At 38.0% G+C, this 126,768-nt stretch overlaps 3 protein-coding genes across 4 annotated transcripts; all 3 read left to right on the top strand.

Moving 5' to 3' along the window:
• The first annotated feature begins 15,431 nt into the window (after positions 1 to 15,431).
• LOC113070299 (single-stranded DNA-binding protein 3-like) lies at positions 15,432 to 75,922 on the top strand. The gene is made up of 18 exons (XM_026243540.1): positions 15,432 to 15,634; positions 25,068 to 25,140; positions 30,678 to 30,739; positions 37,182 to 37,266; positions 64,474 to 64,563; positions 68,978 to 69,061; positions 70,835 to 70,894; positions 70,990 to 71,056; positions 71,172 to 71,239; positions 72,401 to 72,468; positions 72,555 to 72,600; positions 72,681 to 72,716; positions 72,812 to 72,866; positions 73,054 to 73,124; positions 73,196 to 73,274; positions 73,365 to 73,393; positions 74,385 to 74,483; positions 74,676 to 75,922. Exons 1-18 carry the CDS (start codon positions 15,576 to 15,578, stop codon positions 74,703 to 74,705), a joined length of 1,161 nt encoding a protein of 386 aa, XP_026099325.1. The 5' UTR covers positions 15,432 to 15,575; the 3' UTR covers positions 74,706 to 75,922.
• Positions 75,923 to 77,836: 1,914 nt separating this feature from the next.
• LOC113070298 (peptidyl-prolyl cis-trans isomerase FKBP8-like) lies at positions 77,837 to 95,988 on the top strand. 2 transcript variants are annotated; one of them, XM_026243538.1, is made up of 9 exons: positions 77,837 to 77,953; positions 87,439 to 87,709; positions 87,832 to 88,001; positions 88,160 to 88,248; positions 89,344 to 89,564; positions 89,656 to 89,828; positions 90,006 to 90,083; positions 93,986 to 94,120; positions 95,086 to 95,172. In XM_026243538.1, the coding sequence occupies exons 2-9, from the start codon at positions 87,451 to 87,453 to the stop codon at positions 95,170 to 95,172; spliced, it is 1,212 nt and encodes a 403-aa protein (XP_026099323.1). In that variant the 5' UTR covers positions 77,837 to 77,953; positions 87,439 to 87,450. The 2 variants fall into 2 exon arrangements, with proteins under 2 accessions (XP_026099323.1, XP_026099324.1); XM_026243539.1 differs by lacking the exon at positions 77,837 to 77,953 and having other exon boundaries at positions 87,451 to 87,709; positions 95,086 to 95,988.
• Positions 95,989 to 97,131: 1,143 nt separating this feature from the next.
• On the top strand, positions 97,132 to 125,086 carry LOC113070296 (RNA polymerase II elongation factor ELL-like). Its single transcript, XM_026243537.1, has 12 exons — positions 97,132 to 97,344; positions 110,857 to 110,901; positions 113,719 to 113,840; positions 115,403 to 115,566; positions 116,470 to 116,705; positions 117,063 to 117,187; positions 120,060 to 120,150; positions 120,557 to 121,106; positions 121,964 to 122,030; positions 122,197 to 122,368; positions 123,106 to 123,150; positions 123,255 to 125,086. The coding sequence occupies exons 1-12, from the start codon at positions 97,210 to 97,212 to the stop codon at positions 123,369 to 123,371; spliced, it is 1,869 nt and encodes a 622-aa protein (XP_026099322.1). The 5' UTR covers positions 97,132 to 97,209; the 3' UTR covers positions 123,372 to 125,086.
• Positions 125,087 to 126,768: the final 1,682 nt, after the last annotated feature.

Below are 126,768 nucleotides of genomic sequence, written 5' to 3'. Positions count from 1 at the left end.
AAGTGCCTCATTGCAACAGTGCCAAAGCTTTACACACAGAAACAGATATTGGCATATGTCTCTTTCAACAGGTACAACATAAGAAAAATCTCTGCAAATACTTGTGAGAGAACTGCAATTACACTGACTAGAAGATTTATCTCTGTCCTGCCTATAGCAATATTCAGATTGGATTTTCATAATATACCCACATAATCAACATCGGAGTTTCAGTTATTGACATAGTATGTCTGTGATTTCATGTACTGAAAAGTATTGTATGTATTAGGATTGGAAAGCCTGTCTTGAGGCTCATGTGTTCTGGATACGAACATCACAAAACCTGTGAAAATAAACAAAGACTAATTGTAACATTGTGTATATAAATCACTTGGTGTACCAATTGTAATTTGCAGCCGCTATATGTCCTCAATGCCTTTTGCTTAGCCCACCCTGATAAAGACTTCAACCCAACAGTCTATGCATCATTACGTCTCCAAATTGTAGCTCTTCTGGGGGACTGTGAAAATGGAGGACAGCATTTGCCAAAGGACAATATGCACCAAGCAGATTGGCTTTAGTTATCACTGTTTGTGATTTGAAAATCACGTTGTATATGCGTCAAACACAGAAGTATATATCCGCAGGGAAAATTTGCTTCAGAATAGTGTTTATATATGCAAAGCTGTTTGTGTGTATGTCGGTGTGTTTGTGGAGAGAGGATGGCTAACCACAAGTTTAGTGTTTAGTGAATTTGATAAGTGATCACTTCCAGCAGAAGCATGTTCCCCAAAGCCACATATAGCCAGACGCTTGAGTATAGCATGACATCTTATTCTAGCAAAGAAACCGCCTAGTCTCAGCCATGGACAATTGGCTAAACGTTTGATGCATATGGGACACAAAAGTGGAAACACTTCAGCAGTGTCGAAGTCGACATCGGATTGGTTGAATTCTACAGGATTTCCGGGGGACATGTGTGTCGCGTTCTTTAACGTTCCATCTGGAAACAAAGATGAACTCCGTCACAAAAGAAAAAAAGCCATAGCGTTCACAACTGTGAAGACGAGCCCTTATCAGGATCAACTAAACACTGGGTTTTCAAAAGTATGTGAAACATTTAAAGTTTGCTGCTTATAATCTTTAAAATACATCCGAGGGTTTTACACACTGGTCGGTTATTGTGGCGACATTTGCACGCCACGAAACGTGCTGCTGAACGAAACGAGCTGTGATTGGTTGCTTGACATGTCGGTCAAACGACCTCATGGGTGGCCTTGGCCAAAGAAAGCTGCAATGAATTCAAGACCTATTTTTTACATGACATTTAAAGGAGGGTCCTTCAGAAATCAAACTTGACTCAACAAGACTCAAAACTATCTTGTTTATTTGCTAATAAAGACACGTTTCCACCGCAGGAACTTTACCCAGGAACTAGGGACTTCGGGCCGGTACTCGGTGTGTTTCCACTGCAGGAACCAGGAAATAAATAAAGTTCTGGGTAAAAAAATGCCCCTCAGAAAGTCCCTGCTGGCGAGGTAGCACTTTTTAAAAGTTCCGGAACTTTCGGGGGCGGGACTTGAGCGCTAAACATCCTGATTGGTTGAGTTCACGCAGCATTGTAGTTTCAACCACCATTTATTCGGATCATTTTCAAAATATTACTGTTATTGTGTCATGAAAAGTATTTCAGGCAAGAATGTAATTGTTTAAAATTCAAATCTGTGCTTTATTCATAATGAGAGCGCCTATTTGTGTTTGGCTGATTTCGGAGATGTGAGCTCCACGCGATCAGCAGGATCTTATAACTTATAACATATTTAATATAACAGGTTATCTTTGGTTTGTATTCAATTCATCTATATGTTGAAATGAAAATAAAAAAGGCAAATTGATATAATATTTTGTTTCATTGTTATGGCTGTATATATACACATTTCCCTGAACTAAGAACGTTTCTGCAGCTGTTATTATGTTTAAATGAAAATGAAAGGAGGCAGTGGTATTTGATATCCTATTTTGTTTTATTGTAAATATACAGAGAGGAAAATTGCAGTAGTCAAGTCGAGCTGACTGATGTTATAAAGTACGCTGCTGTTTGCAGAATTACCGGACTTGCGTCGTCGCGGACATCACACTCCTGAGTCGAGTGAGCAAAGTATGAACTACAGAGGAATCAAGTACAAAATCAGCATACTCTGTATTGAGAAACGCACACAAACCTACATCACCAGACTATTTGCCAAATCTTCCCGGTACTTTAGACCGCAGTGGAAATGCAGAAAGCAACAGGTCTGGGGAGAGAAAAGTTCCTGGGAAAAAAAGTTCCTGGTACAAATGTTCTGGGTAATTTCGGTGGAAACGCGGCTTAAGAACAGTGCCTAAGAACTTGTAAACATAACTTTCTAGGGACCCTGATATAAAAACTTGTGAGCCTTGGCACCTAAATTGTGTAGAAACTGATTCGAACGTACCATTTTGGCAAGTGCTTCAATGGTGAAAGCAGATCTAACCCCCGGATCTTTGCCAAGTATAACACGCATTACTTTTCTAACAGATCTAATTTTCTTACAAAACAATGGATAAGTTAAACTTCTGGAATCATCCACCAGTGAACAAACTAAGAGGTGAGCATGTAAGTGAGATGGAAGCTATACGTCTTGGCTTATCTCTATTTTGATACATCCTATACTGTGCAGATTCCATCTTTATGCAGTCCTTCCATATTAGGGTTCATTTGGACTCTGTGCACTTTGCCCATCCTTTTATGTGGATCATTATATAGTAAATCTTCACATCCTAATATGAATGTTGTATCCTCTTTCGTCTTGCATTGTTGGTCTAAATTACCAGTTTCAGCTTTGGAACATGGTGTAGAAGGTGCACAATTATTTTTGATTTGTCTCTTTGGACATAACCCAACATATTGAGATGATTATTGTCATGCATGCTGCAGATTCCGATGCAAGTTGCAGTTATCGTTATTGACATGCTTTCACCTGAAGAATTCCCTGGGACATCCTCTGTTTGGGCATTGTTTGTTATTAAATCTCAATCCATTTCTAATTTGTCGTCTTTTCTGTATTGCTATCGCAGCAAAGGGTGTAGATGAGATATATAATGTTCCATCACCAGAAAGGATTTATGCTATGAAACTGACTCATAGATAGAAAGAGCCATACTTTGGGGCTATTGGTCTTTGCCTGTAACACAAAGTGTAGATGGCGGTGGGGAATAACGTCCTTGTCTCAAGAATCCAGAAACTGTCTCTATGGTCAGACGGAATAGACCAGTGGTAAGTAATCCTAACAGACTGCTTCTACTCTACATGATTCCCTATCTCTGGCTTCTCTGGAGCGTAGGATCTCTGCGGGTCACAATCCTTCTCTAATCCTGCAGTGCCCATCCCCCACCGGAGTAATTGGACACAGCTTTCAGCAAAGGAAGCATGTCTTTTTTTTGTTTTAGCATGGCAAGCACACTGAATTAAAAGAGAGGCTCTCTCTGGAGAATAAGAAAGGGAGGAAGGCAGAGAAAGAGAGGTTGATTTTATTCTTGGTGCTGATGCAGTGTCTGAAGACCTCTTAGCTCTTAGCAAATGTACAGTTCACTTGGTGGCCAAATTGGAAACACCCCTCATTCAACTGTTTTCTAATAGGTGGGTATAAACAGCTCACTTGTACTTACATTGGAAAAGACCAAAAACTCTCCAAAATTGCTTGTCAAGATTAAAAAATGGTATCTTAAATGGAGCTTCCTTTTTTGGGTGACTTCCAGTCCTACAGCTACCGATTTTAGCATTACGATTTTTTCAATTCACTTTTCTTAATCATGTCTATAGTCATCCAGAATGGACAAACACACGTATCCCTCTGTATTTATTAACGGTTATTTCCACACATCTCTGCTGCCAACAAGGCAGCTCAGTTACCCTAGATCTATTAAGCCATTAAGTGAACACAACACGCAATCACACTCTGAGAGTAGAGTTTTTCACATCATTCAGGGTTTGTCTATTCGAAACGTGTTAGCCACCGCAGCAAACTCCCCGTGTAAGCATCCAGGTGTTCCAATTCAGTTGTACTCTGAAGAAAAAGAGAGGATCATTGGGAAATAAACTCTAAGCCAATCTTATTATGTTAAAGACTTTATGAAAGAGCTTGTGTGCTATGTGTACCAGATGAATTATGTATTCATCATTTGAATAAACAAAGTATGTTGGACACTCAATAGTCGCGAACACAGATTTTCCAACAAATGGAAAAATATGGGGGAAAAATACCTTATTAAGATGGTGGTTGTGAAAACTACAAAACATGGGGGGGAAACAGTACATTACAAATATTAAATGCTTTAACAACAGCCCAATGTTGTGTGATTTATATTTCACTTATATTTTACTTGTTTTCTGCTGCTATCTAAAACTACAGACACTGCATAAGATATTAAGACTTTTATTTATAGATGTATCTTGAATATCAATGTGTTTATATCACAACACTGGCAGATTTTTACATTTGTTTTTAATTTATGCTTAAGCATTAGCTCAAAACCATAGTGTTGCTTCTTAAATTGATCTTGTTTCAAGGATTTTTCAATACTTCAACTGGAAAAATAGACAAAACGTTAAGAATAAGAGTTATGCAATATGTAATATATACATAACATAATTGGGTTTGGTTAGCTAACACACTAAAGCTGAATGTAATATTTGTCAAAAACTACTTGTAGTAAAAAATAAACTACATTAATGTTCAGTTTTAATAGTACGTTAGCATACAACTGGGCTCAAAGCTAATGTACACAAAACTAGCATTTTGATTTCAGTGGGTTTTTAAATGCTGAGAGCTGTGTGAAAATGACATTTTGTGCCATTTCTTATCCCTGTTTGGGGAAGCAACTGTGAAGAATCAGCAATGCACCATTATGCTAGGACAGTTATTCTTGCGTTTAATGTCAAGCACAGCATCTTTCTGATGGTGCATCATTGCAAAGGAGAATGTGCGTGTAAGAGAGAGAAAGACAGAGCAAGAGATATGCATAGTGATAGATGGTATTGCTGGTGTGCACAAGATCTATCATTTCTGTCTGTGATTAATGAGTGCACTGGGAAGGACTGCAGAGGGGAAAAAAGGAGAAATAGATTAACACCAATTTCGGTCAAGTGACCTAAAAACATTAAGGACCCCCAGAAGTGGAGTACTTTCAAATTTTTTCAAAGTACCCAAATTTTGGGGTCCCTCTAATGGGCCCTGCCGACTAATAGTGACATCATGCACGCCGTTGTAAATCAAGAACTGCTAATATATTAACATTTGAATATTTAATAGTATCAATACTGAAGATTTCTTATGTTGAAATAAACAATTATACTTAATTATACTAAATATCTATCTAAAAAAAAAAAGATAACTGGTGAAATTAGTACATTTATCAGAAATATATGCATTTGTTTCCATTATTTAAATAGAGGGAACTTTTTTTTTGTAAAACTGACTTAATATTTCCACCAGTATTATACAAATTTACATTTAATGTATCTCAATAATGTGAAAACATATATATTCAGAAAAATCTCAGAAGACATTATTGAAAAATAAATAAATAAATAAAAATACTGCCTATAGTGTATTTCATTAATATAAGATTCCCAATTTTTTGGACTGAAGAATAAACTAGCCAATATTTTATTATCTGGCAGTGATTACGAAAGACAAAGGAAAGAGAAAGAAAGAGAAAAACCAACAGACAGACATCTGGTATGGACAGAAGTAAGGCAGTTGATGACAAACAAAAGAAGAGTAAATAATGTAAATAACCTTCTCTCACTGACCTGTCTGCGTGACTCAAGTCACTATTTATTATTTGATGGAGGATCATAGGGGCTATGCTAATGAGTAGTCATGTGCATATATAGGTCACATTAGCCGCACACTAACTTTCTCCCAAACACAGACAGACAGACATTTTGCCAGGCCAATCATTGGATTAATGATGACAGTCACATTCACACATTCAAACTAAAAATGTGTGATGTTTGCAAAGGCATTGGTGTCCTTTCATTAAATTTCTTTAGTTTAGTACAATACAACACTAAATCAGGCAAAATTAATGATATGTGGTACAGTAAGTGAGTTGAAAATGTACTCACCGTCAGGCCATCGAAGATTTAAATGAGTTTATTTCTTCTTCAGAACAGGTTTGGAGAAATTTAGCATTACGTCACTTGCTCGCCAATGGATCCTCTGCAGTGAATGGGTGCCGTCAGAATGAGAGTCTAAACAGCTGATTAAAACATAATCCACACGACTCCAGTCCATCAGTTAATGTCTTGCGAGAGCTGATTTTGGACTGTTTTCACTTGTAAATCTGTGCATATTTCTCTTTTTCTCTGGAGAAAGAAATATAATAAAGGACTCATATTTTAGCCGGAGGCAAAGGTTTGAAGTTAAAAATGTCTTAATGTGAGAATTGTTTCTCACAAAAATGCAGCTTTTCACTTCACAAGATGCTAACTGGTGGACTGGAGTTGTGTGGATTACTTGTGGAATTATGTGATGTTTTTATTTGCTGTTTGGACTCATGTCGGTGAATTTGGATGTGAGAGGACAACAGTGGATGTACTTTTCAGTGGAGGAAGCGTTATTATGGATTATTGACTTGTATTTTGGCGATAAACAACAGTTTAAAGTTAATCTTTATGATGGATTTGTTTCTTACAAAGATACAGCTTTTCCTCTCACAGGACATTAACTGATGAGTCGTGTGGATTATGTTCTTATCAGCTGTTTAGACTCTCATTCTGACGGCACCCATTCACTACAGAGGATCCATTGGTGAGCAGGTCATGTGATGCTAAATTCCTTCAAATCTGTCCAGCTGAAGAAACAACGTCTACATCTCGAATGGTCTGAATTTAAATATTCAGCAAAGTTTCATTTTGGGGCGAACTATTCCTTTTGTGGCATTTATATTTTTGAAGATTTCCACTCATATCCATCCCCTATTAAAGCATGGAATAATCTGCTCCAACCATTCTCACCAGGCATGGCATGTCGAAACAGCTAGTCATGCCCACAAACTATATTTATAGTACACATTTTTCATTTTGTTGAGTATTGTCATTTGTCATCCGCTGGCGTAGGTGTTTGAGAAGAACTACTCTTAGCTTTCTGGAGCATTAGTCATTTTCAGAGAGTCAGGGGGCGGAACACAATGCTGCCCATCTACCGCCCAGTTTTTCTCTTTCTCTCCCTTACTCTGTCCCTTTGTTGACCCCTGCATAGTCCTTGGCTAAATTGAGCTCCTTCCACCAGTATACAGCTGACAAAAGTAGTATTCAGATGGGATTTGTTGCTCAGGGTGACGTCTGCAAAAGAACATTTGCATGTCTTCTCCATGGAAAACCTCATGTATTTGGATGTCAGTTAAGATCAGTGAGGTCTACAATATTTGGAGAAAGCTATCTGTTAGCAATCCTATTCATTTCAAATCTGTTTGCGCCAAATTCTCAAATTAGCATTTGTCAAAAAAAGATTTTCGCCAACTGCTTCATGTAATCAAATGATTTGGACGAGAGTTGTTGTTTCCAATACCGCCAATAATTTTCTTCTTCAGAAATGTATGCAAAAAATGCATTTCCGACTTGAATAGCGATAAAATCACTGGCTAGCATTTACGAATACTGAAATTACATGAACAAGTTAAACCATTAACGTCCAAAGGAATATCAGCTGTATGTATACCACTCTTCCACTAACATGTTTGACAAAATATCCAAGGCACTGCAACAAAAACCTTTATTTTGTAGCACAAAAGATTACAACTAAGAATCTGTAGTTTCTCACACTGCGCTGGTGTGATCTTGGTCCACTCCTCTTCCAATCTATTCCATAGTTTGGTAACTGTATTGCTTTTCTTAGCCATAACTTTGTTATGGCAATTCGATGCAGGATTTTCAGAAAGATTGAAACTAAAAGACGATGCTCTATTGACTATATTGGATCTGACAGTAATGTCGCACTACATAACTGTGAGTAAATGTTTTCATTACGTTGGAAACTAATGCTTTGTCTGTTATTGCACATCGTTTGATATGTACTGAGTATTTATGTACAGTACAAAATAATAAAAAGGCAGTTCATAGACAGATCCTTACCCTGTTCAGCTGAACTGAACTGGCGAGCATTTCCAGCTGCAGTGTTGAACCAATTCCACATTGAGAGTCTCTGCATTGTACTTCTCATGCATTTGTCTTTAGTGGATGATTGAACTTTTTGGGGGATTTGAATGAGTTCCAATCCAAAAAATCAGATTTTTCGCTCACATCTGACACAGATGGGAATTTGTTGCAAACGTGTAAACACAAAAAGCTGCATGAGTTCCGATTCTTTCGCATCTGATCTGAACAACTTCTAAAACAGTTGATGGTTTTAAAACAGATACCTAACCGATATCTGGACATCCAACTTACGTCTAAACACACATACACCTGCAGAATTAATATTGAAACTTTATATAGGTAAGAAATTGTAATTCAGGAGCTGGTTTTCAACCCCTGTATCGTTAATTTTATAAATACAACTGCTAAAAGCTACATTATATAGCAGTGAGGTGATAAATTTGCAGTTCTTTTAATTAAACCAACAAGCTTCCCTTTTATCGCAAGCTTCATACTTGCTTGTGCATTTTGTCTCTCTTTCTCTCGATCTTATTTATTCATTTGAATTCATTTAAATAAATATCATCTTGGCACTAATTTATTTAACTAAAGAATTCTACCTCTAGCGAGACGTACAGTACAGATCTGGCTGCACCAGATGACCTGGCCTCCACAGTCACCGGACCTGAACCCAATCCAGATGGTTTAGGGGTGAGCTGGACCGCAGACAGAAGGCAAAAGGGCCAACAAGTGCTAAGCATCTCTCGGGGAACTCCTTCAAGACTGTTGAAGACCATTTCAGGTGACTACCTCTTGAAGGTCATCAAGAGAATGACAAGAGTGTGCAAAGCAGTAATCAAAGCAAAAGGTGGCTACTTTGAAGAACCTACAATATGACATATTTTCAGTTGTTTCACACTTTTTTGTTATGTATATAATTCCATATATAATTCCACACATGTTAATTCATAGTTTTGATGCCTTCAGTGTGAATCTACAATTTTCATAGTCATGAAAATAAAGAAAACTCTTCGAATGAGAAGATATGTCCAAACTTTTGGTCTGTACTGTATATAAAATAGGCTAACAAATGAAAATTACCATTATTTTCTGTTATTTATCCGTTCAGTCAGATTTTGTGTTGCAAAACATCCATGACAGCCATTGTTCATGCAGGCAAATGATAATGGCCACTGATGTGAATGATATAAATAATTTTAATAGCACAGCCATTGAAAACCCAAGGGTCTAACATGTGCATAGTAAGGCGATAACTAGACAATACTTTTGGGCGGGAATAAATTTGAACCCGGAATTTATTTTGGAGCTCCATCTGTATCAGACCAGACCGTCTGATCCCTGATGTGACAGCCTCCATTACCCGTCTGCTTAAATCCCTTCCCACACTGAGTGCCCACAAACACACACACACACACACACTCTCTCGCTCGTCCCTCTAGGCACAGTGAGGTCAGGCAGCAGCATCGCTAGAGGGTTGTAAGCACACAGGATCATGGGATTGTTAGGGGGTTCAGACTTAACACACGTCTGTGTGGGCAAGCAGGTTTGGCAAACACACACACGTGGGTGGTTTTGTGCGAGACAGAAAGAGGGAGCGAGAGAAGAAATAGAGAGAGAAATAATAGGAACCATTCAGATGTTTTTTTGCACTAGTGAACAGTGAATAGGGGAGGTCTGATGCCGGAGATGATGTACATCACTGTGTGGTGTGCTGTGATGTCATGATGCTTGGCCTTGAGTCAATAACGTGTCAGTTAGCTTTCATTCACTTTGTCAGTCTCACAAAACCAGTCACGAACATGGCCAGGTCGTATTTCACCTCAAAATCACAAGAAAATATACATTTATATTTTGCTGTTTTTTTTAAAAGAAAGAAAGAAATAATAATCATCATATTTTAGGATCAATAATTGGATCATTTATTTGCATGACAATTAATAAAATTTTCTTTCCCACATTCTTTTTATTATAATGCGAAGAAAGAAAGAAAGATAAGGCCTGTTAATTGAACATGCTAATTCAGTGTGAATAATTATATTTAAAAAAGATTATACTGTTATAATTATTAAAAGTGATTAAATTATTAGAATTAAATATATTTATGTCTTAAATTATATTTATTGACTAAATAAATACCTAGCTATTAATTGCACATGCTAATTTAATTATTTAAAAATATTATAATATCATTTCATATTGGTTAAATCACTAATGTAATTGATTAATCTGCATATTTTGAAAATCACTTGATTAAAAATTTCCTTCCCAAACTCAAAATGATCTTTATTGGATTTTATGAGGAAATATTTATTAAATACACTAATCTATTCAAATAACCTGCATAGATTATTAGATTAACAGTTTTTTTATTGTTATTGTTAATATTATATTTAGTTTGAAGGCATAGGCATTCTTCGCATTAAACACATTTCACCCATATTCTCATTACCATAATGCATATATATATATATATATATATATATATATATATATATATATATATATATATATATATATATATATATATATATATATATATATATATTTCCGTAATTATTTATTTTATTTTATATATAGTATTTTATTTATAGTTTTATATTTGTTTTTTTGTTTTTTTTTGTGAAAGATTCACCCACTTACTTTTCAGGAGAAAAGTAAATCCCATCCATCTCTCTTTAAAAATTGTATTTCTTTCGCTCTCCCTCACACACACACCTATGTGTTCACTCACACATGCAGTGTGCTGTGATGGGACCTTACATCAGCCCACAAACACACACACACACACACACACACAAGCTCGGAGCTCGACTCTTAAAGGGACAGGTCCGCACACATGCTGCTGCTTCGCCCTCCATCAGAACCACAAGAACACAACTGGCAAACAACAAAAAGACTTCCTCTGCTAAATCTGACGGAATATTTACATTTGGCTAAGAAAAGTAACTAGCAATGAACCTAAAAGAATCCTGGATGTTTTAAAAATACTTTTTTGCAGGACATTTAAATGCATATAAATTTACTAAGCCTCTCGATTTAACAACTACATTTTTAAAACAATATCATACAATTATAAATATAATTGTAAATGTAAAACTTTTTATATATACAAATTAATATATTGATAATATTGTTAATAAATAATTCTGTTTTACGAATGTCTTGAAGATGAACTGTATCTCAGTTTAAGACACCAAATTAATGTTATTATTTAAAAATTAGAAAATTATAAATAGAAAATGTAATTCTTAAAAAAGCCTTTATACTTCTAAAATTAAAAAGACAATTTATAAATTATTAAATTACAAAAATTATACCCCTCAAAAAATCTTATTTTTAATTCTGACAATTCTTTTGTAATTTGTTTCAATTTAAGACACTAATTTAATGTAAATGTTTAAAAAGTACAAATTCTTAATATAAACATGAAATGGTTGGTAAATCATTCAGTTTTAGAAATGTTTTGAATAATGTCCCTCATCTCAATTATGTAACTAATTCAAAGGGGATTTTTGAAAAATAAAATAAAAACTATAAAATTTTACTTGAAAAATCAACTCTAAATGCTTTATTTACTTATTTTTTTATTTATTTTATCTTTAAATATTTTGTTAATTATCCAGTTTTACAAATGTCTTAAAATGGCATTTAACTTAAGTCTCAAATACTATTTCAATATTGAAAAAAATGTAAAAGCTAAAATTTAATTTTTTTAAATATATATTTTTATTTGGAAAAAAAAATCATAAATGTATCAGTTTTACAAATATCTTAAAAATAACATTTCTCTCAATTTAAGATTTTAAAAATGTAATGTGATTAATTAAAAACAAATCAAACTAAACAGAAAAAGTAATTCTTATTCTCATAAGAAATAATTTGTAAATTATTTATTTCTAATTATTTAAAAGTTATAAAATAGTGCTAAAAATTGCATTGTGAAATGTGTGTGTAACAGAAAGGAAAGCTGTTTCTTGCCTCATCACAGTAACAACAACAGTAACTCTGTCACCTCGGGCTATTGACTGAATCCCAGTGTTTAGTCACATGGTCTCTCTTAAAGATCCTCATTTAAGTACCTTATTCCACGGCAATAAATAACGTCTGTCAGACTTCTGAGGGGCCGAGTGAAGGAGTGTGAAAGATCTGAGGGCTGGCGGGAGTCAGGGTTGAGTCAAAGAAGCAGTCAGTTCTGTGGGTTATTTCCTCTCTTGGGGCCTCACACAGACTGCAGTGCTACACGCCAGACTCGCCATCCTCACGGATCCACAGCTCTGGTCTGAGATCAGCTTCTAGTCTTGACTCAGAAAAAGCGCTCGGATATTATTTGCCTGTTTTTTATAGTTTCCTTAGAAATGTCCTCAACTTCTCAGTTTAACACACTTATTTATTGTGATTAATTATTTATAACAATATTATAAAATAAAAATACATACACATTTTATAAAGTTGTATAGCAATGTAATGTAATTTTAATCTTAATCTTAATTTAAGGCACTAATTTATTGTGAATTTTTTTCACATAACTTAAATAATTCTTAAAATAAAATGTAATTTTAAATAATTAATTTATACAATTTATAAATGCATAAAATAAATAATTAATAAAATAATTGTAAAGAAAATAAATATATTTTTATATATATAATTTTTTTAAAATCTTTTGGAAAATATGAATTTTTACAAAAATCTTTTAAGCATCATTTTAAGCGTATTATAATTTCTGCAGCTTGATTTCTTAGATAAATCAAAAAGGCACCACAGTCTGAATTGGGAATTAGGGAACATCGAAGTAGAGAAGGAAATGTACCCACCAGTCACTACGCATCAATCCAGTACTAATCAAGTTTGAATAAAATAACTGCAGTAAAATCAGTCGAGGCCCAAGCATTTTTACAGAGCTTAATTAGTCCCAGATGTGTTTTGCACGTCTTTGTTCGGTAAAAAAAAAACAGTCAAAAGCCAAATGTCACAGTAAACGTGCAACTACCATAAACATGGTTAAATAAAGGAAAATGCACATATAGTAACATATAAAAATTGTTTTTATTTTAATATTAAACATCGCAACAGACATTCAGCTCTCAAGTCTTATGTTTTCAAAATTGACAGTTTAACAAATTAGCACAATGTGGACATGAACTAACTAAAATCAGGGACCAAATGGGTAATATTGTGAGCAAAGAATTATGTAAAATTTAATTTTAGTTAAATTTTTAGGAAGATTAAGGCTAAATACCTAGCTAAACAACTGTGACTTTAGGTGCGCCTATCAATAATGAATTTAAAAACACACACACAAAGCTGAATGACTCGAGAGCCAGCTTCATGACTAGATGCTACAGTACTTTTTGCCAGGAGATGTTCCATAGTCTCATGGAAATTGAGTCTTTGGATGCATCAGTTCTTATTTAGTCTCAGAATTTGAATATTTACAATAAAATTTCAAGAATGGTGAAGCATCAGCTACCATGAACACAAAACGTTAGCTATCACAGACAGCATATAATCATGCTTTATGCCTTGGTTGACTCGCTGATGTCATTACCCCAGTCATGCTCTTTTAGCAAATTAGATTTTATGAAGATGATTAAACAGAAAGGCATACATTTCAGATGATGTATTTGACTCTTATATGCTTTTTATTGAAAAATGATTCACCAATTGTGTTCTTCTGACAGATTGCAAAAGTTAAGGAAAACACCGGGCAGAAATTTCAATGTAAACATTTTTTTTATGCATTTTAGTCTCTTCTTTTATTGTCAACAATATTGCATGTTGATATCATCACAATTATCATTTATTCACAGTATTGTCAACTCGTCATTGTCTCGTTTTAGTTATGGGAAAAAAGCTCATCAATGAACATTTTTCGTCATAGTTTTCGTAAACGAAAGCAGCACTACTCCAATTAACCAAAACTTAGAAGACCTAAAAAGGTCATAAAGGCGTCACAAAACAAATCCGAACTGAGCTTCAAGTGTTGTTTAGAGATACAGATGCTTTCTATGATAAGCAGATTTAATTTAGGCCTTAATTTACATGTGAACAATTCTTGACACAAGTAAATAGAGCACTAAACATTGCATAAACAAGGAAAGTCAAAAGTGTGTAATGCGCGACAACCAAGAGGTTTCATCTACTTTGTGATGGGTTTCCGTGTTTAGATGTTTACTGTGCTCTATGTTTGTTTACATGTGATCGAAAGCTTAAATTAAAACCGTTTGCCATATAACACAATCATATCTCTTCACGAAATTTTAATTAAGTCATTTGATACATATGGATTTTTGAATGAACTATTGCTGTAACTTGCATTGATTAATAGATTTTAATCAAGGTAGCGCCATATTTAATTTTTGACGAGAATGAAAACAAGGCTGTGAGGGACAGAAATGCAGTGTGTTTGATTTATTATACTGTTATTTAACATCATATACTGATTGTTCCGCTGATTAAATGTATTTCTGGTTTTAATGTTGTTATGAAAATTAGTGATCTAGGATCTTCATAAAGTCTGTTGCACTGTAACAACTGTAGTCTATAATTCCCAGCCAGAATAGTTATTTGCATTGACATTAAAAGGAAATAACGCAATATGAACATTTTAAAAGAAAAATGAAAACTTAGAGGCGTTTGCATCTGAACTCTTCATATGCAATCATGTAATCCATAAAATATTTAACTACATTCTGATTATGAGCTTTTTAAAGCATAACATAATCTAATTACAAGTAGTGTATGTGATTTTTGGAATCTGATTATGTAATATAACATGTAATCATTTACTTCCCAGCACTGGCTGCAGCTCATAAAAAGGTGTCATGTTCCTTTAAATATGGTGTGTAGTTTGTAGATCACTTACACAATCCAAAATCAACAACAAAATGGATATCAGACAGCAATACTACAAACAGCATTTGATCTCAAATTATCAAACAAACCTTCAATTAGGTGACTGGACATACACAAAAAATGTGGCAATAAAACGCCTCAGATTTCCGATCTCGGAACACAAGCGTAAATTCCTACTTTCAAACCCTCAAAGTCATACACGAAGGCCTGAGGCAATGTGAGCTGCTTTTCCATATCAGTCCTTGAGCCTAGTAAACACTAGAAGAGTGTGCGTTCCCCTTTAAGAGGCCCCCACCGTTCCCAACGCGGCGGGAGGCAGAGCGCATTCCTGGAACAGCGCGAGAGGGGAGGAAAAAAAATCACCAGCGACCTGTTTCAAGTCCCCCCAATAGAAACTGTGCCTGATTTGTGGCCAATGTTGGAGATGTAAAAAAAAAACGGAGAGAGGGTGAGGGGGAGGGAAAACACTAAAGGGGGTAGCTATGGAGATAGAGCGTTTTCCTGGCTGCTTTCTTTGACAGGTGTTGAGTGGGGTAAAAGTCTTAAAACAGAATCCAGCATGTACGCCAAAGGTAAAGGAGCTGTCGTCCCTTCTGATAGTCAAGCGAGAGAAAGTAAGTGAATCGCGCGCGCTAAAAACAGTCGCGCTTTGCTTATTACGGACTCGCAACTTTCTAAAACTGCGCGTGCTCATGTTTAAAGGTGTATTTAGTGCGAACTGGCGCTCTGGAGTGATCGTCCAGAAGTCTTCCTAACTTTATAGCCGGTTGTAGCACTTTAATGTGTTGAGTTGCCCGTGCAATTTCGATTTTATTTAAGTTTGGGTGCGCACGTAAACACTTGAACCAGTGCATCCAGTCTGAGGGATGTTGCATGCTCGCATCTCTCGTTTTTAAGCTTGTGAGTCTTTTGCATCAACATTACATGCCGTGCATCTGTTGTGTAAGAGTTACATTGCTGGATAAACGCATCCGAGTCTTTTTTATTTTTATTGGACGTTTTTGTTCACGTTGGGGAGGTGTTTAGTCGCCATTCGTGTTTGTTTGCGCTCGTTTATTTCTTATTTAATACTATTTGTATCTCATCGCGTGTGTATTTGCACGTTTTGGCTTCAAAGCTAACTGATAAATAAGTTATTTTAGTTATCCCGACTCGTATCCCCCGATTATTTTAATATGTTGTGTTTTGTTGAAGCGCAAAGTAACGTTAGCGGTTGTTTTTTTTTTAATGAGAACTAGTTTTGCTGACTTTTACTGTAATATTTTATTGTAGTACATCACCATGTGATCTTTCCACTGCTGTGTACAATCTGTTGCCATTGAAACCACCTTACAACCCTTAAATGTAATAAAGTGACCTGCAATATTCATAAATCTGTCATATGGGGGTCGAAGGTTACTGTGTCAGGCTTGGAGACCATGATAGGAGTGTCTGAGATGTTTGTGGAGATGTTACACACTTTGGAAGGAAGAATGCTAGGAAATATAGATGGTCCTAGTTAAACTGCATGAGAAGACTGCGAATATGTTGTATGGGAGAGATCAGCATCCAAGAGAAATTGCTTCCAAGAGTGTTTTTGTATGGAAGTTCTGGAAGAAAGTGCAATTGGCCAGGTTTCTCAGACTTGATATTTTCGTCGTTCAGATGTTTGATTGCCAATTTGAAAGTATTAATTTCAGTGTCATGGAGTAGTTTTTGTTTAAAAAGCTTCCAAAAAGTTTGCAACGTCAACAGTTTGCACACAAACAAGGTGTACACTGCCATTAATGGACTGAAATGGTCATTTCGACTCTTAACATCCTCAAACACAGGTTGTTCAAGGATGTAGACGGCCCCTCATGTGTTGGTGCCGTGGGCACCGCATTAACACCGCAGGTTACCGTTTCACGTGTTGTATTCAGAGAAGATGTGTTGTGACCACAGAGGCTTTGTTCTGTTGCTGGACGTTAATACATTTGTCGCCATTGTCAAGCAAAGGTGTCATTAACCTTAAGCAGCTGATTTAGGTTTTTAGGTTTAGGATGCACTCACCAAGTTAGACATCATTCATTGGCGTCCTTGGCAAGTTTGTTAAAAGTGAACTTGGGAGGACTCTGTCAAGTTTATTGCAGCATTGTTGACTTTTGATTAGTTCTGAATAGATTTCAAAGCTCCGGTTCATCAGAGTTTAGCATCCACAGATTCGATCTAAATCAGTTGGAATGCCACAAGAAATTGCGCTGTGTTTTTTTTTTTTGGAGTGAAAACCGATTCTGATCTAGATCTCCATCTCTTGTTTTCCCCCAACATCTTGAGCACTTCTCCGGCTTCCCTGAGTTTATTGGTGTGTCTAAGAGGCAGCGAGTAGGTCTGAAATGCATGGTTTTGATTTCATCCAGATGGTTCAGCCTCCTTCATAGAGGTGTTTTCAGCCACATATAAAGGGAATCAAGCATGCACACAGAAACAGGACGTTGTTCTTATGAAGAGAGTCTGATTTGCTCTGTTTTGGATAAACGTTGTGCTCCGACATGGATGAGAATCAATTAATTTTCCGCCTTGTATAGCTGGATGCATTGCTTTTTAAGTTTACTTTGAAGAGAGATGTTCTCTGTAATTATTTAGGGGCATATTTAATGATCGCTCTCAGTTGTAACGCGGAAATGTCTGTTTTGTGCGCGCGTGTTTGGAAATCTTTTCTAAAAGAGCGTTCGCTCCGCTTTCATCGGAATAATTGAGATGGATTGCCTCATGAAAGTTTATCAACATTTTTTATTTAGCACTATTGCTTTGCTGAATTCTTCTGTCAATCTTTGGTTATTATGAATGAAAGATCAGCTAAATTGGGTTAAAAAAGTACAAGGATGTGGAACAAGGCCACACCAACAATATTATGACAGCACTTTTCATGATGTCAGTGGAATGGCAGGCCACTTGTGATTGGTTTGCAAATCATTTATTGATATAAACGTCTGTTGTGTCACTCAGTTTGCCCATGTTGCACTTATTTTATATATAGTTTGTTCGAATAGTTTTTTCTTCTGATATATTTCTGGTTAAATTATTAATTTCAACAGAATATTTGCTCAAAACTGCAGGGATGCACTTTAAAATAATTCTATATGTGCCATTTTTTTTTATTGTTATCTGCAGATTGTATATTTATTTACATTTTTTTTTACTGTTTTTCGTCTAGCAGTCATGTAATGTTAATTTTCAAAATCAGTAATAATTTGTGATTTAATAACATTGTTAATTGCAATTTTTAGAAAACATCAGTAACCCTAACCCAATAGAAATTGTTTTTAGCTTATTGATAACAGTCCAAATTTTTTAATCATTGCATCCCAATAATTTAGCAGTTTTGCATATGTTAGCATGGATGGTTTGCTTGACATTTACTGAAAATAAAATAGTGTAGAAGCAATTAATAACAGCCTAATTAATAACAAATAATTTGGCAATTAACACTGACTTAAATAGGAAATTTTGATGTATAAAGACTGAAATTGTGAATTCTTGTAAAACATACATTCATAATCTTTGTTTTATTTATAATTTTGGAAAATCCATTTTTTTTTTTACAGTGTGCAATCATTCTCCAAAAACTACTCATACTCGTAAAAACTCATACAAAATATGACCCAGACTACACGTATATAGATTTCTGAGTGGCTTTTGTCAAATTTGGGTCCTGAAGCAAACTAAAGCTCCTATGATGCATAATATGCCTTAAAACTTCTCCTCTACCACCTTTTCAGCTCTCCTCACATGCTGTTCGTCTTCACACGAGACCCTGCAGTTAAATTATTGAAATGGAGACAGCAAAGTTCATTTGTTAACTGTCTGCGCTTAAGCTAGCTAAACTTGGCTCTGCCTTTTTTTATGCATAAACGGAGTCTTGACTGGGAGCCTCGGGCGAGATGTCAAGATGTATTCTCAGGTTAAGTCAGGAGATCTCATCATGATGTGACTGGACACACAGTCAGCCGCCATGCCTGAATGGCAGAGCAAAAGCAGAACCTCGTCAGATATTCCTGTCCATCATCGGCCTATTGACATCCACGCTGCCGTCCGTATGCCGCTGTCAAGGTCTAAATTATCCCTTCTACGCTGCTCTCAGAAGCAGGCGTGTGAAAACGATATCCCTCGACTGGTCTTACAGAGTCATTAATCTAAATATTAAGTCAATAGGTCTGCCTTCTTATTGCACCCCTAGCTGTTGTATTGCATGAGGATTAGTCGAGCGCACACCGAGCATCTCAGCCTGTTGATCCTTTTCCTCCTGCGGTCTCACTATTAGTTGAAATACCGATATGTTCCTCTGTCAGTATGACAAAAAGTGTTCCCTGAAGCCCATTGTAGGTGAAGTCCTTCTCAATAATGCATCAGGTCTAGAGCAGGAACCCATCATCAACCTGCAGAAGCTCCTCAGATCATCCAGAGCTTACGATGAAAATTTCATCTGGCCACTCGTGGGAATCTCCGTTTGATCCCTCTCAACGCAAGTTGGGTTCATATGAACTGCGTCTAGAGGTCAGGTTTTCAACAAACCAACAGATGTGAGCTTTGCATGCAAACTGTATCATTGACATTGACCAATTGGGTACATAAAAAATTGTTGACTAGTCTTAAGGCCTATTCACACCAAGATGAGAACTATCACAGGAATGATAAAGTTTTCAAAATCATTCCAATTCTATGAGAAAAGAGAAGTTCACACTACAACTATAACAATAATGGCATTGCAGAACAATGTTGCTGGAATCACTTTCAGATAAATATTTTTTTAGCTGATGAACGATAAATACAATGAAAAGCTTGAGCATTTAATATGGCAGACAACAAAACTGCAGTGAGCATATAATAAACAAGACATCTGTTGGTGTTGATGCTAATTTAGCTATCGTTATAATTATCATTCTTAACATTAGGGATGCACGATCATGATTTTTCATGGGCAATTCCGATACCGATTTTTTTTTACAAGCAAATTGACCGATTCCGATACCGATTTCCGATTTTTAAATTTTTTTTTATCTTTAAGCTACAAACAAGAAAGAAGGAAAGTGTGCATAAACAAGATGTTTATTTGGTATTTAATAGGCCATCTGAAATTAATGGCAGTAACTGCACAGTAAGTAGCCTACATTCAGTACAAACATAGATGGTACAGACATCAGCATTTAGCTTTTGTTTTTGAATTGGGTTGAAACTACATAGAACTGGCCTTAAATTAAAAGATTAAATGTAACCATGTAAAATTAAAGGCAATAACTGCATAGTTCTACAGTCCAAACAACACAATCAACACACATTCGATAAGAGGTTTATTAATCAGCATTCAGTATTTGGTTTTAAATTTAAAACAAGGTCTTTGCCAGTGAAACTAAATAAAAGTATGCTATATAAATATTATTCCAAAGTGAAAAATAAATAACTATTGTCTCAAGTTAAAAAAATATAGATGTGAATCACTAACCTAAAAAATTTTAATTGGATGAATGAAACACTTTTTTTTCAGTGTGCTACAGCAGGTGATTTTAAAATCAAACTCAGTCGATATAACTTTAAGGTAAAATAAAAATAAACGTGTCATAAAACGGACGTTTACTTCTGGCTTTTCAAACATGTATGCAAGTTCTACTTTATAAAAAAATCCAACACGAGAGAAGTTGAGCTGAACATTCTTCACTGTCTCCGCTTGTGCAGGGGGCGCGGACAGGTACAGATACACTCGCATAGCTTCAGTGAGCAGGAAAGGGACTCTTATTTTTTGCAGTTCGCTTCCTGCTGTCTGTGCCTCTTCCTCAGATGTGTAGCTCTGCACTTCCAGTACTGAACGGCTGCCCATGTCCTGTGCACAGATTTCGAAATACTTCCACACAAATGGCATAGTGAATGATTACAATGTCTGTGTACGTGGGGGCACTTCCTGAAAAATCGGTCGAAAAAAGAGCAAAAACCGGCTGATTGCCGATCGCGTACTTTAAGCAAAAATCATCCGGTTCCGATTTATGACCGGTCAACTGGTGCATCCCTACTTAACATTGGACATCAAAAATGCTGTGTAAACAATACTGACTGTTGATGTCAATATAGTTACTATTATTGTTATCGCTCTTTATCATTTTAAAAAAATCTCAAATTTAATGCAGCAAGTGACAAAACTGCAGTGCATGCTTATAATAAACAGAATCTTAGCTTTTTGGTGTGGCCGCTAATATAGTTTTTCGTTATAGTTATGGTTCTTAAAACGCTTGAGCATTAAAAGTGGCAGCCGACAAAACTGCAGTGTGCACTTCTAATAAACAGTGTTATTGTCTGTTGATGTAGATGCTAATAGAGTCATCGTTCTTGTTATTGTTTTAAGAATTTAACAAAACAACAGTGCATGCTTATAATGAACAGAATGTTATCAATGGTGGTGTGGACCCAAAAAGAGTTTCGTTCGTAAAAGCTTGAGCATTTTAAGTGGCAGCCAACAAAATCGTAGAGTGCTCTTGTAGTAAACAATGTTATTGTCTGTTAATGTGAAATGCCAAGTTATCGTTCTTAAAAACCTAGACTAGAGATTTTAAAGCAGCCTGCATCAAGACTATTATCGTCTATTTGTGTGGATGCAAATATAGTATCATTATAGTTTTTGTTTTTTTTACTTCTTCATATTTTACGATTAATCGGTTTATGTACTTATTTTAGTTTTGCCCATTTTTTCCCCAAGTAAATAATTAATAAAAGGTCTTTATCATTCAACATAGACTTTTTAGAGATTTTAACCATTTTGCATTGTCATATCCTCATCAAAAATATACCTGGAGTTGTGTTTTATTATGTGTTAGTAATCCTATGTTGAACTCTTCTGCAATAAAAACACTGACCCATACGTACTCTAGCAAATTTCGCAAGGAGATTTCAAATAATTTTTCACCATGGCAGTCCTCAGGGCTTCTAAAGTAGTTTAACATCCTGAACAAAGCTTATTAAGGAATCTTTCAGAATACATTTTCACAAAGAATAAGAATAAAGCAGAATAAGATTGCAGTACATTGCATTTTATTATGATTTTCCTGTAAACACACCGCTTATACCTGGGAAACAGCTTTATAGCTTATGCTGTGAAATTGTAAACAATCCTTCGAATAAAGTGCCAGTGGCATGAAACCTGAATACTTTTAATGTTTAAAATACATTTCCTCTCTCATTCAGTCATAATTAGGCTGCAAGACTGAATTATGAACTGGTAAACGACAAACTGATTACAGATCATGTTTGTAAAGCTTTAAATGTTAACTGTTAAAAAGCAATGTTAACAGCTTTTTCTTTTTCGAGCTTACTCCACTGCTGTCTGCCTCGGTCATCTTGCTAAATGCTGCAGTGACCGCAGAGATGCTGTTCGGGAAGCACGTGACATAAAACAAGGCCAGCTATTGGCTATTCGCTACTTCTCCTTATGTACTGGCCGAGTAAAACCTTCGGTGGCTCATTACTGCCACACATTGGTCACCGAAGATTTAAAATATGCACGAAATGAGCCGCTTACGACAAATAAAAGTAATTTAGCAACTAATCGATGACTAAATTAGTTGACAACCATTTTAATAATCGATTTTAATAGATTAAATCTATTAGTTGTTTCAGCTCTATTGTTTTTTATTATGATAATGAACAGGCTGCTTTCCAAGGTAGCAAATCTAACTGCAAAGCACTAACTGTAAATTCAGAATAAAACCAAATCTTTGTGCTTTTGTAATATAAGCCAAAAGAAAAATCGAATGCCGCTTTCTACCGTCTATTTTCGCGCTTTTTTTTAATTAAGTAAATATATATTTCTCATGTAGGCCTATATATATATAATGCATAAATAGGCCTATATGAGAAATGTATTTTTATAGCCTAGTTTTATGTTTTTCTCTGCTCGCAGAAGCAATGCAGGTGGGTAATGTGATATGATGATCATGTGAATCCTCATGTTCTGTTGTTTGCTGCTTTTTACACATGGATGTAAAATTAATTCCTGGGAAACAAATATTAATATTTTAACGGGTCAAAGACACTTATCCTTTCTAATTTAATTAAATTCTAATTAAAAATAATCTTGTCGGTTAACTGATAATAATCGTTAATGAGCGTCGGTTAGGATAAATAACCGAAATGAACATCCCTACTTCTGTCACATTGTGGGAAGAACCTGCGCAGATGTTCTTTGTTTTTAAGAAATATGAAGTATGACATGAGTTCCGCACCATACTTAAGTGTTAAAAATAAGTCCGCATGATAAATTGAATGCGCTTCTTGTAAGTAAAGCTGGTTCTGTGATTAGTAGTAAATCTCCAGCACATGCTTTCAGATGAATCAGAATTTACTACACAGAGACGCAGTTCACTGACAAGTGTGAAGTAAATGCTTTGTAGTAAATTCTGATTCATCTGAAAGCATGTGCTGGAGATTTACTTCTAATCTCAGAACCCACTTTACTTACAAGATGCACATGATAAATGCATGCGTGATTTATCGTGCAGCCCTAGTTAAAAATGACCGTAATTAAATTGGAAACGAAACTCTGACATCTTTTCCTGCGTTGCACAAAAGTACAACTTTGTTGACAGCTGTATATATACTTGAGGGGAGCTCTTAAAATCAGTACGTCTGATGAAACACCAAGAAATAATTCACACATTTGAGGGGAAAATGAGTCCTTGGTATTTGATCTTTAAAGCTGTTTTCCTGGAGATGCTCTTTAAATAGTAATGGGGAGTGTTGTATGTGGACAGATAATGCATTTTTGTTAGGGCTGTCAATTTTTTACATTTTCAATGTAATAAGATTGCGAATAAGATCATTAAAATGCCCAACATGAAGAAATTGACACTTGATTATTTTTATATTAGTTTAATATACACTACAAAGTGTCTCTTAGAAACATTGATTGAGTTACTATGACTGTTTGAGACCTCCATATTCATTTATTAATGTGTTGGAGTAAATATGCATTTTCTTTTGTCTTTTTTTTTGTTGTTGTCTGTGCTAATTTTTACATTTATGTTTGTTTAACTAATTCAATCAAATAAATTTTCAACTGCACCAGATTAGTTGCTTAATTGAAAGCCCTATTTTTTATGTTTAATGAAGGCTTCTTGTAATTGTATCATCAATTTCTGAATGCGCTATGAGGAATCCATGTTCTGAGTTCATGCATGTTCTTTACTGATATTTACTTTAATTACTCAGGTGAAAAAAGATAAAAAAAGAAAAGCAGGTTTTATTTTATTAAAGAATATATTTGCAGTTTATATAGTACTATGTTTGTTTATGTATTATAATATTAATATGCTATTAAACGTATACATACTAGCATTCAATATATATTTTTTTATATTTTAACAGATTTTACTCCAGAGAATATTATAATTTTATTATTATTATTATTATTATTATTATTATTATCATCAATGTTGAAAACAGTTTATACTTTTTTGTGGAAACCATACTTTCTTTTTTTCAGGATTTATTGATTTAATAGATTCATTCAACATTCAACAAAACTGCATTTATTTGAAAAATACATTATTTTTTGCGTTACAAAAGTGACGTTACTGTCAATTATGATCAGTTCAATATATCCTTATTGAATAAAAAGTTTTCATTAAAAAAAAAAATGTAAGGATTAATAAAAAATAAAAAAAAACTTTTGAGTGGTAGTGCACTTTTTTTTTTTTCTGTAGTATCAATTGATATAGAGAATTCTTACATTTTTACTTTTACCGATATTGACTTGGCCAGACTTTAGTGTCAGAAATGAATGCTCTTTACCTCAAATCTCAGATTTCAACCAATAATTCCCAGCCTGCATTTCCAAGAGTGCTTTGTGACTGAGCTTCCGTGAGGTTTCGACATGCACTGAAATGAATTGCTGTAAAATGTTTGCTTGTCCATCTAAAATGGTAGAACCAGTGGAATTGCATTTTTCTCACTTGAAGTTTGGGGCAACCCCAAATACACAATTTAAAGACTTAATCTCCCACAAGTCCTCTTAGATTTACATGGTCTTTCTCCTCTTTTTGTCTTGCAGGTTAGCTTTATATGTGTATGAGTACTTGCTGCATGTTGGCGCACAGAAATCAGCACAGACCTTCCTGTCAGAGGTAAGTGGTATCGCATAATCAACTTTACCAAGCAAACAATTGTTGTTGTGTAGTCAGAAAAAGCCAACATTAAAAGAATAAAATCCCCCAAAAGATGGGGTGGGGGGTTCAACATTTTTAAACCCAAAAAAGTTCATCCATCCATCATAAAAGTGATCCACATGGCCGGGTGTGTATATAAGCCTTATAAAGGGAAGCGATGCGGTTTAAAAAATTTTTTTTATCCATATTTAAAACTTTTCCATAATCTCTAGCTCCTGCTAACTGCTGTACACACGTTCACGAGAGAGTGACGTTCCAGCGGATGATGTAGGCATAGCATAAGCTCTGGTGAGAATATGCTAGTCTCCCTAGAAAAAAGTTTCTTGTTGGCTTATATTGAAATCCTCCAACATTTTTCTTTACAAATCCTCATTTAGGGCTCTATGATTTCCGCGATGTGGAAACCACAGACGGAATCGTTGAATCCTGTCATACCAATGGAATTCACAGTTTAACGCAGAATGTCACAGAATTTGTAATTAATCAAATGTAGGTCATTACACTTACATCAAATCGCGATATGGATTAGTATCTGTAAATGTAAATGTTGAGTTGCAAAAGTCTATTTAAATATGAATCCTGCTTGTTCTGTGAGTCTTTGTTAATGTTTCATTTACTACACACACACTGAAGCATGCATGGGGCTCGCGGTTAATTGTTTTAAAATGTATTTAGTCAACACTTGTAGTATACCTGAACCAATCTTTCGTACACTACTACACTCAAGTGTACTACAAGTGGTAGCTAAATACATTTTTAAAATACTGAGTTAGTATGTTAAAAGTGCATTTTAGTTCATATCCATGGTGTCTCAAAATAGCACAGTTGAGTACCATTAGATGATCTTAAGTTTATCTTAAGATATACTAAAGTATAATTTTTAGTATATTTAGTACAAAATTAGTGTGCGGAAATAGAGCACTTTTAAGTACATTATGGAAGTGTACTTGTTTTTCACCCGGGTCGCTTCGCTTCAGAAGGCCTTTATTAACCCCCGTGTGGAGCACTTTTTATGAGGGATGGATGCACTTTATTGGACTTCTAAATCTCGACCAGCATTCACTTCCATTATAAAGCAGGGAAGAGCCTGGACATTATTTAATATAACTCCGATTGTATTCATCTTAACGAAGAAAGTCATATACACTTACAATGACTTGAGGGTGAGTAAATCATGGTGTAACTTTCATTTTGGGTTAACTTTTCCTTTAATTCTAGGCAGGTTTGAGGCAAGAAATTAATAATTTTTTGGTTAAAATAAAGGGTATTAGTCATAATGACAAATCAGTTCCAATTACTGTGTTTTAGCAAATGTTAACTGTTGGCTTTAGCTTTACTTTTACAGAAATATTAACATCAATGTTTTCTCTAAACATTGTAGTTTCTAATTACAACACTCTTAAAGCTTATAGACTACTTTTAGCAACAGACTTCTTTATCTGAACTCTAATATCTGATATTGTTTCTCCAAAGCATCCTGCATTCAGCTGCTAAAACATTGAAAGGTCTTGATCAATAAATGGAAGTGTCATTGCTATGATATTATCCAATGTGCCACCTATGATAGTGTTTCTAAAAATCAGTTTGGCGCCACTGAGGGGGTGCGATCACAGCATGAACATTTGTGCGGCTACTACTAGCATGATAAAGTGGATTGTCGTTGCAGTTTTGTGAAGCGGTGGAGCTTCTGCTGTAGATGATGTCAGTGCTTTTCTCACTATATGAACATTATATGACGCTTGAGTACACTACATGTCTGGAGTGGAGGTGATGCCACCACTTCTCTTCAGAACCGCTCTCAAACACGACTGCATGTTAAAAGTATGATTTAACATTGGCCTCTGTGGAAATAGGTGCAGTTGGTTTGTAATATACTCTCGATCTGCTGTGATTCTCTCTATTCAGGACGATCGTGACTTGTAGAATATTGGTTTGTCGTCTTTTAAAAAAGAAGTTATACAAACTTTGTTAGCCTATACTTGAATTGAATGAAGAAGCTAGTTTGTGTGGAACCCGAATTTGTCGCATTTTTAAAGGTTTTACCAACCTGCGGGTTTGAAAGCCATCACAAATTGTGTTCATTGTGTTTTATGTTGAAAGTCATTCATAGTTGTTAGAAGCAGGTGTCATCCATTCAGCTTTTCAGTTGATGATTTGAATGAATATGGAAGCTGTTTTTGACAATCTGTTTGTAGTTATAAAGATGTGTAAATGTTAATTGTTTGACATTATAAGACATTAAAAAGATTGTGTAACTCTTCTTTAGTGCTTCAGGACCTTTACAGATTGTGAACTTTTCAAATGTTATCATCTATCTTATTGCATTTGCCGTGGTCCTCTGGTACCTGCTGTGTTTGTTTATGTGGGTATCATTAATCGCTCACAGTGGACTTTCAAATATGCCTCATGTTTTTAAATGTTTTGCTCAAAGTTTGACAAAGATGAAGCACTGTGTTAAAGTCTGGCTTTGTGCTTGTGAGAACCTTCTGGGATCTTGATCCAGACAGACTTTAGCCAGTGTAAGGTGGCACAATACAGAAATATTTAAAAAAGAACTTCCTTAAAAACTCCGATTTTATTTTTTTTAATTCGATTTCCAATTTTCCCCCCTACTTAAGGAAAGCAATAAGTACAAACAGCACACAACTTAAAGTAAATTTTGCTTTTATTTAATCAAAAGTAGGGCTGCTCCGATCGCGATCGGCCGATCGTTAATGCGCATCTCGTCAGTAAAGCCGGTTTTCTAATCAGTGGTAAATTCCATCTGGTGCGTGATTTCACATCGAGCAGCTGTTACTACACAGAGCCGTTTGTTAACTGAGAAGATGCGCAAATAAACGCTGAAAATAAACGCTCAGTTATGGCTCCTGCTCGATGTGAAATCATGCACCTGATGGAATTTACCGCTGATTAGAAAACCGGCTTTACTGACGAGATGCGCATTAATGATCGGCCGATCGTGATCGGAGCAGCCATAATCAAAAGCAAGACAAATGTAACCCCCATTTTCATATTCGGCTGGTGCTGCTGCTTTTGACTGCGATGGGCTTTAGGCAGCGTGGGGTCTCTTGCTCCACGTCTGTCGCAGCTAACCCATACCAGTTCCAAACAACAGATGATTTTATTCCTTTCTTGGGAACAAACTTCCAACTCTCACCGGTAGCCATGTTGTCGCTTGCTGTTTCGTTGTGTGCTATGATGTTGTTGTTGTCACTTGCCATACTGCCATGTGAAACTAATGCTACGTAAGCTCCGGGGAGCCAAAAATGCGCCATTACACAAAAACTCGATTTACTTATTTTTTAAATCGCCTGTCACAAAAAATTCGAATTAATTCATTCAATCGATTTTTCGCCCAGGCCTACATTTTACAGATTTCAGAATCTGGACAACTCCATATGTTGAGTGAGATTCATGAAATATGGCTTTTAATATATTTACTCACTATTATTTCATTCTATACTTCATCTTTAAGTCAAATCCAAATAAGATTTTTAACAATAAATCATTTTTATTATTATATCTTATTGTAGTTTAATTAAAATGAATACTGATGAAAACAAAACATAACTCTTCAAGTAAATACTTCTGAACTTTTTTACAAAAAATAAAGAGTACTGTAACCTTGGAAATGTATCGTCCTTTTTAAATATAAATAGATATTAATATATCGATTTTACCTTGATCATTTTAGTCTGTAATAGTGCACTGATTAATAATAACACACATTTATTTAAATATGAACAATAATTCTACAGCATTAATTTAACCTTAGTTAAGATTACAAATGGACTCTTGTAAAGTGTCCATAATTGGTAATATTTTTTGCTATGTACGTCATTCTAAAGTACTGTCAAACCCTACACTTAAGCCTTTGTTATACTTTACGCGTGAGCAATCCAGACACGTACACGTACATTGCTGACGCGGACTACTTGTATTTATACTACCGAAAGTGTGCGCTGATGGTCCGCTCCGCAACAAACATATGAACAAACAATTGCTCAGTATTATTGCACATCTGGCTGTCTTTATATTGTTTTATCGATGGATTGTACAGGTTCGAATATGGGTTTCTTCACACAGCCTGCGCATGTGCAATTGATGCTTTTGAAGCCTACTGTTACAAAAAATGGGAGGCACGCAGATGTCCGCTCAGAGCCTTTCCCATGATGATTTTTACGTCACTCCTACCATAGCAGACACTCGCAGAATCGCCCATGCGGAAAGTATAACACAGGCTTTAGATATAGTTTTTTTCCTTAAAAATACATTTTAAATATCCTCACGTTAACCGCAAAATAACTTACAGAGGCTGTTCATTTGTTTACTCAGGTATTGATGACAAAATTGGGGTATCAATCCAACCCAAAAGCACAGTTTTAGAAAGGCAAATTCTGCAACTTAGGCCATATATGCATGCACAATTAGACTGTACACCATAAGTAAATATCAATGAGTCAACAAGTAAATAGATGGCTATGTTTACCAATGTTTAAGGTGTCAACACGCATGCCGTCGACAGTTGTCATTACCTCCATTGCTATTCAATTAGGCGAACACTCGTCAGATCTCAAAACCTTAGTGCAAGAACACTTGTACACCACAGGGGAGGTCTTTCAGCCCAGGCAGGTACACCGCAGGAGGACGCACCTGTGCATTGAATCTTAATGAGGGAGCAGTCACCTGCTTGTTCCCTTTGCCACCTCACAATTACTGCTGAAACTCCCTCTACTTACACCTCGGACCTCAAGGGTCTGCACAGCTCTGCACTGATCAGCACAAACACACACATGCTTTAAAACACTGTTAATCAGTCCCTTACATCAGGGAGACGCAAAATAATGCACATCAGCTTTTTGGGTGCAAAGTTACGGACAGGGCATGTTATAAAATCAATATGTCTGCTTGGAAAAGTACCATCCATTACAGTGGTAGGCTGAGTAGATGTAATCTGTGAAGAGAGAGTGAACGTGACCTGATTTGGTGCAGAAAATCACCATTAGGTAATACTTGATATGGTGCGTTAGTCATATATATTATACTTTAGAGGTTGGTTTGGATGTGAGTCACAATTAAGGATTGAATGTTTCAATTTTGTCTGTAATTTATAGTTTTAAGTTGCTCGGTAACCCCCATTTGAAGCACCAATTATACAATACTTCCAGACAAGTTTTTTTGGCCATTACATAACAATTAAATTGTTTCTGAGCATCTTTTTTTAACCTTAAAAATATACCAAGGTGTCCATATATCATTTAGAAATGTGCCAGTAAGTCTAAACCCTAAACCAGTGAGCCCTAATTATAGGGCTTCTTTAGGACTAACTTTTCAGCTAGTTGTTATGGTAAAACAATAACTAAACGGTTTGTGTTTATCCCTAGACTGGAATGATTGGCCTGCTAAACCGAAAGAGCTTTTCTGTAGTTCATGCCTTCTGAACCTGCTCTGGTCACACTTGACCTCTTTTTCTCTGTCTGTTTCCATGTTTTTAGATTCGATGGGAAAAAAACATCACATTAGGAGAGCCTCCTGGATTCCTGCACTCATGGTGGTGGTATGTATCGATTTTGTAACTCAAAACCCCTAACATTCTCTGATGATATGGCCATGCTAGCTGTTAGCAACAGTAGAGGAGTCTAAATGAAAGCTGGTCCATTATTTTTGGAAGTAGATGTCTCCTTATTACAGTTACATTTGTAAGTTGCTGTACAGCATTAAGCCCATGTTATACACCGATGTTAGAGTAAAATGACTGCGTGAAATGCTATGGAACGATTTGAAGACTGATTGTTGATTTCGAGACAAGTACTTGTATTGCAATCCATTCAATAAGGTCCAATATTCACAAGCCTGTTGAAACAATCAGGATTCTTGCTTTTCCAGCAAATTTCCCTTGGTCAGCCAAAAGAGAACCCAGACTCAGATAGCGGACCAGCTTCTTTTTTTTTTTTTTTGCTAATAAAAAACATGTTTAAACTAGTGGACTAGCTACACTAGCAAGAAGCTAGCTTGGACTAGCTTGGAAATTCATGATGATCTAAGCTTATTGTTAGCTCCCTATTTTCCAGGAGTTTTTTTTTTTTTTTGTCCTCTGGTAATTTTTTCAGGAGACTCATTTTTCATATTTTGTCTGTTGAACTATCGAGCCCAAGATACACAACAGTACAACCAATCAAACAGACTGTAAACCAATCCATTGCAGCCTTTTTTCACTGGATCCAAAGGAAATATGGTGTCTATCCTGAGTTGGGTCCTTTAGAGACTCTCATGTTTGTCTGGAATTCACGTTATGTTCTTAGCTTACACAAAAATAAGATCCGTGCGTGTAGATCAGGTTCACAGAGAGCAGTGTTTTCATTTATCACACTCAACTTATTCTCCATCTTGGATTACTGGCTCCCCTCTGTGAGATTATTAGGAGTCTAGTAGGTTTTGGAGGGTCCTTGTATGGTGTTGACACTATTGGAGAAGCGTCTGTCTGGAGCTATAACACGTAGAGGCGGGGTTTAAGGAACTCGGAGGGGCTACAAAGTACCGCCCTCCCCACCAACCCCCCTCCCCCAAACAAAAGGGCCAGATGGTAAGGGAAAGCCAACCCCTCCCCCCTGTACATACCCCCACCAACCTTTGTCTGTAGGCCTGTCCTTTGTTTGCGGAAGAACCCTCAAACGGATTAACTCCTTGCATTCCAGTCTTCTTTGTGTTAAACAGCCAAATCTCCTTCTCCACTACCCCCACCTTTGCATTCTCTTCCCTTCTGTCTAAGGCGGTTTCCTGTTGTAACCGGGTTTGAATGGTAGGACCAGGCTCTGGGGTGGGGTAAAGTTTGGTGAGCGGGGCAGTCATCCACATCTGTTGTAAGGCAAGCAAGGGGTTGGGGGTGGTGGTTTTATTTGAGGTGCAGGTGTGGGGAAAAAAGAAAAGGAAAAAAAAGGACATCCATTTGCGATTTATCTTATGCATAGATTTGTTTAATCAATGTCTGGTAAGAAAGGAGACAGTCGAGTTTACTTTCAGATGGCCTAAAGCTGACATCCTTCTTTGTCATTGGTAGAGATGAGAGAAAAGCCACACAGAAGTGTTCACGTCCAATACACTCATTTAACGTTAACCGTGTTAACGCAGGAAACAAAAAAATATGGTTGTGTGCATATAAAGTTGACCTGGATGTGAATTAAAACGGGTACAACTCAACGTCTTTTAAACAATTCATCTTACTTTATAATCTTTCTCCTCTAACACAGTCCAAAAAGACTTCCTGCAAATGAAAAAGCAGCTGATTTACATCTTATATTGATTAACTCTTAGGTCAAGTCATGTTTTACAATATTGCCTTGATGCCGAGAGCAAAAGAAACGTGGGTTAGCAAATGTACGTAAAGCATTTATTTTATATTGTTTGGTGACATCTTTGTGTCGTTGCATGGACGTTGTACAGTGTTCTAACAAGTGCTTTCTATGCCGTACTTCTGATGTGTTGCAGAATGTTTTTAAAATCAAGACAAAATCAAAATCTAGTCTTAAAGTAAATAATTTGTCTAAAACTGCCAAATGGCTATTTAGGCATAGTTTTCACCAACTCTCATTCATTTTAAAAGGGTAAGCTCCCACGCCATCTAATTACTTCCTCCTACATATTTGTTTCTTGCTGTATATACTCAAAATATGTCACATTGAGGTACTAGAAGTAATTTTTCTGAGATGTTGTCTTATATTATCTTTTATCAAAAGGAAAAAAATGTTGAGACGTGGTTTTTGGGGAGGTGTACATGTACGGGCTTGTTGCATGTGTGGGCAACCAGTGTTAGAATCCAGTGGTTTAGTTCATTGCCCCGTCCCAATGCCCCTTTTTTTTTCCTGATTGTTTGCTTTAATATTTTAAATTGTAAAAAAAAAATTTTTTTTTTCACCTACACTTTTTTTCTTTGGTGATGCATTGAGCATGACACATAACATCTCAGTTAAAATATTCATGAACCTGTTAACTTAACTTAAGTATCCGACATTATAATTTTCAGACGTTTAAGTAAAAGTATTTTGTCTTTAAATGTGTATATATATTAATTATAATGAACATGTTGATAGATAACTAGAAGAATAGAGTAAACCTTATAGTTAACTACACAATGAAAGGTGAAGGAAAACAAAACAAGCTCTATTTTGATTACATATATTTTTGTGTTTCATTACATATGGCAGGGCTTGAATTTCGGTGCTGGATTGTGGGGATTGCGCATAATTTGACTTATTCCTGCAGTTTCCGCACTTGTAACGTATGAAAATCCATCAAATATTTAAATGTGAAAGATGCTCGAAATAGATGAAGGTATGTGTAATTTGCACATGCTTTCGAGTCTTACAATATTAAACATTCAAGTGCTCAATTTGACTGTGAGACCCTTTTTTGTGAGCTGCCTCACACCCAAAGCGTGCATACATAGAGATGTGTCTGAGAGCGTGCTTTTATGGGTAAATGGCTAAATGCATACAAAAATTTGTCAAAGTGTCCCTCTTGAGTATTCTTGTAAACGGTTGATTTCTACTAAACATTGTCGGTATACAGGCTATTAAGTTAATGTAAACAGTTGAGAAACAAAACTTGTGTGTAACAGTTTGATCCGTGAATGAGGTCTTAAAGAGACAGCAACCTAAATAAATCTGCTGCTCTTGTCATTAATATTTATTTATACATTGAAGACTGACCAGTGATATTTTAAAGTTAAATAGATTAATTTTATTCTGTGTTAAAAATTTAAAACAGTTAATTTTAGTTGTATTTTGTTATTGGATTTGTTTGTGCCATTAGTTCAAATAAATTCAATTCAGAGTTTGAAAGTTTATATATATATTATATATATATATCCTCACCATATAAATATGAATCTCCAACATTATAAATTGTTAAACACAAATACACTGGGTGACAAAACATTAAGTTTGGATGATTGTAGTTTAAAAATATGTCTATAAAATACCCAAACTCAAATTAAACAAATCCCCCATTTTCACCCCCATTTTCCAAAATGAAATTCAGGCCCTGTATGGACACAAACTTTTTTCACATTTTCTTTTTTAACATGGAAAAAAGAAAGTCACACAGGTTTGGAACAACATATGTGTCATGGATAGACCAGGCTTTCCTGTCTCTCTCACACACACACACAACACACACACAACACACACAACACTATCTCACCAGCTTTATGACCATCAACTTCAAACATTAAAGCATTGTTGAGTTTTATTATTTTTATGTGAGTTGTGCTCTGTTCACGGATTGGATTATTTTATTAATTATAGTTTTTCACTTCTGAAAAGTATAAAAGTTAAAACAAATTGTACTTGACTGTTCTCATTTTTAGTAGGGAATAAATTCCATTGTTTATTGCTGATTTTAAAGCTTACTGGAATTTACATAATTTGGATATCTACAATTCTGCATATAAATACACAGCATAAGATTGCCCTCTCTGTATTAGTCGTGGCCCCCAGTCGAAAAAGAAAAGTAGAATCTCCCCTAGTTCATACAGAGTACACAAGCATTAAACAAGTTTTCCTGCTGCAGTCAAGGTAACCGAACGTGATTTGCTCGTGCTCTCCATTCCTCCCCACCTTGATGTGTGTCTAGTTGCGGCTTTTCAGTAACAAAGTGTAACTGGCATCTTATTTGATTTCCCCTGCACCCTGATTGGATTTGAGATGGTCCTGCTGTCTCCCTCCAGCAGCTTTCCAACAAAGCTGCAATCTCTTTAACGGCAGCTGATAGATATGATAATGCCGCCCAGCTTTATTGTGCACTGACTGAAGGGCGAAGAACAGGCATGACGTTCCCCTGTCAAAGTGCCTTTCTTGCTTTTTCTGTTCCCTTCCTTTCACATGTTTTATTTGTTTTTTGGTTTATGGCTTCTATAGGATGTGAGGTGTTAAAGTATGGTACCTCCCGCTGAGCGCTCATTTACGCACTTATCAATGGTTCATGTAATGCATCTTGTCGTCTTTGATCTTGTCGTCTGTTTCCTTTTTTTCTTTTGTGCCTCTGCTTACTCCTCCTCTCATCTAGGTGGAGTAGATCTTCACCATTGTTATAAATTCATCACCTCTGCTTTTTAAAGGAACAGTTGACCCAAAAATTCTTACAAATATGTGACTTATTTCTTCAGTGGAATGTAAAAGGTGAATATTTGAAGAATATTTTGATGTGAAAGAGGACTAAGGCTATCAAGCTCAAAAATGACACACAAAAAAAGCTACATAAAAGTGGTCCAAAGAATACTGTACAATTATTATTAAATCCTCCTATTATTAAATATAATTTTTTTTTTTTGCCGTTCATGAGTGAAGTCTGATTTGTGAATAAATCATCATTTTGAATCTAAGAATCTTTGAATTATACTCATTCATTCATTTTTCACATATCTGCATATGAACTACCTTTATGATACTTCTATGGTACTTTAGTGTCCTTTCAAGAGTTTGAAGGTCTTTATTCATTGTGATTTCATGGAAAAGGGCAACCAGTGTGGCCTTTAAATTTCTCTTTTTATGTTCCATGGAGGACGCCCTCGTTTTGTTCCAAATCCATTTAATTTTGTGTAAGTGATGACACAATAAAAAATTTTTGGCTGACCTATTCCCTTAAAGAAGTATGTATTCAATCTGCACTTAAATCTAAACACTTGATTTTTCCAGCAGTTCCTCTACTTTTGTAGTCTTGAGCTGAACGTTGTTTAATCTTGCTCTCTTATTCCACCCATAAACAGTGAGTGATTTATGAAAGCTGTCATAAGCTATCCTTTGCGTTATGCTCACGAACACAAATCCGTCAAATGGTTCCCACTCCACGGCAAGATATATGAAATGGGTGGAAACTGATTAGCCCCATTGACCTGTCGCTGTGCCGTGAGCGGCCTATTTTGTCCTTTTTGCAATCTGTCACATCAAACGTAAGCTTTTTCCCATATTCAGAACAGAAGTCTAATTTTGTTACATCAGCAGATATAATGCACAGCAGTAAAAGTGCTGCCTCGGAAGATGGAACAACTTGCGTTCGTTTTCTTAAGCCCTGCTTCAGCAGCTTTTATGAAGCGTCCATTAAATCAATACCTAAAGAGTGAGAGCGGTTTAATGCCGACCTGTTTAACAGATACTTATTTTCAATGAAGTAATTAAGGGACCATTTGGAGTGCAACCTGCTCCCCCTAGCAGCCCTTAAGGACTGTATTTCCTTAATTAACAAATATCAAGCCTAATTGATTAGCCACTTGCAGGTCACACCTCATAAAGTGGGAAGCTATCCAGGGGTTATGATTGTAGTGACCCAGCTTTGATAGAAGCTGTCAAGTTCTTCTGAGTGTGATACTGAAGAAGATCAGTTTTCTGTTCTTACTCTGAAGTGCCTTTTACAGTGTGCTGGAGCCAATGTCTGATCTGAAACCATTTTGCACGTTTAAACCATAGAGAAACTAAATCTGCATTGCCCCCGAAACCATGCAGGTCTTGCTTCTTGAATCACTAACTTGGAAGTTTTCTGAAAATTAGTTTGGATGTTAAAAATTCATTGTATCGTTGTTATAAATTCATTGGTGTGGATTGGATTTCTTAGTAGTTTTGGTGGTTCCATCAAAAAAGCTCAGAATGGTAAAAAAGCACTGAATTAAATTTATTATTTATAGTGCATGCTGAACTACACCCTTAAGGCTTGTAAATGGCAACTGCAATGTTGTGTTTTTATTTGTGAGTAGGTCAGTTGGCCACAGCTGAGGCCAAGCATACCAAAAAGAAAAAAAAGGTTTTTGGTAAAGATTAGGAGAAACTATTTGGAGAAATTAGAAAAACTGAGATTAGAACAAACCTTTCCATTCAGTGCTGTTTTTCAAATGGTCTTTTAGTGTAAAGTGTACCACAGCCTGTTGGTGTTTAGTTCGACAGCTTTTTAGTTCGGTGAAGTTCAACCATGTATTTGATACTCAGCTTTGTTTATTCTGCCTTATTTTGCAGTGTATTCTGGGATCTGTACTGTGCAGCTCCAGATCGACGGGAGACATGTGAACATTCCAGCGAGGCCAAGGCTTTCCACGACTATGTGAGTTCCTTTTTTATCCACTACGGGGTTGAGTTAAACCTGAAGTTCTGCTGTTGGGGACTGCATTAAGACGTTTACTGTCTGTTTACAGTAATCAATGCTCTTTGTCAGAATTTTTGGGTAATTTCTGATAGAACATATGTTATGACTTTGTAAAGCTTTTTGGGAAATTTCTTAATATTTACAAATATCATCGTAAATCTGTGGTATCTTTATTTGATGTACCTTTGGTTATAATAAAGTTCTGGCACAATAACCCAGATTCTCAAAGGGATAGTTCACCCACAAAAATAATTTACTAACCTCCATATTGTTCCGAACTTATATGACTTACTTTCTGCTGTATAACAAAACAAAAAATGTATATTTTTTGATCCACAAAAAGAAAGTCAATTTGGCACCAACATCAAGATTTGTGGTTTTGCATTCTGCAAAAGAAAGTGAAGGCTTGGAATAAGAAGGTGATGGACACAATTTAAATTTTTGGGTGAACTATCCCTTTAAGGCCGCAGGATTAAGAGAAGGCTGGGCTTTCATGGGTCACTTTTGAAGGTCTGCACCATGACCCTTTTGACCTCTTGATCTGTGGAAGAGCTTTAAGTTCGTAATGGAGAACTGGAGTAGCATGTGTGGACAACCCTGGAGCTCCACCAGAAAAGGGAGTTCTTTGTTGACGCGGCTTTCCAACTGCAAATGACCATGTTAATGTGACCACAAACACTGACCCTTGCTCAACGCTTGGGCTCGGTCTTGAAGAGTTTGAGTGTTAGCGCCTGTATCTACAATTTGAAGAGTACATGGGGACCTCTTTCCCACTCTGCATGTTTTCTTTGGCAGAAATTTAGCGTCAAATATAAATTGTGGAAATATCTTTTACCCGCCACATTAGCAGTGTTAAAACCTTGTGAATACACTCCAGTGGAGGATAATATGTCAAAGATTATATGAAAGTAACTATGATTTACCACTAACTGCTAGTACTGGAGTCTTACCTGGGCCAGATCTCGGGCCTTGAGTCCTGAAAGGGATTATGCGTCTATTCTTATTTCAGACATTTACTTCACTGGACTTGCTAGCAGAGAACAGTTACAAGTTCGTGCCAGCTGCCTGCTGAAGTTTCAACCAATTGGAATCCGTGTGCCTGTGTATGGCCTCTATAAGATTAATTACATGGTTAATTAAACGCCATGCTTAATTAAGTCTGACGTGTGTTCAATTAATCTATACGCCTAATCATTTCTAACACCCAATGGACACCTGGGATTGTCAAAATGAGTGTTCTGACGACCCCCTCCTCTGCACGACTGACCACCCGTGCTCTAAGTTGATGCGGCTATTGTGAAACAGGCTGTCCGCTCCGATTGACTGTTTGAAATGCTCTGAGCCCTTTTCTAAGTAAACTCCAGCTCAGTTTCTAAGCTTTGCTACTGGACCTCAGGGACTCGGGGTGAGTTTGAAAGGCTCAGATGTCCTGCCCCTGAGTTCTGGTCTGAGGATTAATGGCCGGTTTCCCCTGACCTTTAACCTTCAGCAAAGTTCAGGAGGTCAGAGCATATCCGGTCTGTGTTGTGTCCCGTTCCAAATGTTTTCCCAAATCTTTTCATCAGGCTATTAATCTCCATTTGGCTTCAGAATGTTGCATCCAGTGGACTAATTTTGGTTGTGGGGTTTTTATTTAATTGGGCTTGGATGAAGTGAACACGTCAAGTTCGTTCCTCAAGGGATACACTGTGCCACTGAATGATTTTCCTAGCCGTCAACTCTCGAGCCAATGGCTGGCCACTTTTCGGAAGACCTGAGGCTAAATTCTGTCTATTTTTTAGGCTTTTGTAGACACCAGGCTAATGTTGTGTGAAGAGTCTTACGGTGGAGGTCGTGATGAGTTTTGGTGGTGATGGGGGTGGTGGAGATGGAGGACGAGGAGGAGGCAGTGGCGTCAGTCCCATGGGTCACTCCAGACCTGTCTCCGTCTGATTAACTTCAGCTCTGGGATCCCCGTGGACCGGCCGCCCCATCAAGCCTGCTATCTCAGGCAAGGCTGATAACAGTGCCCATTCCCTAGCGTGTCAGTGGATCAGGGGGAGAAAAACAAGTGGATTCCCATGAGTCAAATCCTCCTCACTGTCAGCGCTGCAGTTATATTGGCTTCTGCAAGTCAGGGCTTCAGTGGTGACTAGATTTTTTTGCAGTTGTAGAATTAAAACCATCATTTTTTTTATTATTGTTTTTGTAAACTTCCTAGTGGTGGAATTTGGGAATACTCTGACTCTTCCATCTTTTTGTCTACCATTCTTTTCTGTCTCTTTTTTTTTCCATCAAGTGGCCAGTGATGCACATTGCGCAAGTAAGTCCTACAGTTGGGAGGAAAGATAATGGGATATAACATGCAAATCTTGAGATCTGTGGAATCTGGTTCATAACTAATCCGAGGATTGCTATAGGATTGTGTCTCTGGCTGGGCTCCCAGAAGTGGAGAGCCAGTTCCCCAAATCCAGGCAGCAACTAGTGCCACCAAGAAACCCTCAATACCACATTTGTACCAGACAGACCCATTTTAAATAGACAGGGTCATCTGGAAATACGACAGTGTACTTATAGGCAAGCTATTGATTGCTAATCTCAGTTATAGAGTAAATTAATCATTTAGTCCAATATGAGGGTTGCTTACTGTATAGAAAGAAGGGAGAAGAGAAAAACATTAAGGAAAGGAAAGCAGGATATAGTGGTATGCATGTTTTGTGGGAATGACGTGTGAACCTGCTCACTGCAAATCTCCTAAAACTCCCAGAGAAGCCTGTCTCCCATCAGAGCCTTTGTCTAAACCTCAGTATTAAGTTACGCCAGCAGAAAGGTGTGCATGTTTGTCATGTAATTTTGCATGTGGAGTTGCTTGTAAACAGATGAGTTCATAACTATTGTTGTGATGAGTGATTTGAAAGATCTAATCCTTTATTTTCATTTCCAGATTGCCGTCGGAGCTGTTGCCTAGTAGTTTATTTTTTTTTAGTTCAGATAGTGCCTATTCCAGTTTTATCTAGATTGTAACCTTGGTTCTGTGAAAGGTCTAGTGTTGTTCCCATGCAATAATTAGAAACAAGCTTTAACATTTATTAGAGTATTTGTATTATAAATGATTCTATATATTGGTTGATACTGTATATATGTTTGCTGGCATTGGATAATAATTTTATTGTGAATGTGCTATATTTACATTTAGACTTTTGCTGTCACATAACTGGGACTTCATATGAATCAGAATGCATGAAACCGTTAAAGAAACACTGCATTTTAATCACTACCCAAACAAAGATGCCGCATGAACAGTTTTTGTATAATTTCACAATTATACAAAAAAAATAGATATTTTTGTATCATTTCAAGTTAGTTTATATAATTTCACAATTTAAAGCAAAAACTATATGGTCTGACTTTAGTTTGAGAAACTGTACTTCATAAATTATCTGCACGAAACATAAACGGCAGACAGGCTGAATGAGAATGCAAATTCACTCTCTGACAGCAGGTGGCGCTTATTGAAGAGCAGCGATGATACCGCTGTAAACACAGCAGCGCTGCGCTTATGACAGAGATGGGGACTCGAGTTTGAGACTCGGACTCGAGTGCGACTTAAGTCGCACAAACAGTGACTTCAGACTCGACTTGTGACTCGTCCTCGAAAGACTTCAGACTCGACTCGGACTCGAGCTCCGGGACTTGTGAACAATGTTAATTTTTAGTAAACGTCAGATGAGCTCGCTGTTAGAGTTGTGACGTTCGCGAACGAACCGATTCTTTTGAACGGCTCATAAACATGAACGATGGGAGCCGAGTCACGGCTGGAGGGGAGCCGTTCTTTCTGTCGCTCTTTTTTCCTATGCGTGTTTCAGAGCGCGTGTTTCACACAGATGCACACAAATGAGCTCCTCCGCGAGACAGAACAGTTATAGGGGGAGGGGCGCACCCAGCGCAGGCCAACCCTTTATAGCGTGATGATATTAGTTATTAGTTGTGCACGCATCCTTCACGTGAGTACTCCAGTGGAAAAAAACCTGCGTGCCTCTGTCATTGGGTAGGAGCGGAGCCATGACGTTTTGCACAGATATTCATTGCAGCCCACTTTGTTATTGTTCATTGACTTGAAGGGGCTGATGTCCTATTTGCAAAGTTTACAGTAGTAATAGTATGTAGACATTTCCATTTTATTTATTCTCATTTTATCTATTTTAAATATTTTTGGTTCTCTATCAAAATGTTCTTGTGTGATAACAATGTTCTTGTGTGGAAGTGTTTGTAGTAAAAGCTGTTTTGCACAGAAATTCACTGCAGCCGGCTTTGTTTTTGATGTTTATTTGTGAGTAGGTATTGTATGAATAACATAAGTCAGCGTAGCTTTGTTCATTCTTAAGCCAGACAAGAGGTGTGCAGCTATACAGCCAGGACAGACAGAAGGCCATTACTGAATCCATAAATGCAAAATACAGATATTAACTTAAAAGTAATGCATTCTTGGTGTTTTGTTGGTAGTTGATATTGTATGCTAATAAATAGAGTTGTCATAATAACATATTACATGCTTTGAATTCCTTATATATAGCTATGCAGTGTTCTAAGCAGCTTGGATGGGTCGCTGTACGTGATGCAACATTTATTATAACCAGAGACTTAATATAATAAAGAGACTTGAGACTTGACTTGGACTCTAGCTCAGAGACTTGAGACTTGACTTGGACTCTAGCTCAGAGACTTGAGACTTGACTTGGACTCTAGCTCAGAGACTTGAGACTTGACTTGGACTCTAGCTCAGAGACTTGAGACTTGACTTGGACTCTAGCTCAGAGACTTGTGAACATCTCTGGCTTATGAAACTTCTTTTATATGCATAATACGGAGGCAAGATTAATAAAAAAGACTGTCAGTTCCCCTCCATTCATATAAACCCCCACTTCCATTCAGTGTTTAGAATTTTCATTCAATTTTTCATGCAATGTGAATGGTTAGCTTGCTTTGCCTGCTACAGTATTTTCTGCTCTCTGCATTGCGACCTCTGCCAGGTATGAGATGTAATCCTCATTATTCTTTTATCATTACTCTTCTGTTTTTATTTAGCCATTATTCTGGCATTACCTAGCTTACCCATCCACATTGCTTTGATCCCAGTACACACTTACCAACCTAGTGGAAGTTTATCATCAGAGACAGGGCAGGTTATGAACACACAATATAAGTGACAGATGAGCAGCAAATCATCTTCCTCTGAGACCGTACAGTCATCGCAATGTTGGCATCAGATCACATTATTCAGTGGAAAATTATTAGAAATTAATCGTAAGCTTGTAAATACATCAGTATTCTCCAAGTATGCACACTTTTTGACTAGTTCAGAGTAGTTGCGTGAACAAAAATAAACCGCAGCAGATGTGACTGAATATGAAAGCGTGTTCTCATTCTATTCAAAATATCATACATTACCGGTTTGTTTATTTTGCACTTCTGAAATTAAGAAATTACTATCACTGCAATCAAGTTTTAACATAACTGTGGTCAAATATTGAAGCTGGAGTCTTTATCTTTCTAATGATGCACAGTTTGTCCTGATGAAGAGTTTGATGTTTTAAAGTGCTATGAACGTAAATTTCCCAAAGAAACGGGTCAGGCAAACCCAAAACCAGACCTCCTTTAATGGATAATTCAACCCAAAATTATAATTTTGATCATTTATTCAGCCTTGTGTCTTTCCAAATTTGTGTAAGTTTAGTCCATTTTGGAAAGATGTAGTTTTGGACCTCCCTAATGTCACCTAACCATTCTTCTACCTAAAGTGTCACGCTCTGATTTCCCCATCCCACCATGTTCTGACAGAAACACTGTAGGTACATAATGGAGGCTCTTTTCTTGACCCTCAGCAATGTTAAGTTGCTCTGTCACACCATTTAAATTAGAATATAACTAACACCAATTTCAGCCGTCACATATGCCTACATGACAGACATGAGTGTCCCTGAATGACACACTTACAAGGCGGAAAACTTGGATAGGACGGAAGAGCGACAGACGAACATGTTTTTGTTGCGGCATCTTTTGGCAGCGCTCTGCGTCATTGAAAAGACGAGTGGAGGAACAGGTGGTTTAATATATCCTAGCATTTCAAAAGTGGAACGTGAATAAGCATTGGTCATTGTCTTCGTCTTTCTTGTTTCATGCGCTTCCAGGTGGTCCTGATGACTAATGTGTGACTGTGATTTTGAATGTGAGCTACGTGCCGCTTTTCTCCTCTCAATCCGAGCTGTTCTTACTTCATCAACTGCCCTAGCATTCACCTGTCTGTTTTTTCCCCTTTCGTATGCTTTTTAAATTTCTCAAAAGTGCTTCCCATTCTCTTGCCCTCAACGAGAATTACCAGCTTTTTGAAATATGACAAACAGGAATCAACCTTAAAGGAACGAGCAATTACTCACACATTTTTCACTCAGAGACTATGCCATTGTTCACCTTCATCTTCCTCTTTGTTGATTTCCCAGCTGAAAAAAAAAAACAGGAGACGAGCATATGTTGTATTTTGGATGCAGGTCCCCAGCATGAGGTGCTAGCATACTAGTGTCCCCACTAGGCTTCTCGACTAGCTTCTAAGACTTGTTTCATCAGGTTTCACATAGGCCTAGCTATGTTGGTTCGCCAGCTAACCGAGCATGGAAATATGTTAAAAAGATGTTGTTTACTCTTTTACCACCCCTTTTCTGACTTCAAAGAGTTCATCAAGCTTTTATGACTTTCCTGATCTGTGATGTGTGTTTAAGTGTGAAATGAGGTCTAAGGCTGTTTGTTTTGTCTAGCCATAAGAGACATCAAGAGTTACTTTGACCCTTTGTTTGTTGTTTACATTTCAGACCGTCTGGATATAGAGGACAGATGTAGGGCAGAGTAATTTATTTGTTATGAACTTTGACCATATCTTGCTAGATATTTACCAAGGTCTGAAGATTAAGTAGCGGAAGGGCCTTGTTTCATCTTGAAGAAATGACCTGTTTGTTATTCATCCTATACCATTGTTACTTGTCTTATTAGCACTGTGTTTTTATTGTCCCTTGGCTTGTATGTACTGCTTTGTGTCCTTTACTGTGTGTTGTAGCAATCGCCATGATAGCCGATACATTTTCTTGTAAGTTGCTCTGGCGAGGCGGCGTTTGCCAAGAAAATAAATGAAATTTAAATGTCATCTGTCTGGAGGAGGTGTGACCTGAACTCCATCTGAATTCCCACAATTGCAAGTCTCCCTCCCTAGTGCTGTTTTAATCTAATCTCCGTTGTTACTTTGAAGATGGTCGGCCAACCCATATTTAGGTCCAGAGATCCTCACAGAAAATTGGAACAATTACAGGCATTAAATGAATAAAACTAGTGAGTTTCCACAGGCAGTGTTGTTGTAGCATCACCACTGTCGTGCAATGTGGCTTTCCTGTTAATGTTGCTTAAGGTTTTGACTGATAAACAAGACATTTTATCATTGCCGGCATAATTTATGGTATGCTTTTTTTTCAAGCTGCCTTTGATTAATCCCGACATTTGTGTACGATAATCGCATTTCGCCCCCTTAGTGACAGTCACTCAAACTTTAATGCTTTTTGACCATGGTAATATGAATTAATAGTATAAGAATATAATCATGCAAAACAAATGACTGCTAATATATTTGAAACTAAAACCATGACGTTTTTAAATAATTTTAACATCATTATATATAGCTATTAGAGATGCACCGAAATGAAAATTCTGGATAACTTTGCCGAAAACCTAAAATGGTTTATAATTATTTTTTATTTTATTGAATAATACAAAATAATTTAGTAACATGTAAAAAAAATTTTTTTACGAAATATTTTTAATTATACAGAATTTATAAAACACGAGCCAAAAAAAAATCGCCTTATTATTGAAAGTAACTCAATAAAATTGGACAGAAAATATGTTAATATTAAAAATCAATATATAATCCTTACACAGTTCTATGCAACAGAATCCGATAGAACTGTTTTTTTTTTTATATTACCCAAATAATGTATAGCCATACAAAGCTATTATTATCAGAGCATGTGAGCATAGCATAGTGTCACGGGAGGGCAGCGTAATTTTACCAGCATAGCCCAGTACATCTGTACTACACCATGTAACATTACAGTAGTGCTAATGCAAACAGGAACAAGAATACTACATTCCTGTCGGCGCATTATTTGAGCAGACTTTGCTTTTCTGGTAAGCATGAGTGGAATGCACATTCAAATAGCAAGGCATCACACCATGCGGATAGAGGGAAAGTGAAACTTGCACACTGAACACTACGGAGAGATGCGGCGTGCCAAATATGGCATTTCCTGTTTTCAGACGATAATTATCGGCGGCCAGAATGTCGGTGCATCCCTTATAACTACCCATTTTAGAGAAATAGTAGTTAAAGATTAAGCTACATAACATACGGTTGGGCAGTTGTGCAGTCTAGCAGCAAATATTTGAATATTTCAACACAACCAAAGCTTAAAATGAATAAGAACTTTTTGCATAGGCATATGGACCTTTGTTGGAAAATAAGGAACTTTCCGGTTTGTCGTTTGTTGAAGATCTTGAAAAAGTGACATCAGTATCTAATCGTTTTCAAACCTCCATCTTTTTTTTCGATTTATGAAAACATTTGTGGCGTTCTTGGTGACCTTCACATTGAAGGTTATCAGGGTTAGCTAGGGCAAACAATGAATTAAAGTATTTCTCCTTTGACTGACTCGCTCTTCCATCTTGATCTATTCTTCAGAAGCGGGAGGTGTTTGCTCGCTTTCTGAGCGACGCTTCAGATTCCTGTTTGCACTGCTGTGGGTTTCGCCCGAATAAGCCATCTGCTTCTTCTGCAAGTGTCAATACAGAGACCGCAGTGGTGTGTTTTTCTCATAACCTTGCAAGGGGGTGTGAATCAAGGGATACCACAGTTATTCCAAGTCTTTCTATTTCATTTCATCTCTCTTTGTTGCACTAGTGGTGGGCAGCAATGGAGGCTTTGAGGTTAGGTTAGTAGGTCCCACAGCTGGCATTTACCACGTCTGGCTCTGTTGGCATGGTGGGCCACCCTTCTCCACTCTGGTGTCAAGTGCCGGCTTGGTGCAATGAAGTAAAACGGTCCATTTGTAATACAGTGGTGAGCTCTGGTACAAGTTTCAACAGGCTTCCATGGATTGTGGGGAAAAAGCCACAAAACTAGCATGAATCCCTCAAATCAAGCTTTGTCTTTAGGTTCCTGTAGATTGGATTTACTTAGACCGCATTTATGACTGGAGATTACGTTATTTGATTTGGGTGGAGTGTTTATTTTTCCACTTTTCACCTCAGCGCACACATACTACAGTGTGGTGGTGAAAGACACATGGTTCATCGTCTCTGTCTTGTTGCTGTAATGGCTACTGTGGGTCTATTTCCAGACAGTGAGCCTAATGCAGAGTAATTATTATTTTTATACCATGTGCTTCCAGTGGCTTTGACTAGAAGTCAAAATGGCTCCCCACTGACCGGCTGATTACCTCTGAGGCCGTGTCCACACCTGCCTCCAGTCGTACCTTGGCAGAGCTGTACCCCGCTGCCCCAGCGACAGAATGAAGGGGCTTAACCGGGATGGTTTTTTACATGTCTTAATTGCCACATTCACAGCTTTCACTGTCTCAACATTTCACAAGATCCTTTCTTTCTTCTGTGTTTGCTTTCACAAAAAGTACAATTAATTCTCTGACATTCTTTGAAGTACTGTGGAGGAAGCATTTATTTTAAAGTGTCATGGTATTGCCATTTGGTACCATAAATGTACCATGGTAGCTTTTTTCTTTCCTGTATGATTGCTTGCTTTCCTGTTTCAGAAGTTACACCAGCTAAAATTCCCACGCTATTATTTTGTTATTATTACCTTGATTTTATAGACATGTACCACAGTATTTTTCTTTTCATTTCCTGAAAAAAGTCATTGTTTTCATATTACCTTGATGTCTTTAACGTACAGTACCATGGTATTTTCACTCTTTTCCTTTTTCTACTTTTTTTCCCCCATGGTATATTAACTGGACCTTTTTGGATATGTATGTTATTGTTATTTCCCCCTTTTCCTTCTTTTTCTTGTTTCTTTTCTTTTGTCCCTTCTTTTCCTTTCTTTCATTGAGAACTATGGAAAATGTATTATGGTAATCGTTCAACTACTATGGTGTACAACAGAATGTCATAGTATTACTTTTTTATTTGCAACTTCAGGGCTCGCACAATTTCAAAATCCCTGGTACCCCTTTGGGCAATCATTCTTCAGATTTTAGTAGCCAAAAATGAATATGAACTAAAATGGGAAAAAAATAATTATTGGCAAATCCGCATGATCAAAATCGTCAGTGATTTGTACTTTTCCTTGAAATAAAATATCAAGAGAGTAGGAGTGGAACCGATCACTAATCTCAAATCTTACAGATTTTAAGTTAAAAACTGGATCATTTTTCATATGAGCAAAAAAAAAAAAAAGGATTTATGTATTCCTTTATTATTATTATATAAAATACTTATTTAAAGAACTCACTACTTTGATACTACAGCAAAAACAAGTAGTATGAGGACAAACATTATTAAAGACAAGTGAACATCAGTTATACAATAAGAAGAAATGAACAAATTACAAGCATAGATTATTACAGTATAACTAAGTTACAAATAAAATGAGATCCAGCAGTAGTATTCAGGTACAGAAATCTAATTATCTCATGTTAAATAACACTGCATAGTGTTTACTGTATAAATTAAATAGAGATTCATCTTTGTTAAAGTTGTGTTTTGTTGTTTGAGTAACATTAAGGACATGGACAGCAGCAGGTATTTATTAAAATCTTTACCCCTTTCTCAAATCGAGCCGAACTGAACTTTCCCTAACAAAAATGACCAAACGTATCATGGTATTACCTATCTGACACCATGGGTTTATCATGACCCCTTTTGCTTGCTTTTTTGCATTACCAACAGATGCCAATACTGTATTGCTGTATTACCATGCTTTTTTGATGTACCATGGTATTGCTATGGTATTATTGGAAGTATCTTTGAGTACAATATAAATACAATGGTGCATCAATGTAGTACTGTTGGAAGTTTTTTTTTTTTTTATGTCTGTTTGCTCTAAAATCTTCTGGGTTTATAATCCTGTGAGAGTCTGGCACTGACGGCTCTGTTCACAGAACTAAAGATGCATCTGTCTCTGAGCTGATCAGGTGTGCTCAAGCCGGTGTGTGTGTGTGTGTGTGTGCTTGCATGCATGTTGAAGCCACAGCTGCATTGTTGAGTTATAATGCTCTCCTCAGTGCTTTTGTGCTTTGTCGTCTCGCTTGTAAAAACTCAATATGGCTTCTTTATCTTTACCTACATTTGATTGCTTTGTTGTTAGTTTAATCTCATGCATTATGCTAATGCCTATATTATTCTATAGTCATGCCACACACACCTATATAAGTGAAATAGATTTAGCATAGATTTTCGTTTCTTGAGTATAGGGCTTTTAGTTGTTTATGCGTCAGATATTGTGGCATCTGTTCTTCTTCATGTCTTAACTCTGATATTCTTTTTGTCTTGTGTGTCTCTCATCCTCACGCTCTTTTCTCTTTTGGTCTCATACCTCTGCTGTGTGCTTTGTCAGACGTACATGATCGAGTGTTCAATAACTGCTGCAGTTTATAAAGGCTACGGGGTCAGACAAAGGTCACGGGTTCTTCGGCTGCCAATCAGAAATCTCGAACCGCCGCTGTCTGAAATGTTCAATCACACCGTGCCCTGAAAATCTGACCTGGTGTTGTTTACCAAATGTGCATGTGCCTTGGTTTTCCCTCAGTTTGGTTAGTAGTGATTGATTATATCCAATCCAAAATCCAATCAGTCTTTAGTCACCTGAATTGTATTCACTATTTAGCGTGTCTGCATATGGAATTAGCTAGTTAAAACTGTAAATGCAATTTACGTGTGCAAGTTGATGCTATATTAACTCTTTTAAAGTAACAGAAATAACATTAGCATGAATAGAATGATTTTACTACATCCGACAGTATGCATAGACAGTTTGTCACGTTTTTTTTTCTGAAGCAAGCCACTGAGGAAGAGGAGGGTGATGAAGAAGGGCAGTTGACCTGATTTTGGGGGGCTGTGGAGGCTCTGATAGTGGTGTTGTCAGAGGGTTTGTAATCCAAGGGATGCACTGTCAGATTAGAGACTGCCCCATATCACAAGACGGCAGAGGGGAGGGCGGGAAAGTCACTAAAAGGCTCAGGACAGATCAACTGCTGGGGAAGGTGGCTTTTCACTTATTTATTTCTCTCTGGTTATTTATTTAATAGCTTGTTAATGTCTTTTATTATTCATGTGCATGTTGGTTATTGGTTTTGAAATGAAATGAAGACATGTTTTAGTTATTTTGTAATAATATATTTATAATATCATTTGTATCATATATATGATTACTTATAATTTCACATTGATGTACGTAAAAGTGTGATAATATTTTTAGTGTTAGTAATATAGATTTTTTATGAATTATAATATAATTATAAAATTTAAAGATTTTTCAGATTCTCTTGCTCATCATTCAGAAAGTTTGTTGATATATTTGATGGTGGCAATAATTTTACCTACTAATAGAAAGTCTGATGAGCATAATTTATAATATTCATTATATTTTATAATAAATTACTTTATAATAAGTTTTATAACAATGCATTCTTTGATAAATTAATCCAGTTTATTTTTGGGGCCTAGCTGTGACTGAAAATCAAACCAAAATATATAATGCATCTGTGCAGCTTGCATTTTTTTTGTTTATGATCTAATTTAGTTGAAATGCAGCTTCTGTCTGCTTTAGTATATATTCAGTTTCCTGTTGCGTGGCACATTTTCAACTCCTTGTCTTTTTAATTTGTTCGCTGATTTATCACGGAAGGTTATTAGTGCATGCTGCAAAGTAAATGTTTGTTGGTAATAAGCGTCCCAACATGTCGTAATGCCCACCCAAAATAAAGGGTTTGACACTGCTGGAAATTGTGTTTAATTGCACTAATTAATTTGAGCCTGTGACTGCCAAATCTGATTTTTCAACAACGATATGTGCTAGGCTTGGCATCAAAATATTAATAGGTTGTAATTCTGATAGTAATACTATGTTTCCTGTTGTGGCTTTTACTTCACAAATGTAATTATTTGGCTGTGGCATTATTTTGGTTGATTGAAATGACTCTGGATTATAATTATTATTTCTTGGCCTGGTTGTGAGACTAATTAATAGTGTTGACATCTGTTACCGTTCACAGTTTATGATGTTATAATGGTTTGAAAAACATTCTGTGATGTGCATGACAGATTTGATATATCATAATGACCCATGTGATATTACAAAAACTTTATTAGATTATATGTCTAATATAACTATTTTTCTAGATTTATTACCCCACAAATATTTCCTTAAATTTATGGCTAAAAGTTATAATAATTATTAGGCCCGGGTGGTGTGACTTTTAACTGTAATGGGTGAAATAATATTTTAAATGGTAAAAAAAGTTATATTGAAAAATTGTTTTTTAATAGTGCTATGTGAAACATTTTAGAGTTGATTATCTTGGGAAAATAACTATATTCTTAAATATACTATTATAATACCTCACACCATTATAGAAGATTTTGGTCATACCACCCACTACTAAGATTAATTAAAAAAAAAAAATAATTAAAAAAAAAAAAAGTATATATATATATATATATATATATATATATATATATATATATATATATATATATATATATATATATATATATATATATATATATATAGCAAACAAAACAAAAAAAGCTCTAATATCTTACATTTTTGCAAACTGTGAGGGTTGACCCACCAGATAAGGGAAAAATAGAGGAATATTGACTTTCTCTGAATGTCCCTCCGCTCTTTCTCCTGTTTGTTCTCTCAGACTTTCCTTCTCTGTTGCTATCTCTCGTCTCTCCCTTTCTCCATGCAGAAATGATTTCCATTTCCGAATTAATGAGGTTCAGCTGAACCAAAATCTCTCTTTCTCTTCACCCAGTCCCCCCCTCCCCTTCATCACAGGTTCATGCACAAATACACACTGGCGCTCGCAAACTTTGTCAGTTTCAACATTGCATACCGTCTGCAGAAATGTGTACAATTTTGAGATATGTATACAACAGAAATAAATATTTATTTCATATTTGGAAATGCCTCACGTTTGTCTATCACGAACATTGTGTTCGTCTCACACCATTTAGGTTTATTAAGCCAACTATGGTTTAAACCGATTAAAAATACAAAAAAAAAAAAAAACTGATTGGCGCATTAATTATTGGCAGTTAGCCCTGCATGTGTATGTGTGCATGTCTTGTGGTATATCTTTTTAAATTTAGATGTCAAAACCTGAGAAAAAACAGGTTTTCTGTCTCATGTACAAGCTTTTTTTCTTCCATTATCAGGTTTTTATTTCTTTCTGTTGTCGTTTTGATGTAAGCTTAAAAACCAATTTAAAAATGAAAAATAAATATTTTTGATAGAGCGAGTTACATTTTTAGATAGCTAGTCCCCTTGTCCACCCCAACAGGCAGAAACTCTACCTAGTTTTGGTTGAGCTGTGGTATTAGCAGGTTCAATTTGTTAGCTTGTTTTTGCCCGCAATCAATATACTGAATTAAAATAAGGTCATAATTAACGTAATACAGTTTCTAGAACGTTATAACTATATGTTTGAAAACCATGTTCCTGGTTGTCCGTCACTTCCTTTGAATTTGAATTTTGCTTTAATGTCAAAGGGAGAGGCAGCGATTGGTCAATAATCTGCTAAGTAGCATCGATTCAGAGCGTTTAGTTCCTCTGTGTAGCTACTTTGGTTGGGAAGCTAATCAATGCTGTTGAATGGGGGCCTCAGCGATCAGGGATTTTCTACTCCATGCACAGTGCGGTCACATCGTTTGTCTTCATTTGGCGTGCCATTATTCTCTAATGGGCTTCATCAGAAGGAAAAGGTTAACACACCTAGCCGAAAGGATTACCGACATAAAGTAGCCAAGATTATGAGGCATTCACATTAATCATTTGTGATGGATGCATGCTACTCTACTGCTTTTCCATAATAATATGTATCAGTTCTTAATTTTTCCATTTTCGTTCTGAGATCACAGAAAAAAGACAGTAAGATTCCCATTTAGATTTCTCTAAATCAGGGTTATTGAAACTTTCAAACTAAATTTAAACATTTGTCAAAACCAAATCTGCATATTTTTGGCTTTTTTATGGGGGCGGGGGGGGGGTTATTATCACCTGGCTATGGTTACATTTACCTTGCTGAATTTCTTAATTTGCATTAGTTTAATGACAAATTTAAAGCTTATTATCTAACTTTGGATGCTTCATGTTGACTTTATATTGTCATGCAGTATTAAAGGCTCTTTGTACCTGAAAATGTAGAGTTACTGTCATTCTGGAACTCTTTGTCAGTTCTTGGCGCAAAAAGGTTCAAAACCCCTGCATGAAACGTCTTAGTTTGACTAAGCTTCAATACTCGTGAAGCAAAAAAATAAAAAAAATCAGGTGTAGGAATATTGCTAGAAAACATTTCCTCGGCAGAGGACAATATCAATTAGCAATTTTCTAGGAATGCAAGCAGACAACCCAAGTAGGAAAGCACTTTATGGATTTCATTAAAGTGCTGTCTATTGTCATGGAAGTTAGATGACTGTGTGCTTAAGTGTTTTATTATCTGGAGATGCTGAGCGGAGGTTGAATTTTACAATGGATCGCAGGACCCCCAAATTATCCACCAAATTCAGATCAAGGTTACTAACTGCTGATTTTCAACACTGAGCTGCACCAGTGTTTTCTTTGGAAATGGAAAGGCTGTTAACATCTTTAGGAAGTGGTTCTTCAATCTACTACCCTTGTTCTTACCCCGTCCTGTTTGGTCTGAAAGATAAAGTCACTTCCTCTTCCCTTTGCTCTGCTCCCTTGCACCCTCCTTCCCTGCTGGGTTTTATTGGTGTTAGGAGTTGTCCATCACTGCTCTCGCTGTTTGAAGTGCTCCAGTCGTATATCACCTCCCTTTCTTGTTGGATGTCCTCCCACTTCCTGCAGGGTTCTCCAAGACTTTTTGTGTGTGTGTGTGTGCGCATACCTGACTGTGAGCACGGTTTCTCTACACTCTATTTCTCCAGTCACTCTTAAACACACTTCCAAACACCCACGCGGTCTACACCCCTGATATCTTTACTGTGCGTTTCAGTTGTTTATAAACCCTTAGTTGATAATTGTGGTCAGTTGAGGTGATTTCACTCTGGTTTCTTCCTTCCTTGCATGTTTTTCATTATTTTTCATTATCCACCTTCCATACATTTTTCCCCATTAGTCAAAGTGTCTGTAAGAGCCTATTTACTTCACTTTTTGCTTTACATGTAGTCTTTGTTTTTCTTAATGCTGTCTTTGTCCTTGTAAAAAAAAAAAAATCTGCACTCTCTCTCTCTCTCTCTCTCTTTCGCTTCATCTCTCGGTTGAGGACAAGGAGGTGAAAGCCAAGCGGATTACAGTGGCAGTTTAATCTGTTTTTTTTTTTTTTTTTTTTGCACTTTTCTGCAAGTTTATGAGACTGTGAGGCCGAGGGTTGGGGGGAACAAGAGGTCAGAAGAGTGTGGAAGGGAACAGAGTTGGTATAGGACCCTATGTGAAACCAAACCCAGATCTGTGCCGGAAGAGGATGGTAGAGGTGGGTGTGACGCTGGACTGTGGGCATGCAAGCAAGGGATCCTAATACTATTTTGTTACTAATTTGTTTTCATCTGTACAGGCATATTGCATCCGTGGCTGTGCATTGTATAAAGAATCATTGGATCTTGCTAAAATAATTTTTTAGTTCTGTAAACCTTTTAAAAGGATAACACCAACAATTTCTTGTGATTTAATAGATATGATAGATTAATATGTTTTGCAGAAATTGGATGAATCTGTCTCTCATATCAGATACCAGTCATTGATGTGAATCACAACCTAGGTTTGATTCTACAACCATACATATGCAGATGAGTCATGCTTCACATTGTTTTTGAAGCTGTTGCGTTTTAAGATGCAGTGTGAACTTTTTAATAGTTAAACCTTTTAAATGTGCTTCTCTCGACCTTGTATTCTTTTCCATTTTTGTAGCCTGTCCAACTGTCTTCGAATGTAAGAATGTGTTTTAATGCGAATGCACCCCTAAGAAATGCACCTGTTTAGGTGAGGTCAACTCAAAACCAGCCTAATTACTTAATGCAGTTTGTTATGGGAACCCTTCAAATAGCCAACTTTTAAAACAAGTATCACTAGTCACATAGTTAATATGACTAATGAAAGCCTAACTTGACCCTTTTACTAACAAATGTTGACACCAATTTACACTACTGCACTACCAATTTGTCTAGAAAATTTCAACCGCCACAAAACGTTAGTTATATAGCATTTCTGCATGCAAACCCTCAAATCACAACTTGGGAAATTAATACAAGGGCCGTTCCAGTGTAATGATTGAAGCCATACTGTTCTTCTGACAAATCTATCCAGCTTCCTAACCATCACTAAAGCCCCTTTCACACTGCCATTCCGGCAAATACAGGGGTAAAGTGTTCCTGTAATTGTTCCCTGGTAGCTAGATTTGGCACTTTCACACTGCCAGTGATGACCTGGTATATGAGCATGCTTTCACACACAACCCTTGAAGATCCCGTAACGACACGTGACATCAGCGCGTGACGTGTAATGTACGAGTCGACAACGCTTGGCACATTATACTTTCACTGAAGCAAGCAAACGATCTCTGAGTCAGCGCGGAAAGTGAGGAACTAACTGATCTCTGCTTCATTACAGTTTGCACATATGTTTTCGTCGCGAATGTTGATCTTCCTTCAAAACAGCCGGTAAAAGAGTCGCGCAAAAACGCGCGTCATCACTTCGATACGGAATTAGATCTGGCTTTTGTTCACACAGCGCTCGTTCCGGATCGATTACCGCAATGTTACTATGTCCCCGACCCGGGTTCGATTCGGTAATCAATTCCGGGACGTGGTTGCTTTCACACAGAAGGCGACCAGGCAATGTTACGGGAATATTGCGGGTCCGACGTGCAGTGTGAAAGGGGCTTAACAGAATAGTTGTCGAACAAAGCGTTAAAGCTCATCTCACTCCCCACCTTCTTTGATGTGACTCATATCACTGCTACTTTCATCAGCTCTCCCCTGCTGTGCAAATGTAGAGGGAAGGGGTCCCTCTTCCAATGGGATTACATTCAAACTGGTACTTGTCCAGTGACGTTAAGGTTTTTGAAAAGGGCTTAACTAACCTCCACTCATGGGAGACTTCTGGAGGTTAATGTGGGCTCTCGGATTGTTTGCCTTGCAATTAACATGCTGGATGGCCCTATGGGGGGGGGAGTCAAGAGCTGTAATAAGTAAGAAACAAGAAGTTATGCAACTGCATCTATGGATGCAGTTAGCTGCATTAGGCAGTGTTTTCATTATATGAAGGAGAGGCCACCAGATCCTTAGCTTTTTAAGCATGAGAGGCTACTTATGTATGAATCGTTTGTGTGCTATTTTCTTTATTTTAAATGACAGGTTTACTACTATTCCTGAGCTGGACAGACTTCTTAGTCCCTTGAATTTGGAGGTGTTGTGGTCATTTGGAGCTACGGACAAGAAACCAGATGTCTGGACTAGTGGTAACATCTCACTTTTCAGGAACGCATAGTTTGGAGAAAAAAGTCTGGAACCAAGCATTTTGAAGTCAAGTCGAAGGGACAGTTGAGGAAAGTCCCTATTTCATGTATTCTAACTTGTTGACATCTTTTTCAGAGGTCAGTGGCCTTCTTGACACGGTCCCTCCAGGAGACCTTATTTTAGCTGGTACCAGGTGCACAGTGTTCTAGGCGTGTTACATGATACTGAGCGAAAGGAGAGGGGATCTGCATGCAGTTCTCTATTGAGATAGGGCAGGATGCTGGGGCAGATGGGTTGGAGTGTACTGGTGGAGGGTGTCTGAAAGGTCAGGTGGAGGGCGTAGGGTGCCAGGAATAGGGGTGTGAGATGCCTACTGTGTTTGCTGGCTCTGGGAGGGCGTTCTGTCAATTTTCCAGTCCATGCCACCCCTGACCTCTCGGTGTCCCATTTGATGAACAATGGTGGGTCAAAGAAGGGCAATGCTTCTTTTCTCCCTCTTATCCTTGTGTCCCACTCTTGTCGCTTTCTTAAATCAATTCGCATAGTCTAATTTTGCCAATATCTATGTGTATTGGTTTCTTATCTCTCCATCCCACTTTGACTCATTCTACCTCTCAAAAATACAGCGTTCTCTGGATCCGAAATGCCTTAGGGACAGAACACAGACAGGACCTGTCACCATGACAACGGCTTCTGTGAGATGCCTGACACCCAGACTCTATTGTGGGAGGGGGTGGTGAGAGAGATTGAGAAGAGAGAAGGGAGGGTGTGGAATCAGACAACCCCATTTCCCCCCCCTGGTACTTTGCAGTTTTCTTGTGTTCACATGTAGAATTAGCATAAAGACAGAATGTAAGAGATACAGAACAGTATATCAAGATTAGAGCGAATGGCTGGGAGTTTGCCGGACACATGTCCTCTTGGTGTCCCAAGGGTCTGAATGCCCATTTATTGTTTGAGGACTGGATCAAACCCACATCAATTTCCCCATTCTATTGCTGAACACTTTGACCGCAAATATTTAGTTTCCAATCTCACTGTAATCACATTACAGCACAAGTGAAGTTGCATTCCATCCATATTTCCTACAGGGATAATGCAATTAAAATGAGCTCTGAAAGGATTAAGTCGGCTGATCTTAGTAGTAGTGTTGTAGTTCCTCTGACAGAAATGATCACTATTAAGTGAAGCTGTTGACTCAGTGCAGCATCATGGCTTTTGTGTACCTTTTCTGTAAAGATGTGGTGGGATTTGCAGTGCATTGTGGTCAGTATACACATACAAGAATGATAAAGCTTTAGATGCACATTAGTTCATAATGCATGTTGTTTGTGTCATGTACCATGAGAATCTTACTAAAAAGAAAGTGCATTCGATTATGTGCTAAAAGTACCTTTCATTCGTTGTATCCACTTATTGTACCACTCCATTGAGGGCGACCTTTGTTTGCATGAGCTACGAGACCTCTTTTAATGTAATATTGTTTATTTCTCCGAGGAGAATAGATGAAGAGTAGCCTAGCATGTGCTGGGGCATGAGACTGTGTTGAGATATTTCTGTGAGGCTGTTTATTTATTGATGGGATGCTAGCACAGGTTAGCATGACATGCACACGTTTGCACACTGCTGGTTGGAGAAAAGCAATGTGCTCGAGCTCCCAAATGCCCCTTCTTCTTCAGCAGCTGTGATTGTAAGAATTTAGGTGCTTTTGATTCCTTAAGAGGACATTTTTTTGTATACTTTTGAAGATAGGTTAGCATTAATGCTACCACATCTATCAACTAGGACTGTCGCGGTAACCGCAATATCGCAATACTACGCTATTGACCAGCAAACCACAGAGGAATACAAGAACCGCAGCAACCGGGATTTTTTCTTTTTTAGTTATGTAATAGGGCTGCACGATGTGTCGTTTAAGCATTGATATCGCGATGTACAAATCCACGATTGTCACATCGCAGGATGTGCGATGTAGGCTGTCGTAGTTGATCCGTTATTCATTAAACGTATGGGCCAGCTGCTCCCCGGCCCTCGACGAATGTGATACACGAGAGAGACAGAGAGAGAGCGTGAGAGAGAGAGAGAGAGAGAGAGAGAGAGAGCGCGACAGAGAGTGATCGAGCGAGCCGTCTTCAAACAACATGAGCGCTGTCTTGCTCTCTCTTCCTCGCGCATATTAATCAATTGACACGATGGTGTCGATGTTTAAATCATTTAAAATGAGAATGTAAGTGTGCTCACCCCATTTTTGTTTGTAAGAAAAAAAATAGATTAGATTTCATATCGCAATATATATTGCAGAAAAATAAAATATCGCAATGTCATTTTTTCCCAATATCGTGCAGCACTATAGTGTAATGCCCATCTCGTTTTACACTTCATGCATGTGGACTGAATATTTAACAAGTTATTAATGATAACAACCATGCTGATTTGTACAGAGGATCTGTATATTTGCACTTAACAAGCCTAAACGGACAGTAAATGAGAGCGAGATCGACTGAGCGTGTGTGATTACCAGCGTGTGTCATCCGGGCCAAGACGTATATTTTTGTGAAAATAGGTTTTCGTGTTTAAGGAAAGCGAAATCTTTTTCTTGGCATCAACACATTGCTGGTCAACTGAGCCTTCTAAAGTGGCGCTCAGTTAAAATGATTTAAATGGCGTGTTTCATTACATTTTTCTTGGAATGAATGAATCAGCAATTTTGAACATGTAGTTAAATGACTGTCCCTTTCCACCACCGTGTGGCGCAACAATCTAACTGCACTGACTGACAGCCCATCTAAAACGCACACGGGGAAATATCTATAGAAAGTCTCTTGTCCAATCATAGTAGAAGATCAGATTAGAACTAACTGTTATACATATAGGCTAACAATAGCCTAACGATCTTATTTCCAGGTTCATGTTCAGTTATGTGGACCGTTATTTTGTCATTCTCTTCTGTTTACTTCACTTCCTGTTTCAACGCTATTTGGTTTTGGTTTCATTATTTTCTGAATATGGCCTCATTAGCTATATCGTAAAACATACACATATAGATTGTATATCTATATATATGCATACCGCGCTACTGAGCCACTCAAAATTGCGGCAAGGGAAATTCACTCACTGCAACAGCCCTACTATTGACAGTTTTATAACTTCCAATGGAAGTAAAGAACTTGAGTTATTGTAGATGGAAGCCAGATTCGACCACTGGGTGGGCTGACCACTGTTGGCCACAGCCGGGTTACAAGTTGGCTGACTCTGTTTCAGTGGTTTCACTCACAATCTGCATAAAGGGATTGTGGATTTGGACATCTGTGGGAACCCAAAGCCACTTCAACCAGGCTGAAGCTTGAAGAATGGAGAAACTTGTTTGGGCACTTGATGTGTTATGTCTGCTTTTCCTTTGCCTAGACACTGTGTTCTTGTTACCTACATTATTTTTACAACAGCTTAATTCTTCTCAGTTTTTTCTTATCATTTTTCATCTAGGAATTCAACCTGCTCAGTTTTTTTCCTTGATTACATTTCTTTTTTGTTGGTGCCTCAAGCGCAAAGGTCCAGCGCTACAGACCCTTCATTGTCTAAGGAATGTTCATGTTTTCCCTTCTTCAAGCCCCTGCCTGGCAGGACCAAGGCCCTCTCTTTTTCCTTGAACTTCCAGCTCCTCTTGGGTACCCACAGCCCGCTAGGTTTCCTACTCTTTCCCAGCGTTCAGACTCCATGAATGTTAACTATAGTATGCTAAGCTCCTTAACCCTGTAGCGGGAGCTCCAGAGACTCTTTCCAAAAAGGAATGATTCTGCCTGCTTAGAGGGCATACTTGAAGTGAACGGAAAGCAGAGAAAGAAAGGGAGGGAGAGATGGGAAACTCCCCTTTTCAGCAGGCAACATCAATGGTCCCATTGGGAACGCCCTTCCCGCCAACCATTTATGCAATGTATGGATTGTAATATGACCACCTTACATGTTTCACATTAGAAATAGGATTGTAACACTGGCATTAAAACCTTCCTACATTCTATCCAACCCTCCTGCTCCCTTACATCTATCAGTCTCTCGTTTCTAAATGTGTCTGCACTTAGAATGAGCCATTCTTCTCTTTGTCTTATCGCTAGATGTTTTGTACTGTAGATTGGCCTTAAGTTGACATGAAAATGTTTGAAATGAAAGATGTTACTTATAGAAAGATGTTGATAAACGGTCTCTTTTTGGGTTTACTTGGTCGTAACGAATAAATAAAGAGTGAATTTCATTTTCATCTGTTTGGTATATGAATACCATACTTGCTCATAGACCTTGGTTTCTCTTAGTCGTTTGGAGCTTATTAAAAAAATGTTTTGTATGTGAGGCCATTGTGAAATACCTGACACGGCCAATAATGTGGCAAACAGGGTCATGCCCAGCAGCACACAACATGTGTCGTATCCCAGTACTGTGTTGCTGCTGCCGGTCTAGCTTAATTTACATGTAAAATAATCCAGTTTCCATTAACCTTGGCCATGATGGCTTCTTTGCAGTTTTGTATTATTTCATTTTTCCAATTTATCAAGACCTAATCAAAGCCACATTAGCTTTTTGGCTCTGTCTTGTTCAGTGCAATACATTAATGTGGTACTGTGATGTAAATAACAGGTGGAGCTGAGCTACGCATAGTTGTCGTATCTATTCGTCTGTTTTTCCATTTTCAACTGCTGCTTCAGCAATCTCAGAAGGTGTTCTGGGCAGGAAGCTTTCTCTCCACCTGTCCACACACACATCAACATGCTTGTCTCTGTACATGGCTTATGATTAGGCCCTTGAGCAAGCATAATTGTGGGCCACTGAGATTCAGAAATGGGGTTCTGGGAATACAGTATGTGTATAAGTGTGTGTGTGTGTTTGTGGGGTGGGGGTGTACATGAGGGGTTTCCTCAGCAGATTTGTTTACTGGTAATTAATTCACCTGATTGATACAACAGCTGTTGACGCCATGGGAGGGAAAGAGAGTGAGCGATAGAGAGAGAGACCCCTCGTCATAGTGGCTTCCCTATGTTACACAGTGTAGATTACCGTCCCAGCGCCCCATTGATTAAAAGGCACATCTGTCAGCCAGCACGGCTGATTATGGCTGCCAGTCCTCACTGGCTAATCTTTATGGAGTTAACTTCACTGACAGAGTTATTGGAAACGGGGGATGTTGGGAGAAAGAGAGGAGGAGGCGATGAGTGTGCTGAAATGCAGTAAATTAGAAGAACGCTGATATCTTGGATGTTTATTTGGGGGATGTTTAAAAAAAAATCACATTTGGACTAGTGATGCCAAAAAATGAAATTTCTGTCAAAAATAATAAGCTCTACTCAGATCAAATCAATGTAGTGACATGTAGAGATTGATATTAATATAAAGATTTTTATTTAATATAATTTTTAATGTAATTTTGTCTAATTAAATAATTGAATACTATATTGTATATACTATATTGTTCTTGTGTTAAGTCAAGATTTAAGATGACAGCTTTAACTTTCATGCTTTTCCATGCCACTGTATCACTCTTTCAGCATGTGCCGAGTTGCCAGTGACTGCTTGTTACCAGAGAACATGTGCTTGTGTTTGTCGGCTGGTGATCTGGGTTACCCTGCTCGTCTGAGCACAGATAAGGAAGGATCCATTCCTCATCCTGGATCCCTGCTCCAGATCAATGCCCAGATTAAGCCTTTCCCCAGCCGTCTGCTGCCCAGCCTAGCCCCACGATTGATACTGATAATTAAAACAGCAGTGGCTAATTACTTCAGAGGGTTTGGGCAGTGGTGTGTGTGTGTGTGTGTGTGGATGTTAAGTGAACATATAGGCCCCCAATATTACTCATGGATTATTGATAATTAATTAGGTACATTTATTGCTGAATCTCTGATCTGCATTCTTTCTGCTGTTATGCAATCAATAATGTTCCCAAAATAATGATTATTTTAGGTAGCCTTAGTTCACGGACAAGATTGGCAATATAGAGTTCAAAATCGAATTATTATGGATTATGAAGTCGATTTTGCCTAATTCTCTGTGTAGTGAAAGCCGCTCATTCTGAAAGCAGGTGATGTAGATTTACTACTAATTACTGGACCGGCTTTACTGACGAGATGCGCATTACAATTGAATGCGATTAATTGCACAGCCCTAGAATAGAGCATAATATATAGGCTACAACTAGGTTTAATCTGACCGTAGAGGAACACAACTGGGTTACCAGCTTCGTGTTTAGAAAGATAATTTAGGGATTAAGCTATTTAGTTGATAAAATTGTGGGGCAGTGCTTAAAGTTTGTTCCTGAATGTCTAAGTGTGGCCGCAACGTGATCTGTGTGAGTGAGCGAGCGTGTGTGCGTGTTAGATACAGTGAAGTATTTAAACGTAGAGAGTGTGTTAATTTGTGCAATGATAACCTACTATCAATGTAAAAAAAAAATTTATATATATTAGAACGAGTACGGCATACATTTATTAGAACAATTACATTATTATTTATGGGCTTTAAAACAAGATGCAAGCAATCAAAATATTGTACTTGCTGAGGAGTGCCCAATGTAAACATATAAGACATTCCACTACCTATATTGTACTGTTGTACAGCCTGCTCTGCCAATAGTTAGAAATTGCACTATAGTATGCAGTGCGTAATAAACAGCAGCTTTACTAAATTCTGCTGAGGTGAAATTCAGTGCTGTCCTGTATCGTGATATGTATCATATCGTATCGTGGCCTCTGTATCATGAAACGTATCGTATCGTGACTTTGCTTGTGATACAAAGCCCTAATAAATGTGTGTATGTGTTGTTTCTTATTGTGTGTGTATGTATGTATGTATATATATAATTTTTTTTTTTTTTTTTTTTTTTTTGTTAAAACTAAAAGTATAGTAAAAACTAAAATTATAGGCTGACATTTTTTGTCACAAGTGAAATTTCGGCAAAATGTTTCGAGCAAACCCCTCTCCATTGTCAAATCCATGTGACTATTTTGAACCAGTTGCGAAATCTGTTTGGGAAAATCTTTTCCCCCTCACTCAAAATTCCTACTCAAACAATGGTAAACATGAATGCACTTTAATGGTCAAAACCTTTGGAAACATCCGTTCATTTATAAATGTTTTTGCTTTAAGGGAAGAGGGCATGACAAACACCCACGGCATGGTATGAGAAGGGTTAACAGGAACTGGAATGTGTCTGTTTATGCGGTCGAGAGGGAGAGAGATAGCAGTAGCAAACAGCCAGGCCTATCAAAAGCCACAGGCTCCTTTAAACTCGATCTTCATTCTCCTCTCTGTTTCTCTCGTGCTCACTCTCTTTCGCTCCCCGGTCGGGCAAGTGATTGACGGCCTGAGGGTTTTAATGGGCACTGGAGAGCGGGAGAGCCAAGGTCTGGGTTGTCATGGCAACAAGCCGATTGGGCCCTCTGCCGCTCTACCTGAGTGCAGTGGAGTCACGCTGCGTGCGTATGTGTGTGTGAGCTACCAGTGATGACTCCTGTTCCCGCTGATGGGCCGCTGGTCATTCTTGCTAGTGATTTTCTTTTAGTTCATCTCTGTTTTAATTAAATTATTCATCTGCACACCTTCTGTATTTTCCCTCGTTTATATGCTGTTGGAGTTATTGTGCTGGTTGAACCTACAACAGACACTGTGTAAACAAAATCTCACCGGCCCGATCTGTCACTCAGCCCGTTCCTCTCCTTAACCAAACACACTCAGCAATCCCTCCACTGCATGCAAACACGGTGCCTGGCCGAACTCACCTGTTATCTGCCCAGCGCCAGCCTCCAGCCCCTTTTTCTTAACTCGTTAACAATGTGCCTAAAACCGAACCATTTCTTAGCTCTCAAACTTGGGTGATGGTGGGATGAAGCCCGAAGCAATTTTAGTCTTTCTGTTTACAAGTCGACTTGTCTATCCTGTTGGTGTGTGTGATCTTGAATTTGTGTGTTTGTTTGCATGTGGCTTTAGGGCTTGATTCGCTACTATATATGTGTGAGAGCTAAAGACCGAGATAATCATGTACCGACGTCTGTGGATGTTGGTGCATGGAACAGTGACCTTTGCCCTCTCAGGGTCAGCGGTGAGTGTCTGGGCTATTAGGGTCAGAGGCACTAAGGCGATTTACCCTCCTCCACCCAGATGAAAGTAAGGGATATGATTACAGGGTGGAGGAGGGGGCGCTGGATCGTGTGTAATCCCCGTCGACCCCTTTTTTCTGGGGTGTTTGGGGCCCAGGCTTCAGCCTAAAGAACTGCTCACATATGTGACGAGAGATTCTTCTTTTATTTTTTTGTATTATTGAATTGTTAGAAAAAGTGGATTTATTTAATGTATTCTATCATACATGCAAACTTTAAATGAATAGTTTGAATGCCTAAAAGGTGGAACTTGCTTTGGAATGTATTTTCTGACCAGGCTTTGCTTGCTTCTCTGTTTCAGAGTGCGGCAGCAGCTCCCAGCCCTGTGATGGGCAACATGCCGCCCAATGACGGCATGCCAGGAGGACCCATGCCTCCCGGTTTCTTTCAAGTAAGAGCTGCTCTCTCCTCCCCCATCCTCCCGTTCAACGTTTTTTCTGTCCCTCTCCCCACCCCTTCTTTCACTTACCCCCTTTAGTTCTACTAATCCCTGTCCAGATGTTTATTCCCCGCTATCTCTCCCTCACTGTATTTCCATTCATTTCTATTTTGCATGTCTAAATTAATAGTTCAGTACAGTAGCAACTCACACTGACACAAACAGATAGAGTCATGGCCCCTGATCTGAGATAAGTGTAAATGTCTCGACAGTTTAATCCCTAAGGCCAAAATCGGGTAAAAACATGCGTGCTTTGGTTTTAGCTCTTTGGCAACACATATCTAACAACATAACATATCTTTGTATTGTAAATTCTGTGCTGGGATTTGGGGAAATGCTTAGGGGCATAGTTCCCAAAGTCAAGGCGCCTGTGGGAGTTCCTCTGCCATAGTGATCTTTATTGAGCTATTTATAGTCAGACAAAGCTAGGCACCTTCCTAAATAACACACACTACCTTAGTAAGACAAATTATATATCATAACCCTTTTGGGTCCAATTTTTGTAGGCTCCTCAAACTATTATATCAGTTACTTTCTGTTTTTAATCTAAGTCATATACAAATTGCTATATTTGCCTCTAACTTCAAAGGATTTAACATCTAGTAGAGTATTAGATATGTTTGCTCGATCATCAGGTGCAGTGGATAGCAGGGCAGATGGAGCGTCCCATGGAGTACATAGCCAAGATTCGTTAGACGGATTTATTGTCGAACATCAGATGGAACTTCCAGTAGAATAGATAGAGGATCCAGTACAGTCAATAAAAGATAAGATACGAGATAGAAGAGGCGGTGCAGTGATTTCAATATTTAGTAAAACATCAGATAAGTTTAGAGTAGATAGAAGATCCCACATGGTGTATGTAAACCATAAGATTCATTAGATAGAAAAACTGAAACAGTGTATTTAAAATCTTGTCAAACATCAGGTAGATTAGATGGAATATGGAACATCTAACTCTGATAGAGCTCCTGATAGAGCAGCAGATACTTTGACAGAGATTAATATCAATAGGTGAGATAGAGCAACCAAAAGGGTAGATAGAATGTCAGAAGATGAGGAAAGAGTGGCAGATAGAGCGTCCCATAGAGTTTATATGTAACAAGATTCATTTGATAGAAAATCTGATGGTGTATGTAACATCAGGCAGATTAGATGGAACATCTGATAAAGCATCCGACAGAGCAGCAAATAGAGGATCCAATGGAGTCAATTAGATAAGAAGATCCAATACGACAAATTGAACATTAGATAGGTTAGAGCATCCGATAGAGTGTCAGATAGAGCATCCTATAATCAATTATAACATCAGATAGAGTGGCATTGAGAAAACTGCTTTTAGAATGTTACATATTGTCAGGTAGAACAGCTGATAGAGCATCCCATAAAGCAGCAGATGCTGAGATGAGCATCAGGTAGAGCGTCACATGGATTGTCATAAAGAACCCTGACATGGTCTTTGAGTTGAGGAGGAGAGTGTTAATGTTGTATGAGCCGTGTTCAGAGCAGGGAGTGATCTGACTGTTGCGTGAGTGACATTGCATTCTATAAATAGTATCTGTGTGCATAAGAGCGAGAGGGAAAGAGAGAGAGAACTAAGAAAGGGAGGAAGAGGGAGGACTTTGTGCTCCACTGCAGTAATTCCCTCTTGGTAGCAGCCCAGGGCATGGCAGAAGAGAGGCATGGAGAGAGTGAAGACAGAAAATGAAAAGAATGAAAGGAAGGAAGGAAGAGAGAGATGGCAATGTGGCAACAATTCCAAAAAGGCCCACGTGCGTTCCTTGTACGCTCCCCGATTCCACGCGACCAGTGGCTGTGGTCTGGTGACACCAATTATATCTTGGCATATATCCTAGTGGCCAGTATATCACTCTTTCACACCTCTCAAGAGCTAACTGCTGCTCCCTCCCACTTGCGTCAGCCACGACTGCTGTACACAGTTGTGCTAATAATTGGATCTGCTCTTTTTGTGGACGTTTTTAATAGAATTGTGATTGGAACAGGTTGCGATCCATGCGGATTCTGACGGTTTCCGTTTCGAAAGGCGGACATTTGTGCTTTGGCGCCTCCTTTGCACGTCTTTTGGTCTGTTGTTCTTTTTATTTCTCTAATTATTTCTTTGTTGGTCATGAATACATATCTATCTCTGAAAACTTTTTTTGCTTCAGTCAAAAAGTCAAACATTGAAGTTATCAGTTTGGAACGTTCTGTTGAAGAACTCCCTAAATCTGAATAGCATTTATTCAATAAACACGAATAACTTGCCAAATTGCATGTTGTCCAGTCATGCCCAGCAAACAAATAGGGACAAAGCCAATACTGTAAGATATACTGGTACTCTAGTGAGCAAAAACATTTTGGTAGTGGAGCTATGCAGCCATGTCTTCAGTGCAGCTCCAGATGCAGTGGCGATAATTAACACATGCGACCGCAGTAGCTGCTGTGTGATCTGTGCGGCCCTGCGAGACGGGGACGAAGGTGAAGAGGACTAAACCCTCATGTACACCCTCTCTCTAGACTCAAAATCTGTACCTCGCAGCCACACACTCCCGGCAACCTCCTGCAGAGAGACGGAGAGTTTAGGGAGAGAAACACTAAGCTTGCACGCTGGCGTCTAGCCCAGATCTTGGACATTTTTTAAGATTTCTTGCTTTTTTTTTCTCTCTCTCATTGCATGGGTTGGCCTCTTCAATAATCTTCACGTCGAAACTACTGCACCAGCTACTCTTGGGAGGACAGACTAGCAAGGGGGAGGCAGGGAGGGAGCATAGTCAAGGAGAAAAAAAAAATAGAGAAATAGTTTCAAGTTTAGCTGGAAACATCTGAAATGGATGGGTTTGTTTTGAGGGAAGAAGGTGGGAGAATTTCATCAGCGCTTCTCCAACAAAAACCTCTTGAAAACCAACAGAACACTGAGAAAAGTGAAAGACTGATGGACTCTAGAGAGGGAGAGTTCTGTCAAGGTTAAAAGGACTGGAGGATCGTGTTCATACTTCTGCGAGGTGTAGGAGTCCTGGGACATTGAAATAGGTCCAACACCTTACAACGTTGTAGTCCTGTTGACATGGGAATGTCCCTATACCCAAACAAATCTCAATATGCTTTCTATTTTGGTTCGTGTTTTCTTGCATTCCAAGTTGTAGCCTTACGGATGGTTTTGATTTGAGTTTGCATCATTTACGGTTACTTCTGAGGTCAAAATACATTTATATTGGCATTTTCGTCAGCTAGATGTGTCTTTGTTAACATCTAGATCCCGTCTGGCATGTCATTGTCACAGTTTGCGACAAATTTCCTGACAGTTGTACTTTTTGCACAGTAATCTAATTAATTAGTTGCATCAATTAGTGTGACTTTAAAGTCAAAGTACCTCTCTGCTACGCATATGCTTGCAAGATTTCTCGACATTTTTGACCACTGGAGCTTTTCGATGATGTTTAGATCCTGTATGGTACGACACATTTATCGTCTCGGTTTGTGACCGATTCTGTGGCAGCTGCACTTATCAGAATAATTACTTCCAAGACTACTGTAAACCCTCCTTCTGAAGCAGCACACCCTCAGAAATGTGAATTGCACAATCCCGTGGCTTTTGCCAAAGAAGTGGTCCTAATTCTTTTCGTAATGTACACAAAGACAACAATGAAATATGCCTTGTGTTGCTGTTCCATGCTTTGTTTTGCTTGGTACTTTGTGTGCCGGCAGTTACACGGCAAGTAGCTACACACTGCCCCCTTTCGGTCAGGAAGCAGCATTGCTTCCCTCAAACAATTGGACTTGTGGTTGCTGTCCTCTATGCCACTGTCCCACTAGGAATACTATGTGCTGTTCCCTTTCTCGGCGGGAGGGGCTGCTCTTGATGGGCTTGTAGTTCGGTGCCAAGCCGTTATCTCCTTAGCTGGGTAGAAAATGATTTTATTAATTGCTTCATTTAACAAACACCCCCCTCCTCAACCAAGACACACACACATGAATACAATCAAGCCCAAGTTGTTCCTCAGTCACTCTACAGGGATGTGGCGCTGGAACGGGCATCTCTGTATAGGCCATATGCCTTTCCCACTTACCCATAATGGACTCCATTGAGAGTCATGGAGGAGGCCTTGTGGTGGAGCTCTGTTATGGGGTTCAGCAGCTGCTCAGCCCTGTAGGAGATGTCCTTTGCTGGGGAATAAAGGGTAGATTTATTACCAACCTAGGCTGGATTGTTACAAGAGACCATTGGAATTATCAGTTTTTCTTAAACTACCTTAAACATTGAGACTTTGTTGGTTAACCAGCTTCAGTAAAGACCAATTTAATGGCATGTCTGTCGGTTTTTAAGTGTAATTTCTTTTATTTTTTCTCTTTTTCTTCCTTTTCTCAGGGCCCACCCGGGTCACAACCATCACCACACTCACAGCCCCCTCCACACAACCCCAACAACCCCATGATGGGGCCACACGGCCAGGTAAGACCCTCGTCCCCCCCGTTTTCTTTCACTTCCTCACATATAACCTGTGAAATAGACACAAGTGTAATATAAGGAGAACCTGTGGTGCAGCTTTCATTTCACCCTTTCCGTCTTCACACCTTAAATTTTTATTTTCTTCCATTCATTCCCAAAATTGACCCCCTTTATTCCTGGAAAAAGTATGCTTTGACCCTTTATTTACATTTTACACACTTGGGAGAAGCTTTTATCCAATGCAACCTATATTGCATTCAAGGTATACAGTGTATTAGCAAGGTATACAGTGTATTAGTTATTGGGAATCGAACCTATGACCTTAGAGTTGGTACAATAATTTTAATAATTAGATTTAAATTAAATTAGACTGTTTTTAATACAGTAGGGTTATGGTACATTATTATTAGTGACTTGCATTGCATTGCATTAAAGGAATACAATTTATCAGTTCATAAATTCCCTTGAAATCAAACCCTTGGTGTTTCTTGACTGTACTATTTGAGCTACAGGAATGATTAAATTATTAATTCTAAGTAAGTCAAATATGTATGTTATATTATGCATAAATAATACGTATTTGAAGATTAAAATGATAAGAAAAATCTAATCTAGTCAGTTAAATTTTTGGACAGCTGGTTGACTATCGTGACCCTTTCCTAGATAGAGCAGAAAGCAGTACATTACTTCATTCTCCGTTATCTCTGAAAACACACACAAATGCACACACACATTCCTCGCTAACTGTGACGATGTTGCCGAATAAATAATGCAGGCTGCGGCCCGGCCCGTGAGGAGTAGAAGTTCATCTAGCCCGGGACTCTTCAGACCTGGTCCCTCCCTACACCCTGCACTCAGTCCTTCATAGTCCATCAATATCCTATTAATAATGCAACACGCACAGACACACAAACATGCTCCTGTGTTTACACATACGAGCATAAACACAGGCAGTCTAACGCAAATTTGCAAACACCAACACACCCTTCCGAATACACACACTTGACGAAACAATGAAGTTTGAACAAATATTTCAATCCTAAAGGTTGTGGGATCAAACCCCTACGAAAGTGACTTATTACTCTGTGATGCAATTAAGCTTTGAGCAATAAATCATTTTATAGTTTTTGACCTCAACCACAGTGAACTCTCTGGTTAAAAATCCAGTGCCTCGTAACCTGAAATAGATTCTTATTTTACTGTGATCATGTGGCGTCTGGCAGTGTTTGTGCTTTCAGTGTGGATAGACAAATTACTTGTTGCTGTAACTTGTCGCTTCCCGCCTGGTTAGGATGATCTTCAGTCTCTCTTACTGCTCTCATGTCCATCCTCTTTCTGTCTTGGTTCTCGCTATGAAGTCTTGTTTCAAATACCATATATCTGATAGCAGAAGTCTCACCATGTCAGCGTGGAGAGAGAACTGATGTTTGAGTTTTTCTCTTTAGGCTCAAACAGATGTCTTTCATACAGTTATTGTGCCCTCTGCTGGTTACTATTGCACTGCGCAGTTCAAACACATCTGTAATATTTCTTTTAGTTTGTTATAAATCCTTAGGATTTTTTTTCCTGTTTTGTTGCTGTTTATGCTATAAATCACTTTTGGAAAATTAATATATAATCATCAGAGGTATAGAGTATAATTTCTATCAAGTGAAGCAAGAGTTAATTTTCTGAAGAATTGACAGCAACATATAATGTTAAAATACTACTGTTATGCTAATGAGAGGTTAGCAGTGGCGTCTTTTGATTGACAGCCCCTATCTTCTCTCCCCTTAGCCTTTCATGTCTCCACGGTACCCAGGTGGACCCCGCCCATCACTCCGCATGCCAAATCAGGTACTGACCCACCCACAACCTTTCATTTCTGGAGTTTGCTATTGCGGTTTTCTCTGGTTGGCACTTATTTCATGCTCTCTTTCTCTTGGTTTCAGCCTCCCGTTGGAGTCCCAGGGTCACAGCCGCTCCTGCCAAACAATTTGGACCCCACCAGACCGCAAGGTACCGCACTGCCCCATACACTTTTACAACCAGCTGTGATTGAGGAAATTTGCTATGGAGGAGCTCTAATCACTCAGGAATTTGTAAAATGATTGTGCTTCCTCTACCCCGTCAGGACATCCAAACATGGGCGGCCCGATGAGGATGAACCCACCCAGAGGAATGGGAGGCATGGGCCCACAGGTTAGCTGACAGTCAACCTGTCAATCAAACAGTAGTGCTTAGATTGGGAACCTGTACAGGATATAATCATAGAAACCCTGGAAATATCAGAGAAATGTAAACATGCATAAATAAAATGAGTTTAAATGAATGAATAAATAAATAAATACATGTTATATATATATATATATATATATATATATATATATATATATATATATATATATATATATATATATATATATATATACATATACACACACACACATATATATATATATATATATATATATATATATATATATATATATATATATACATATATATATATATATATATATATATATATATATATATATATATATACACACACACATACACACACACACACACACACACACACACACACATATATATATATATATATATATATATATATATATATATATATATATATATATATACATACTAAAAGATATTTATAGAGTATTTATGTATTTATAAGTATAGTTAAATTATTAATATTATTATTATCATTACTGTTAATATGTTGTCTTATTAATAAATCTAATAGAAAATATTTATTTAGTTTATTATTTATTGTGCATTGATATACAATATGTATCTGGATATTAGATATTATATTTTAATATCGATTTAAATGTATAAAGACATTAATTAAAATAAGCCTTCATAAATTTAATGTATTATTACTTATTATTTAATTCCCCATATATTACGTATTATGTTGCTAATTAAAACCATTACAATTCTACAAAGTATACATTTTATTTATTATTATCTAGAATTAAGTAAAGCCTTATTAAAAACTAAATAAACCTATTAAAAAGCCTTGTAATGTTCTTCATTATTTATTGTAAACAAACAAATAAATAAACAAGCAAGAAAAGTAGAAAGAGTGTTATAATAAATATATTTTGCCACATTTTTTGATCAATGAAATTACAAAATACTAATATTTTATTTATTTCATTAATCAAGAAATGTGGCAACCCTGCCTATAGTTATTATACTAGTATTATTAAAAATAATTGTAGATGAGTTGTTGAATCAACATTTACCAGAGTAAATTACAAAATTTCCAAAAAATTTGACTTTCTTGTTGCAGTGCCATAACATATTTCATATATAGGTTAACTTTTGTCATATCTGGTTTTGCAGAACTACGGCGGTGGAATGAGGCCTCCTCCAAACTCTCTCGGTGGTCCTGGAATGCCTGGTATGAACATGTGAGTCTCCACCTTGGTATAACACACTCACGCTGTCTATGCCACGCTTCTATACACACACTAACGTTGCGTCTTGTGTTTTCAAGGGTTCCGGGAGGTCGGGGGCCTTGGCCTAACCCTAACGCAAACTCGGTGAGCTCCACTTCCAGTCATTTTAATATCTCAATTAATCTTCATTAGAAACAGCTTCTTAATATCTCTTCTTCCCACAGATAGCATACTCGTCTTCATCACCAGGAAACTATGTGGTGAGTTCTACACATAACATTTTGTCTCACCGTCTCTCTCTCTGTTTGTCCGAAATGTTCTTTGTGAGTAATCATTTTCCATGCTCATCTTGCAGGGGCCTCCAGGAGGTGGCGGACCTCCAGGAACTCCCATCATGCCAAGCCCAGGAGGTCAGTTTTGCTTGAATTTTATCTGATTTTCATATCAATCTTCTTTTATTGAAAGTTCATCAAAACAGTTGAGAAATGACCTCAGTGACTGGAAATTAGCTTGAAAAGCTCTTGTTTTGGGAAATGTTATTTGGATACATCGGATTGCGGAGAATGTTCCTTTGCAGTGTTATCTGTTTCCACGTAGACTCGACGAATTCCAGTGAAAACATTTACACGATGATGAATCCAATCGGCCCTGGTGGCAACAGACCGAATGTAAGTTGACGGATCTAATGCAGTATGGAACATGGTTTAGTCCTTTGTTAACAGAATGTGTGTTTCAGCAGTTCCCAATGGGGCCGGGGCCCGACGGTTCGATGGGTGGAATGGGATCGATGGAGCCGCACCATATGAACGGTTCTTTAGGTGAGACTTCATCATACAAATAGCGAAAACATACAAAATAAGAAATGTTTTGACATTTCAAATGGTTCTCATAACTGCTTTTGATTACAGGCTCGGGTGATATGGATGGGTTGACAAAGGTGAGAACTGCCTGGACATAAATGTATCAGTGTTATTTATATTTTATGTTGTATTATTTTGAATTTGAGTCAGGGGCGTGTGGTGAGATTAGTGGAGGGTAATTGAGAATGAATGGGGGAAAATCACGTGAGGAAATGCCTCCATTGTGATTGCGATAGGTTATGTTTGGCTGTGATTGGTTGATGCGATAAACCCCGCCTCTTGTGTTCATGCACATTTCAGTTTGAAGCATATTTAAATTTTAGTAATTTTGTTCTTTTGGCAATTTTCATTTGTTTTATTTTTGTATATTTCTATTTAGCTTTATTTTTCAGTTTTAGTCATTTTTGTGATTGCGTTGAAATATATTTTTCAGCTAGTTGCCGAGGCAACATTTCTAATTTTCTAGTTTTCTAAGTTTTTAATTTAATAATAATGTCAGTGGTTTCAGTTAACCATAACAAAACTGATATGCATTTCCCTTATTCTCTTTAATCTCTTTAGAGATGCACAAAATATCGGTTTAATATCGGTTATTGGCTGATATGAGAATTTTTTAAATACATCAGTATTGACTGAGATTAAATATTTAACTGTTCATTCTGATTTTTGGCATTTTACTTTTAGATTACCTTTGCCATCCTCTAACACTCACTGTGATGCCTCATTCACTTATTTGAATGATTATTTTAGTTTTTAAGATTAAATTATTTTTTTTTTAGTGTTGTGTATCAGTGACTTTCTTGTTAGATGCCGTTGACTCAATTTTTTGAGTTTCTGTACAAAATATTAAAATAAAGGTGTCCATATCAGAAAGTACCAAAAATAACAATATCGGTATCAGACTCGCTCTGGAATATGTGGTATTAGGGTGCATCCCTAATTATCGGCTCGTCATTATTGACTAAAATTTAGTATCATGCTTCCACAAGTTTTTTTATTAGATGCCATTAACTCTATTTGTGAGCATTTTAGCTTACGTCTCTAATCATCCTACATCTGGGTTTCTAGAACTCTCCGAACAACATGGCAGGTATGAATCCCCCAGGAACTCCGCGGGACGACGGGGAGATGGCAGGCAACTTCTTAAACCCATTCCAAAGTGAAAGTGTAAGTCCGCATCACACCTGTCCGCTCTAGATCTCTCTTGTATGCACTTGTAGATTACAGTGATGCCTAAATTCACTTTATGCAGTAGTTAGTCTAAATATCGGCTCATGATTTAACGTAAATGGTCAGTATTATCTGTTGCGTAATCTCATTTTGTCCCTCCACCTTCCCCTTCCCCTCTTCTCGTTGCAGTATTCACCCAACATGACGATGAGTGTGTGATTTTTCTGTTTTCTTTTGTTTTTATTTTTCTAACCCATCCCCCATCCCACTTCCTGTTATCCTCATCTCTGCTGCGTTTGGCATGTTGTTGGTTTTTTTTTTTTTTCTGTTGGCTCAATCTTCAACTCCCCAAACTCTGTCAAACACTCTGTGCTGGCGCGATGGCGCCTTTCAGCCACTCGGCGTGGCCACAGAGCGAAGGACGCCCAGTACAAAGCCGAAAGAAAGCAGGCATCGGGCCTCCTGACGGACTCAACTTGCCTGCCAGGCTTCGTCACTGGATCGGGACACTAAGGGCCCCCGATTAAACCACCGTGTGTGTGTGTGTTTGTACATATGCGCGTGTGTGGGACTGTGCCAGGAAGACACTTCATAACTATCCATGTTTTCTCTATTTTTATTTTTTTTTGTCAGCAATGAAACACTGAAACTAGCGGTTGTTTTGATTGCTGTGTACATTTTAAAATGGAAAAAGCTAAAGTGGTGACGCTGGGGGCAGGAATGGTCTCATTACAATATATTTGTATATTATTGATAATATTATTGTTATAATTTTCATAATTGCTATGATGATGACTCATAATTTTATGGATTTTCCTGTAAAGGGCACATTTGTATCTCAACAACATCAATGATCGAATAAGCACACATTCAAATGCACAATGACACTTCTGTTTACATGATTTTAGGTATTTGTATGTCTCTTCGTTTGAGTTTGTTTCGTCAGATGTCTGCATATACCTCTTCCTGTGTTCTGATGCCATCACTACCGAGATGTAAAACCTCAGTTTTTGTGTCTCTGTAAACAAAAAGTGGCTACAATCACTGATTTAATGCATCAGCACTGTATTAAAAGATTGGAGTACATTTCGAAGTCTAAAAGGGTGACGTTGCATATTCACTGCCATCTATTCTTGCCTTGGTCATGAACGGTCAATAATAATACAATTTACCATCCATTCTAGGTGATTTGCCACTGACAGTTACGATATCATTTGTGTTCATTGTAATTTTGCCACTATGTGTTTGCCACGTTGTTTTCCAAGTCTTTTTAGAAATATTATACCCACGTGTTTGTAACAGTAGTTTGAGGCAGGCTGCTTTTACAAGCACGAGTTTCCTTGTGCTCTATAGTCCCATGTCTGTAAATATCTCTTTTTTTTTTTTTTTTGGTCATGGACCTTATTGGTATTTTCAATACACTACTTGTCTGTGAAGCTCATGTGTGGTTCCATGTCTTTCTTCAAATGAGGTTGCACTCGCAACATTTTTGGTGCAAAATGAGGATATCAATCAAGGAAAAAGAAGGAAAATCACTTAAAAAAAAGTCTGGGTAATGTTTTACCCCTACACTGGCATTAAAGTATATGCGTATGGAATGTGCTTAATTATATAAAATAAATTAATAAGAAATGCTGTGAAATAACTGTTAAATGTAACAATAGATTCTAATTTGTATTACATTTTCAAATTAACATAGAAATGACATTTAATATTTGTATTAAATATAAAACCTAAATTATATTTAAAAAATCAAAAAAACAATGAATAATTGTTACAATACGTGTTTGTCTAATATATATATATATATATATATATATATATATATATATATATATATATATATAATTGTACAAATTTGTTTTAATATGAACAACAAAAATAAGAATTATAATTGTTCTTTTGTTTTTGGGTGAAATATGACTGGTTTTAGTGAGCTACACTTAATCAATAATTGACAAAAATTCCTGTTGACAAATTTGTAACCTCATTAATCCAGCCATTTCATGCCTACAGTTATTTAATCAGTGCTTCATTACAGGATGAAAGTCCAGTTTAAAATGCTTTTGTCCACTGACTATTAAGATCATGCTGTTTTTTGGCCATTTGAGTGAACCAGGCTCAGCCTCCTGGTAAGTTTTGAAGGGATTTCCACGCTGGTCTTCAGTTTGTCTGGTACGCAGCCCTTTTACCTTTCTTGCCCCTCGCTCCTGACCTTTGGTTTCCTGTAAATACTGTAAAAAGCATTTTGATATCATTGACATGTTTTGATATGTCAGTCACAACCAATGAGTACAGCTGAAAATAAGTTATAAAGAATCTGTTTGTGCTTTTGTATTTTAAAGAGATGCTTTTGCTGTAAAAAGCAGCAGATCGATGGTCACTCTTATTGTAAATTAAGTATCATATGCATTGATTTCTTAAAAAAATAATTCTTCAAACACAAACAAAATGTTTTGTGTTGCTCAAGAGAATTTTGTGATTTTTGAACAAAACGGAAAGATAACGGAGTCTATATGAATGTGATAACACAAGATCAATTAACCATCAAATGTGTAACCATATTAGAAATTTCAGCAATTTAACATTGAATTAAAGGTCCTGAAGGCTGGAATTGTGTAGTTGCTCATTGCCCTGCTTCATCGTCCAGTTGTTGGCCATCTCTTCACTTCTGTTGTAATGTATAATAATGTAACATTAGACATGTTTGAGAGGGAAATATGCATTTTGGAGCAGGAAGGATCATGGTAAGGAATGACATAAATTCCTCCTGTAATCTTTTCTTGCGACATGACAATATTTAATATGAAGCAGTCTGTCTCATTGGGTTTGCTTTGTATTTCATAGTAGGGTAGCTCAGATCTTTGTTCTAGGGCCATAGGTGTCTTGTGTAGCTAAATATGTCCTTTGTATGTTTCTTTATATTGTAAAGTTTCTTTAGACTGAACAACAACAAAAACAGAAGAAAATTTGCTTATCAAAAAGAAATGAGTGAATCAATAATAAATGTAATTTGATATTTTTTATGTGTTCCGGTTTTGTTTTTTAAATGAAATAATTTGAGAGCAACCCAGATGCCATATAATAACAAACTAAATAATTATACAATACGATAAATATTTATATAACTTAAAATTAATTACGTTTATTTTAATTGTAGATCTATGTTTAGGTATATTAAAAATAATATAAAACATAAATATTAAATTATAATTTTTAATTCTAATAAGTGGCAATTTTAGTAAAAAATAACCGTATAATATGCATTTATATGTTTTTTAAACTAACTTAAACATTTCATATAAAAGTCCCCTGCAGCCGTAGCAACGACCTTGACTTTGTGACTTTTATTTTGTACTTGTACGGGATTGACCGTTGAACTTTACCCGGAAGCTGCACAGATTGATCGTGTTTTGTTGTCAAAGTTGTTGCTGCGCAGCTCCGTGCAGGTTTCTTCTCCCAGCGAGGTAAGTATTTTCATGTCATTTTATTTTCTGCACACTTTAAAAGCATTCAGTGCACATAGAGCGTTACGCGAGAGTTGTTTAGGCACGCTGTGTGAAGCAGAGGAAGTTGTGGCGCGACCACGTTGTCAAAGTTGCTGGAATGTTCTGGAAATGCGGTCATTTCTGCAAATGATCGCCGTGTTGTTTTTTTTATTTTTTATATATATATAAATCATATCGGTAATGCATACTCTCCCACTCATAATTAAATTCAAGATAATTCATTAAATAAATGATGCACTGCTGTGTTGAGTCTGAATCTATTTAATTTACAACACATATATAAAAGTTGCAGATTAAAATAATTTTATTTAAATGTATGTTTTTATATTTACATTTTTATCTTATTCTAGGACAATTAGAGTTTGTTTTCGAAAAAATAAAATAAAAGTTAAATGTTACTGTGGTAATGTGGCAAGGTTTTTTTAATAATTTCTTATTAAGGTTTATTACGGTAATGTCGCGAGTAACGTTACTTTTAAACCAAGTGTCATATAAACCATATTAAAATTGTAAATATGAGAATTATTCCGTTCCATAACGCTATAAGGTTAAGGTTATGTTAGCTTATTCATACTTTATACGATGGAAATTAAAATATAATTTAATTTAAACGATTAATTCGATCATTTTTATAATAATAATAATATATATATATATTTTTTTTTTGCTTATGCTATGATTACTTGGTTTTCTTTTTCCAAAAAGTACTTTGGTAATACCATGTTAGTTTTGCACGTTGAATATTTGGATTATTATGTAAATACAATATCGATATGGCAATCATTCAGTACCATGGTATTTTTCCAAAGATTCAGTTTTTCAGGGGTATTATGCAATTTTACGGTGGTAATTGTTTTTTAAAATTATTTAAATGATCATTTGTTGTGCCCAATTTCAACCCTCTAACGAATTATTATTAATGTAATTATCTATGAAGATTCGGGAGGAGCGCGTCAGATACTTAGCCTAATCATCACAGGTGGACCACAATCAAGTAATCAATCCCACAGTATAAATATCGCTGACTTACCTCTATCCATTGACGGTTTATCAGCATTTTGGTCCGCATGCACCATGTCCCAAAACCGAGATTCCTCGTCAGAAAACTCATCCAGCTCTTCCCCAGCCCCATCACCGCAGCCAGCCGGCTCCAAAGCCACCCCTTCCCGGCGTGGCAACCAAATCGAGCCCCAGGCTCCAACCCGCGGGCGCGGTACGGCGCGAGCAGCTACTCGCCTCCCAAGACGCCTAGGCCTACCTTCGCCGCCTCCGGCGAGAACCGCGGCCGACTCCCCCGCGTCCTCCTACCGCTCGGCCAGGCATACGATTCCGCCAATCGACAAATGGACGGTGTCGAGTCTGAGGCAGGCCCTGTCCAAAAACGACATCACACCATCAAGCAAGTTAAACAAATCCGAACTGTATGACTTGTATACAAAAAATCTAAATAATAACATTTCTCCCCAGTCTACCCCCGTACCAAAGAAACGGCAAAAGAAAGGAGTACCTCAGAATTCGCCTCAAAGCACTCCACCATTCTCCGCCGCTAGGCCTAGCTCGCAGCGGCTATCAAGCCGTAGCAAGAGGCCTTCAGCAAGCCTAGGCCGCGCCCCGGTTCCAACCGCAAGGGCGCTCGCTATGTCGCCCGGAGCTCAGCCTCCTTCCGCGGCTCCAACTCCAACAGCTCAGGGCGCCGAAGCCCAAGGAGGCTCCTGGCCGCCTCCTCCACCCATCGCAGCCCCTCCATACGGAACTTTCTATACCAACACCGCAGCCCAGGCAAGCGCTTGGCCGAACAGTTCGCCACATACAGCGCCGCCTCCCGCTTCCTCCAGCTTCGCGCCCGCGGTCCAAGCTAGCGCCTGGTCGAACTGGCTGTCACACAATGCCCCGCCTCCCGCTCTGCCGAGCTCCGAGCCCGCCGCTCATGCTAACGTTTGGCCGAACTGGCCGCCTTACACAGCCCCGACTTTAGCCCATCCCAGCTTCGGGCCCGCGGCCCAAGCAACTGCCTGGCCATACTGGCCGCCCAACCCAGCCCCGCAACCCGCGGCCTCAAACTCCGGGCCCGCGGCTCAAGCAAGCGCTTGGCTGCAATCGCTGCCAAACACAGCTCCGCCCCCAGTTGTCGCCACCACCCTCCTCCAAGCGAAATCCCCCCATTCACTCTTCACTGCTACACCAATGCCCATCCCATCAAACGCTGTCGCCCTCGAACCTCCCCAAGTGACCCACAGCATTCGGGCACAGATATTAGCAGGTGCGGATGTAGATCTCTCGTCTCTCCTTTCTCTCCTGCCCACATCCGATTCAAACCGCCAAATAGACTGCGGGGACTTCTCAGTCACGCTAAAAAAAATCCAAATCCCCTTTCATCTCGACTTCTCTCCTTCTCCGAATTCACCATCGCATTCAACCGCTACACCGAGATAATCTGCTCAGCCTTCCCCCACAGGCGACGCGAACTAAACGATTATTTATCTATAATAGCCGAACTCGCGCTGTCCTACGGAGGGGGGCACTTCTACACCTACCACAAGCTTTTTTCCGCTAAATGTGCCATCCGAATAGCTCAGTGGAACCAGTGCCCTTACTGGGGAGCGATCGACTCCGACTTGCACAGTCGCGTATTCCTAGGCTGTAGGAGCATTTCGTGCGCAATCTGCAGGTCCGTGGCTCACTCCACCACAACCTGCCCACAAATAAACCCGGACGCAACCCAACACTCTCTTACTCCCCCGGCAAAATCCACCAGTTATGTCCCAAAATCAGTTACCGCAGCAAACTCACGCCTAGCCCAACCAGGAGAAGAAAGCACCCAGCAATGTATCGCCTTCAACAACGGGAAATGCATCAGACAGCATTGCCGCTATCTACACTCCTGCAAGTTCTGTGGCGGTGCTCATGCACGCATAGTTTGCCCCGTGCATAAAGCCGTAAATAAAAAATCTAAAAATTACCTATCGACTCCTGTGAATATTTTTCGCATGACCATTGAACTAGCACACCATCCCGACAAAGAATTTACTAATTATCTCCTGTCTGGCCTCAAACACGGTTTTAACCCGGGCGTCGTTTGCGAGCTTACCCAAAACACCGTCTGCCGTAATCTCCAATCCGCCCTCGCAGAGCCCGATATAGTAGCTAACCTCATCAAAAAAGAAGTCGAGTCAGGCTTCATGATCGGGCCCTTCAATACCCCCCCCTTCAAAACGTTCAGAGTCAGCCCAATCGGAGTGGCTACGAGGAAATTTTCTGGTAAGAAACGCCTAATAGTAGACCTGTCATCTCCGCATAATTCTACAGTCCCGAGCATCAATAGCTTGATACCCCTCGACGAATTTTCACTCAAATACCAAGACATAGATCAGGCAGTCGAACTGATTAAAATCGCGGGCCGAGGAGCCTGGTTAGCAAAAATAGACATCACTTCTGCTTTCAAAGTGATGCCCATCCATCCGGATTTTTGGCACCTGTTCGGGATACGATGGCTCGAGAAATACTATTTCGCCGTCCGGTTAACCTTCGGATGCAAAAGCAGCCCCAAAATTTTTGATATGCTATCAGAAGCCGTTTGCTGGATCCTTTCCAACAATTACGCAATCCCACATATTATCCATCTCTTAGATGACTTCCTGGTCATTTCATCGCCCAAGGCTATCCCAGCCGCCCATATCCTCACCGTCCAAAAAGTCTTTTCCGAGCTCGGGATTCCCATCGCTCAGGAAAAAACCATGGGTCCTGCCACAACCATAGAGTTCCTCGGCATCTACCTCGACTCAGCTAAATTTCAGCTCTCCCTGCCAAAGGAAAAGATTGATAGAATAATTCTCGTCTCATCCACCCTCCTCGACAGCCCTTGTTGTTCTAAACGCGAACTTCTTTCCCTGCTCGGGCATTTAAATTTCGCCATGCGCATAATTCCACAAGGACGCCCATTCATCGCGCACCTTCTAACACTCGCATCATCAGTTCACGCGCTCGAGGACCTCATCCCCCTAACCCATGCATGCCGCGACGAACTTAAATTATGGATCCTGTTCCTTAGACAATGGAACGGGCTTTCTTTTTTTTACAACAATTTAATCTCGTCTCCCATCGACTTGCAGCTGTTTACAGACGCGGCTCCCTCAATTGGTTTCGGAGGTTTCTACCAAGGCCGTTGGTTCGCGTCCACATGGCCCCCCAGATGCAGGACTCGACCCAGTCCTCAGCTCTTTTCGAGCTCTATCCCCTCGTAGTAGCAGCCTTCCTGTGGGGCAATGAATGGACAACTAAAAGCATTTTAGTGCACTGCGACAACGAAGCCGTAGTTCAGTGCATAAACAAAGGCCGTTCTCACTCCCCCGCCCTCATGCCTCTCCTTAGACGCCTTATATGGATCGCAGCATGCGACCAATTCATAATTAGCGCAAAGCACGTCCCAGGTACAGAAAACCAAATCGATCCCTGTCTCGTTTTCTGTTTCAGAAATTCAGGACGCTGGCTCCAGAGGCGGACCAATTCCCCACTCCGGTTCCTCACTATTCAGAATTAATATTTCCGTAACTCACCCTCTAAAACCACTCCTCGAAGCATCACTGGACTATATTCTCCAAGCAGTCTCTCCCAGAACCCTCCAGTCATACGTGACTGCATGGAGGTGCTTTAAGTCATTTCACCTCACCTATAACATCCCTTTCCCAGATTTTTCTCTACTCTCCATCACCTCTTTCATTTCGTTCCTCAATGGCACCAAGGGTCTCCAAGTCGGATCTATTAAAAGCTACCTGAGCGGAGTCCAGTTTTTTCACAAACTAATGACCGGCGCTCCTTCACCCGAAATAAATAATTCACAAACCTCCCTCCTAATCAAAGGGATCCAGCGATCCCAGCCCACCCATCCAGACACCAGAAAACCCATAACGCTAGATATCCTCACAAAATGTATCCACACCCTCCGCACAAATTACCAACCCCTCAGCATTGCCCGCACGCTCGACGCCATGTTCATCCTTGCCTTTTTCGGTTTTCTCAGGTGCTCGGAGCTTACGATCTCTTCCAAATTTAATCCTAAAATCAACCCCACCGTGTCAGACCTAACCATACTAGATGACGAAACAATCGCTTATTTAATCAAACAAAGCAAAACAGACCAAACCAACAAAGGCCATTTCATATACATCTTCAATCTCCCCGCCCCAATCCAGCCTTACCAATCGGTCCTCGCCTTTTTACACCTTAGAAATTCCCAGGCAAAATCCCCACACGAACCCCTATTCACCGACGAGTCCAAAAAACCAGTCACTCGCTTCTGGTTCCAAAAACACCTCAAATGCGTCCTGCAATTATCAGGCATCCCAGCGAACAATTTCTCCACCCATTCATTCCGCATCGGGGCAGCAACTTCAGCTGCACAAAAAGGCCTCTCCAACCAACAAATCCAAACTCTAGGAAGATGGTCCTCAGAAGCATACCAAAGCTACATCAGAATAAACCAGTTTCACATTAAGAAAGCCCACCAAACCCTCATCGGCCATAAATAAAAAAAAAAAAAAAAAAAAAAAAAAAAAAAAAATTCCTATTATTCCGCCGACTCCAGCCGCACACTCCCGGCCAAATAACCTAAACCTTTTCTATCCTATGACCAGCGAGGCTTCTCTCTTCGATGACAGGAGCACGAGCTCCCTTCGGATGCCGACGAGAGCCTCCCGGCCAGACAACCTCACCTTTTCCATTCTGCGGCCAACAAGGCTTACCCGTTCGTTGCCAGGAGCTCACACTCCCTTCGGACGTAGGTGAAAGCCCCCGGCTACCTGCTTTTCCATTTCTGTCTTTCGTACGGAGAAGTTTACCCGCCCAAAGTCAAGGCTCCCATTGAACGTAGGCGAGAGCTTCCCGGCTAGACAACCTTACCTTTTCCGTCCTTTGGCCAGCGAGGCTTAACCGTTCTATCCGGGAGCTAAGCTCCTGTCGGACGAAGGTAAGAGCCTCCCGGCCGGACAACCTTTTCCGTCCTTCAGCCAGAGAGGTTTACCCGTTCGATTCCTGGAGCTAAGCTCCTATCGGACGTCGGTCCGAGACTCCTGGCTAGACAACCTGACCTTTTCCACCCTTGGCCAGCGAGGCTTACCCGTCCGATGCGAGTGCTCCCATCGGACGCCGGCGACAGCCTCCTGGCCAGCCAACCACGACCCTACTGTGTGTTTCAGGTTACTAACCTACAAGCAAGCTGCTTAAATGCTGCAAGTACCTAACACACAATAACTCTCTTTCCTCCCTATGGTCACCAAGGCTAAACCGTCTCTTGCCAGGAGTAGCAAACTCCCTTAAACGCCGACGACAGCCTAACGACCACGCAAACTTACCTTTTCTAACCTACGGCCTGCGAGGCTCACCCAGTTCGTCCCCGCCGGACGCTGGCAAGAGCCTCCTGGCCACCTATCGTTACCTTTTCTGTCCGCCATCCGGAGAGGCTTACCCGTTCGATGCGCGTGCTCCCTTCGGACGCCGGCGAGAGCCTCCCGGTTAGACAACCTTACCTTTTCCTTTTCTATGGTCAGCGAGGCTTACCCGTTCGATGTGTGTGCTCCCTTCGGACGCTGGCGAGAGCCTCCTGGTCAGACTTGCTTTACGTTTCCACCCTACGGTCGGCGAGGCTTACCCGTTCGATGTGTGTGCTCCCTTCGAACGTCGGCAACAGTCTCTCGGCCACACAACTTACCTTTCCATTTGACAGTAGGCGAGGCTTAACCGTCCGACGCCATGAGTCTCGTCCTCTCGCCAAATCCTGCAAAAAAAAAAAAAAAAAAAAAAAAAAAAAAGCTACCCTCAGCTACTCTCACATCTTTTAACCCCGTCTGGCGAGGCTTACCCGTTCGATGTTCTGAGTTTGAGGCCCCATCGGATGCTGCGAGAGTCCTCCCAGTCGGGTTTTCCTTTCCAACCCTCCCCGTCCGCCGAGGCTTACCCGTCTGTCGCGTGCGCTCCCTTCAGACGTCTGGCGAGAGTCTCCCGGACGGGCCTATGCTTGCCAGCCGCAAGCGAATCTCATCCAGCCGATGCCGTGAGTCGGGATCTCCCTTCGGATGTTGCCAGAGTCCTCCTTGTCGGCTGGCCCAAAAGCTTTTTATCTGCCTAACCGAGAGGACCCAGACGTCCGTCATCCTGAGTCTCAATCTCCTGTCGGAGGCTTCATGGGCCCTCTCGGTCAGCGTTAGGCCCTTAACCCACTGAATAGCAGGGGCTATCAGCCAGTAGGGCCCGTACGCCGACACCGTGACCTATTCCGGTCGAGGCAACTCGGGTCCTCCCGGTCGGGCACCACAACCACGCCGCTCCTCCTCATCGGCCGGCAGGGCTCACCGATCCAACGCCAAAAAACTCCAGTTGAGCATCGGCCGAGCCCTACCGACCGGGCGCCAACAACCACGTAGTTCACTAGCTGCAGCTGGTAGGGCCTACTCTCTCAACGCCCAAGTCGCTCCCTCCGGAGTACGTAGGCCCTTCCAGCCTGCCAACGAGATAACCAAATCAGCCCCCGCCAGTACTCTGCTTTTTGGGGGGCATTCTTTAAACTGGCGGCTGTCCTCCTGTACATTTGCCTTTTGGGGGGTACTCTAGCTTCGGGCAATTCCCGAGCTCGGAGCCCTTCCCCGGACAGCACGCCAAATACGCATACCATACCTCAGCTAATTATATGTAAGCGTGAACTAGTGAAATGTAATTATCTATGAAGATTCGGGAGGAGCGCGTCAGATACTTAGCCTAATCATCACAGGTGGACCACAATCAAGTAATCAATCCCACAGTATAAATATCGCTGACTTACCTCTATCCATTGACGGTTTATCAGCATCCCTCCTCCACCCCATCTCCTCACTTCAAGTTCACTTTACAATATACGGGGAAGGGGGGGTACTCTAGCTTCGGGCAATTCCCGAGCTCGGAGCCCTTCCCCGGACAGCACGCCAAATACGCATACCATACCTCAGCTAATTATATGTAAGCATGAACTAGTGAATTGGCGAATAACGTGAACTTATTCTAGATTTTCACTTTATGCATGTCGCAGGCTGAGCTTCTTGCTAAGGATTTTTGTTAAAGACACAGTTTGAGCTCATCTTAAAGTGTTTTACTAGTGAGTGTGTGTGTGTGTGTGTGTGTGTGTGTGTGTGTGTGTGTGAAACACATCAGCAGATGTTTAGCAGAATGTCCAAGCTGCTCTTTTCCATACAATGAAACTTTATTCTGCTGCTTCTCCTTTTTGAAGCTTGGTCGTTAAATGGTCACTACTCATTTTGAGTTAAGATGAGTTCATTTCTTCATCAGAACAGATTTGGAGAAATTTAACAATACATCAGTTGCTCATCATTGGCTCCTCTGCAGTGAATGGGTGCCGTCACAATTAGAGTCCAAACAGCTGATAACAACATCACAGTAATCCACACGAATCCAGTCCATCAATTAAAGCTGCAGTAGGGAACTTTTGACGCTCTAGCGGTTAATAAACAGAACTGCTTGCGTCTTGCGGAAGAACATTGTAGCCGTAATTACTTCTCTCTGTTTATGTCTATTAGGGCTGCTCCGATCACGATCGGCCGATCATTAATGCACAGCTCGTCAGTAAAGCCGGTTCTCTAATCATCGGTAAATTCCCTCAGGTGCGTGATTACACAGAGCATCTGTTACTACACAGAGCCATTTTTAATAGAGAAGATGCGCAAATCACGTTAATTTTCAGCGCTTATTGGCGCATCTTCTCAGTTAACAACGGCTCTGTGTAGTAACAGCTGCTCTATGTGAAATCACGCACCTGATGGAATTAACGGCTGATTAAAAAAACCGGCTTTACTGACGAGATGCGCATTAACGATCGGCCGATAGTGATCGGAGCAGCCCTAATGTCTATGAAGAACCACAAAGGTACTGGGTTACTCCGCCGCGGTACTCCCGAAGCAATCTAAAATAGTCCGAATATAAACACTTATTATAGGTGCACCCTAGTGATTCAGGACAAGCTAAAAACACGGTTTGGAAAATGGATTCATGGTGTACTCGCTTATTATGTTAATTTTTCTACATTTTGAACACAAACAAAGTTACGGACCGCAGCTCTGATTGGTTAATTTTTACCGGGAGCGCATGAATTTCTGCAAATATGTAAAAAATATTTTTTTTACAAAAGTTCCCTACAGCACCTTTAATGTCTAGTGAAGTGAAAAGCTGCATGTTTGTGAGAAACAAATCCAGCTGTTTTTATCAGCTGTTTGGACTCCCATTCTGACGGCACCCATTCACTGCAGAGGATCCATTAGTGAGAAAGTGACGCAATGCTGAATTTTTCCAAATTTGATGAAGAAACAAACTCATCTACTTTTAGAATATCCTCAGGGTGAGTACTTGTTCTGTTTTTATTTTGGGGTGGACTGTTCTTTTAAGGAGACTTGTTTTCGCTCCTTTAGATTTGCGTCCAGATGGCCGACGGTGAGATCGTGAACGGCTCTGCTGATAACCTGGAGGTGGCACCATCTGGTGAGAAATCTGGACGTGCCTCGCTGCTGGATAGTGGGGAAGACTTTACAATGCTGGATGATGTGGAAGACGACGTAGACGATGACCTCCCGCCTTTAGAAGACGCAGGTGGAGGAAAGAAGAAAGACAGTGCCACTAAAGACACTACAAAAGCAGATCAAACTCCTGCTACAGAGCTGGAAGAGTGGCAGGATATTTTAGGTACATTTCTTACACAATTTTGTCGTCATTGTGGCAGCGTTAATTCTTTAAATGCTAGAGATTAACAACAAAGTGTGATGGTGATTTTTAGCATATCAAATATTTTCTTCTTGAAAATACAGGAAATGGGCAGCTTAGAAAGAAAGTGGTGGAAGCCGGAGCCGGTCCAGAGAGCAGACCCCAGAGAGGCCAAAATGTGACAATTCATCTTAAAACCACTCTTACTGATGGAACTGTGGTAGAAGAGCTGCCAAACTTATCCTTCACACTTGGTGATGGGGACGTCCTCCAGGTATTATTGTATTATATTATATTATATTATAAACATTTTATTTTTATTGAATTCTCTACTATATTTTTTATTTATGCTTTACATTTTCAGGAGCCTCACTTGTTTTCTAAAAATAAATGATTAAAAACGTTATGTTTTGTTGTTCCTATTATAATCAGGCGCTGGATCTTACTGTACAGCTGATGGAAATGGGTGAAAAGGCGTTGATTGAAGCAGGTGCTAAATATGCATACGGTGCACTTGGCAGGTTAGATTCAAAATATGTATTCGTTTTTATGGAAAAGTTTTAAAGGTTAATATTACACACACACATTCAATAAAAAAAAAATGAAAAAAAAAAAATTATATATATATATATATATATATATTATATATATATATATATATATATATAATCATAAATTATATATATATATATATATATATATATATATATATATATATATATATATATATATATATATATATATATATATATATATATATATATATTATATAATATATATATATCTATATCTATATATATATATATATATATATATATATATATATTATATAATATATATATATATATATATATATATATATATATACACACATAAAATAAAGCAAATACCATTTATGTATTTAGTGCCATAATTCTGTATAATTACATATATGATAGATTATTTTGAAAGAAATGAATACTTTTATATTAATATTTATAATATATGTTAATATATGTTTGTAATTCATGTTTTATATATATATATATATATATTTTTTTTTTTTGTGTGTGTGTGTGATAATGAAAATACAATTTATATATTCAGTACCATAATTCTATATAATTACATATGATACAACTTTTTAAATACTTTTATTCATCAATGATACATTCAGTTCATCAAAATTCATAGTAAAGACATTTAGAATGTTAGAAAAGATTTCCATTTAATTTTTTACCCTTTCCATTATTTTTTACTTTCTGTCTATCAAAGAGTCCCAAAAAGTTTTTATTACAGTTTCCACAAAAATATAAAGCAACACAACTGTTTTCAACATTGATAATAATAAGAAATGTTTCTTGTGCAGCATATTATAATCATTTCTGAAGGATCATATGACACTGGAGTTATGAGGAAAATTCAGCTTTGCAACTCAGGAATTAAATCGCATTGTAAAAATGTATTCGTATAGATACCGATTATTTTAAAATGTAATAATATTTCACAATATTACTGTTTTTATTGTATTTTCGATCTAATGAATGCAGTCTTGGTGAACATAAGAGACTTCTTTCAAAACCTTTTGAGCAGAGGTGTGAGACTGTTAAACATGGTCTGCATGTCTCCTCTGTCAGCTCTGCTCCTGCGGTTCCTCCTGGTTCTGATCTCATCCTGGAGGTGCAGCTGTTGTCTGCAGATGACGCCCCAGACCTGGAGCTCATGCCGCCCTCGGAGCGAATCAGTCTGGCCAACAGAAAGCGAGAGCGAGGGAATGTCCACTACCAGCGCGCAGACTATGCCTTCGCCATCAACTCGTACGGAATCGCTCTACAGATAACTGAAGCCACGTTCAGAGGTGATGCTGCTTCATGCACGATTCATTCCGTTTATTTCCTAATAAATCATGGTGTGGTTTTGTCTGCAATCATATTACTCTTTTACGTTAGTGGACATCAGTCAACAAGAAGAGGAAGAGCTCTTGGACATGAAGGTGAAATGTCTGAATAACATGGCTGCTGCTCAACTCAAACTAGACCACTATGAAGCCGCACTGCGCTCCTGCGTCTCAGTCCTGGAGCACCAGCCGGACAATGTCAAAGCCCTGTTCCGCAAAGGCAAGGTTGGTTTCCTCCTGGGTTCAGATGCATATCGTTTTCACTCGATCTCATTAAATAGTAATGCACTCCTGGTCTCGGACAAAGTGAAAGGCGTTTAGGTTTCCAACCACAGCAGAGGAAGGAACTCACAGCTTCAGATGTGTTGATGAAGAAGTGCTGACGTGTGTTTGTGTCCACAGGTACTGGCTCTGCAGGGCGAGTTCGCTGAAGCCATTCAAACACTGAAAAGAGCCTTGAAGTTGGAACCAAGTAATAAGGTACCACAAGTGAAATTTAGAATTTCATTTTTTTTTTTTTTTTTTATCTTCATCTTTTTACATTTTTTCTTACTTTATTTTGAATTATTGTTTTATTGAAAATTGGCATCTGTTAATAACCATTTTATTTTATATTCCATTTTATTTTATTCTATCTTAATTGTATACTATTTAATTTATTTTATATTAATTTATTTAATATCTTACTTAATATATTTGTCTGTTAATGAAAATTGGTATCTTCTATTTAGATATCTGTATTTTATCTCATTTTATTTTATATCTTAATATTTTAAAATTTTGGTTTATCTGATTTTCTTTATTTTTAAATATTATTTTTATTTTAGATCTTTTATTTATTTATTCTATTTTATCTTTTATTATTGGTCTTTTATTGAAAATTTGTACCTTTTTAATTTAAATCTTATTGTATTTTTTTCTTATTTTATCTGTATATTTCATTTGATCTTTATTTAAATAAATATATCTTGTATTATATCTAATTTAAGTTTTTGGCTTTATTTTATGTCTTTTATCAAACATTTTTTTAAATCTTTTTTATATCTTAGTTTATTTTAGTTTCTTATTTTATCTTTATTTTATTTTATGTCTTATATATTATTTAATCTTTATTTTTTTCATTCGTCTTTTATTGAAAATTGGTATCTGTTGAAAAATATTGTATTTTCATGTCAGGAAATAATTTGTATCTATTTATTTTAAGTTTGTTAATCTTATAATTATTGTATTACTTTATGATAAATTATGCTGTATTGAACATTGCTATATATTAATAACTACTAGTGTAAAAGGTCCCAGAATCATGTGCATTCCCCATTATAACCAGCAGGTAGTGCTGCAGACTCTCAAATTCAGTCAGACTGCAGACAGAAGTGTTCAAAAACTCCTAGGATCGCATTTCTTTCCGTGTCTATAAATACAGTAGCTGGGCCCCTCCACACACTAGTGATGGGAAGTTCGATTCTTTTCTGATTCTTTTCGATTCAATAAACCGGTTGAAAAAATCGGTTCTTTCACACTTGACGTAATGACGTCATTTTGCGATGACGTAATGGCGTCACGTCTATCAAACATTCAAATGTATAAAGTCAGTAATCATAACTTTAGTCAGTTAAAACCTCATAATCATGAAAAGTTTTCATTTGAGTTTTGCAACAACACCTAAATACAGTAACATCAATAATGTGCATATGAGGATTTAAGTCTTGAAGATATAAAGTAAATAAATTAGGTGTCATCAGCGCAGAAACCATGATCCACTTACTAAACATAATCCATTGCGATGTATTTGTTATTAAATGAACTTACGTTTCGCCAGATTGCCCTTCATCCAAGCCCTCGAAATACCCGCTCATAACTACTAGTACAGAATCAGAATCAATCACCAAAAGAATCCCTTCGGTTCAGACTTGCTGTGAGTCAGTTGGCTTCACGCTGAATCGCGCATGCGCAATATCATCAGTTCATCGGTTCTCAATTCGGACGCGTCCGACAGAAACGATTCTCGGTTGAGTGTACTGATGATCCGAAAACCGATGCAACCGGTTCTTGACTCGAGAACGAGAATCGCTCGGCACGTGCTGCAGTTCAGTGTCATCAGCTGCTTTACTCGTGTTCATGTTCTGTTTACTACAAACTCAATTTGTGAATGTCATCATTAACTATAAATACAGTACAGATATCTCATAAATCATCCCTTATTCCTATTAAACATAAGAGTCTTTAGAGTCTTAATTATTGTCCAACGTCCCTGAAAACCCATTTGGCCTATACATTATATACAATATACAGATTGGAAACATTAATCTAAAAAAAATAATAATAAAAAAATCAAAATAAAATATAGTTATTTTATCACACTTTCCGATGTTTAACAAAATACTTAAATTAAATTACACGCATGCGCAATATCATCAGTTCATCGGTTCTCAAATCGGACGCGTCCGACAGAAACGATTCTCGGTTGAGTGTACTGGTGATCCGAACACCGAAGCAACCGGTTCTTGACTCGAGAACGAGAACTGCTCCAGCAGTGGGCGTGTTTGTTCATTATCTGGCTCGGCTCGGTGTTCATCTTCAGTTCGGTCTTCACAGCATTTCATTCAGTGTACTGTTTGAGTAAATGGATTACCCCGGGATATTGGTTTATTCTGACTCAGAGGGAGTGTCAGTCACGTTAAAAAAGTTAACAGCTTAAGTAATTTGTGGATTTATGCTTATTGGAGACGTGAACCGTTTCAAACGATTCAGTTCGATTTGGTGAACTGGTTCAACCGGTTCACTAAGAAGAACCAGTTAAATTGAACGATTCGTTCACGAATCGGCCATCACTACCACACACTTGCCATTTCTAAAGATGCTCCAATGCAGAACTGCTTCATCCAATCTGATCCCATCTCTTCACTTTGCCTTTACCATTCTTGTTTTAGTCATTAGCCAGTAATTAAACATTAGCAGTAATTAAACTAAATAACAGGTTGCCATGGTGTAGTTTGACTCTCGCTCCTGAAAGTTTACATTCAAAATGCCACTCACAGCCCTCGCTTCTTACTTATTATTAATAATGACACTCTGTTTGATCTAGTTAGCCTTAAACTGTTTAACTTCATGTTTGTAACTGAAATTTTGATGTTTATAGGTTACACTTTGATTTAGCAGTGTTTCTTCATACTAATTTTAAGTAACCATATAAGGAGTGAATCAGTATTTGAATCGTTCTTCAGAACGACAGTGAACTGATTTGCTGAAACAAATCTGATCAATTGAGATTCGTTTGAACAATTCACACTCAACTGTTGAACAAATTGGTTTGTAAATGAAACCCTCTAGAGGATAAATTGAAATATGTACTGATGTCCTGAAATTAATCATTGAACTGTTTTTGAACCAGTCCATTGAAGCCAACGGAATAAACTTATTTGCTAAAATAAATTGAAATGATTCTGATTCACTTGAATTGTTCACATTCCACTGTTGAACAAATCAGTTCATAAATCAGTCATTTTACAAAATCATATGAAATATGTATTTCTGATGGAAAATGAAAAGGTGAACTGTTTTTTGTTTTTTTTTAACCAGCATATCGAAGCAAACTGAATAAATGATTCAGATTCACTTAAATGATGATTCACACTTAACTCTTGAACAGATCAGTTCATAAATGAATCTTCAATCAATGTACTATTTCTTGAACCACTCCATTGAAACAAACTGAGTGAACTGATTTGCTCAAATATGAAGACTTCAGATTCACTTGAACAATTCACACTCAACTGTTCAACAAATCAGTTTGGAAATGAATCCTTCTACGAGCTTGCTTGAAGTATGTAATACTGACTCGAAATGAATAAATTAATTGTCTTCTGAACGAACTGTCTACGTGAACTGATTCGCTAAAATCCATTTGAACAATTTAGATTCATTTGAAGATCAACACTCCGCTATTGAATCATGAATCATTTTTGCGTTCTCATATATTGTCTGCCCAGTGATCAGCTAAAACTAAAGCAGATCTAAGCGTCTTCACTCAGGTATGGAGAGAATAAAACTGGGCTTAGATTTTGAGGTCATATAAGAGAACAAGGATCGTGCATATTTGTGTGACTTAAATAAAGACACGTTTCATTAGTACAAGATGCTTTCACTTCTGCTTCTGTGTTCTGCGGCATTGCAGCTGATATGGGAAAACAAGTGAATGTGTTTTTAATCTTGAATTGGTTTATGTCTTGCTTTCACTCAATCTCTGACAGCACTGTCATGTTTAATCATTTTTGGTGCTGCCTAAATGTGTTGGTGTGAGGCAGTGAGCAACAGTTTCATCAGCCTGAAGACACACACACACACACACACACTTTTCACTCTCTCTGTCCTTTCCTCGGCAGACCATTCACGCTGAGCTGTCGAAGCTTGTGAAGAAACACTCTGAGCAGAAAGGAGCCGAACAGGCCATGTATAAAAAGATGTTGGGTAACCCGACGAATGCCGACGTGCAGAAACACCATGCCAAGTCCTCATGGGTGAGAGATTGAAATGGCCCTTTTTCAACTATTTAACACCATGCACTGTTTATTTATGAGGTTCCATGTCTGTGTTTACTCTCAACAGGAAGTGGGTTTTACAGATGACAAAGTGCACATTTATGCCTTAACCTATTAAAGGTTAAAAGCAAAAAGTGATTAATGAATAAAAATGTTTCATCTCCCTCATGTTGTTCCAAGTTCAAACATGACTATTATTTATAAATCTAAACATAAAAGTAAAATTAATATTATAATTTTTATTGAATATTGAGTTTGAATTGAACTGGATCAGTCAGATTCATGATTGAAAATATTCAAATGTTTACACAAAAATATAGCATTGGCCATAAGAAACTTTGAGCCAGAAGCTTTGAAATATAGTTTTTCCTCGCACACACATTATCACATTATTTCAGTCAGCTGCTTAACAAGGGAAGAAAACACAACAGGTTTGAAATTATTCATGAGGCATGAAAAATTAATAAATCTAAATAATACATTTTCCTCCCATCTCATTTTTTCCCCCTTCACCATCATTTCCAGCAAGGTCTGATTCATCAAAGAATTGTTCTTCTGAGTCTGAGCTAATCGAATGGTTTACAGTGAATCATTCACTAATTGGACTGAATCATTCTGAGTGGATCTCGAGTGAACAATTCTGACTTTTTTTTAAGTTTTTTTCCCCCTCAAAATGTATCCTGTGCAAATCATTCACTAAAGCCATTTCTTTTCTAGTGAATCTGGTTCACAAATCAGACTGAACGAATCTTTGACGATTCTGATTCTGAAATGATCAGCTAATAAGTTACATTTGAGTTTGTTCATCCCACAAAGCTATAAAAAGACTTCTGACAAATACCGTACAAATCCACATGGATTTAAAACAATGTGAGGGTGAATAAATAACGAGATTTCATTTTTGGTGAAGTATTTCGTTTAACCAAGTTTTGTCTTTTTTACAGAGTCTCAGCTGGAAGTGGCTCTTTGGGGCGACGGCCGTGGCGATTGGCGGTGTAGCTTTATCAGTCGTCATCGCAGCTAGAAACTAACCCAAATTCACCGTGACGAGATGGAAGACGTGGTGCTGAAGACCTCGAGTACGCCAAGCCCCCAAACACCTTACCGACCTTCATAAAAAATTGTGATTGAACATAAAATGGTTGTAGTTCTGTTGCCCTTCATCACACTGTAGAGGTTTTAAATGTACTTTCAATGTATGAAAGATGAGCTGGGGAGGAATAGATGTGAGAAATATTAAATAATTCCGATTTATGTACAGAAAACTTCCTAGTTAGAATTAATAAATTTATTGATGTACAGAATGATGCTCTTCGGGCTGCTGGACACAGTCGTGTTTTGCTGCAGAACTCAACAATGTGTTTCGTGATCTTATTTTGGTGAACTGAAACTTGCTTGTGAACATTGAAGAATATGATTGTAGGCTTTTTCTTCTGCAGTATCAACAGGCATCTTTAGGTTCTGATGCTAAAGAAAGATAACACTATTTCAGAAGTGCTTACACTGATGTGGTACTTTACTGGTTTTTGAGCTTTCTTCTCCTTTGTTGGCTCTAAAATATCACTGGAATCCGCTGATGTCCCTCAATAATGTTCCCAGAGTTTCTCATTTTCATGACCAAACACTGCAAGGGAGGTCATACAGACCTACAAGAATTATCAGCATTTAGTTTGAATTATTTATTTAGGATGAGCAGACATGTCAGTTTTTTTGTTGTTGTTGTTTTTAAGTTGATTGTCTCAGTTCCCCATTTTGATTAAAAAACTGTTTGTACTATTGGTAACTTTCAACATTCCCTTTAAAGTTCTTTTGTATATCCTATAATAAACTCTAGCACTTTCTGTTCATATGGTTGAAAAAAAAAAGTGATTTCTTGAAAATGTTCAAATGTCAGAGCTACTGTGTGAATTCTAGATTTGCATTTTCGGAATGAAACGTGATTGTAAGGCGATTAAAAGTGAATCGTGTTAATAGATTAACTTCCTTGCACGTGCCACTGTTATAATACATTAGAACTGTTAGTTTATGACGAACGGCTTCGGTGTAAACATTCTCTATTGACGTTCTGTGAATGAAATAGTTAATGTAGGCTATGTAAAGTGCATAATGTGACGAAACCTCATCCCTTTCGTTGGAGTCTGGTGGGGCATTCCCTATTCAAGGTTTTTTTTTCTTTCTTTTCTTTCTCCCCCCAGACATTGACGTTTTCTGACGCATTTCTGTGAGTGAGAAGCGTTCAGTCCAAAACCTTCCCCACCCCCAGCCAAGAGTTTTCCAGTGTACGACAACACCACCAAACATGGTCAAATCACACATTTCAAACCATTCACGTCCGCCTTATTATTAAAATATATTCAAAATAAATAAAAAATAAACGTATCATGCCCATAGACTGTAAAATGCCAACGCGTTGTAACGACGCCATTCATCGGTCATTTATGGTCATTTCTAGCGATCAAGCGATGTCCAATCCGTGAGAATCGAGTCGGATCTTTTCAGTGAAACGGTTCGCAATGATTCGTTCACTAATTGGATTGAATCGGGTCTGAGCGGATCTCAAGTTAATCATAAAGTACTAAAATGGCTAAATAAGCAGAAATTAGGTTATTTTCTAATCGACAAATAGCAGAAATGTTACCAAAAACGTTCACGACTTGTTTTTAAACGTCCATAACAGCAAACTTTTCCACTTGTGAATGAAGTAATTTTAATTGGGGTTTAAGTAAAATGTTTTGTCATGACGGCAGAACCGAAACAATATAAACAGTCTTACCACTAATGTTGTTATAAACAGCAATATGTTCCTGAATATGACTTTTTAGAGAGTAATGTAAAAGCACAGCTGAATCGTTTCAGAACCGGTTCTGTGAAACCAACTGCTCGAAAGAACCGATTCTCGGAAATGAGTCTTCCCGTCGCTGGACATCCCTCATGATTACCCCCGAAGCCACGCCCCCTCCTGCCTGTACGTAATTCACGCCTCATGAATAATCATATCCTCTGTTCGGTCGAGCTGCTTGTTGCGTTCACGGCATAGGCGCGTGAGCGTGGTGGGAAATGCGAGCAAGATGGCGGCGTTAAAGGAGGAGCAGTGCTACGGACTGTCCTGTGGAAGAGTGAGCAATGGCAGCAACATCTCCGTCTATCACGTCAAGCTGACTGACAGTGCGCTGCGAGCGTTTGAAGATTACCAGAGCAACAAGGTAAGACGCGCGTCGACCGCAGCGCGAGACTGGATAAACAGTGCTAACAGGCTAACAGTCAGCAGGCGACAGTTATTTCCCTGCCTGACAGCAAATCACCCACTCAGCTGAAGAAATTCCCCTCAAAGCGAGCAGGAACTTCGGCGTAGCGAACCAATCCCAGCCCTGTGCTGTCGCTGTCTTCCTTATTAAGCACTTGATAGGCTAAAGAAACCGTTAATTAAACCCACAGCAGGTAATGCAACAAAACAACTTGTTATTTTTGTCCTGGTGTAGTTTGGTTAAAAGTAACTGGCTTCCCAGGTTCGTGGAAAAACCTGGAAATGATTGGGAATTTTAGAATTGTGCTTTCCAGGTCAAGGGAAATGAATTAATGAAGTCTTAAAAAGTCATGTGAATTCCACTAATGAATAGACAATTTGATAGTTATGCTGGACTCTTAACCAGGGGTCCGGGACCCTCAGCAAACTTCATGTATTTGTCTTGATGGCTCAATTAAAGCTAATGATAAATGACTCGAAAAGATTGAGAGCTACTGATAAAAAAAAAAATCCTTTTAAATATGTATATTTGAATATCTTATTTAGTTCACAATTGGAATGAATTTCAATAATGTTTCCAGAGAGTAATAGTAAAGTTTTCGTAAAATATAAAATAAAATATATTAGAATGAAATATTCATTTAAAAAAAACAAATGCATATTTTATTATAGATTATTAAATCAGTCTGGGGAAAAATTTAACTTCTGTTTACAAAAATTGTAAGCTAAATAAGTGCCGTAGTCCACTTGTTTTGTCTCAGTGTAATAATAAAAATAAAATCAAACTTTTTATTTATTGTATTGCTTTATTTTAATCATGTCTCCTAATTATTTTGCATTGGTAACATAAATTTGTTAAATATGTAAATTCAATTTGAATGCAGTAACTAGTGCTAAATGTTTAATGAAGTTTGTATTTAATATAAAAGATGCTCCTTTCTGCCGTTATAAGCCCAAGCCTATTGTTTCTATTTTAAACCAGCCCTGCTATTAATTTGCACTCCGTAGTTTTAAATGTATGTTGTTTTCCACATAGCAAAGCAGTGGTGTCTTTGAGATTGTAAGTTGTTCATGCCATTGGAATCTATCAGTGAGCGAGCGTAAACAGTTGCCACATCTTCAAAAAGCCCAGCTGAGTGTCCTCAGATCTGAAAAGTAAATATTTGGACACATTTTATGTTGAAGATATAACTCTCTGTTTGGATTAAAGGATTGGGAGCTGCTGCAGACGCAACAGGCCACGCAGGTGGATGATATTTAATAATAAAATGCATTGATTAGTCTCTGCTGTTTCAGATCAAAGGAAGACCCTCATGGTGCACAGTTCATGTTTGGTATAATAAAGCAAATGCAACTTAATCTGAGACACAACAAAGGCCAGGACTCTCTGTATTTGAACTAGAGTGGAAGTTGAGTCACACATCTGGTGATGTCAGTAAATTGGACGATAGGAATAAAATTACAGCTTTTGGTCTACACCCAAGCCGGTGTTAACAATTGGATGTAATCGTGTCCGCTTGTATAAGTCTGGTTTTAGTGTTGCTCTCTTATGCATGGATTAAAATGGCATATTCTTTAGATGTGATATGTGAAACTCAAGTCTACTGGATACATGTGACACTGTAAGGGGAGGCTGGAGATTCGCTTGTGAGTATTTTTAGCTTTCAAGCATAGTGCACAAATGCTACGAGTATGTTTAGAGCTGGTTTTATTATGTTGTGCTTGCATATTTTAATTTGCTTTTATTGCTCAAGGATGTTTTGGTTGCCTATGAGAAAATTGTCTTTCTGCATATTAGATCTTTTTACAAATTATGTTTTTAGTTACTTTGTAAATGTGACTTACCCGTCTTCTGATGAATTTGAATATATTTAATTGTTGCAACAGTCAGAAAAGTACTTTAATCCATTTAGTGTCTCTTCTTTGTCTTGTGTTTTAAACTTGCGTGACCGCTGTCATGTAACACGTGCACATGCAGTGATGTTGTGTACTGGATTTCACCAACCGTGCAACGTAACCTTTTTACCCAAGTGGACAGTTGTGAATAATAGATTTGAAAATTAAGTTATTGTGGAAATTATTTCTAACAAGAAAATGGGAGTGGTTGTTGTAATAATTTGAAAGCTGATACTTTGTTTATTAAAAAGAAAACGCAGGAATAGAACACACAATAGACCAAAGATCTTAAGAAGAAACTAAAGATGCACAGATTCCAATTTTCTTGGCCAATTCCAATTTCAGATTTTTTCGTTATTGTTATCAGCCAATTTAGTTTTTTTTTTTATATATAATAATTTTTTAATAGGGCTGTCACTTTTTATTCGAATATGCATTCGAACATGATGTGAAACATCTGTAATCGAACTATAAATAAAATATCCGGTTTTTAAAATGCCATATGTAGCGCATTTTTTACAGTCTATGATTAAACCGTATGTTTTTTTTAGCACGTAGATATTTGAATATATTCTAATTCATTGCATGATATTCAATATCCGTTTGAATTTGAAGTTTCTCAAAAGTGACAGCCCGAATTTTTAATAATGTTTTATAATTGAAAGCATATACAAACAAAAATCAAACTTTTCTTCAATGCAAGGTTTTTTTTCATAATTAAAAAAAAAAACTGAAGTAAAAAGTCGTAATGAAATAAGAACAAATAAAAAAATTGCAAACAACAGCACAAATAAATGCAATAGAAAAAATATAACTATGAAATTAAGTTTTTCAGGTTGTTTTTATTCAGGTAAGAAATTCTACAGAAATTAATCAAATGTAATTTTTATAGTTTGATTTGTAAAGATGTTTACACATTAATGCTTACCTTTAAAGTTATAAAACCTATTCAGCCGCGCAGAAAGTGATTTTCTTACGTATTTTTTTTTCTTTAATTAAAGGGATACTCCACCCAAAATGAAAATGTTGCCATTAATCACTTAAATACTAGTTCCAATCCCTTAAAAGCTTTGTTCGTCTTCGGGACACAATTTAAGTTTAATTTAAAACCAGGAGGCTTGTGATAACAAACAATAACAACTTTAATCAACAGTTCCTTTGTCAACGGTCTCCTCTGTGTCTCTCCACATCACTCAAACTACCTACGCTCTTCTGTGTCAGCCGCTCCACAAGTATGCGCTGTTTCTACATGTATTTATGCTTTGATTTGAAAGACAATGGTGCATCTCTCTTGCGCTGCAAAACTGAGCTACATTTAGCAGGTGTGCAAAAAAGGCATAACAATCAAATTAAGTTATAACATGTAAATAAATGGGCCTAGTCACCTAGTGGTGACCTCAGCAAAATCTTCTTTTGCAGTTTAATATTTTTGTTCGCAAATGCGACCGTTTTAGTTGGAGATGGATTTTGTACAAGTAAATGCATGTTGACATTTTATGGCGCTTTTCCAATACATGGTTTGGCTCGGCTCCGTTTGCGTTTCCACTGCAGATTAGTACCGCTTTAGAGTGAGGGGAATGTCATTATAGTTGCTCTGCCTCTACTACCGCAATCTCTTGAAAATATTTTTCATTTGGCGTCGTCCTGTCAAGCTCTCGCTAGATCCGCTCCTCAGTAATCAATGAGAGGAACGTCTGTACTTCCTCAACAGACCCTGAAACAGCCATCATTTTGTTGTTTATAAAAGGTGCATTCGTTCAAAAAAAAAGTTGCGTTCAATCCTCGCTGGCTGTGCTGAGTTATTCTAGTGGGTCTGTGCCTCGGTTTCTCACTGGCAAATCTGTGATCAGCATGGTTCACACGTCACATTTTGGTAATGGTACGACTTGCTTGGAACATCAGCTGAGGTGATACTGAAAAAAGTACAAGGTACTATGTACGGTGGAAAACCCCCCAAAAGCAAGCCGTGCCATACCATGCAGTGGAAAAACTCCTTTAAGTCTAGAACGGCAGTAACATCATGCTTCCGCAGCGCACAACATGCCTCTGCACTTACTCACGATTTCTCTCACCCTTTGGACCAGAGAGCTGCCAGTCAACAAATGGGAAAACAAAATAAATGGCTTGACTTATTTGGAAAAAGTGACTGATATTTTCTTGAAAATTTTAAGGGTAATGTGTTACTTTAGTTACTTGAAAAAGGTAATGATTACGCATTGGTTGTAATGCATTACCCCCAATACTTTTTAAAATTAATTTGGTTGTTTAATTTTAATAATATATATATATATATATATATATATATATGTTATTTGCCTGAATTTTAGTAACTGTGCATCCCTAGTGAAAATCATAATTTTGATCTTTTAGAAAGACAATAACTTGTGTATTCTCATCAGGTTGCGTGATTTGAGGTATCGTTGAAGCCTGCAGCACTGGAAACTTCTGCTTATTTCAGACTTTCTGACCGATAACCTTTTTTGTGCACTTGTCTTTCTTTTCAACCTGTGATGGCCATATTGCATAGTGTCTACACTGTAGTTTCCTGTGAAAAGAAAAAGTGGATTGCTTATTAGAAAAAGTGATTTGGTTATTAGGATGAGAGCTTCACCCGTTCCGTTCTTGATGCTTGATGGAGAGAAAAACAGTGGTAGTCATAATGACTTGGCTCTGTAAATAAATCGGTCAGCCATGTTACTGGGTTGCCCTGTTGTTTGTATGTCAACAGGGAAATGCTTTTTGGCATCTTGGTTTATTGCACATCGTTCCTTTTTCTGTTTGTTGTAACTTTGAGTCTGAAGGTTTTGTCTTATCCAGCACAGGTATGTGTCAGAGCATGCAAATGGTTTCTGTGCAGCTTTAATACAATAGTTCATACAAAAATGTTGGGATGTCATGTTTTTAAACAAAATTAGGGTTAAACAAAGAACTTCGGATTTGGGCTGAAATGTCCCTTTATGTGATTCCAACAATCAGATGTTACCAAGATGATTCTTTAGCATATGAATGTATAAACTTGTAATGCACAGAATTTTTATTATAATTTTTTTTTCTGAAATTAAAGAAAAAATATTTCTTTATTTAAAGGTGTGTTCACACTTTAGTTTAGTTCTCTTGGTTCGTTTTGACCAGACCAAAAAAGAAAATGATGAATTTGTTCCTGCTCCACTTAGTGTTCACACTGGCATTTCTGACAGAGAACAACCCTCTACGCACACCTTGGTAATATAATCACCAATGGCTAGTATTTTATTTTTTTTCTTCCTTTTTTTTTTTTTTTATTTACTCGCCAGACTGATATACTGTTTTACACACACACACACACACACACACACTCGCACATATATATATTTACTAGGGGTGAGACGTGGGCTGATGATGTCATCATTTCAGAAAATATATGGATTCGCTGTCCACACGAAAACACAAAGGCGGCATTTTCAAATTTATCCACTCTGAGACCTGGTTTCAAAAAAATCAGTTTCCCTCTCCAATAACGCCGGATCTATGAGGATGAGATGCCTATAAGATACAAGGTTTATGTGTGTATATACAGAGAAACGAGTCTCCGTGTGGACGTGTGTTCAGTGTTCAAACTTACTCGAACCAATGCAATCGCACCAGGTTTTTTTTTTTTTTTTATCTGACCAAACATGACAAGTGTGAACACACCCTAAATGAGCATAATTAGGTGATTGAACTCTGTGCTGTTTAAAGTATTGTGTACTCGGGTGAAAATGTAAACTAGTTGTAGTAGTAATATCCTTCGCCAACCAGCCATTTCAGTGTTTCAGCCAATTAAAAAAACAATGTAAATCTACACATCACTGAATGGTTTTTTTTTTTTTTCTTGCTGTGGCTGCTGCTGCTGACATCTTCACCTGTTGTAGCTTTTCCACATTGCGTGAATGAGATGGATGGTAAAATGGTCAAAATTTGTCATAAGGGAAGTGTTAATTGTATAAAATGTGTGTATTTTATTTATTTATTTTAAATGTTATCCTTGATTAAATTCTGGTGCCTCGCTACTATATTAAAGTTGATTGTTTTTCTCACAATTTTGAGACTTTTTTTTTTTTTTTTTTTGTCAATTCTGATTGAGCAGTTTTTGTTGAGTTGAGAAAATTGAGATTCTGACTTTTCAAAATTCAAATTCATATCTCGCAATTCTTAGCTTTTTTTTTCTCAGAATTTAAATTCAGAATTCTGACTTTTCTTTCAAAATTCAAGTTTATATTTCACAATTCTACAAAAATCTGAACTGTGAAAAAGTCAAATCCATTTCAGCCCTCTACATTGCAAGGAAATCACTAATTTGTGACTAAATCTTCAATCTGGGCGACTAAATGTCTAATATTAGCCAATGGATAATACATTCTCAGCTCTTACTCACCAGTGTGTGTGTTTGGAAGCTAAGTCTAAGTTTAGCACAGATATATTTTCAGTGGTTGGGAAAGGAAGTCAGAGCCTTGGCACAGAGTTTTAAGGTGTTAATAAGTGAAGTATTCAGAGGTTGTTCTAGGATCACAGATTGGGCTGTGTCAGTTTCTAGATTCAGCTACGCTGAGCACATGGCGGTCCTTTTAGAGAGCGTGTACAGATGGCTTCACTCTGCCTGCTGCAGAAACTGTCATTAAAGGGCCATAATGGTCTTGAGAGAACACTTATCTACTCTTTCTTCATGGATAAACTACATTACAAGCTGGGTGTTTTTCCCCTGCATTTGGTGTCCAGGGTTATTGACCTACATAATAGCTTGAGTGACACCGGAGGGGAAGCACAAACAGTGGTGTCTTCACCACCTTCTTAGTTTGCATTTCTTTACAGTTCCACAGGTGACTGCCATCGATTTGTTGCTCAAGTTGTAGCCTTTTATGCCTGGTGTTAAAACAGTCCAAGGGTAGTTCATAAGGTATAGTTCACCTCAAAGAAAATTATTATTATTTTTTTGTCATTTACTCACCCTTGTGTTGTTCAACACACATATTACTTTGCTAACCCATTTGAATTTGCTCACTTTAAAGTTTTTACAGAAGATCTTCTTATACGGTCATATCACATAGTTTTTTTTTTTTTCCACAGTTGCAATTTTTATCAGGAAAACACAATTCTTCAAAATCACGAACTTATTGCTTACTACCATTTTCCTTTGCTGTCTGTACTACTTTTTAAAAAAAATAACTTAAATATATTGTTTCAATATTTGTTTTTAGTAAATTAAGTTTGCTCATCCTAGCAAAGATTGTTTTTTGCACAATCAATTATTTAATCTGATAATATCTTTAACTTGATTCCATTTTAAAAGCATTTTATATTGTTTACTACTACATACGGGTACGTGATTTAACTTAAATTTGTAGCGTGGCAAGGTACAGACAGTTTCACAAGACCTTCCCCAGACTTCACTGTATTTATGTTGACATGTGACCATGACATTTCTAACATGAATTCAGAGCAAACTAGTTGTTTGTCCATTTGGGCAAGAGGCTGCATTGATGAGACACTCCTTACAGCATTGATCACAAACTTTGATGCTCAACCTGACTGCAGTAAATGGACTAGATTGTGACTGGATTCAAGTGGAGGTCAGCCACTGTGTCATGGATATTTAAGGAATGCGAATTCTACATTTTTCAATGTTGGAACTAGGACCTGGTTACACAGAATTAGTGGCAAATATGACTCAATGACTTGATTTTTTTATATTAAGCCTAAAATTGTCGTTAAACCGTTTCAGCCAGTATAAATTGCATATTGCAGCTTCAAGGTCATATATTTTTGCATCGTTTGACCGGCCATAAATGGTTTTTGGTCTTTTTTTTCGGACGATATTTCAAGAAGTGCACCCGTGTGCACATACTACGTTGTAATCTTTCGCTATGTTGTTTGTGAGGAATTATTTCAAAATCTGTGCACAGGACACGGGCAGCCGTTCAGCATTGGACTTGCAGAGCTACAAGTCTGAGGAACAAATAGCAGGAAGTGAACAGCCGTTGGTGTACTGGCACACAAAGCCTTTCCTGCTCACTTAAGCTGCTCCGTTCACGACCTGCACAAGCATTCACCGTAAAGGGATGTTCAGAAGTAAACATTAATTCTGTTTAAGATTTTTTTTTTATTTTACCTTAAAAATACATAGACTTAATTTGATTCAAAATTCACCTGCTCTAGCACGCTGAAAATGTTTAATTCATCCAATTAAAAAAATTCAGGGTAATGATTCACAACTATATTTTTATATTCTATAACTATATTTAACTATATTCTAACTTGACACAACAGTTATTTGTTTCACTGGCTCAAGTAAAAAAATATAGATGTGAATCATTACCCTTATATATTTTTTAATTGGATTAATGAAACCCTTTGCATCTTTGTTTTATTTGCACCATCATTATTTGATTTTAACTTCTTTTAACTATTTTGTTTTTTGGAATGTATTTATATAGCATACTTTTTAGGCTCACTGGTAAAGACTTTTTTTTTTTAATTTAAAACCAAATTTAAAAACTTAAATACTGAATGCTGATAAAGACACCTCTTTATTGAATGAGTTGTTTGGACTGTAGAACTATGCAGTTGCTGCCTTTAATTTCAGATGGTTACGGTTATTGTTTTCAATCTATTAACAACGGCTCCATGTACTAACAGCTGCTCTATGTGAAATCACGCACCTGATAGAAATTACCGCTGATTAGATAACCGGCTTTACTGACGAGGTGCACATTAATTATCGTACTATATTTATCGCGCACCCCTATCTGGCGAAAGTAAGTTTATTTGATAGTGTTCCTGTAGCTCAACTGGTAGAAAATTGCGTTCGCAAGCACAAGGTTGGGGGTTAGAATCCCAGGGAACACATGAGATTTAAAAAATTGTTAGCCTGAATGCAATGTAAGTCGCTATTGATAAAAGCGTCCGCTAAAATGCATACATTTAACTTTAATTTATTTTAATAACTTACAAATTGCAATGGATTAGGGTATAGTAAGTGGATCATGGTTTCTGCGCCAATGCACCTAATTTATTTACATTATATTCAAGACTTAAATCCTTGTATGGACCAATAATGGCCAATAATAAGTGATATGGTGACTGGTACTATAAATCTAGGGTTGTTTATACAACACAATTTTCAACAAAAAACACAAATCATTTTATGCGTTTTAGTCGTTAATTTACAACGCCACATTTTGGGAGCCTGAAATTCCAAAATGTGGTAAAACTAATTTCAAAGTGAAATATTAAAAAAAAAACGACACTGTTATCTATCCGTGTAAACTACAAAATCATGAGTTGGTAATGTCAGGCATATGTGTAGTGTGTTCAGCTGTATGTATGTGCGCAGGTTTGAAGTTTTTCTTTAGAATGTGACCTCACCATCTTTTGGCCTGGCATACATAATGCATTTTTTTTTGCAGTGTTGTTTTGATGCAGTTTTCATCTGAATGCCCAACTTTGAAAAATTGCAAAGGAAAAATATATCACTGTCGTGTAAACATACCCTTAATCTAAAAAAATGATTGTTTGTGTGTGTAAATTTAGATGATACAAGTCCCAAAAAATATTCTGCGTACTACACAGCTCCTTTTGTATGGTTTTGTGCTGGTCATCATATCACTTATGTGCCATAATATAAAAATAAGGTTTTGGTTGGGATCAAAATGTCCTTATCCGAGCATCTTTGAATTAGTGCCGGTGCTCCGTCTAGATCGGTGTTGTGTGATCCACTGGGGTTCCGACTGTGAGTGTTGGTCCAGAGCCAGCCTCTGTCCCAAGGTTAGCTCTGTGGAACATTCTGGGCTCGTGTCCCAGTGAATAGTGACATGTCAGCAGCCCATTCATACGAACAGGCTGAGGGTTGCACTCTTTTTAGTGCTGTAGAGAGAGACCGGCTCGTTTTGATGCCTGTATTTCTACCACTCCTATTGAGATCTGATGTAGATCGTCATGTTTATCTCTTAAATTTATTTTCTGTGGAACAAGGAACTACTGTCCTAAACAGATTTTTCAGTAGTTCAGATATTTTCAACCTTTCCTCTTGCTTCTGATTTTGTATGATAATAATCAATCCTTAAAGAATATGATAAAAAAAAAAATCATGTCATAAAGGTAACTTATAATAATTTGTGTAGTACAATACTAGCTAATTTTTACTGCTACAGATTAAGAAAATAAAAAATAACAAACTATTCACTCTTTGTAAACTTTGTTTAATGTGAGTGGGGTATGCTCTAGTATGATCAGTCAGTTATACCGAACTGAACATTGCTGTCTGTTTAAACTGAACTCATTAAGCCTTGCCAGTTTAAATCATAAAGAGCCAAAAGTTGCGAATGGGAACCCGTGCATGCAGTGAGAAGATTTGTGCATGTGCATCCAAAGCACCAAACCCATGTCTCAGAGAGTGCACAAATGTTGAGTCTTGTGCTTGAATGGACAAATTCATACAAATGATAAAATGTCTCATTTTTGGTAGTGCCATCAACTGAAGTACACTCAGCCCTGAAGTAATAAATAATTCAGCCTTCACAGCCAGAACCAATTATCCTCTGTTGCAGTTCATATCTAAATTGATGTATTTAAACTGAACCTAAATTAATGTATTATAAACCTGTACAACTGAGCTTCATGTATATTGATTATACATTAATCTAATGTTTTCTGTGTTTCAGCATTACCTGCTTTGACTCATGTTACCCCAGTCATGTTGATTTGTGAATGTTCTCACTGAGACAAAAGGGTGAAAATCTTAGGCTAAATTGTATAAATGTGGTTATTATACATTTAAATGTTCATGATCCAATTTAAGATAACCTTTTTAGCTGGTGTGAAAACCTGAGTTAGACATAGTTAGTTAGACATTACAAAATTTAGTTAGACATTACAAAATGTATTAAAGTAGGTATAAAAGTAGAATTTATTACTAATTTTTTTTTTTAAGGTAAAAGTTGTGATTTTGCTGTTTCAAAATGTGTTTTTAGGAGCTTCAGGTTTGCTGTGCTTGTTTGTAGTGCTGCACAACTTAGCAAATCAATTTGAATGAAAATAATAAATTCATAAAGACTTGCTTGGAAACCATTACTGATAATAATTGAATATCAAAATCTGTGACTTGTATATCAACACAACTATAAATAATAATGGGTGTTGTTGAAATATGACTGTTGTAATAAGACTTTCACTGTAAAAAGTAAAATTATACTAATTCACTTGGTCATTTCCTTAATTCCCTAAATTAAACTTTCAAGCTTTTATTTTTGGTGGAAAACGGCAAGGGTAAAATTTTGCTTCTCATTAAAAATCTAGTGAAATGTTTCATTTTCAAAAGTGATTTAAACCTGCAGAATTGGAGTTTGTATGGAGCAGCATGTAATGCCACCTGTGAAACTATACTTCTTCAGTATAGTGACGTGTTTCCAACTGAAACCGAATATTGAATAGTAGACCGGGTTTTATTTTACCTTCTCATCTCTCGCTCGCAGGAAAATAAGGCCGGTGACACACTGGCTGCGTGGCGTGAGCGCCGCGTGTCTGAAGCGTCCCAGAAGCGTGGCGGATTCTGTGTCTTTACACACCAGAAGCGTGCCTGACGCGGCGCGGTAGAGGAAGACCGTTGACAGACCAGGCTCATGTCTTCATTACAACAATATATACTTTTTTCTACACACCTACACCTACGCTTACTGATAAAGGACACCGTCAAAAGTATTGACGGCGAAATAGATTATGTTTGACAGGTGCAATATTTGAAAATGGATAATTATTATTTTTTTTATTACATTTATATCTGAATTTGTCAACCTATAGACTTTCAAATATCAAAATATCAGGAATTCATATGTATTTGTGTACAAAATGACATTTAAACACATTTTCCTATTATATTTAGCCTGGAAAAGCTTCCAACACGCGTGCGTGTCGCGGTAAAAATAGGCGTCGGTTCTATTTCTAGCAAGCAAGCGTTTGCCGTGCGGCTCGGGCCGAAACCTGAATTTGGTTGCTCCCCCTTCCCCCTGCCCTCACTGGACTGTTCATATTATAATATTTGAGTCCGAACCGCGGTTCGCTTGCGTCATCATGCCAGCGGCTGTTTACCTGTTGCTTGGTAATGACAGCGCAGTAGAAGGCGGCAAATGCATAACATTACTCTCTGCATTTTTATGTATTATGTTTTTTTAACTGTTCGTTGTGTTGATAAAGCTTCGGTACATAACGGCACTTGCGTCAGTCTTACGAATGTACTGAAAATGCTCTAAAGAACATTGAAGGTGAAAATAAACGAGATGTACAGCTCTCTGCTTGCAGTGCGTCAGTCACGCTCATCAGGAAAGTGAGTGAAACACACACACAAACACACATTTTCATCAAATAATTTGTCATTAAAGCGGTTCACTTCTGCGATTTTGGTATGATTGCCTTCACATGAGCAGCGAACCGTACCAGAGATCACATGAAGTGTACCCCAGACCACCGTTTTTAAGCGGACTCGGGTACGGTTCGTGGGTGCACATCAGAGTACGGAAGACAGCGTTCACATCTTCCAAACGAACTGAATTCTGACGTCAGTCGACACCGGGTGCGCACCAAAAGTGCTAGTTTGAAAAGCACCCTAACTGACATGAGAATTCCATTCTTTAAATATGCATAGTGGCTATGCTAGTCTTAGTAAACCCAACTAAACGTGAAAATCTGTTTGGCGGCCTGATCTTGACATCTTAAAAATCGTAACTTTCATTCCAAAACGCCTTCAGTCCTCCTTGCTGGGACAGTCTTCCGCTTTTCTTTACAGTTACCCATTATCTGAGGAAGGAAGCACGACACGTTTTGTTTTTTTTTCAGTCTGAGTCATTCAGCCAGACGTTTTTCAGCTTATCTGACTCATTAAACTGCACCAAAGCAGCTTGTTTGAGATTGAGCTGTTTGATTGCTCGGCTACATTCAATCAGCCAATCAGCCATTTCCACCCTGACATTAATATAATAAGTGGCAATGTAGTTCACTCCCGTTCTTAATTATTCCAGAGCACTGTATAAATGTCATGTACAACTAGTGCCACGGGTCTTATTTGTTGTCTTTTGAGTGCCTGCTGAAGCTGCTCTTGCCTGATCTAAAGCTCTTTATATTGGGAAACCGACCACATGGCTCAAGTGGGGAATTACTTGTAAAGCATCCTCTTATTGCACTATTGCAAATACGTCCTGTATTGGACATCTGAAATACCAGACGTGGTTTCAGGGATTTATTATGCAGCGCTTCGTAGAGGTTTCTGCTGCTTTTCTGGTGTTGATCAAGCAGTCGGCATGTGTTTATTGGTGTTTTATCCCTTCTTGAAATATCTGAGAGAGTCTTGTAAATTAAAACAGCATTGACTTAATGCAAATGCCAATGCTTGTTAACTTGAAATGCATAAATCCAGTTACGATTCCTAGTTTCATCATTTCACCTTGATGTCTTTAGCTGCTGTTTTTAACTTCTAAAGTAGTGTAATATGAAATTGCGTGTAATATGAAAATGCGATATACATTTTGAATTTATTTTCTGATTCATTATTTTGTCTTGTTTCATTTTGCAGGGCCTGATTGCTAAACCACTAATAGGATTCACTGGAAACCAAGGGGTGAGTATGCAATTTTACTTGAAACTTTGTTTTGTGGCCATGAACCACTTAAAACATTGATTGTCATGTTTCATCATGGAGCCACAGACTTTGAGTGAACCTGGGACTCTCCCCAGTTCTGGTGAAGTATCCTGGTTGTGTAGGTAATGTGAAGCACTGAGACTCATGTTGACTTCCTGCTGCACAGTCATCCATCGCAGTAACCACAATATCCTCTGCTCACAGTTGCAAAATCAGCATTGAGGCAAAGAATAAGGATGTCCATGGTGTTTTATTTCCACTTGGCCTCTTTTTTTGGACAAGACAGGAAGTGTCTAACAAGTGTAGTCTGTAGCTCTGAACACATGCCCCACACCGACATTAGCCATTTACTCCTCTGTTGATATGAACCCACATGCTTTCTTGTACATCTAGTTTCACCTTACAGTGAACAGCCCAATAAATGTTCAAGTTTCTGTTATCTTCATCTCGTGTTGAAGAATGTGGTTTGTCAGCCTAGGAGCCATTTAAACTTCTCCCGAAGATCATGATTTAAATGCAGCAAAAGAGCAATAATATGCAAGTGCTATATTAGTATGTTATTATAGTGTTATATTTCAATTTCACAAAGAAATGTGCAGCATTTTGTCCAAGTAATAATAAAAGGACCCATTTAAATGTATTTGTCTTCAATCTCATTTTGTTAAAAATAAATAAATAAAAAGTAAATCGAATCGTAACTTGAGTGAATCGTTACATCCCTAGTACTCCGTATCGGCTGCAAAAGTCGGCAAGAACTTTTATTTTTTATTTTTGTGTCTCTCTTCAGATCTCGGTTTTTTCCCCAGTGGACTGAGGCTGTAGTTTTGGCCTCTGTAATCCACTCTACGCTAAAAGTTACTTTAGCTGACTGTTAATCGTATTGTAATTCACACTTTGAAGTGCGTCATGTTTTTTGACCTGTGACGCAAGCTCTTCCATCGAGACCATTTCCTCTCTACTGTGGATTTTTTTTTTTTTTCTGTCACAGCGCAGACATCTAAAAACTGAAGTTAGGAGTTGTCTCATGGTTTCTGAATGAAAAATTATGAATTGCACTTTAAACGACTTATTAAACTCGTGTGTTTCAGCGAGAGCATAATAAAACATGACCGAATAAAAGGAGTTACTGCTAATATAAATCAACAGCTTTTATTCTAACAGCGCTGAGTGATTGTAAGTGGGATATCTTATAGAGCCACCGTCTTTGATTGTTGAATCGCTCATGTAGGAGTGTGAAAAGTTGTTTGTGAGCCAGTGAAGCGTTGGGCTGAGGGAGCCCTCGGGCTGGCGGTGTGAGCCTCAGACACTGCTTGTTATTTATAGTCGGCCACCTGCAGACCACACGCATGTCTGAGCAACCTTGGGTAAATGGAGCCAGAGCTCGGCGTACGTCAGTGGCATTTGTGCGTATGCGAGAGAGATGGCACGTCGTGTCCCACTGCTGGGATCCTCCAGTGCTTAAACACTGCCTCAGTCATGGCCACTCACTCCTGCTGCAGCTTTGTCTTTAATACCAGTTCACCGAAACCGAAAATGTATTAACATAATAATGCATTTAACTAATGGAACCTTATTAGAAAGTGTTACCTAATTTAATATCAAAGTATTATTTTTATTCACTACTGCAGACAGGAACAAGTATACTGCATAGCAAACAAAAATTGTGTTCGACTTAAGCGGCGCTGGGCAGACCGATCAGTGAATGGGTACAGTGATGTCATACACTGATCAGTCCGCTTTAAGTTGAAGCTTTTGTTCTGGGTGTTTGGAGAGTTCCATCATGATATCTATGTCATTAAACCCAACCAATCAGGTTGGGAATGTATCACTGCGCATTTAGGTTCACGGTCAAAAATGCCAGTGTGAACGCTAAGCGGACCAGGACCAAATGTATCGTTTTGTGTGAACGCATCTTAAGGCAGTCAGGGTTGCCACTCACACAAAACGAGCATCGGGAAATTGCTGTAAATTATTGCCCATGATTTTCAGCTTTTGCATGTGTGCATGACAGCTGCTGCTGCTGTTGCTTAGTTGATGCCTATAATTTGGCTCATGACACAGAGCCTGAGGAGTGTTTGTTCGCTGCATTCTCAGGTGTTTTTCTGAAACACAGGTGGCTGCAGTAACCGGAGGTTGGTCCGTATGGTTGCACATTAAGGAGATTATAGAAGCCCCCCGAGGGCCACAAACGTCAATTCTCTTGAAAGTGGTACAGTGCAACTGTAAAAGATTATGCATTTGCATTTGCAGTTTGGTCACTGTAGAAATGAAGTGAAACATCTGAAGTGCCATCTACCATGATCTGGCACCAGTTGGAAAAGCTGTTTCTTTGGGAGATTTCTTGTACATTGAAATTGGATAAAGCGCTTAAGATCCAAAGGAATCACTTTATTTTAATTTATTTTCTAATTAATTTAAATCATTTTATTCGTTGAATTTATATTATTTCTTTTATTTATGAATTTATATTTTGAAGGGGTTTTGAACATTTTTGTTTCTTTTTAAATGTAGTTAATTTTTATAATTTTGTTCTTTTTATTTATATTGTTATTTTAGTTTATTTATATACATATGTTGATTATGTATTTTTAGATTTTATGTACATTGTATAATTTATTATTTTTATTTATTGGTGTATTTTATGTATTTTTATTTATTTTATTGAATGTAAAATAAAGTAAAAAAAATATATATTATTGTGCAATGCATTTTTCCTAACCATCTGCTTTAAACAGGCAATCCTTTCTTGTCTGTCTCAATGCTTATATTGGCTGTTCTTCTGTTCCGTGTCAAAAGAAAATCTCAATACCGCAGTCAGAGAATCCAAATGAGCTGCGAACGTTTACGTTCTACCTGTCCCATGTGGGAAAGGACAATCCCCAGGGCAGCTTCGACTGCATTCAGCAGTATATTACAAGGTAAGAAGGGAAAAAAACACATGATTTATTCAGACAAATTTGTGGCTGTTTCAAGGTAGTGTAACTATTTTTGATGTACAACTATATTTGTATTTGGAAATGAAATGTTGATCTGATGTTTGAACGTTAAAAAACTGTCTGTGATTGCATCCATGGCATCATTACCGGCGCCATCTGTTCGTTTCTCTATTCCCCACTACTGTTCAGCTCCGTACTAACACCAGAACAGAGAGAATAAATTGAATTTGGCCAGTTGCCCAACCAAATGAGGAAGAAATGAGGAATCCAAAAGCAGACGTGCTGTTAATGTCTTCAAATGTTCACAATGAGACCGAAGGGTCAGCAGAAGTTCAGGTGGAACATGTCCTTGTAAACTCTGAGATTCTCTTCAACTCTCATGAAAGGACTATTACTAAAATATCTAAAAAAAAAAAAAGAAAGAAATGCAATTACTGCACTCTGTCTTAATGTTTCACTGGCTTTCTCATGTAATTAGTCCATCTTTTCTCTGTCTTCAACCTGTTGGACCTCATAATTTGCTAATTTGTCATTTAGCTGACGCTTACACCTAATGAAAGTACATTTATTACAGGGACAGTGTGTGGTTAAGTGCTCACATTGGAGATCATTGTATGATGATAAAGACGTTGATCTTACAGCTAGGTCTTTAAAAACCTCTTTAGATTAGATAACTCCTCAGTATTGTGAGAGGCCCGTTTGGTTAATCGGGTCGACTAGTGAGTTTGTTTTTATGCATTTCTAATTAGAATTTACTGGATTTCTTTATAAATTATCTCTTTATATTGGATTATACGTGGATATGTAAGCTTCTGTTCAAAAGTTTGGGTTGGAAACTATATTTAAACTCTCTAATGCTCATTAATGCTGCAATTTAAAAAATAAATCTTAAATGTAGTAAAAACTGTAGTATTGTGAAATATTACACATGAAAATAACCATTTTCAGTTTAAATATAATTTCAAATGTAACTTATTCCTGTGATTCAAAGCTGATTTTTTGCTCATTCTAATATGATGATTTTTTTGTGTTTTTCTACTTTCTCTTTTTATTTACTTTTATTTCTTGTTGAAAACAGTTGTACCGCATAATATTTGTGTGGAAACCATGATTATTATTATTTTTTAATTATTATTCTTACTAACCTCCAAACTTTTGATAGTGTAAACTTATAAGATTTATAAGTATAACTTTTGAAAATATACACTGTTAATTTCCTTTATTGTATCTGTAACTTTTTAAATTACAGTTTTTATGCACATTTCATTATTATAATTGGAATTTAAAGTTAAAAAAAGAGGATGTAATTTAGTTGACCTTACAAACTTCTTATGCTGTTTAATAATTAATCTACAATAAATAAATAATAATAACCAGGTTAACACTCATAAACCACTAACACTTATAAATCTAATCAATATTTTTTGGATTTTCTTTATTTTACAAAAGCACAAATGCATCAGCAGGATCATAATATATAACTGGTGAGAAGGTGGCGTAGTTGTTGGCATTAGGAGTGTCTGACAGCTTTGGTCTCTGTCCAGTGAAGGGAGCATACAGCTGGACTGCCTGGGAGGAATCCAAGACAAAATCACTGTATGCGCCACGGACGACTCCTACCAGAAAGCCAGGCAAAGCATGGCTCAGGCCGAGGAGGAAACCCGCAGCCGCGGAGCCATCGTCATCAAGCCTGGCGGGAGATATGTGGGTAGGTTTGACACATCTCCAGCTGCCACATTTGAACGTATGGTACTGTTCCTTGAATGGAAGAGCCTCATTTTGGCCATCAGCTGGTCAAAATCTGATCGGTTTACACAGTGTGTATAGACTGACCGGTGGAAGGGACGCGGGGTGCGATTAGAGCCAGTTTGTCTCCACATGTCTGGAACTGCAGCATGCTACATAATTTATGAAGCTGTCTGTTCTGGTGCTCACTGATGAAACTGCTGAAAATATTAGACGGAGAACTCTAACTCGCACAAAACTATCATTACCAAACACTAGCGTTCATCAAAGGTGTTTAATGACCAAAATCAATCCGCTAAATACATTCCCACTGATCCGCAGTGCTAAGTCACGGCACAGGCTTAGAAATATTATTAAATATTAAATATTAAATATTTAATTCAAATGTATTTTATGAGTAATTGTATACAATTTAGATTATAAAATATTTATAAATTTTTTAAATAAAATTTTAAAAGTAATAATTTAATTTCTAATTGATAAGTTATATAATTTATATATTTGAAATATTTACATATTTTATTTATCGTCTAAAACCAATGATCTTGGCCCAAACCCAAATTAACTTTTTTCAAACATATGACTTATGTAAGAATAATGAAACATTTAATGCAACATTAATTTATTAGCAAATTTGTCTAACTTCACAATATTAATAACTGATAAAGACGGTCTTGACTTGTAGTGTTTGAGTAGGTAATATTTATTAATTGTATTTTGTATCTGTAAGATAAAGTCCATGAAGGCAAGAAGTTTAAATTACTTTAAATAATTACTTAAAAAAATAAGTTTAAAAAGAGCCACTGTTCTTTTAACATTTACAATTATTTTTTATTATTATTTTTTTTTCTCATTGGCTGTTCAGGTAAGCGTGTACAAATCCGGAAGCCGATAACTGGTGTGTCAGATGCGTCACGACGGCCCACACGGCCGGTCATCATCTCCAGCAGTCAGAAGAAGAGCCCGCCGCGACCGCTGAGGGAACGACTGGTGCATTTACTGGCCCTAAAACCCTACCGCAAACCCGAACTACTGGTGCGGCTCACGAAGGACGGCCTGTCTCCTCAGGACAAGGAGACGCTGGACAGCCTCCTGCAACAGGTTCATAACCAGTGCTCATAATACTGCAAATATAGCCCAAATATACTCATGTAACCAAAAACCTCTTTCAGAGTTAGGGTTTTGGTTTATGACTCATTTAGTGTTTTGACTCGCATCATGTTTTTGAACTTTACCTAGACATTGTGGCTCAACCTAGACACATTTGTCATTACATAGACAAACAAGCTTAGCCCTGCGTAAAGCCAGTGCATATAACACACAAGCTGTCAGCACACAATTGTAGTGTTTGATTTTCTGCTCTGGTGTTGAAATGCAGCACTTGTATGCTTATTTTTAGAAAGCCAGAGACTTAAGCCTCTTTTATTTTGTTGGGTTTTTTTTCCTGGTGGGGTGTAGGTGGCTAACCTGAATAGTAAGGACAACACCTTCACATTGAAGGATTGTTTGTTTAAGGAAGTTCAGAAGGACTGGCCTGGTTATACTGAGGTGGACCAGCAGATTCTGAAGAGAATTCTTGTACGGTAAGCTTCACATTTACAGTGAACTTTATTTAATGTATTTAATAGTGTTTTTTATAATCCTTTTAAAAATAATATAAATATTTATTTAGTATTTTTTATTTTATGATTTTATTTCATTTTGATTCCTACTCCTGATGTATTTCACACTTGTATTAATTTGATTAAAGGGGTCATATGACATTGCTAAAAAGAACATTATTTAAATACAGGAACCAGAACTTTAGTCTTTGCAACTTTAGGGATCTCATCTATTAGGGCTGCACGATATTGGGAAAAATTGCGATATTTTGTTTTTCTGCGATAGTAATGCGATATGAAATCTAATCTAATTTTTTTCTTACAAACAAAAATGGGGTGAGCACACTTACATTCTCATTTTAAATGATTTAAACATCAGAGTATTATTTAAATTATAGTCAATTATTTGTTTGTAACTTTAGGATATGGTTTGAATTGTTAACCTATTATCTACCATGAACTTACCACGAGCAATACTTTTGTTACTATATTTATTAATCTTTGTTTATCTTAGTTTATAAAAACACAGCTGTTCATTGTTTGGTAATGTTACTTCACAGTGCATTAACTATGTTAACAAATACTGTACAACTTTTGATTTCAACAATGAAGGCTATAGCCTAAATGTTGAAATTAACAATGTTGTAGAAGTGCAGTTTAGTAATAGTAAATGTTAAATATTTTAATAAATAGAACATTATTGTAAAGCGTTACAGATTTTTTTTAATACACCACAATACTACATCTCGTAGTAGAGTTCGTGAATCAGACGTGTACGGCACGCGTTGTGTAATTATCTCTGCAGTTTAGGATATCGCACAAGATCTGACAACACCGAAAACATTTCATCACTAGATTATTTTTTTTTCCGACACTGTCGTTTCAATTGATTTTGATTAACATGCGCGAGGGAGAGGGAGCAAGACAGCGCTCATGTTGTTTGAAAGCATTTCTCACTCTCTCTCTGCTCATTCTTATATACGCCCTGTTAAACTGACAGGACTTAAAAACACATGCAAATGATAAACTTTTACTCTATGATGGTTAAGCTGTGCAATTAATCCGCGAATCACATTCGTCAAGGGCCGGGGAGCAGCGGGCCCGTACGGTTAATGAATAACGGATCAACTACAACAGCCTACATCGCACATCCTGCAATGTGACTATCGTGGATTCGTACATCGCGATATCGATGCTTAAACGACACATCGTGTAGCCCTATTAGCTATTTATGAACAGCTTGTAACACTCCAAAGAGAAAGGAAAACTTGAAATCGCATCATATGACCCCTTTAAATTTATTCCGTTTGATGCTGCTATATTATGCACCAGTTGGTCACAATACATCCAAAAACCTTTATTTGCCAGGTATAGTAGTTGTACAGCTGCGTTCACCCTTGAGCTCTTCTGTGGCTCTACTACATGGAGAAGTCTGGGTTTCCATGAACTCTGGTGGAGGTAGACTGGACCCTGGAAGCTAAATTAAGAGAGTCTATGCTGTGTGCTAGACTTGCAAGAACATGGTGTCGTGATATCAGTTCAAAACAAAATGGAAATATTTGGCTGAATAAAACCCAACACTAAGGTGGAACACATTCCACACTCTTGCACTTTTAAACCCGGTGGCAATGATTATTAGCTGAGAGGCTTTCTTACATACGTAACCCCCCCACCTTCTTACTCGCACCCACCCACTTTTCCCATGTGGTCACGGACACATGGCTGTCACATAAGAGCCTTGGCTGTGTGCAGTCGGGAGGTTAGTGATGCAACCTTATTCCAGCACATGCTGATCCGTGTGTGGGTGGCATGGGTCCAAGGTCCGGCCGTGCATGGGCACACACCGTTCGATAGAGACCATAGCGAATCATGCCTCCTACTCTCAGGCATAGTCTCCTGTCTGTGTACCCTTGATGGAGGTGGGGCCTGCTATAGGGATACAATGGCCCATGTCATACTGCCCCCTGTTGACATACAAACCTCAAGCAGCATTATAACCTAGATGGCGTTAAGTGTATTAAAGTTGATAGTTTTGCTAAAAAGGAAAGTTCAGACTTCATTTTCTCACACACAGGTTGTTCTAAACCTGTTTAATTTGCTTTCTTCTGCTGAACACAAAAGATAACATTTTGAAGAATGTTGGTAACTAACTTAACAGTTGACTGTACCATTTGACTTCCATACTAGCATTTTTTTTCTCCATTTTTTTTTCCTATTAATTGTTTATACAAAAAAAAAAATACAGATTTGGAATGACTTGAAGGTGAGTAAATTATAACGGAACTATTTTTATTTTTAGCTGAACTATCCCTATAAAAGTGCACTTGAATACATTTACCATATTTGACTATGGAAAAAAACACTGCCTGAAGTGATAAGAGTGCCCACCGTCTAACGTGTGGTGGTGTTTGACACAACGGCGACAAACAACACAAAATTTATACCACTTGACAAATTTGTATTTGTGCGACATATTTTGATGTGTATGTATTGTTTTAAGTGGTATATCGATTTCCAAACCACTTCATCTGGTTTGGTCTTCATGAATACTAGTCAGAATAGTCAAATATGCTGCTGAGAGGTTATGGACAATATTTGTTACCAACATCTCTTTATTAGCAATCAAATGTCTCAGAAAGGTGTCTTTGGCAAGTTCAGATGGGACTAGTGAATCCGTTAGAATTTCCTTACTGAAGTGAATAGGATTGAAATGTATTCTACACTTGCAAACCAATTAATGGCCCTACATTTGGAGCACTTTTCTGGATTATTCAGGTTTTTTGGGGGAGTCTCACTGAAGCGGTTCCTTGGCTGCTTTTGGAACTGACGATTCTCCATCTTTCGTTCTCCACAGAAAACTGTGTAAGGTTCAGAGCAGTGTCCCTGTGCCTGTGGAGAGTCCGGTCAGCCCGCACAAAGAGCCAGCCAGCAGCTCGCCCTCTCAGGTCAGCCTTTTGCTCCCTCTTAGACCCATCAAAGATGGTTTGATGGATCTGCTTGGATAATGGGGAAATATTCAAGGGTTAATCCTTTCCTGCTCCCACACTTTATAATATTTCATAAAAAATCCTCCCCTGACTTTTCTTTTTGGCGGACATGATGAAACCTTCCCTCAATACTAACACGAGCATTGTTTTGCCAACAAATCAAGTCATTATAGTGCACACGATTCATTAGTGCATGCTAATCTGAAGTTTTACATAATCTTTGACCAAAATATAATGATACTTATGTTAAAATTCTCTTTATCTGCCTCTAAAATGCTGGAATTAACTAACATTTTATTGTGGTTTAATATTTGACTGTTTAAACATCCTAATTTTATGAACCATCATTGATTGTATCTAACAGAAACGACCTGCAGCAGAGTTCATCGATCCCCTGGCCAATAAAAAACCCAGAATATCACTTCTAGCCAGTAAGTCTGCAGGGCTCGTCAATGGCAAACTGAGCTCATCCAATGGGAAGGACTCATCTAGTTCTCAGTCAGCAGAGACGTCGTCGAGCTCCCTCTTCCCTCCGCTGGAGATCCCCCGACCCTTCGACCCCCTTTCGGACGTCAGCAACGACTCCAATGGTCGAGACTGTGAAAGTCAGGAGGCTGCGGTGGCAGAGAGACTGAGTCAGCCCCCTTTGTTTGCCCCTCACTCCACAACGCAAGAGGAAGGCCTGGGCACAACATCCCTGGCCCACAGCAGCCTAGACGGGTCTCTGACCCAGAGCGCTCAACCCTCCCTGCATGGCAAGTCAAAGAAGAAGTCCAAAAAACACAAGGACAAAGACAAGTCCAAGGAGAAAGACAGGGATCGAGAACGTGACTTGAAGAAGGAGAGGAGAGTTGAAGACCGTGGTTTGGATGAGAAGAAACTGTGTGACGTCACAACGAGCGATAGGAGCCCAGGTGCGAATTGATTTCTCTGAAACATTTGTGACGTCAAGGGTTATTAGTAGTGAACGGATCAACTTTTGTTCAACGACGGACACATTTGGTTCGTTAAGTCATTAGCTTAGTGATCATTCAGACAACCCACTTGTCGAATAGTCCAACAACCAGCCTAGTCATTGGTGAGGATGGTTACTCAAATAGCAGTTCAGACAGCCCACCTCAACAATTAGTTGTCAAAAACCAACACCATTAGTGGGTTGTCTGAGAAGGATGAATCAACTTGTTAGTTAGCTGAGTAATTGTTCAATGACTAGATTAGTTGTTGGACTGATACTTGAATAGTTGTTTATACAGCCCACAACAACTACCAATTTAGCAGTCTGACAGCTAGACTAGACTGGTAGTAAGTCAGTAAGTTGAATAGTCGTTCAGACAGCCAACCTATTGAGTTAGTGAGGTTGAATAGTTGAATAGGTATTTGGACAATCCTCTAACTATTTGACTAGTAGCTGACACGCTTGGTTTGTGAGATCATTTGGCTGAATAGTCATTTAGGCAGCCAAGCATTTGGACTTCCCTCCAACTAATTGACTAGTTGTCCAACTGTTGACCGACTCTACTTTTAGACACTACTTTATTACTTCAGCAGCTGACCTGGTCAGCCAGTGTGGTCACTTAATTCAAACAACCCACCAACTAGTCAATTTTGAACTAGTATCTTTTGAAAATGTGTCGTTTTGGAAACACCCATTCAGCTTAGGTTTCTAGCAGGTGTATATCTCTGTGGACTGATGTCATAGCACACTATCGTTTATCCGTCAGTCTGCAGGATAAAATTCTGTCCTTGAATTCACCTTATGTTTTCTTTTCAGGTCTGAACGGAACGTGCCACAGCTCCAGTATTCCTGCGTCTTCATCAGAGATGGCAGACTATTTATTGTGAGCACCTCTTTGTAGATTATACACTGCCAAGTCTTCTGCTCTTACCTTTTGCGTCAGATTTATAAAAAAATTTAAAAAAAAAAGTGTTCTATAACTGAAAGAAAATAACATTAAACTTTTATGACGTTTATAAAACTTTTTTTTTGCTTGGTTTCCTCAACAGAAAGTACACTGTCATAAGCTCACAAGAGCAGCGTCAGAGTTACAAAAACGACTTCAACGCAGAGTACAGCGAGTACCGGGGCCTACACGCACGGATAGAGAGCATCACCCGACAGTTCACTATACTCGACTCCGAGCTCAAACAACTCCAGCAAGGCACAGACAAGTATAAGGTATCTTTGCTGAAAAGCTCACACCGAAAATACAGTACATCCATTCACACATTTGATTACAAACTCCTGATTTCTTTATTAATATGCTGTCTGTGACTGCCTGGTCCCCAGTAGTTGCGTCTTCCTCCGGAAAATGAGAAATTAAAGAGTGAAGTTGACTCATTCAGGGTCCTAGCCTTGTTTTCTTGTTTTGATAAATTGGAAAATATTACTATGATAGAAGTAAGAGAAGAAAAACAACCTAGTCTTGGAGCGTAATGAAATAAACCACATAATCAACCGACTGATTAGAGGCAATAAAGTTAAATAACTGGAGCAGAATGTCATGAGGATCAATTATTGCTTCTACACGCAGTCATAATCAGGCTCAGTAATGAGGATGAGAGTTTGGGGTCAGCTGACAGAACGGCTACTTATATTATAGCTGTAAAACTGTGTTGCCAGATCTGGCTAGAAAAAATAAGGAACATGGTCTAACAAACCATATAAGAGGGAGGAACATTGGAGGAAATGAATGCCGTGTGCATAAATATTGTTCAGTGGGAGCTATGGAGATCTTGGAAAAAATTCTGGCTTAACTGAACCAGCAGAAATCAAAATATTTACTTTTTCTATTCTATAATTTGAGGAGTTAAAAATATCAGACTACTCCACATGTCTTAGATCTCCTTACACATTTAAAACGACTGTGTTCGAGCAGGAACTTCATTATAGTGATCTGTTTGTTCTTTTCACAGACAATCCACAATCAGATACTTGGAGAGTATCGCAAAATCAAAAAGGTAAGCTGACAATCTCTTACACTTTTTTTTTTTTTTGCTACTTAATATCCAAAATGCTTTAAGTTCAGAATACTGATTGCAACTTTTTTTTTCTTTTCTCCCAGACTAATCCAAACTATAGCCAAGAGAAGAACCGCTGTGAATACCTACACAACAAACTGGCACATATAAAAAAACTGATAGCAGAATATGATCACCAGCAACTGCAAAACTGGCACTAATAACAAGATTGTTTTCTGCTTAATCTTTCTGTCTCTATTGAGAGAGAGAGAGAGAGAGAGAGACAATCTCTGGATTTTTTTTTTTTGTTGTTTGTTTTTTTGGCTTGCTCTAAAAACAAGTTGTTCTAATGTAAAATGCCATGAAACAAGCACGGTCAAGTGCTCTAGTAAGAATAAGGCATACCCATGATTTTCATAATTTTTATGGAACTAGGGACATGGGTGTACTCAGCCATACTCGCCTGTGTAGCCTAATGCATTATGGGATTGGTTGCCAGCTCCCTTATCAAAGGTCTCGGAGTGTAAAAGGAAAAACTGTTCTTTGGAGATCTTTCTGCACAGGGATAACCAACACCCATTCCCAGAATGAGTTTAAGGTTTAGAAAAAAGTTTAATGTATTTTACTTTTTTTCCTGTATGTACTCAAATGGAAGGTCCCAATGCTAAACTATATTTTCTTTTCTATTTATTTTCGTCTTCCATAGAGATCATCAGTCCGGTTATGATTTCACACTCCTCCGATCGAGTGCTAAAGCTCTCGTCCCGTCCCTTTGGTCGGTCTTTCTTTAATCAGTCAGTATTTAATGCAAAAGCGGTCTTGGATTTCAAGAGATCCCTATTGCAGTACGACACCCCCCCCCACCCTCCCCCCTCCCCGAGTGCCATAGTGTCTGAAATGGCACTATTTGGCTCCTTATTTTGTGCAATGCGCTAGACCACGTGCAATGGACATGAATCGGATGCCCATAGGAAGGAGATAACCACCGTCTTGTTTAGAGGCTTTGACAGCATCAGTATTAATACGATAGAGCTCCATACAGATGAACTTGCCATTCCAGAGGTGAGGGAGCACTTCGGCACTGGCACATTTTTACAATATTTCATGCTTTTACTTAAAAATATTACTTTATCACAACCTAAATCATGATATAGGTGTGGTTGTACAAAAACGCGACAAATCTTGTAAAATTGTGCCTCATATGAGCTGTTAGTCGTCCCTCAGGTATCTACAGTAATCCAGTATTGCTAGTTATGAGTGTGACGGTAACATTTGTGGCCAAACTTTTGTGGTATTCTTCCAGAAAAGTGATTGTATCCCTTTAACGCAGCCTTGAGGTATTTCCAAGGGGCTGGTTGGTGAAGACGATGCAACGAAAATGGTAGAAACGCCACCTTGGCTCACTGTCTGAACCTTGAGCAATTCAATGCTTGCTTGAATACTGAGTATTTGTAAGGGTTTTGCCATATCTGACAGTATTTTCGTTAGGAGATGACTGTTGATCTCCTTGTGGAGGATCCTTTACAAACCTCCGACGTGCTCCTCGCGTTAAACTCGGCGTCTGCCTTCATTGGACGCTCAACTAAGAGTTGCTCATCTGTCAGGTCCTGTTGAAGCATCAGTTGTACTTCTGATATCTGAACTCTTATGTTTAAATATTAAAATTCAGCACTTTGCTCAACCTCTTGTTACTCTTTACCTGGGTTCTGTTGCAAGGAGACACTTGCCTTGTCTGTCTGTGCATGCATGCTTTTCTGACTGTTGAAAACACAAAAAAAGGGTAAAGGCCAGTGTTTACAGTGGCTTAACACTGCTGTTTAATGCTCAGAAGCTAAATATTTATCAAATGCCCTGTATTTACCTGGCTAGAATTGGTTCAGTGTTGCAATTTTAGGAGCGGAATTGCAAGTATTTAAATAAAGTGAATTTGATTCGTGAATCAACTGAGAATAATAACATTTACCAGGTAAACCACAGACCTTTAGCTCAAGGTTTTTTTGTTTTTTTCCCCCCAAGAACATGATTTGCTTTATGGTCTTTTGCGTCTCCTGAAGAAAGAGTCTGAAAATGATGCACAAAATCCAACGGCGAATATAAATAACGTTTGGTTAGATTTTGAAACCGCTATGATACTTTGAAACATGAGACACGTCTGGAGGAAATGTGCCAAATGACCTGTTGCATAGGTTTGCATCAAATGAAATATGTTGCTGTTTTAGCAAAGAAGAATAAAGGGATCGGGAGGAGCTTTGGAGGAAGGCTCGAGATGTCCGTGCTAAAACCCAAAGCGTGGCTTTTTGAAGAATCAAGGGACTGGGAACTGAAATTGATCTTGGTATTTCAATTAAAACTCTTGGAAAAACTTGTTTTATTCCAATGTTTTGTGTGATTTAATTGATGTTCTCTACCTCTCTACCTTTTGGATGTTAACGAATGCATCACCAAATTTATACTGCAAAGTCGGCACAGAAGCACTGCTGAAGGGGTGTTTTTGGTGTCATTGCACAAACGGTTTAATCCTGCTTTAAGGCGGTATAAATGCATTTACATAGCAATTGCACCTTTATACAATAGTGAGATGCTAGGGGCTGAGGTGGGTTCGAGCAGGCATAATTTAGCCTTGCTTTAATGCTTCATTGCATCTTTACACTGAGTTTTAAACTGCCATCGTGTAGCCATAACTTGGCTGTGTGTACATGCCTTTGTTTTAATCAGTTGCCAAATTTACACTGAAAAGGTGGCATGAAAGTGCTGCTGCAGTAGGTGGATTCACACAGATTGTTTAATGCTGCTTAGAGGTGGCATATGTGCGTTTACGCAGCAATTACAGCTGTATACTTTCGATACTAGTGGTTGAGGTGGATTTAATGCGGCTTTGTGTCTCCACTCAATTTTGGGCAGCCTTAACTTGGCAGTGTAAAGATGCCTCAGTTCAATCAATAGCCGCTAGATGGCTGCACAGGTTTTGTTATTAATCAAGATGTCATCGTTCCATTATTTATTACATTTGGGACCGTTTATCTGGAAAAATAGGACTCCATATCTGTTCCTAAATATCTTAACGTGTACTCCACTTACCCGAGTGGCTTTTTGTGCCTTATCTGGTACCCGAAACACTCACGTTTTATAAGCGCACCCTTAAAAAAATCCTAAACTCGCACTTGGATGTAAACTGGAAGGTAAATGTGTGAAATCCTCACTTGACGCCGCTACGTTGGCCTCAATTTTAGGGGCGCTCGAGGAGAGTCAGCGAGTTCAGTGTGGCACCGCGCAGCCTCTCGTTACTGCTTCATTTGCGTCTCTCCCTGTCCTTGTTCAACCCGTTACGACACACCGAGCCCCCGACGGCTGGAAGACGCCCTCAAGATTTAAGACTGTCCTTCCTGTCTGCCCAGGCCTTACTGTCTGCATTCACGTTTCCCTCCAGGTTGTGGGAATGTTTTAATATAGCTCTGTGTCTGTGGTTTGCTATTCATATACATGCTGTTTGTCTTTGGATGAGTGCGGAACAACAACTTTAGTTGAGTTATTCTTGTATTCACCTTTTTTTTTCTTTTCTTTATTCTTTTTTTTTTTTAAGTAATGCAGTATCTCGATATCTCAAGGAGTCTATTTGCA

The sequence above is a fragment of the Carassius auratus genome, unplaced genomic scaffold (genome assembly GCF_003368295.1).
Source record: "Carassius auratus strain Wakin unplaced genomic scaffold, ASM336829v1 scaf_tig00003710, whole genome shotgun sequence".
In the NCBI taxonomy this organism is placed as follows: Eukaryota; Metazoa; Chordata; class Actinopteri; order Cypriniformes; family Cyprinidae; genus Carassius; species Carassius auratus.
This window is presented reverse-complemented; position numbering and strand designations above follow the sequence as displayed.

Bases quoted from the DNA above. Each gene is read 5' to 3' on its own strand.
- LOC113070299 (XM_026243540.1), top strand. From the start codon at position 15,576: ATGTACGCCAAAGGTAAAGGAGCTGTCGTCCCTTCTGATAGTCAAGCG. The intron at 37,267-64,473 runs GTGAGTTCCTTT...TCTCTGTTTCAG, and splicing joins CCAAGGCTTTCCACGACTAT to AGTGCGGCAGCAGCTCCCAG. The intron at 71,057-71,171 runs GTACCGCACTGC...CTACCCCGTCAG, and splicing joins GGACCCCACCAGACCGCAAG to GACATCCAAACATGGGCGGC.
- LOC113070298 (XM_026243539.1), top strand. From the start codon at position 87,451: ATGGCCGACGGTGAGATCGTGAACGGCTCTGCTGATAACCTGGAGGTG. The intron at 89,565-89,655 runs GTGATGCTGCTT...CTTTTACGTTAG, and splicing joins AACTGAAGCCACGTTCAGAG to TGGACATCAGTCAACAAGAA. The intron at 90,084-93,985 runs GTACCACAAGTG...TTTCCTCGGCAG, and splicing joins AGTTGGAACCAAGTAATAAG to ACCATTCACGCTGAGCTGTC.
- LOC113070296 (XM_026243537.1), top strand. From the start codon at position 97,210: ATGGCGGCGTTAAAGGAGGAGCAGTGCTACGGACTGTCCTGTGGAAGA. The intron at 115,567-116,469 runs GTAGGTTTGACA...TTGGCTGTTCAG, and splicing joins GCCTGGCGGGAGATATGTGG to GTAAGCGTGTACAAATCCGG. The intron at 121,107-121,963 runs GTGCGAATTGAT...TTTTCTTTTCAG, and splicing joins AACGAGCGATAGGAGCCCAG to GTCTGAACGGAACGTGCCAC.